Here is a 144179-nt window from a genome sequence, read left to right as displayed (position 1 = left end):
ATTATGCAACAGACATTAACTTTGCAGTTAATTAATAAACCATTGGTTTGTTATTTCAGGCTTTTTCACGCTATAACCGATATGCAGATGTAAAAATTGATAAAAAATCAGCCGATAAATATTGACGGGGATACACTGTTACATCTCTAAAATTTACTAGTAATTTCTGAATGAAAAGTGTTTTTTTTTTCAGTGCACAGCTCTATTCTGTCAGAGATATCAAAATTAAATGTCTCTTATCAAATTCACAACATCTAAAATACAAAAAAAAAAAAAAAATAGCATTATCTTTAATGGTATACTAAAAAACAATCAAAATATGTTTTTCAGCAAAGTTTGTTCTTTTTTTTTTTTTTTTTAAGTAATATTTACAGTTTTATCTATATTGCTAGGACACTGTACATGCATACTACATTAATATTATTCTTACTTGTATTGTTTTCTAACATACTAGTTGTAATGTTTGGAAGCAACCATTTATAATCACTTTTTTTTCCATTTGTTTTTTGTTGTTGAATCAGAGAGTAAGAAATACCTCTGCTTAATTTCATCCATTTCTTAGTCTATATGTCGAAACAAACACTGTATTGTCTTTCTTTTATTATCTGTCTCTGATTGGAAAAACATCAATAAAAAGAGTTTTTTAACTAAAATATGTTTTTCATCAATTTACAAGAGTGAAAATTCTACACCTTTTTTTATGCTTACAGCATTTGTGCTCCGGATAACCTGGTTAAAAAGTGTTATATTTTTTAATCTCTTTTTTTTTTTTTTTGCAGTGTGTGAGATTGTGGTTGAAATGGGCACTCAAAATATCCAAGATTGTTGTTTCCCCGGCCCCGCCTCCTCAGACTCGCCGCTCACGACGGTTGCCAGATTGAGGACACACAACAGGAACGAGCGCAATTGACAATGGATTGCGAGGAGAGTTACTCAGTAAGTTGATTTATTGATTTATTAAGAGTTGATATTACGTTTTAATATGCTCCCGTTCATAGAGATGTTTAGATGGGTGCATCTTTTTAGGTTGAGTAGAATCTGCGATCTCTGACCCAGTTTGTTCGTCGGCTGCAATACGCTGTGTTTTCCAACAACTGGCAACCCGAGGTGGCGAAATGTTATTTGGGTAAATTGGAAACGTGCGATATCACACAGACCAAAACAAAAACAGATATTACACATTTCAAAGTAAAATAACTCGCTGTAGAAGATTTTCTCAGAGAAACGAGTATATTTCCTAAACATCTGCAAACATATTATGGTATTCTTATGCGTTCGTACAGTCAAAAACTTACACATAGCGCCTTTAAAAGTCACTGTTATACCGTATAATATGCGCTGCGTGTTTCAGAGTGAAGCACAACACTGTGTTCATTTACACACGACCGGTGTTTGCAGCGTCTCAATAAATACTTACAGTACAGTAAATGCTTTGAGTTCGAGTCCCTTTAATGTGCACTTGTGAACGTAACATGCGCCATCTTTCTTCCCATACTTGTGATGAGAAGTGCTTATCAACAAAAGAGACGCTTTGAGGATTCCTGCGGGTTTCCGTCAATATAAAAGTTTGATGGTTTTAACGAAAATTAAGAAATTAAGTGCAGGGCAACGATAAAAGTTTGTGTTTACATAATATATGTGTGTGTACTGTGTATATATATAAATACACACACATGCATGTATATATTTAAGAAATATTTGCATGTATATATATTTATACATAATTATATTATGTATAAATATAATTTTTTTATTTATAAATAACACATTTTTCTTAAAAATATACATGCATGTGTGTGTATTTATATATACAAAATAATTATACACAGCACACACACATATATTATGTAAACACAACTTTTATTTTGGATGCGATTAATCGTTGCCCAGAGCTAATTAAAACCGTATCATGTCATATTCTAATAGCATTTCTTGAGCAAAGATAATTTAAGCTCACCGCATGTGTTCAATGTGCACTATGAATATGAAAACTCGTGAAATAGCCCTGAAAATGAGCCTTGTTCTTAATAATATTATGCTTTTCATCTCGTGCTCAAGTAGGTCAAAGGTGGCCCTCATTGTAAATTTAAATGTAAATGTAAAATACTGCACAGTAAATTGCACTGTTAAAGTCTTGTTGTGGAAAATATCTCGCCAGATCTTGGAAAGGCCCCAAATGAAATATGTGCGAGCAGTTTAATTCAATGCCATTTTGGCATCCATGCATACATTTGGCATTTATGCCCTCGCAGACTCTCCAGGACACGCTTTGTTGTGAAAAATATTTATTGTTTTGTACTGTGTGTCATGTATTGAAATTTATGGGGCCTGAATTTCCCAAAGCTTTCACAAGCCCAGACCCAGTGTGGCTGGATCCCAAGATCCCGGCGGGACCCTTAATTGCATCTTTCTTTTTGACTGATTTCCCAGAGCTTCCCAGCGTTTTACGACTTTGCTCCCTCTTTCTAGGGATGGAGCGCATGTTTTGCCAGCGCTGCGCCACATATGCTCTCGGCTCCTCTGTGCTGACAGTATTTCTGCTTTTCTGACAGTCTTTCACTGCTCTTGTGGATGCATCAGAGGAAGGCATCTTGGTAGTTTGTTTGCATATTTCATATTCAGAAACAAAAAAGTACTTTTTTATGTTTAATAATAATTGCTTTGATTGCTCTTGTGTAATTTGATTTAGCTTTATGAAATGTTGGGTGCTCTTCAAGACTTGACCAACAATACTTCTGGGAAGGAGCTTGTTTTCATTGGAGATGGAGTGTAATTAAACCCGGAGCAAAAGAGCTGCTCGATTCTGGATAAACTGAGAATCACAATTTTTGTTTAAAACAAAGATCACGATTCTCCCACGATTCTGAATAGACAACTGAACAAAATGACATGTAATTAACTAGAGGTTCGGAAAAAATGTTAATTGCTGCTTTCTATTTTTTTTTAAATGATTTATTTAAAAAAAAAAGTTTGAGTGAATGATTCAATGACTCACTCATAAACACTTCAATTGCTTCATTACTGGATGAATCAGTGTTTTTGAACGAATCTCTTGAGTGAATGATTCAATGACTTGCTCATAAAGAGTTCACTTCTTTCATTACTGAATGAATCAGTGTTTTTGAACCAATCTCTTGAATTAATGATTCAATGACTCGCTCATAAAGAGTTCACTTGCTTCATAACTGGATGAATCAGTGTTTTTGAACGAATCTCTTGAGTGAATGATTCAATGACTCGCTCATAAAGAGTTCACTTGTTTCATTACTGGATGAATCAGTGTTTTTGAACAAATCTCTTGAATGAATGATTCAATGACTCGCTCATAAAGAGTTCACTTGCTTCATTACTGAATGAATCAGTGTTTTTGAACAAATCTCTTGAATGAATGATTCTTGACTCACTCATAAACAGTTCACTTGTTTCATTACTGAATGAATCAGTGTTTTTGAATAAATCTCTTGAATGAATGATTCAATGACTCGCTCATAAAGAGTTCACTTGTTTCATTACTGGATGAATCAGTGTTTTTGAACAAATCTCTTGAATGAATGATTCAATGACTCGCTCATAAAGAGTTCACTTGTTTCATTACTGAATGAATCAGTGTTTTTGAACAAATCTCTTGAATGAATGATTCAATGACTCGCTCATAAAGAGTTAACTTGTTTCATTACTGAATGAATCAGTGTTTTTGAACAAATCTCTTGAATGAAGGATTCAATGACTCGCTCATGTGTTCACTTGTTTTATAGTTGAATGAATCAGTGTTTTTCAACAAATCTCTTTAGTGAATGATTCAATGAGTCACTCATAAAGAGTTCACTTGTTTCATTACTGGATGAATCAGTGTTTTTGAAAAAATCTCTTGAATGAATGATTCAATGACTCGCTCATAAAGAGTTCACTTGTTTCATTACTGAATGAATCAGTGTTTTTGAATAAATCTCTTGAGTGAATTATTCAATGACTCACTCATAAAGAGTTCACTTGTTTCATTATTGAATGAATCAGTGTTTTTGAACAAATCTCTTGAATGAATGATTCTTGACTCACTCATAAAGAGTTCACTTGTTTCATTACTGAATGAATCAATGTTTTTGAACCAATCTCTTGAACTAATGATTCAATGACTCGCTCAAAAAGAGTTCACTTGTTTCATTACTGGATGAATCAGTGTTTTTGAAACGAATCTCTTGAGTGAATGATTCAATGACTCGCTGATAAAGAGTTCACTTGTTTCATTACTAATTGAATCAGTGTTTTTGAACGAATCTCTTGAGTGAATGATTCAATGACTCGCTCATAAAGAGTTCACTTGTTTCATTACTGAATGAATCAGTGTTTTTGAACAAATCTCTTGAATGAATGATTCTTGACTCACTCATAAAGAGTTCACTTGTTTCATTACTGAATGAATCAGTGTTTTTGAACCAATCTCTTGAACTAATGATTCAATGACTCGCTCAAAAAGAGTTCACTTGTTTCATTACTGGATGAATCAGTGTTTTTGAACGAATCTCTTGAGTGAATGATTCAATGACTCGCTCATAAAGAGTTCACTTGTTTCATTACTAATTGAATCAGTGTTTTTGAACGAATCTCTTGAGTGAATGATTCAATGACTCGCTCATAAAGAGTTCACTTGTTTCATTACTGGATGATTCAGTGTTTTTGAACGAATCTCTTGAGTGAATGATTCAATGACTCGCTCATAAAGAGTTCACTTTTTTCATAACTGGATGAATCAGTGTTTTTGAACGAATCTCTTGAGTGAATGATTCAATGACTAGCTCATAAAGAGTTCACTTGTTTCATTACTGGATGAATCAGTGTTTTTGAACGAATCTCTTGAGTGAATGATTCAATGAGTCGCTCATAAAGAGTTCACTTGTTTCATTACTGGATGAATCAGTGTTTTTGAACGAATCTCTTGAGTGAATGATTCAATGACTCGCTCATAAAGAGTTCACTTGTTTCATTACTGGATGAATCAGTGTTTTTGAACGATTCTCTTGAATGAATGATTCAATGACTCGCTCATAAAAAGTTCACTTGTTTCATTACTGGATGAATCAGTGTTTTTGAACGAATCTCTTGAGTGAATTATTCAATGACTCGCTCATAAAGAGTTCACTTGTTTCATTACTGGATGAATCAGTGTTTTTGAACAAATCTCTTGAGTGAATGATTCAATGACTCGCTCATAAAGAGTTCACTTGTTTCATTACTGGATGAATCAGTGTTTTTGAACGAATCTCTTGAGTGAATGATTCAATGACTCGCTCATAAAGAGTTCATTGTTTCATTACTGGATGAATCAGTGTTTTTGAACGATTCTCTTGAATGAATGATTCAATGACTCGCTCATAAAGAGTTCACTTGTTTCATTACTGGATGAATCAGTGTTTTTGAACGAATCTCTTGAGTGAATGATTCAATGACTCGCTCATAAAGAGTTCACTTGTTTCATTACTGGATGAATCAGTGTTTTTGAACGAATCTCTTGAGTGAATGATTCAATGACTCGCTCATAAAGAGTTCACTTGTTTCATTACTGGATGAATCAGTGTTTTTGAACGAATCTCTTGAGTGAATGATTCAATGACTCGCTCATAAAGAGTTCACTTGTTTCATTACTGGATGAATCAGTGTTTTTGAACGAATCTCTTGAGTGAATGATTCAATGACTCGCTCATAAAGAGTTCACTTGTTTCATTACTGGATGAATCAGTGTTTTGAACGAATCTCTTGAGTGAATGATTCAATGACTCGCTCATAAAGAGTTCACTTGTTTCATTACTGGATGAATCAGTGTTTTTGAACGAATCTCTTGAGTGAATGATTCAATGACTCGCTCATAAAGAGTTCACTTGTTTCATTACTGGATGAATCAGTGTTTTTGAAAGAATCTCTTGAGTAAATGATTCAATGACTCGCTCATAGAGAGTTCACTTGTTTCATTACTGGATGAATCAGTGTTGCTGAACGATTCTCTTGAATGAATGATTCAATGACTCGCTCATAAAGAGTTCACTTGTTTCATTACTGGATCAATCAGTGTTTTTGAACGAATCTTTTGAGTGAATGATTCAATGACTCGCTCATAAAGAGTTCACTTGTTTCATTACTGGATGAATCAGTGTTTTTGAACGAATCTCTTGAGTGAATGATTCAATGACTCGCTCATAAAGAGTTCACTTGTTTCATTACTGGATGAATCAGTGTTTTTGAACGAATCTCTTGAGTGAAAGATTCAATGACTCGCTCATAAAGAGTTCACTTGTTTCATTACTGGATGAATCAGTGTTTTTGAACAAATCTCTTGAGTGAATGATTCAATGACTCGCTCATAAAGAGTTCACTTGTTTCATTACTGGATGAATCAGTGTTTTTGAACGAATCTCTTGAGTGAATGATTCAATGACTCGCTCATAAAGAGTTCACTTGTTTCATTACTGGATGAATCAGTGTTTTGAACGAATCACTTGAGTGAATGATTCAATGACTCGCTCATAAAGAGTTCACTTGTTTCATTACTGGATGAATCAGTGTTTTTGAACGAATCTCTTGAGTGAATGATTCAATGACTCGCTCATAAAGAGTTCACTTGTTTCATTACTGGATGAATCAGTGTTATTGAACGAATCTCTTGAGTGAATGATTCAATGACTCGCTCATAGAGAGTTCACTTGTTTCATTACTGAATGAATCAGTGTTTTTGAACGAATCTCTTGAGTGAATGATTCAATGACTCGCTCATAAAAAGTTCACTTGTTTCATTACTGGATGAATCAGTGTTTTTGAACGAATCTCTTGAGTGAATGATTCAATGACTCGCTCATAAAGAGTTCACTTGTTTCATTACTGGATGAATCAGTGTTTTTGAACAAATCTCTTGAGTGAATGATTCAATGACTCGCTCATAAAGAGTTCACTTGTTTCATTACTGGATGAATCAGTGTTTTTGAACGAATCTCTTGAGTGAATGATTCAATGACTCGCTCATAAAGAGTTCACTTGTTTCATTACTGGATGAATCAGTGTTTTTGAACGAATCTCTTGAGTGAATGATTCAATGACTCGCTCATAAAGAGTTCACTTGTTTCATTACTGGATGAATCACTGTTTTTGAACGATTCTCTTGAATGAATGATTCAATAACTCGCTCATAAAGAGTTCACTTGTTTCATTACTGGATGAATCAGTGTTTTTGAACGAATCTCTTGAGTGAATGATTCAATGACTCGCTCATAAAGAGTTCACCTGTTTCATTACTGGATGAATCAGTGTTTTTGAACTAATCTCTTGAGTGAATGATTCAATGACTCGCTCATAATTCATTACTGGATGAATCAGTGTTTTTGAACGAATCTCTTGAGTGAATGATTCAATGACTCGCTCATAAAGAGTTCACTTGTTTCATTACTGGATGAATCAGTGTTTTTGAACGAATCTCTTGAGTGAATGATTCAATGACTCGCTCATAAAGAGTTCACTTGTTTCATTACTGGATGAATCAGTGTTTTTGAACGATTCTCTTGAATGAATGATTCAATGACAAACACATGTTTAACAGTCTCTTGTCTCCACCTACTGGTGTAACGATGTAACTGATACAATCTTTATCAGAAGCGTCAAGTTACTTTCAAAAGGTGATTTACTCTATGTTGATCACTACCGTAGACATCAGTGTTTATATCTGAATTATAAACTTTTACCCAGTACTTCTGTAATTAATAAAAATGATCTTAAGACAAAAATATTGAAACTGTGTGTTTGTGAAGCGGTTTCATATCTATACATGACAACGGCTCTCTCTGGATCAGAACACAGATCTGAATGTGATTGGACTTGTCGAAGCTTTAATAGACAGAGTCAAATCACGGTCATTTAGGAATAAGATTATGTGGGTGTTTGAATTTGAGATATTTTAATGATTAATCGTGCAGCTCTAGCGTCCAGCAATTCATTTCTCTGTGCAATTTTTAAATTGTTGGTCTATGTACACATTTGCCACTGCGTTTAAAAGATGCCTAAATATAAAATTAGTTTGGGTTTTGACACACAGAGTGCATCGAATCAATCCTGGTTTTAAATCAGTTGACCAATCAGATTTATGAATGTATTACATTTGGATGCACTTCGTCCAGCTGTTTTTCCTCCAGATGCATCACTTGTGAACGCTCCCATAAGGCCTGAAACATATGCAAACGCAGACTGGAAAGGATTGGTCAATGCACGTGCATTTCTGGCAAAGCATTATGAATGGAGTGCTGATGCATTTTAGAAACAGAATAACATGCAAAAACCAAGCATGAGAGTGTTTGACATTCTTGTGTAGAGTTGCACGTGTGGCTGTGCAAAGCAAAGCTGGAGTAGAAAACGAGCGCTTCGCCCAAACTTTACACGCATTTTATTAGAGAGAACAGAAAGCATTTCAACACGTAAGGATTAATATCTAGACTGACGTACATCAGAGGTCCTAAATATTACCATGTGTGCCGTCTTGCAGCTTTGTTTGTGCTGCCCTACAAACAATTGTGTGCATTCTTGTTTTTTTGACGCTGGTGTCATTAATTTGGACCTCACCAGACGCTTCAGATGAAATCTTGTTAAAAGCCCTATCAACTTTTTTCCCTCTGTTATTTGTGAAAGCGTGTTCCAGAGCCGCTCGCAGTGAAGTGAGGACACGCTGATGATGGATCTCAGCTCTGGGTGGCGCGTTTCAAACGTGCGCATGTCATTATCCATTTTCACAATGTGTTTTTATAATGTTCTCCTTGTGTTTTGAAGACTGGTTGACGATTGCTTCAGGGATAGAAGCTTTTTTAAGGATCAGGCGCATCTTTTGTATTAGGGAGCTCAACTTGTCTATTACTGTGCGACTCTTAAGCCTCTTAAATCTAAATCATTTTTTAACTCTCGATTCTGTAGATGTTTGGCAATAAAACTTTCAAGTGCAAGAACTCGTCTTCTCCAACGTCTGTGAAACCGCAGACTAAGAAAGAAAGCTTAGATGTAAAACGTCAAAGTAGACAGATATCGTTTGGTTCTTGAGTTATTCCTGCAGTAAATATGAGCTGGAATAATGATAGTAATAAATAACCTGCAGACCCATTATTACTCGGTTCAGTGCAAATTCTTGCACTCACTTTAAAGCAGGGTGGCATGTAAGACAAGAAAAACTTTTATGATCAACACTTTGTTTTTGGACTGTAAGTTTTGTAAATCTGTTATTCAAATGCATCTCTGACACATTTGTTAATTGCTCCAAGCTCTGCTTATAGTAGTTATAATAACCGGCGCATGCGCTGAACTTCAATGCAAAACTCAATCTGCATTCAGATTTTTAAGTTCTCTCAACTGTTCCTAAAAATATAGTAACAAAAACTATCTTGTTTTGAGAATTTGAAGTTAGTTGTATAGGACACTTCATATGTGAAGTGAATTATGCTATCTTGTTTCTGCAGGCACATAAACCTTACAAACAGGGCCTTAAACTAACTTTTTGCCACACCTGCCAATGGCCGGTGACTTGAGAACATTTACTGGCCAAAAATGTTTTTCACCTGTCATAACACAAATACAGGCAGTTATGACACCAACATTTTAGATGAAAATTCACAATTCTCTATTCCAATTTAATACCACAGCTAAAACTTAACTAATATGGATTGTAGAGCCTAGATTTTTAAAGACAAGTAAACAGTGAGTAATAAAATAAGAAGAAAAAAATCACATTAAAAGTAAAACCACAAATAAATACAATAAACACCAATAAAATAAACAGTGCTCTTCAGGCAATCTTTGTTTTTGTTTTTTTTCAGTGTTTGGGTAGTTTTTGTGTTATGCAGATCCTGAGTCAGACGTAACAACCCAGTGTTTGGGTAGTTTTTGTGTTACCCAGATCTTGAGTCAGACGTAACAACCCAGTGTTTGGGTAGTTTTTGTGTTACCCAGATACTGAGTCAGACGTAACAACCCAGTGTTTGGGTAGTTTTTGTGTTACGCAGATCCTGGGTCAGACGTAACAACCCAGTGTTTGGGTAGTTTTTGTGTAAACCAGATCCTGAGTCAGACGTAACAAACCAGTGTTTGGGTAGTTTTTGTGTTACCCAGATCCTGAGTCAGACGTAACAACCCAGTGTTTGGGTAGTTTTTGTGTTACCCAGATCCTGAGTCAGACGTAACAACCCAGTGTTTGGGTAGTTTTTGTGTTACCCAGATCCTGAGTCAGACGTAACAACCCAATGTTTGAATAGTTTTTGTGTAAACCAGATCCTGAGTCAGACGTAACAACCCAGTGTTTGAGTAGTTTTTGTGTTACCCAGATCTTGAGTCAGACGTAACAACCCAGTGTTTGGGTAGTTTTTGTGTTACCCAGCTCCTGAGTCAGACGTAACAACCCAGTGTTTGGGTAGTTTTTGTGTAAACCAGATCCTGAGTCAGACGTAACAACCCAGTGTTTGGGTAGTTTTTGTGTAAACCAGATCCTGAGTCAGACGTAACAACCCAGTGTTTGGGTAGTTTTTGTGTAAACCAGATCCTGAGTCAGACGTAACAACCCAGTGTTTGAGTAGTTTTTGTGTTACCCAGATCTTGAGTCAGACGTAACAACCCAGTGTTTGGGTAGTTTTTGTGTTACCCAGCTCCTGAGTCAGACGTAACAACCCAGTGTTTGAATAGTTTCTGTGTAAACCAGTTCCTGAGTCAGACGTAACAACCCAGTGTTTGAGTAGTTTTTGTGTTACCCAGATCTTGAGTCAGACGTAACAACCCAGTGTTTGGGTAGTTTTTGTGTTACCCAGCTCCTGAGTCAGACGTAACAACCCAGTGTTTGGGTAGTTTTTGTGTAAACCAGATCCTGAGTCAGACGTAACAACCCAGTGTTTGGGTAGTTTTTGTGCTACCCAGATCCTGAGTCAGACGTAACAACCCAGTGTTTGGGTAGTTTTTGTGTAAACCAGATCCTGAGTCAGACGTAACAACCCAGTGTTTGGGTAGTTTTTGTGTTACCCAGATCCTGAGTCAGACGTAACAACCCAATGTTTAAATAGTTTTTGTGTGAACCAGTTCCTGAGTCAGACGTAACAACCCAGTGTTTGGGTAGTTTTTGTGTAAACCAGATCCTGAGTCAGACGTAACAACCCAGTGTTTGGGTAGTTTTTGTGTTACCCAGTTCCTGAGTCAGACGTAACAACCCAGTGTTTGGGTAGTTTTTGTGTAAACCAGATCCTGAGTCAGACGTAACAACCCAGTGTTTGGGTAGTTTTTGTCTAAACCAGATCCTGAGTCAGACGTAACAACCCAGTGTTTGGGTAGTTTTTGTGTTACCCAGCTCCTGAGTCAGACGTAACAACCCAGTGTTTGGGTAGTTTTTGTGTTACCCAGATCCTGAGTCAGATGTAACAACCAGGTGTTTGGGTAGTTTTTGTGTAAACCAGACCCTGAGTCAGATGTAACAACCCAGTGTTTGAGTAGTTTTTGTGTAAACCAGATCCTGAGTCAGACGTAACAACCCAGTGTTTGGGTAGTTTTTGTGTAAACCAGTTCCTGAGTCAGACGTAACAACCCAGTGTTTGAGTAGTTTTTGTGTAAACCAGTTCCTGAGTCAGACGTAACAAACCAATGTTTGAATAGTTTTTGTGTTACCCAGATCTTGAGTCAGACGTAACAACCCAGTGTTTGAGTAGTTTTTGTGTTACCCAGATCTTGAGTCAGACGTAACAACCCAGTGCTTGGGTAGTTTTTGTGTTACCCAGATCTTGAGTCAGACGTAACAACCCAGTGCTTGGGTAGTTTTTGTGTAAACCAGTTCCTGAGTCAGACGTAACAACCCAGTGTTTGAGTAGTTTTTGTGTAAACCAGTTCCTGAGTCAGACGTAACAACCCAATGTTTGAATAGTTTTTGTGTAAACTAGTTCCTGAGTCAGACGTAAAAACCCAGCGTTTGAGTAGTTTTTGTGTTACCCAGATCTTGAGTCAGACGTAACAACCCAGTGCTTGGGTAGTTTTTGTGTTACCCAGATCTTGAGTCAGACGTAACAACCCAGTGTTTGAGTAGTTTTTGTGTTACCCAGATCTTGAGTCAGACGTAACAACCCAGTGTTTGGGTAGTTTTTGTGTTACCCAGATCCTGAGTCAGACGTAACAACCCAGTGTTTGGGTAGTTTTTGTGTTACCCAGCTCCTGAGTCAGACGTAACAACCCAGTGTTTGGGTAGTTTTTGTGTAAACCAGATCCTGAGTCAGACGTAACAACCCAGTGTTTGGGTAGTTTTTGTGTTACCCAGATCCTGAGTCAGACGTAACAACCCAGTGTTTGAGTAGTTTTTCTGTAAACCAGTTCCTGAGTCAGACGTAACAACCCAGTGTTTGGGTAGTTTTTGTGTTACCCAGATCTTGAGTCAGACGTAACAACCCAGTGCTTGGGTAGTTTTTGTGTTACCCAGATCTTGAGTCAGACGTAACAACCCAGTGTTTAAGTAGTTTTTGTGTTACCCAGATCTTGAGTCAGACGTAACAACCCAGTGCTTGGGTAGTTTTTGTGTAAACCAGTTTCTGAGTCAGACTTAACAACCCAGTGTTTGGGTAGTTTTTGTGTTACGCAGATCCTGAGTAAGACGTAACAACCCAGTGTTTGGGTAGTTTTTGTGTTACCCAGATCCTGAGTCAGACGTAACAACCCAGTGTTTGGGTAGTTTTTGTGTTACCCAGCTCCTGAGTCAGACGTAACAACCCAGTGTTTGGGTAGTTTTTGTGTTACCCAGCTCCTGAGTCAGACGTAACAACCCAGTGTTTGGGTAGTTTTTGTGTTACCCAGATCCTGAGTCAGATGTAACAACCAGGTGTTTGGGTAGTTTTTGTGTAAACCAGACCCTGAGTCAGATGTAACAACCCAGTGTTTGAGTAGTTTTTGTGTAAACCAGATCCTGAGTCAGACGTAACAACCCAGTGTTTGGGTAGTTTTTGTGTAAACCAGTTCCTGAGTCAGACGTAACAACCCAGTGTTTGAGTAGTTTTTGTGTAAACCAGTTCCTGAGTCAGACGTAACAAACCAATGTTTGAATAGTTTTTGTGTTACCCAGATCTTGAGTCAGACGTAACAACCCAGTGTTTGAGTAGTTTTTGTGTTACCCAGATCTTGAGTCAGACGTAACAACCCAGTGCTTGGGTAGTTTTTGTGTTACCCAGATCTTGAGTCAGACGTAACAACCCAGTGCTTGGGTAGTTTTTGTGTAAACCAGTTCCTGAGTCAGACGTAACAACCCAGTGTTTGAGTAGTTTTTGTGTAAACCAGTTCCTGAGTCAGACGTAACAACCCAATGTTTGAATAGTTTTTGTGTAAACTAGTTCCTGAGTCAGACGTAAAAACCCAGCGTTTGAGTAGTTTTTGTGTTACCCAGATCTTGAGTCAGACGTAACAACCCAGTGCTTGGGTAGTTTTTGTGTTACCCAGATCTTGAGTCAGACGTAACAACCCAGTGTTTGAGTAGTTTTTGTGTTACCCAGATCTTGAGTCAGACGTAACAACCCAGTGTTTGGGTAGTTTTTGTGTTACCCAGATCCTGAGTCAGACGTAACAACCCAGTGTTTGGGTAGTTTTTGTGTTACCCAGCTCCTGAGTCAGACGTAACAACCCAGTGTTTGGGTAGTTTTTGTGTAAACCAGATCCTGAGTCAGACGTAACAACCCAGTGTTTGGGTAGTTTTTGTGTTACCCAGATCCTGAGTCAGACGTAACAACCCAGTGTTTGGGTAGTTTTTGTGTTACCCAGATCCTGAGTCAGATGTAACAACCCAGTGTTTGGGTAGTTTTTGTGTAAACCAGATCCTGAGTCAGATGTAACAACCCAGTGTTTGAGTAGTTTTTGTGTAAACCAGATCCTGAGTCAGACGTAACAACCCAGTGTTTGAGTAGTTTTTGTGTAAACCAGTTCCTGAGTCAGACGTAACAAACCAATGTTTGAATAGTTTTTGTGTTACCCAGATCTTGAGTCAGACGTAACAACCCAGTGTTTGAGTAGTTTTTGTGTTACCCAGATCTTGAGTCAGACGTAACAACCCAGTGCTTGGGTAGTTTTTGTGTAAACCAGTTCCTGAGTCAGACGTAACAACCCAGTGTTTGAGTAGTTTTTGTGTAAACCAGTTCCTGAGTCAGACGTAACAACCCAATGTTTGAATAGTTTTTGTGTAAACCAGTTCCTGAGTCAGACGTAAAAACCCAGCGTTTGAGTAGTTTTTGTGTTACCCAGATCTTGAGTCAGACGTAACAACCCAGTGTTTGAGTAGTTTTTGTGTTACCCAGATCTTGAGTCAGACGTAACAACCCAGTGTTTGGGTAGTTTTTGTGTTACCCAGATCCTGAGTCAGACGTAACAACCCAGTGTTTGGGTAGTTTTTGTGTTACCCAGCTCCTGAGTCAGACGTAACAACCCAGTGTTTGGGTAGTTTTTGTGTAAACCAGATCCTGAGTCAGACGTAACAACCCAGTGTTTGGGTAGTTTTTGTGTTACCCAGATCCTGAGTCAGACGTAACAACCCAGTGTTTGAGTAGTTTTTCTGTAAACCAGTTCCTGAGTCAGACGTAACAACCCAGTGTTTGGGTAGTTTTTGTGTTACCCAGATCTTGAGTCAGACGTAACAACCCAGTGCTTGGGTAGTTTTTGTGTTACCCAGATCTTGAGTCAGACGTAACAACCCAGTGTTTAAGTAGTTTTTGTGTTACCCAGATCTTGAGTCAGACGTAACAACCCAGTGCTTGGGTAGTTTTTGTGTAAACCAGTTTCTGAGTCAGACTTAACAACCCAGTGTTTGGGTAGTTTTTGTGTTACGCAGATCCTGAGTCAGACGTAACAACCCAGTGTTTGGGTAGTTTTTGTGTTACCCAGATCCTGAGTCAGACGTAACAACCCAGTGTTTGGGTAGTTTTTGTGTTACCCAGCTCCTGAGTCAGATGTAACAACCCAGTGTTTGGGTAGTTTTTGTGTAAACCAGATCCTGAGTCAGACGTAACAACCCAGTGTTTGAGTAGTTTTTGTGTAAACCAGTTCCTGAGTCAGACGTAACAACCCAGTGCTTGGGTAGTTTTTGTGTTACGCAGAGCCTGGGTCAGACGTAACAACCCAGTGTTTGGGTAGTTTTTGTGTTACCCAGATCTTGAGTCAGACGTAACAACCCAGTGCTTGGGTAGTTTTTGTGTTACCCAGATCTTGAGTCAGACGTAACAACCCAGTGCTTGGGTAGTTTTTGTGTTACCCAGATCTTGAGTCAGACGTAACAACCCAGTGTTTAAGTAGTTTTTGTGTTACCCAGATCTTGAGTCAGACGTAACAACCCAGTGCTTGGGTAGTTTTTGTGTAAACCAGTTTCTGAGTCAGACTTAACAACCCAGTGTTTGGGTAGTTTTTGTGTTACGCAGATCCTGAGTCAGACGTAACAACCCAGTGTTTGGGTAGTTTTTGTGTTACCCAGATCCTGAGTCAGACGTAACAACCCAGTGTTTGGGTAGTTTTTGTGTTACCCAGCTCCTGAGTCAGACGTAACAACCCAGTGTTTGGGTAGTTTTTGTGTTACCCAGCTCCTGAGTCAGACGTAACAAGCCAGTGTTTGGGTAGTTTTTGTGTTACCCAGATCCTGAGTCAGATGTAACAACCCAGTGTTTGGGTAGTTTTTGTGTAAACCAGATCCTGAGTCAGATGTAACAACCCAGTGTTTGAGTAGTTTTTGTGTAAACCAGATCCTGAGTCAGACGTAACAACCCAGTGTTTGGGTAGTTTTTGTGTAAACCAGTTCCTGAGTCAGACGTAACAACCCAGTGTTTGAGTAGTTTTTGTGTAAACCAGTTCCTGAGTCAGACGTAACAAACCAATGTTTGAATAGTTTTTGTGTTACCCAGATCTTGAGTCAGACGTAACAACCCAGTGTTTGAGTAGTTTTTGTGTTACCCAGATCTTGAGTCAGACGTAACAACCCAGTGCTTGGGTAGTTTTTGTGTTACCCAGATCTTGAGTCAGACGTAACAACCCAGTGCTTGGGTAGTTTTTGTGTAAACCAGTTCCTGAGTCAGACGTAACAACCCAGTGTTTGAGTAGTTTTTGTGTAAACCAGTTCCTGAGTCAGACGTAACAACCCAATGTTTGAATAGTTTTTGTGTAAACTAGTTCCTGAGTCAGACGTAAAAACCCAGCGTTTGAGTAGTTTTTGTGTTACCCAGATCTTGAGTCAGACGTAACAACCCAGTGCTTGGGTAGTTTTTGTGTTACCCAGATCTTGAGTCAGACGTAACAACCCAGTGTTTGAGTAGTTTTTGTGTTACCCAGATCTTGAGTCAGACGTAACAACCCAGTGTTTGGGTAGTTTTTGTGTTACCCAGATCCTGAGTCAGACGTAACAACCCAGTGTTTGGGTAGTTTTTGTGTTACCCAGCTCCTGAGTCAGACGTAACAACCCAGTGTTTGGGTAGTTTTTGTGTAAACCAGATCCTGAGTCAGACGTAACAACCCAGTGTTTGGGTAGTTTTTGTGTTACCCAGCTCCTGAGTCAGACGTAACAACCCAGTGTTTGGGTAGTTTTTGTGTTACCCAGATCCTGAGTCAGATGTAACAACCCAGTGTTTGGGTAGTTTTTGTGTAAACCAGATCCTGAGTCAGATGTAACAACCCAGTGTTTGAGTAGTTTTTGTGTAAACCAGATCCTGAGTCAGACGTAACAACCCAGTGTTTGAGTAGTTTTTGTGTAAACCAGTTCCTGAGTCAGACGTAACAAACCAATGTTTGAATAGTTTTTGTGTTACCCAGATCTTGAGTCAGACGTAACAACCCAGTGTTTGAGTAGTTTTTGTGTTACCCAGATCTTGAGTCAGACGTAACAACCCAGTGCTTGGGTAGTTTTTGTGTAAACCAGTTCCTGAGTCAGACGTAACAACCCAGTGTTTGAGTAGTTTTTGTGTAAACCAGTTCCTGAGTCAGACGTAACAACCCAATGTTTGAATAGTTTTTGTGTAAACCAGTTCCTGAGTCAGACGTAAAAACCCAGCGTTTGAGTAGTTTTTGTGTTACCCAGATCTTGAGTCAGACGTAACAACCCAGTGTTTGAGTAGTTTTTGTGTTACCCAGATCTTGAGTCAGACGTAACAACCCAGTGTTTGGGTAGTTTTTGTGTTACCCAGATCCTGAGTCAGACGTAACAACCCAGTGTTTGGGTAGTTTTTGTGTTACCCAGATCTTGAGTCAGACGTAACAACCCAGTGTTTGAGTAGTTTTTGTGTTACCCAGATCTTGAGTCAGACGTAACAACCCAGTGCTTGGGTAGTTTTTGTGTTACCCAGATCTTGAGTCAGACGTAACAACCCAGTGCTTGGGTAGTTTTTGTGTAAACCAGTTCCTGAGTCAGACGTAACAACCCAGTGTTTGAGTAGTTTTTGTGTAAACCAGTTCCTGAGTCAGACGTAACAACCCAATGTTTGAATAGTTTTTGTGTAAACTAGTTCCTGAGTCAGACGTAAAAACCCAGCGTTTGAGTAGTTTTTGTGTTACCCAGATCTTGAGTCAGACGTAACAACCCAGTGCTTGGGTAGTTTTTGTGTTACCCAGATCTTGAGTCAGACGTAACAACCCAGTGTTTGAGTAGTTTTTGTGTTACCCAGATCTTGAGTCAGACGTAACAACCCAGTGTTTGGGTAGTTTTTGTGTTACCCAGATCCTGAGTCAGACGTAACAACCCAGTGTTTGGGTAGTTTTTGTGTTACCCAGCTCCTGAGTCAGACGTAACAACCCAGTGTTTGGGTAGTTTTTGTGTAAACCAGATCCTGAGTCAGACGTAACAACCCAGTGTTTGGGTAGTTTTTGTGTTACCCAGCTCCTGAGTCAGACGTAACAACCCAGTGTTTGGGTAGTTTTTGTGTTACCCAGATCCTGAGTCAGATGTAACAACCCAGTGTTTGGGTAGTTTTTGTGTAAACCAGATCCTGAGTCAGATGTAACAACCCAGTGTTTGAGTAGTTTTTGTGTAAACCAGATCCTGAGTCAGACGTAACAACCCAGTGTTTGAGTAGTTTTTGTGTAAACCAGTTCCTGAGTCAGACGTAACAAACCAATGTTTGAATAGTTTTTGTGTTACCCAGATCTTGAGTCAGACGTAACAACCCAGTGTTTGAGTAGTTTTTGTGTTACCCAGATCTTGAGTCAGACGTAACAACCCAGTGCTTGGGTAGTTTTTGTGTAAACCAGTTCCTGAGTCAGACGTAACAACCCAGTGTTTGAGTAGTTTTTGTGTAAACCAGTTCCTGAGTCAGACGTAACAACCCAGTGTTTGAGTAGTTTTTGTGTAAACCAGTTCCTGAGTCAGACGTAACAACCCAATGTTTGAATAGTTTTTGTGTAAACCAGTTCCTGAGTCAGACGTAAAAACCCAGCGTTTGAGTAGTTTTTGTGTTACCCAGATCTTGAGTCAGACGTAACAACCCAGTGTTTGAGTAGTTTTTGTGTTACCCAGATCTTGAGTCAGACGTAACAACCCAGTGTTTGGGTAGTTTTTGTGTTACCCAGATCCTGAGTCAGACGTAACAACCCAGTGTTTGGGTAGTTTTTGTGTTACCCAGCTCCTGAGTCAGACGTAACAACCCAGTGTTTGGGTAGTTTTTGTGTAAACCAGATCCTGAGTCAGACGTAACAACCCAGTGTTTGGGTAGTTTTTGTGTTACCCAGATCCTGAGTCAGACGTAACAACCCAGTGTTTGAGTAGTTTTTCTGTAAACCAGTTCCTGAGTCAGACGTAACAACCCAGTGTTTGGGTAGTTTTTGTGTTACCCAGATCTTGAGTCAGACGTAACAACCCAGTGCTTGGGTAGTTTTTGTGTTACCCAGATCTTGAGTCAGACGTAACAACCCAGTGTTTAAGTAGTTTTTGTGTTATCCAGATCTTGAGTCAGACGTAACAACCCAGTGCTTGGGTAGTTTTTGTGTAAACCAGTTTCTGAGTCAGACTTAACAACCCAGTGTTTGGGTAGTTTTTGTGTTACGCAGATCCTGAGTCAGACGTAACAACCCAGTGTTTGGGTAGTTTTTGTGTTACCCAGATCCTGAGTCAGACGTAACAACCCAGTGTTTGGGTAGTTTTTGTGTTACCCAGCTCCTGAGTCAGATGTAACAACCCAGTGTTTGGGTAGTTTTTGTGTAAACCAGATCCTGAGTCAGACGTAACAACCCAGTGTTTGAGTAGTTTTTGTGTAAACCAGTTCCTGAGTCAGACGTAACAACCCAGTGCTTGGGTAGTTTTTGTGTTACGCAGAGCCTGGGTCAGACGTAACAACCCAGTGTTTGGGTAGTTTTTGTGTTACCCAGATCTTGAGTCAGACGTAACAACCCAGTGCTTGGGTAGTTTTTGTGTTACCCAGATCTTGAGTCAGACGTAACAACCCAGTGCTTGGGTAGTTTTTGTGTTACCCAGATCTTGAGTCAGACGTAACAACCCAGTGTTTAAGTAGTTTTTGTGTTACCCAGATCTTGAGTCAGACGTAACAACCCAGTGCTTGGGTAGTTTTTGTGTAAACCAGTTTCTGAGTCAGACTTAACAACCCAGTGTTTGGGTAGTTTTTGTGTTACGCAGATCCTGAGTCAGACGTAACAACCCAGTGTTTGGGTAGTTTTTGTGTTACCCAGATCCTGAGTCAGACGTAACAACCCAGTGTTTGGGTAGTTTTTGTGTTACCCAGCTCCTGAGTCAGACGTAACAACCCAGTGTTTGGGTAGTTTTTGTGTTACCCAGCTCCTGAGTCAGACGTAACAACCCAGTGTTTGGGTAGTTTTTGTGTTACCCAGATCCTGAGTCAGATGTAACAACCCAGTGTTTGGGTAGTTTTTGTGTAAACCAGATCCTGAGTCAGATGTAACAACCCAGTGTTTGAGTAGTTTTTGTGTAAACCAGATCCTGAGTCAGACGTAACAACCCAGTGTTTGAGTAGTTTTTGTGTAAACCAGTTCCTGAGTCAGACGTAACAAACCAATGTTTGAATAGTTTTTGTGTTACCCAGATCTTGAGTCAGACGTAACAACCCAGTGTTTGAGTAGTTTTTGTGTTACCCAGATCTTGAGTCAGACGTAACAACCCAGTGCTTGGGTAGTTTTTGTGTAAACCAGTTCCTGAGTCAGACGTAACAACCCAGTGTTTGAGTAGTTTTTGTGTAAACCAGTTCCTGAGTCAGACGTAACAACCCAATGTTTGAATAGTTTTTGTGTAAACCAGTTCCTGAGTCAGACGTAAAAACCCAGCGTTTGAGTAGTTTTTGTGTTACCCAGATCTTGAGTCAGACGTAACAACCCAGTGTTTGAGTAGTTTTTGTGTTACCCAGATCTTGAGTCAGACGTAACAACCCAGTGTTTGGGTAGTTTTTGTGTTACCCAGATCCTGAGTCAGACGTAACAACCCAGTGTTTGGGTAGTTTTTGTGTTACCCAGCTCCTGAGTCAGACGTAACAACCCAGTGTTTGGGTAGTTTTTGTGTAAACCAGATCCTGAGTCAGACGTAACAACCCAGTGTTTGGGTAGTTTTTGTGTTACCCAGATCCTGAGTCAGACGTAACAACCCAGTGTTTGAGTAGTTTTTCTGTAAACCAGTTCCTGAGTCAGACGTAACAACCCAGTGTTTGGGTAGTTTTTGTGTTACCCAGATCTTGAGTCAGACGTAACAACCCAGTGCTTGGGTAGTTTTTGTGTTACCCAGATCTTGAGTCAGACGTAACAACCCAGTGTTTAAGTAGTTTTTGTGTTACCCAGATCTTGAGTCAGACGTAACAACCCAGTGCTTGGGTAGTTTTTGTGTAAACCAGTTTCTGAGTCAGACTTAACAACCCAGTGTTTGGGTAGTTTTTGTGTTACGCAGATCCTGAGTCAGACGTAACAACCCAGTGTTTGGGTAGTTTTTGTGTTACCCAGATCCTGAGTCAGACGTAACAACCCAGTGTTTGGGTAGTTTTTGTGTTACCCAGCTCCTGAGTCAGATGTAACAACCCAGTGTTTGGGTAGTTTTTGTGTAAACCAGATCCTGAGTCAGACGTAACAACCCAGTGTTTGAGTAGTTTTTGTGTAAACCAGTTCCTGAGTCAGACGTAACAACCCAGTGCTTGGGTAGTTTTTGTGTTACGCAGAGCCTGGGTCAGACGTAACAACCCAGTGTTTGGGTAGTTTTTGTGTTACCCAGATCTTGAGTCAGACGTAACAACCCAGTGCTTGGGTAGTTTTTGTGTTACCCAGATCTTGAGTCAGACGTAACAACCCAGTGCTTGGGTAGTTTTTGTGTTACCCAGATCTTGAGTCAGACGTAACAACCCAGTGTTTAAGTAGTTTTTGTGTTACCCAGATCTTGAGTCAGACGTAACAACCCAGTGCTTGGGTAGTTTTTGTGTAAACCAGTTTCTGAGTCAGACTTAACAACCCAGTGTTTGGGTAGTTTTTGTGTTACGCAGATCCTGAGTCAGACGTAACAACCCAGTGTTTGGGTAGTTTTTGTGTTACCCAGATCCTGAGTCAGACGTAACAACCCAGTGTTTGGGTAGTTTTTGTGTTACCCAGCTCCTGAGTCAGACGTAACAACCCAGTGTTTGGGTAGTTTTTGTGTTACCCAGCTCCTGAGTCAGACGTAACAACCCAGTGTTTGGGTAGTTTTTGTGTTACCCAGATCCTGAGTCAGATGTAACAACCCAGTGTTTGGGTAGTTTTTGTGTAAACCAGATCCTGAGTCAGATGTAACAACCCAGTGTTTGAGTAGTTTTTGTGTAAACCAGATCCTGAGTCAGACGTAACAACCCAGTGTTTGAGTAGTTTTTGTGTAAACCAGTTCCTGAGTCAGACGTAACAAACCAATGTTTGAATAGTTTTTGTGTTACCCAGATCTTGAGTCAGACGTAACAACCCAGTGTTTGAGTAGTTTTTGTGTTACCCAGATCTTGAGTCAGACGTAACAACCCAGTGCTTGGGTAGTTTTTGTGTAAACCAGTTCCTGAGTCAGACGTAACAACCCAGTGTTTGAGTAGTTTTTGTGTAAACCAGTTCCTGAGTCAGACGTAACAACCCAATGTTTGAATAGTTTTTGTGTAAACCAGTTCCTGAGTCAGACGTAAAAACCCAGCGTTTGAGTAGTTTTTGTGTTACCCAGATCTTGAGTCAGACGTAACAACCCAGTGTTTGGGTAGTTTTTGTGTTACCCAGATCCTGAGTCAGACGTAACAACCCAGTGTTTGGGTAGTTTTTGTGTTACCCAGCTCCTGAGTCAGACGTAACAACCCAGTGTTTGGGTAGTTTTTGTGTAAACCAGATCCTGAGTCAGACGTAACAACCCAGTGTTTGGGTAGTTTTTGTGTTACCCAGATCCTGAGTCAGACGTAACAACCCAGTGTTTGAGTAGTTTTTCTGTAAACCAGTTCCTGAGTCAGACGTAACAACCCAGTGTTTGGGTAGTTTTTGTGTTACCCAGATCTTGAGTCAGACGTAACAACCCAGTGCTTGGGTAGTTTTTGTGTTACCCAGATCTTGAGTCAGACGTAACAACCCAGTGTTTAAGTAGTTTTTGTGTTACCCAGATCTTGAGTCAGACGTAACAACCCAGTGCTTGGGTAGTTTTTGTGTAAACCAGTTTCTGAGTCAGACTTAACAACCCAGTGTTTGGGTAGTTTTTGTGTTACGCAGATCCTGAGTCAGACGTAACAACCCAGTGTTTGGGTAGTTTTTGTGTTACCCAGATCCTGAGTCAGACGTAACAACCCAGTGTTTGGGTAGTTTTTGTGTTACCCAGCTCCTGAGTCAGATGTAACAACCCAGTGTTTGGGTAGTTTTTGTGTAAACCAGATCCTGAGTCAGACGTAACAACCCAGTGTTTGAGTAGTTTTTGTGTAAACCAGTTCCTGAGTCAGACGTAACAACCCAGTGCTTGGGTAGTTTTTGTGTTACGCAGAGCCTGGGTCAGACGTAACAACCCAGTGTTTGGGTAGTTTTTGTGTTACCCAGATCTTGAGTCAGACGTAACAACCCAGTGCTTGGGTAGTTTTTGTGTTACCCAGATCTTGAGTCAGACGTAACAACCCAGTGCTTGGGTAGTTTTTGTGTAAACCAGTTCCTGAGTCAGACGTAACAACCCAGTGTTTGGGTAGTTTTTGTGTTACCCAGATCCTGAGTCAGACGTAACAACCCAGTGTTTGGGTAGTTTTTAAATAAGAGTAATAAAATAAGAAAAAATAATCCAATTAAAAGCAAAAACACAAATAAATACAATACACACAAATAAAATAAACAGCTCTTCAGGCAGGTCTAATAGTTTTCAGGTACCGGAATTTAATAAAGTAATAATCTAAAATAAATAAGTTAATTGCCTCACAAATTGTTCCATTCACTGAAAGCCTACTGTATTTTATATCAATTTGAATATTTGACATCTGCACATGAGGCCTACTCATCTAGACAAATCTATAATTGTCATCTAATCAAAGCTGATGAATAAATAACACTGTAATATTATTATAACTTACATTTTTGATAATAATAATTTTGCTAACACTGTAATATATTGTATTTGTAACATGTTGCAACCATCGCCAAACAATGTGGCAACTGTCCCCGGGCCCGGCATCTGACTCCTTACATTCATTCAAATGCAAATTGTGAAAACTGTAGATTTTATCTTTAAATGGTTTAGACTATTAACATACAGATGTAAGTTTATTGTATAAACAATTGGTTTGTCTAATCCAAACCGTCTCTGAGTAACAGAGCCAAATGCAAAAAGTGTTGCAACTGTCCCCGGTCTCCTAAAAAATTTTTTATTTTTTTTTGAATGCATGAACAATGATCAAATGTAAACTCTGTCTGAATGCAATGCAATTCCCTTTTGGATTAAAGCAGCGATGGGTTTGATTTCTAGGAAATGCACGCTCTAATAAAACACAAGTTATAAATGCACTCTGGATGAAACATTCAGGCAAACACATAAATGTTGTTTGCACACAGAGCAATTGCAGCAGGGTTTTCTCTTCATGAATGGCATGAACTGCTCTCCATCACTTTGGGAATATTTAGTTTTAAAGCAACGCTGGAATTTCGAAGTCGAAGTCCCTCATGTATGATAAAAGTGCAGTGCATTACAGGATATCATTGGCTGACTTTATCAACACCATCGAGTGGATGTAATTAGGGCTGTAAAAGCCTCCAGGTCTCAGACTAAAGCATGGGATCTGGAAATACAGGTTTTTATGATGTGGTGCTGTTTGAGGACATCTGGAACACATCCAGCTCGACATATTAATGCTCCGCTGGAGATATACATCAGCTTACATATGTTGTGTAAATAGCCGGTACACGATCTAATAAATCAGAAGGATTGATCATGAGTTCAGTCTTTCTTTAGCTCTGACATGCGAGGAAAAAACTTCATGCGGAGTGAACTTTGCCCAGAGAGTGTATTAGTTCCACATGTGTGGAAAATTATTTGTTAAAAGGACAGGATTGTTTAACGTGACGAAATATGAACATTTGTAGCTCTCAAACACGTCTGGAGTGCATTGATGTCTGATACATCATCAAAACATATTTCTTCATTTCAGTATGTTCAAACGGGTTTATTATTATTATATACCAGTTTTTATTATAGTTTATTCGTATTTAGACTTATTTTTTTGGTTTTAATGTTAATTTTAGTTTAATTTTTAATATTTAGTTTTATAGTAATTTATTTTTATTTTTATTTATTATTTATTTCATTTTTGTATTTATGTTTTTAGTTTTTATCAATCATTTTAGTGCTTCAACTTAATTCAGTTTATTGTCAAGGCAAAATTTCAAATTTTCGTTTAGTTTGTTTTTCAACTAATATAAAAAAATAGTTGAATTAATATTTTGATTTAAAAATATGTATATTCAGTTTACATGTTAATTTTGGTTTAACTTATAGTCATTTTGCTATGTGCTTTTGTCATTTTATTCTCTTTTTTTCACAAATATTGCTATTTAGGTTTAGTTTAGTTTTACCCGTCGGTGTATGAATGAGTGAGTGAATGGGTGAATGTGAGGCAAATTGTAAAGCGCTTTGGTGGCCATTGGGTCTGTGAAAGCGCTATATAAATGCAGTCCATTTACCATTTACCATTTACTGTATTTATTTATTTGTTATTATTTATAAGCTTTTTATTAATAATTTGTATTACTTCAACTTGCGATGGCAAATTTTAAGTAATTTTGTTATGTGCTTTTGTCATTTTATTAGGTTTTATCTTAATTATTATTATTATTTTTTATTTTTATATTGCTATTTAGGTTAAACTTTCATTTCACTTTTATTTTATTTTGGTTTATTTTTTTGTATTTATTTTGTATTTTTCAATAATTTTAGTGTCTTAGCTTATTTCAGTTTTATTTAATTTCTAATTTTCTTTTCACTTTTTTCAACTAATATTCATGTTTTATTTTATTTCAGCTTTATTTCAATTAACAGACTTTTTTTTAAATAGTTTTAGTTGTAGTTAACGATAATAACCCTGTCGTTTCCAAGCACATCAATATTCTAAATATCCTGAGCCGTTCTTCATTTGAAACTCTGATATCTCCATCCGCTGTTGCTTTATAATCAGAGATCTCGCAGTTTTAGGAAACCATTGATCTGTTGTTTTGCCAAGTCAAGCTTAAGCTGCTCAATCATGACGTGGATGTGTGTGTAAAATGGCTTTGGATGGGCTAATGCACCAGCGTTCGGGAATGTCCTATGGGTTCTTACGCTAGCGGTTTGTGTTTATGAGTAAAATACAGTCTGTGGTCAACATTACTGGAACACACTTTCATGTCCACAGTATAAATTACACACAGTGGATTTCACTGCTGTTGTGTTCTTTTAACTCAAGTTGCTATAAGGATTACACACACTTTTGCCAAGCATATAAACTCAGAGTAAAAAAAATATGTGTGATTTATGTTGTAAAATGTCTATAAATGTAATATTAAACTTTATTTTACTCATCGAAAACCACCATTCTGAAAATGTCTGATATCTGCAGTCGACTAGCAGTCATTACAGTATTAATATTTAATAACTTTATGTTCATGCTCCATCAACAGACGTCTATTCTACTGAACTCAACTCAATTCTACAGTAACTTTTGTAAGATGTCAACTTATTCTACTGACCCGAACCCTAAACTCACAGATAATGAGAGTTAGTTTTATAGGGCTGGGTTTTTACTGTATAACATGGAATTTATTAAAAGATAAATTATTTTATAGTTTTCCTCACTCAAGAAACAATATATATATACAGGTGAAACTCGAAAAATCCGAATATCCTGCAAAAGTTCATTTATTTCAGTAATTCAACTTAAAAGGTGAAACTAATATATTATATAGACTCATTACATGCAAAGTGAGATATTTCAAGCCTTTATTTGTTATAATTGTGATGATTATGGCTTACAGATATGAAAACCTTTTCACAATATTCTAATTTTGAATTTGAGGTTAATGCACTGTGAACTAACATGAACAGCTGTATTTTTATTAACTAACATTAACAAAGATTAATAAATGTATTGCTCATTGTTAGTTCACGTTACTAAATACATAATGTTAACTAATGAAGCTTATTGTAAAGTGTTAACAGAAAACACTTTTTAAGACATTTAAAGATGCATGGAAACGTTAACAAACGCTCTCAGAACTTCTTTGTTATCTGGGTTTCTGCTCTCTCTATTAAAACGCCAGCATTTATCCACTGGCAAAAATGCTCTGTTGACAAAACAAAGCGAGCCGTGTGGATAGAGTCGAGGTCACGCTCGCTCGACCATTGCCCACGCTCACCCTGAAAACTGTACAGTACAAACACTCGATCAATGAGGAGAACGCCTTCCAGAGCCGGCTAGATCAAACCCCATCCTAATTCAGCGTTACGTCACGTCGAGCGCACTCTCACAAGGAGAAGAAAGAAGGCTCTGAGCATCTACAGCTCTCGAAACGTATAAACTGGAGCACAGCGAGTGTCATTTTTAACCAGCTAAAAGAGCAGAACATTCCAGGAGGTCAATGAAACAAAGAGCGCACAGATTTGCTTTGTGTTTACCCCTTTTGACCTCGTTCTTTTGGTCAGAGCTCACGTGCTTCTCATCATGCACAAATGTTCTTGAGCTGTTTTCAGACTTGTGATTGGTTCCGCTTGTTTTCACAGGTTCGGTTGCGCTCATTGTACGGTTCGTTCTGAGCCGCAGGACATCAGCGCGAGTGTCAGCAGCTGTTTATCGCTGTTTCTACACATCGACATCGCTGGAGAAAAGATGATCTGTGGATTTTACACAAAACTTCCTGTAGTCAATCATTGTATCCCTTAAAACTCATCTTTGATCACCAAAATTACATATTTAAACGTTTTTTCCATAAAAAAAAATGCCTTAAAAATATCTTGAATGTAATTCTACACCTCATTTAGTATGCGCGGTTCTATGAATATGCAAATGAGCCCCGCCTCCACTCACTCACTCAGCTCAGAGATCCACTGGTTGACGATCACACGTTGATCTGATTGGTTACAAGGTCGTTTGTGACGTCAGAAACACCAGCGATTTCAAACCGTGTTTTTGAGACTGTCTTTGCAGTTTTAAGAAGGAAATACTCATGAAAAATGTTTCTGTGGAAGCTTGTTTCTGCCAAAGAATTAAAAATAAAAGAGCCTTTTTATCTCAAAATTCTGACTTTTCCCCTTGCAGTTCCAAGTTTAGACGCAAGCTTCCAAATGTGTTATTATATTTTATAAATCATAATACTCATTTTAGAGGTTTTTAAACTAACGACCCTTATTGTAAAGTGTTACCGTGTGGTTATGCAAACTTTAAGGAAACAGTCTTTTTTCATCATTCTTCAAACATTGAATGTAACATTTGAACCTTCCGAAAATAAGTTGCAACATTTAAAAACGTAACATTCCAAAAACACTCCTAACGAACATTCTATTGGAACTCTGAGAGAACGTTCCTGAGGTGTTTCAGCACAACACAACCACTGACTGAAGCGACGACAGTGCATGTCTTCCACTTCCTCCAATGACTCCCTGTTGTTAAACACGGTCGCAATAGAGATGAGATATTACAGATATTAAAATACTTCTACCGAGGCAGATTGAGAGCCTTGCCGTCAAGGTCCGACCGTCGCACGATTTGTCTTGCATTATGTTACTTGTTCTGTGAAACCACTCCATCGTTTAGAGTAACAGCAGGCAAATATTTTCTTTTTTTCTTTCTAACAACTATTAACTTTTATTGCAGTCTGGTTTTCACGGGACTGAAGATTTATGATGCATCACGTCTTCAGCTATGTTGAAGTGTTTTCTTTCTTTGAGAAGAAACAGAAGTTCCTTCTTTTGCACATATTAGATATTAGACGAGTGTAAAGAGTGGCTGGTCCAAGTAAAGAGAATCTAGTCTAGTCAAAAATAATTACAAGTGTATTAACATCTTTTTTTGCTGTAAAGCTGCTTTGAAACCATATGCATTGTATGAATTATGAATTATGCAATTGTGATGATCTGATTTCTAGATGGGGTTCGACTTCCTCTAATGTGCGCCTGTGGGATTTTTTCACCTGTTTTATGGTGAAAACTTCACTTTAAGTAACATTTCATTCATCATTTTGGGATTTAATCCCACATTTAATTATGGCTATCAAAAACGTTTAACTAATAGCATGAGAAACGAGTTATAAACCTGAAAGTGAACAAAGAGTTCTTCCTTTATAACACAATGACTGAAGCTGTCAGCCAGAAGGAGCGAAAACACCCGTTATAATCTACTATAATACACTTACTAATTTTCATAAATTGCGAATAGAATTTTCACCGTTTCCATTTCATGAGTTTAAGAGAACAAAATCATCACTTCGCAAAATATCTGTAATCAAAATGGAAGTTGCTGCAATCTGGCTTTTTCCTTCATCATAAATGACTTGGACGAAATGCAATATCTTGCGTTCGGATGCTGGTTTGCAAACTTTATTTCAATAAACATTCTATATTCCCGTTAGAAATTCTAGTAACTCAAATGCCCTGTTTCCAGCTGGTATAAAGATGGACAAAAGAGACGGATTAAAACACGTCTACTTGTGAACCGATCCACCAAAACACACGTTAACACCGCTGTAAACAGGGCCAAAGTAACTTACAAGATCAACTACTATAAATAACGTTGCAAATAATTGCAACTATCAACTAAGTTTCCCAAACCCAGTCGTATGACCAAAACCGCTACTTTTCAGGAAAATGAAAAAAGTCACTTCATTTATACAGCGATTTTAACAATATAGATGTTTCACAGCAGCTTTACAGTGATAACAGGAGATTACAGTAACAGAGATTGTTATACAGAGAACTAGAATAAAGTTATTGTCCAGATAAAGTTAGTTGTGATTGATTCACTTCTGTTGTAAAGATCATTAGTTATTAACTTAGCGGCCGCTGACGCGACACGTTCTGGTCGTTCATTCGCACAACAACAGTGTTTGATGCTCGAGAACACACACTTTGAAACAGGTAACCAAGATGCAAGTTAAAAAAAACAAAAAAACGTTATCATCTCTGTATAAACTTCAAAAACGTGAATCTGTGGAAACGCTGACGGCTGCACATGCGTATCACGTGTTTAGTCTATAGATATGCGCGTTTGATTATATATACATGCGCAGACGTGTCTTTCTTTACAAAGTGACATTGGCAAATTACTGACCTGCATAATACAGACATCTGTGTCAAAAAAGCACTGTGTTTAAAACAAAATAAATTAACACTGTGTTGAAAGAGTTGATATTGTGGTTTTAAATATGATCACACACTTGCATGTGTCATTAAATTATTAAAATTTTACCAAAATCAAGCTCAAGAGGAGTGACGAGGTATTTGACCTGATAATGTTGAACATGTGTTTAATTCGTCATTGTAACAGAGGCATATTATAAAGTTATAAAGTTTACTGAAACTATTCTTCTGTCATTTGGACAAAATCTCATGTTATTAAAGATGAAAGGGATTTAAGACAGGATTGACTGTGACTTTAACACATAAAACATCAGCCTTTATACAGGTGAAACTCGATACATTAGAATATGGTGCAAAAGTTCATTTATTTCAGTAATTCAACTTAAAAGCTGAAACTAATATATTATATAGACTCATTACATGCAAAGTGAGATATTTCAAGCCTTTATTTGTTATAATTGTGACGATTATGGCTTACAGCTTATGAAAACTAATGTTAACAAATACAACCTTTGATTTTAATAATGTATTAGTAAACGTTAAAATTAATATTAACTAAGATTAATAAATGCTGATTGTTCAGTCTTAGTTCATGTTTACTAAGGTAGTTAACTAGAAATGCACCGATATGAAAAGTTTGGCCGATACCGATAACCGATAATTCTTTATATTTGAAAGCCGATAACCGATAATTATTTATATTTGAAAGCCGATAACCGATAATTCCTTATATTTGAAAGCCGATTACCGATAATTCCTTATATTTGAAAGCCGATTACGATAATTCCTTATATTTGAAAGCCGATTACGATAATTCCTTATATTTAAAAGCCGATAACCGATAATTCCTTATATTTGAAAGCTGATAACCGATAATTCTTTATATTTGAAAGCCGATTACGATAATTCCTTATATTTGAAAGCCGATTACGATAATTCCTTATATTTGAAAGCCGATAACCGATAATTCCTTATATTTGAAAGCCGATAACCGATAATTCTTTATATTTGAAAGCCGATAACCGATAATTCCTTATATTTGAAAGCCGATTACGATAATTCCTTATATTTGAAAGCCGATAACCGATAATTCCTTATATTTGAAAGCCGATAACCGATATATTGGCCGATAAATCTTAATCGACATTTTTATATAATTTTCTGAGAGCCTGATTACAAAAACAAAAGTCACACCATTAAAATCCACGTCCCAAACACACAATTATTATGTTCTTATTATACTTCTATGAAGCCGATATCACAGATTTGCTCCTTTTTAAAGTGATTCCAATCATATTTCAAGCAATTCAAAACCATCATGTTGAACAGTGTTCAGCTGAAGGAAATAATCTATTATTTATCGGCGTTAATATAAAATGGCTAAATTTTCTTATGGGGCCGATAACGATAACATTAAAAATGTGCACGTATCGGCCGATACCGATATGTTCGCCGATATCCCGCATCTATTTTAAATGCAGCCTGTAATGGATTTACAGTCTGTTTTTCTCTGCTTTCAGCTCCGGAGTAAAGATGCAGATGAATGCTAACGAATGTCTGATTAATCTCGTTAGTGCACACCTGTATAAGCGCACTACAGCTGCATCACTGCTGGATACTGAGAGTCCATCAGTGTAATTAGCAATGCTTAATAACAAGACTCATTTGAGACTCCATATTTAACTTCCAAAACTTCAAAGTTGTCCTCGTTTAGCTCCTCGTGTCATATTTATGCTTTCCAGAGTGTAAATGGGGTTTGGGATTATTAGATAGACATCAGATGGGGGTTTATTTATTGATCTGGGAAGCGACGCACATCCGACTGGCCTTGATTTTCGTCACTTGCACTGAAATGTTTTAAAGTAGTTTACGCTTGTGGGCATAAAAAGTTTTCCTATAATGGTAATTTGATAAATATCTGACATTTAAAGCAAGCACGTCCAGATGGTCATGAAATATCAGTGTCTCCGAAGGGATTTCCATGTTGGGATGACGCGCATCTGTGAACGCTTGTCTTTGCTTACAGTGTGTGTTTAATCACGCTAGCGAGCTAGCCTGCGGGGTTATGAATGCAGTTTTACATGAGCGTTGTTAATCGTGATGCAGAAGTACAACCTTTATGTCTGTTTATTGCTCGTTCTGTTTGACGTAGTGAACCTCCAGCTCTGTTTACCTTCATCATGTTCACATGTGAACTCGTGAATCATGACCGTGAGCGAAAGTTCAGGCCGTTTCACCGGCGCTTCGTTGTTGCATCATTGACTCGTGTATGTTGTGATATATTAGATCTAATAAGCCTGACAAATGAAATCATAGCCTTGGGAACAGTTTATTGAACCTTTAGACAAAATATTGTTTATTTTGAGTATCATATTTGATATTTCAGCCTTTTAAGGCTGATATAGTGAGAATATGAAGGAAAAAACAGCTCAATTTTATCCAAAAATATGCAATTTGCTGCTGATGCTGATATTTATATGGACAAAAAATGATGAAATTCTGATGCTTATGTAAATCAATGAGATCTTTAGAACAGAATAGCAGATACTTACATAAAATGCATATGAATGTCAATAATATGTCTTAGTAAGATGATATTTAAATGATCAAAATATATAATGCGATGCAATACAACGATGATTGAGAGATGAACACATAAACCTTCCTCAAAAGCCTGATCATATGTTATTCTTCATCAAGATGATCAAGTTATTCTTACATTGACTTGATAAAATAACTAAAAAACAGCAGAAACTGCTAAAGATTTCAAGCATATTAGTTTATGAAGCATAATCATGTACTTTGGTTTGAGATGTTCTGGCTTTAGTTGTAGTGTCACTGAACCGCATGTCCTTTAAGAAGCGAGTAAATCACTGTGTGTAAATTAAAATGCACAATGTTTGTCTGCACAATTATGTACAATCATTTTGGCTCAGTGACTGTTAAATAGTGGATATTTAAAAACGCTGAGACTTGAGGAGGATGAAGAAATAATAATACACTGTACAATAATACAAATAGGTGTGAAATGTTATTTATTTAGATTTATTTAGGAAAAATGTATGTGCTCTACTGCTTAAAAATTTGAGGTCGGTATAATTTTTATGAAAGAAGTCTCTTCTGCTCACCAAAGCTGCTTTTATATGATCAAAAATACTGCAAAATTGTGAAATATTATTCTAATGTAAATCATCTGTTTTCTATGTGAATATAGAGTAAAGTGTAATTTATTCCTGTGATCAAAGCTGAATTTTCAGCATCATTACTCCAGTCTTCAGTGTCACATGATCCTTCAGAAATCACTCTAATATGAGGATCTGATGCTCAAGAAACATTTATGATTATTATCAGTGTTGAAAACTGTGATTCATTTTATTTCTCAGGATGAATAGAATAGTGTATTTGAATTAGAATCTTTTTTAGAATAATATTATAAATTCCTTTACTGACACTTTTGATCATTTTAATGCGTCCTTGATGAAATAAAGCATTAATTTCTCTTTTACTCCAAAGTTTTCAACGGTGCTATTTATATGTTAACAAAAGTATGATTTCATAGTATGTGTTAAAACAATTAATATTAATGTCTAAATTGTGATTCGACACAGATCAATGACATACTCTCTATAAAATAATATTTCTGGCAGTAGCAATCATATTCATCTATGAATTTTAGAGGTAAAATACAATCCCAGAATTAATAGTCACAAATACTTTATTAATGAGTTTGCAAAAATGCGAAACAGTCCAATTTAAAAAAAAATGTTTGATTTATACCTACAGGTGAAACTCGAAAAATTTGAATATGGTGCAAAAGTTCATTTATTTCAGTAATTCAACTTAAAAGCTGAAACTAATATATGATATAGACTCATTACATGCAAAGTGAGATATTTCAAGCCTTTATTTGTTATAATTGTGATGATTATGGATTACAGCTATGAATACCCCAAAGTCAAAATGAGAATATTGTGAAAAGGTTTTCATATCTGTAAGTCATAATCATCACAATTATAACAAATAAAGGCTTGAAATATCTCACTTTGCATGTAATGAGTCTATATAATATATTAGTTTAACCTTTTAAGTTGAATTACTGAAATAAATTAACTTTTGCACGACATTCTAATGTTTCGAGTTTCACCTGTGTCTTTTTCCAACTTAATATCCATCAGAGTGAAATGTAATGTACGTTTGTTTATGATAATATTGCTCATTAGGACTGGGTGAAATATTGTATATTATTCAGTATTAATATTATTTTTCAATATATATATAAATTTAACCAACATCATAAAAGCATTCATTTCTTTTTAGACTCCAAAGTATTGAACGGTATTTATATGTTTACAAAAGTATGATTTCATGGTATGTGTAAAAATAATGAATATGAATGCCTAAATTATGATAAATAACTGACTGTACGCATTTGTCAAAGGTCAGCGGGTTTAAACAGGAACGAGTCCTCTTGAGTTTGGTCTGGATCTGCTCTCTGAGCTTCTCCTGGAACGAGTGTAAACGCGAGTCCTCGAACTCTGAAGAGCGCCGCTATTATTAGCATGAGGAGGCAAACGAGGACAGTCAGCGAGTCCATGTTTCTGTTCACATGATGAACGGAGAGTCTCTCCTCAGACTAATGATTTGAGTCACGACTCGTGCGTTTGTAAGGAGGTCAGGCTCACTCGCAGCGCTTTTATACCAAACTAGTGATTTAATATATTGTCAGTCCACATTACTTCGTTACAAAGGCTGCCGATGACGTGTTTCCCGGGCCAGCAGAACACAAGTGCTTCTGTGAGAGTGCCGTGTTTGTTAGTTTGTCATTTAACCTCAGGAATCCCAGTGTTAGATTATGTTTTTAAAGGTTTTTATACAAGCAACGGTTAGATTCAGGGTCATAACCGGCATAGACATCGTGTTTCTCACAATATTTCCTATAACAGTCTGTCAATATGGGGTTTCCAATTACTGATTCATGAGCTTTTAGGGTATTTGGTTATGTCTTTGTTTCAGGTTAATTGAAAGTCACTTTTATTTTTATATGCATTTTATGCAAAACTGATTGTTTCAAAGCAGCGTCACTGTAATAAATGACAGAATCAGTGATGCAAACTTCATCAACTATGAGACGAGTTCAATTTCAACAAAAATGTTCAATGTTTCAGAGATCATCAATTATTAAACTGATTCAATTCAGTTCAATGTTGATTTAATTCAGTTCGATAACAATTTAAATGTTGCAACATTGATAAAATATTAAACGGATTCAATTCAGTTCAATAACAGTGTCAATATTGTAGAGATAATCAATTATTGAACCGATTCAATTCAGTTTAATAACAATTTCAATGTTGCAACATTCATCAAATATTAAACAGATTCAATTCAGTTCAATGCAGTGTCAATATTGTAGAGTTAATCAATTATTGAACCGATTCAATTCAGTTCAATGTTGATTCAATTCAGTTCGATAACAATTTCAATGTTGCAACATTCATAAAATATTAAACGGATTCAATTCAGTTCAATAACAGTGTCAATATTGTAGAGATAATCAATTATTGAACCGATTCAATTCAGTTCAATAACAATTTCAATGTTGCAACATTCATCAAATATTAAACAGATTCAATTCAGTTCAATGCAGTGTCAATATTGTAGAGATAATCAATTATTGAACCGATTCAATTCAGCTCAATGTTGGATTTAATTCAGTTTAATCAATTCAATGTTGCAACATTCATGAAATATTAAACAATTCAATTCAGTTCAATGTTGATTCAATTCAGATCAATAACAGTGTCAATGTTGCAACATTCATCAATTATTAAACAGAATATTGTAGAGTTCATCCTTTAATAAACAGATTAAATTCAGTTCAATATAGATTCAATTCAGTTTAATCCAGCATCAATGTTTCAAAATTCAATTATGAAACTAATTAAATTCAGTTCAATGTTGATTTAATTCAGTTCAATAACAGTGTCAATGTTGCAAAATTCATCAGTTTTAAAACAAATTCAATTTCATCTGTGAAGCAGCTCTACAGAAGACGATAGTGTCATTACTGTACACTAATTTAGGTTTTTTTGTTGAAAAAGAAACCAAATATGAGTGCATATTGAGTTTAAAATGTCTGTTTCTAGCTATTAACTTTTGGTACTTTTTATGACATACTGTCTATAAAATAATATTTCTGGCAGTAGTCTTTAATAAGTATTAACTTCGAAGGAATAAAGACATACTGTGTTATAATTTAATCGCATACTGTTGCAGTAAATATTCTGTTTCCATAGTCAGCCAAAAACTATATTGCTCATTGGGACTGGGTGAAATGTTGAATATGGATATATTCAGAATTATTGAATATTACGTTCACCAAAGCAATGGACCAGTTGAGTTTGTTCCTTGTGTCAAGACCTCAATATTTGTTATGATATTTAATATGCATTGTTATTAAGTGTTTCCACTAATATACTGTAAATCTCAAAAATGCAACAAAAAGTAATATTCTTCCCTGTGTTTTTACATTACACATGTTGAACTGCGTTACAATGGCAATTTGGTTTGACCCTTGTGAGACCTTATGGACATTTTTGTTATTTTTTTTGTGATAATTTTGCCTGTGTTAATGCCAACTGCATACATTTTGGCACATGTGTGTATTTTTATTGGAATTGGACTATTTCACCCCCATTTTTTTAAAAAAATATATTTTGCACCAGTAACACAAAATAGTTCCTCTCAGGACCTCAAGGACAAAAATGTCCCCATTGAAACCCATTAAAGCTGTAATTTATAATCCCAGGGCCATTTAACTACACAACTATGCAATCTTTGTTAATAGGCTTTCATTCTGTTGGCAAGGCTTTAAAATTTACCTTTTTACAATCTTTTACCAGATGTTGACATTTTCTCAGGTTTGGTCTATAAAGCAAATACTCGCTTTATTCCTGTTTTCTGCTTCGGTGTTATAGCCATTTGGATAAATTATGCAGCTATAATTGTGTGTGTGTGTGTGTGTGTGTGTGTGTGTGTGTCCCAGTGAGTTTTGATGCATCTAATGAGGATAATGTGTTCCTGCGCCTGAACACACTCTCACTAAAAGCTCATTTTTTGAGATATCATCCTCAAATTTGGAACACGACTTGTTTAGATTTATGATTTGGATTTTCTAGCAGTTTTAGAGTTCAACATGATTCATAAAATATAAATGTTATATAAAATCATGTTCATAAACTTAAAGGGAGAGCTCACCCAAACATGTAAACTCTGTCAGTAATGACTCTCCCTCGTGTTGTTCAACCCCGTCAGACTTTCCTTCATCTTCGGGACACAAATGAAGATATTTGTGATTAAATCTGAGAGCTGTCTCACTCCTCCATAGGCTTCTATTGTAGTTGAAACTTGCCGGAACAGAAAGTTATTAAAGACATTGTTAAAATAGTCCGAGTGACGACAGTGGCTCAACCTTAAGTTTATCAAGCCACAGAAAGTATTCTCGTCACTTGATAAACTTAAGTGACCGAGTGACTGTGGTCACTCGGACTATTTTAACGATGTCTTTAATAACTTTCTGTTCCGGCAAGTTTCAACTACAATAGAAGCCTATGGAGGAGTGAGACAGCTCTCAGATTTAATCACAAATATCTTCATTTGTGTCCCGAAGATGAAGGAAAGTCTGACGGGGTTGAACAACACGAGGGAGAGTCATTACTGACAGAGTTTACATGTTTGGGTGAACTATCCCTTTAAACCTATATAACTTGTTGTTGTTTTTTTACTTTTTTTTTTACTTTTTGTACTTCAACAGTAACCTGCCGCCATGGGTCTTATTTAAAACGAGACCACACTTAAATAAGTCTGTGCTCCCAAGATTAACATTTTTTATGACAGTTTTAGTACATTTTTGTCCACTATGGACATGTAACTTTTTTTTTAATTGACGCACAGGGTTTAAATGATGGATCCATAGATTTGAAGACCCATATCACTCATTATAATCCAATCGGGAGAGAGCGTTTACTCTCTGTGTGCTCGATCGTGCTTTGATCGGATGTTTCATCAGGACACAAGCGACTCTTTGTCAACATGAAGAGAGGCCTCTCCGAATCTTATCTGAGCGCCCAGAGAATCATGTTGGAGAAGCAAACAACCTCACACAAACCCACGAGCCCCTCGGCCACGGCGTAGGCCATGCGTATTCCTATCATACATGTCAAAACATTGAGCAACGCGGCCTCGGATGGCCTTTGCCTTCTCAAACCTCTATCTGTCAGTAAATCGAGCCTACGCATCATTAGACATTATACTTAAAGCCGTGAAGTGCATTCACAGTTGTGCTTTAAATCATTTATCATGATGTAACACATGACATTTATATATAAAATACTACAGTATACATACAAGATACAGTATCTATGATAATGTGGTTTATCCTCACGTCAAATTTCATGTATGTATGAGAAAATAGTATACTACTTCAGTTTTTAACATTTCACGTTAAATTCAATTTGTTGCTTGCCATTTCTTTTTAGTAATTATTTGTGAAATTGACCAGTATTTTCGGAGTGAAACTTATTTCAGAATAAATCCTACACCAAATTTTTTTTTTTTACAGGGTTAAATATATTAACGTTCGATATAAATAAAATGAGTTCGATAAAAATATTCATACATTTTCTTTTATTCACAATATCAATAATATTTTCTTGAGTTGAATTGTGCAAAGGGCTTGTTCTTTGAAAATAAAAATATTTAAAAATAGTAGTTTAATATATTTTTAGTTTTAATAGAGCTCATGCAACTAATCTAATAATTAATTTCTGAATTTGGTTAATTTCTTGTAACAGAACTTTGTTTTTATACTATAATTTTAACCTTTTAAATTTGACACCAGTGTTATTTTAGTATCTTTGAAATAATATGATTTTTTTTTTTAATATGCACTTTCAATATGACGTTTAAAAAAAAAATTAGTTAGTCATTTAGTTCTGTGTTTTTGTCTTTTTTTATACGTTTTTGTTTTAAATATGTCTAGGTTTTATTAATTTTATTTCTGTTAATTTTCATACATCAAGTTAAACTTAGAAATTTTGCTTCTGCAATTTGCTGAAATAAAATACTTTTTATTTATTTTTTATTTTTTATTAACGAAAATGTTTTTTAAGGAGTTAATATGACCTATTATAACCCTTTTGGACAGTTATTTCGTTGAAAAGTTGATTCTGGTTATGGCGTCGCGATCACTGATCCGTCCTGCAAGATATGAACCAATAAAAGCATCTTTCTGTTCTTCTGTACAGACTCGAAGGGTTAAATCCTATACATTAGCCAGCTAGTTCATGTAAAGAACACATGGTTCACAGATTGTCAGGTCATGCGCTTCATGACACGTTTAACCTTAGCGAAGAGGTAACGCTGTGTTTGTAGAGGCTTTCTTGTGCTGATGGGACACATTTCTCCAGATATGACCTCGACCCGGGACACAAGACCTGTTTTCTCTGCGGGTCAGAGACTATCAGAGGTCAGAGGTCATGAACTAAACTGAGCAAATGTGCTGTCAGTGCAGATTCGCAGGTTCATGGGTTAAAAACAAACGGATGGATTAAATTGATCAATTTCTTTTCTGGGCATTTCGACACGAGTTAATGGAAATGCTCGTTTGGTTTTACCAGTTAATGCACTGAAACTGTTCTGGGGGGCAAATATATAGTATAAATGTCTTACATAGTATAAATGTTTCACGTAAAGCTAATTAAAAGTGTTTTAAAATAATTCCAGTGGTCTAAAAATTACTTCAACACCAGTATTAAGTTTTACACCACTGAAATAATTTTTTTTACCTTTATGTGAAACATTTATACTATATAAAACATTATATATAGCCTGTCTAAAACACTTATAACATCACATATCACACTGTATAAAACAGTTTAAACAACTGTTTATTATACTTTTTTTTGTGTGTTGATATATATATATATATATATCTGTGTATATATAGCATTAAATGTTTAACATAAAAAGAGATAAAATCGTAATATTTAGATAGTAATATCAGCACATCTCGGCAGATAACATCAGCTTTAATATTGTCCTATGCCATGTTTCATAAGTATTTTTAACATTTGAAACTCTTTTCTTTGGTTTACAGAAACACTGAATGACAGCAGAAGCGAACACTAATGTAGGGTTTCTTTTTTCCCTTCCTTCGGCTGTTAAAGGATAACTAAGAGCGAGTTCTCCATACAGTCATGACCTGTGGCGTCAGTCACGTATGTCGGTGATCGTGTCCTCATGTGAACTTAACCCCTTAAGTGCCACGCAGCCATTACATATTTAAAACTGTAATATCCTATACTGAACCTAAACTAATATTGACCAAATATACATCATTTGAAAGCTTACAATCTGTAGTTTTCACATTTGGTGATTGATTTTCAAAATAAATTACAGAAGAGCATTAATCTATCTATTTGCAACAAGAATATTTTCATACTCCTAAGGCGTGTTAAGACCTTTATTTTGAAATAACATGAAAATCATGAAAGAATGGTAGAAACCTCTGTTTGTTTTCATGCCGATAGTTCAAAAGATAACATCCATTACATTTTTAATTTCCTAAAAAAGGTCTGAAAATGTTTTAAATATAAAGAAAAAAATGAAAGATTCACCATTTGATGTGGCAGCGAGCTATAACGCACATGCGTGTTCTTTTTATGTGATTATTAGAGGTTGAATTCATATAAAAATATGCCAAACTTCCCATACTACTTCTGAATAGGATCTCTAATTCTTAAATTGTATGAAAATTGTGGAAATAATGGTTCAGATCACTCAAAACACATATGGAAATGGCGGCGCCCTTATATGGGCAGTAATGGAGTCTTTCTTAATTTATTTCACTTCTACACAAATCTGCCAAATGTCTTCTTCAAAACAAGACCAATCTTACATCTATATTCCATAGCATTCTTGAATTACAACCATTTAAGTTCGGATTGTGCATTTCCATGTTTAACAACAGCGCTGAAACACTGAAAACACAACGCTAACCTTTGACCCCAGTAAAGAGGCTTTCTCTTTTCACAGGCGTTCTGGGTCAACGACCCGGCGTTATTGACTACAGTGATTTATAATATGATGTTAAAGATTTATGACATAGCGATATATGAATCAGTAACTACTTAACATTATGTTTTCCATACATTGTATTTAAATAAAGGAATAATGTAGTTTTGAGTGTTAGTTATCAAATGAAAGACTAGATTTACATACCGGTCAAAAGTTTGCAATAACTAAAGATTTTTCTTAATGCAACCCTTGCAACTTGTTTAATTTAACGGGGGCTTGTGGCAAAAATGGCATTGAAATGAACAAAAATGTCCCCAAAATTCAAGTTATAAAGAGCAAAAATTGATTGACACACACTAGGATCTGAAAATAACGGGCCTTTGTGGCAAAAATGGCATCAAAATTAATAAAAATGTCCAAAATTCAAGTTATAAGGGCACAAATTGATTGAAACACACTAGGGTCTGAAATTAACGCGACTTGTGGCAAAATGAACAAAAATGACCCTAAAAGTATCAACTAAAATATAAACTTGTGGCAAAAATGGCATTAAAATGAACAAAATGTCCCCAAAATGATCAAATAAAATATAAACTTGTGGCAAAAATGGCATCACAATGAACAAAAATGTCCAAAATTCAAGTTATAAAGAGCAAAAATTGATTGACACACACTAGGGTCTGAAATTGACGCAACTTGTGGCAAAAATGGCATTAAAATGAACAAAAATGTCCCCAAAATGATCAAATAAAATATAAACTTGTGGCAAAAATAGCATTAAAATGAACAAAAATGTCCCCAAAATTATCAACTAAGATATAAACTTGTGGCAAAAATAGCATTAAAATGAACAAATATGTCCCCAAAATTATCAACTAAAATATAAACTTGTGGCAAAAATGGCATCAAAATGAACAAAAATGTCCCCAAAATTCAAGTTATAAAGAGCAAAAATTGATTGACACACACTAGGATCTGAAAAATAACAGGCATTTGTGGCAAAAATGGCATCAAAATGAACAAAAATGTCTCCAAAATGATCAAATAAAATATAAACTTGTGGCAAAAATAGCATTAAAATGAACAAAAATGCCCCAATAATTATCAAATAAAACATAAACTTGTGGCAAAAATGGCATCAAAATGAACAAAAATGTCCCCAAAATGATCAAATAAAATGTAAACTTGAGGCAAAAATAGCATTAAAATGAACAAAAATGTCCCCAAAATTATCAACTAAAATATAAACTTGTGGCAAAAATAGCATTAAAATGAACAAAAATGTCCCCAAAATTATCAACTAAAATATAAACTTGTGGCAAAAATGGCATCAAAATGAACAAAAATGTCCCCAAAATTCAAGTTATAAAGAGCAAAAATTGATTGACACACACTAGGATCTTAAAAATAACAGGCATTTGTGGCAAAAATGGCATCAAAATGAACAAAAATGTCTCCAAAATTATCAAATAAAACAAACTTGTGGCAAAAATGTCATCAAAATGAACAAAAATGTCCAAAATTCAAGTTATAAAGAGCAAAAATTGATTGACACACACTAGGATCTGAAAAATAACAGGCATTTGTGGCAAAAATAGCATTAAAATGAACAAAAATGTCCCCAAAATTATCAACTAAAATATAAACTTGTGGCAAAAATGGCATCAAAATGAACAAAAATGTCCCCAAAATTCAAGTTATAAAGAGCAAAAATTTACTGACACACACCAGGATCTTAAAAATAACAGGCATTTGTGGCAAAAATGGCATCAAAATGAACAAAAATGTCTCCAAAATTATCAAATAAAACAAACTTGTGGCAAAAATGTCATCAAAATGAACAAAAATGTCCAAAATTCAAGTTATAAAGAGCAAAAATTGATTGACACACACTAGGATCTGAAAAATAACAGGCATTTGTGGCAAAAATAGCATTAAAATGAACAAAAATGTCCCCAAAATTATCAACTAAAATATAAACTTGTGGCAAAAATGGCATCAAAATGAACAAAAATGTCCCCAAAATTCAAGTTATAAAGAGCAAAAATTTACTGACACACACCAGGATCTTAAAAATAACAGGCATTTGTGGCAAAAATGGCATCAAAATGAACAAAAATGTCTCCAAAATTATCAAATAAAACATAAACTTGTGGCAAAAATGTCATCAAAATGAACAAAAATGTCCAAAATTCAAGTTATAAAGAGCAAAAATTGATTGACACACACCAGGATCTTAAAAATAACAGGCATTTGTGGCAAAAATGGCATCAAAATGAACAAAAATGTCCAAAATTCAAGTTATAAAGAGCAAAAATTGATTGACACACACTAGGATCTGAAAAATAACAGGCATTTGTGGCAAAAATAGCATTAAAATGAACAAAAATGTCCCCAAAATTATCAACTAAAATATAAACTTGTGGCAAAAATGGCATCAAAATGAACAAAAATGTCCCCAAAATTCAAGTTATAAAGAGCAAAAATTTACTGACACACACCAGGATCTTAAAAATAACAGGCATTTGTGGCAAAAATGGCATCAAAATGAACAAAAATGTCTCCAAAATTATCAAATAAAACATAAACTTGTGGCAAAAATGTCATCAAAATGAACAAAAATGTCCAAAATTCAAGTTATAAAGAGCAAAAATTGATTGACACACACGAAGGTCTGAAATGAACGCGACTTGTGGCAAAAATGGCATTAAAATGAACAAAAATGTCTCCAAAATGATCAAAGAAAACATAAACTTGCACTGATAAAGTTAATGTTATTAGTAATTGTTTAAAAATGAATAGTTTTAACTATCATCAACCAAACCCGAACCACGTTTGATGCCAGGACAGTTGACAGGGACTGTCTAACACAGGGGTCTCAAACTCAACTTAACTGGGGGCCGCTGGAGGTAGAGTCTGGGTCAGGCTGGGCCGCATCAAGTATTCCACAAAAAATAGTATTCAAGTATTCCAAAAAAGGAGCACAACTGATCCAATCTTCTCAATATTTATTATTAACGTTTCTTCTGAACAGTTCCTTTGAATTTAAACATACCTTTCTGTACATGATTGGTTCTTCATGAGCTGTCCTTCTGACAGTTGAAGTTCATTTTACAAACTTTCTTTGTCTATTACACATATTTGTGATATTTATATTTCCTTATGTCCTTTTTATTTTCTTTATACAACACATTAATGATATTGAATGTTTTTTTATTGGAAGGCACATTTCCTTTTATTATACTAAGAAAAACAATTATTGCTTTTGAAATACAAATATTTGCAGTCATGTCTGCCCGTCTTAATGAATTATTTCTACACATGTATAGTGTCTCAAATTACTGACTGCACAAATCAAAGCAAACCTTCTTATCAACCTGTTGGACACATATTACAAGCTCAAAATGATTATTCTCACATTGTTTTAGAGCAGGGTCTCTCTCCAACACGTCGCTCGTGAGCTACCAGTAGCTCGTGGCCTGATTGGTGGTAGCTCGCCAAGGGGGCGTTCACATATCGCGCTCACATATTTTGCGCGCTCAAGTTCGTTATTTCAAATGTAGGCGCGCGGCAAGCGCGCTCATAATTGAAGCGACGCGCTCATTTTTTCCAGGCGCAGTATGTTTGTACTTCGCGGTTGTCTATGACAACTATTGACAACAAACCCACCGTAAGCTGTCACGAGACTATCTATGGTAGCCCATAAGGGATAAAAAACATTTATTTTTTTTAAAACGCGGCACACGCAACGATGGGCCGCACTAACATTAACATTTAATGTCAAGTAGGGGGCCACAAAATATCACCCTGCGGGCCGCGAGTTTGAGACCACTGGTCTAACACAATATAACTGTAAAAACTCAAATATTTGGTTGTTTTTATGACTGAATTCAGCTCATGTTATCTCTGAAGCAGAAGAGCGCTGTAATCTGTGTAATAGGTGTTCAGGTAATCTCGTATTCTGATGTGTGTGTGAGTGCTTGAACAGTGTAATCTACAGCAACCGTCGCCATGGGAACGGCTGAATGATTCTCCTCAGAGCGAGCTTCGCATGCTCAGTTTACTGTTATAGAGATGCGAGACGTGCCATTATACAACAACTGCAGTTTATATAAGGAAATATCAGTTATTTATCATTGTGACATTTAGTACATTAACATGAAGCCGCATGGATTCAGCTCAGGTGAAGGGAAAAGCGAATATTACGCCACAATATTACGCTCTCGAGTCAAACATCAATATTAATGTATGGAAGGAGAGAACATGGACGGCTTTGGGAATAAGAGTTGGGAAGCGAATGTTTCACCCGAGCTGAAGATATATGGATGATATATGTGTGTGTTGTTTTCCCCAGATCGGCTCTGTTCTCTTCATCCTCGTCCTCGGATGAACTCGCAGACGGAGGAGGGGAACGAGGGATGGAGGGAGGAATTACACTTCATCTGTGGACGAGTGAACGTCAGCGCCTCCCTGCTGAGAAACCCTGAGGAGAGAGAGAGAGAGAGAGAGAGAGAGAGAGAGGAGAGACTGAGGGAGAGAGAGAGAGAGGAGAGACTGAGGGAGAGAGAGGGAGAGAGAGACTGAGGGAGAGAGAGGGAGAGGTAGAGAGAGGAGAGAGAGAGGGAGAGAGAGAGACTGAGGGAGAGAGAGGGAGAGGTAGAGAGAGGGAGAGGTAGAGAGAGAGAGAGACTGAGGGAGAGAGAGGGAGAGGTAGAGAGAGGGAGAGAGAGGGAGAGAGAGGGAGAGGTAGAGAGAGGAGAGAGAGAGGGAGAGAGAGAGACTGAGGGAGAGAGAGGGAGAGGTAGAGAGAGGGAGAGAGAGGGAGAGAGAGAGAGAGAGAGAGAGAGACTGAGGGAGAGAGAGGGAGAGGTAGAGAGAGGGAGAGAGAGGGAGAGAGAGACTGAGGGAGAGAGAGGGAGAGGTAGAGAGAGGAGAGAGAGAGGGAGAGAGAGGGAGAGGTAGAGAGAGGGTGAGAGAGAAAGAGGGAGAGGGAGAGGTAGAGAGAGGGAGAGAGAGAGAGAGGGAGAGGGAGAGAGAGACTAAGAGAGAGAGAGGCATACATAGAGAGAGAGAGAGAGAGAGAGAGAGAGAGAGAGAGAGAGAGAGAGAGAGAGAGAGAGAGAGAGAGAGAGAGAGAGAGGGAAAACCTGGAGACCGAGGCCTTTCTGTGTCTGAACTGATACTGAGGAAATTGTGTCTGTGTGTGTATGTATGTATGTGTGTGTGTGTGTGTGTGTATGTATGTATGTGTGTGTGTGTGTGTGTGTGTGTGTGTGTATGTGTGTGTACAGTAAATTGACCAAAAGTGTCAGTAAAGATTCTGTTTCAAATAAATGCTGTTCTTTTGAACTTTCTATTCATCAAAGAATCCTGAGAAATAAAATGCATCACGGATTCCACAAAAATATGACAGTTTTCAACACTGATAATAATCATAAATGTTTCTTGAGCATCAGATCCTCATATTAGAGTGATTTCTGAAGGATCATGTGACACTGAAGACTGGAGTAATGATATAATGAATAATGTTTTTGAAAGAGTCTCTTCTGCTCACCAAGGCTGTATTTATATGATCAAAAATACAGTAAAAACAGTGAAATATTATTGTAATGTAAATCATCTGTTTTCTATGTGAATATACAGTAAAGTGTAATTTATTCCTGTGATCAAAGCTGAATTTTCAGCATCATTACTCCAGTCTTCAGTGTCACATGACCCTTCAGAAATCACTCTAATATTAGGATCTGATGCTCAAGACACATTTATGATTATTATCAGTGTTGAAAACTGTCATATTTTTGTGGAATCCGTGATGCATTTTATTTCTCAGGATTCTTTGATGAATAGAAAGTTCAAAAGAACAGCATTTATCTGAAACATAATCTTTTGTAACATTATAAACTGTCACTTTTGATCATTTTAATGCGTCCTTGATGAATAAAAAGTGATTTCTTCCTGTTCCCAAATAGTAACTGAATCAAAACAACGAAAAAAAGTCTTATATCATCCACAAAATAAAGTGTGTGAAGCGATTAAACCTGAATTGAAAAATACAATTCATAAATATAGTATCTGTACTAATTGTGCTTGATCTTCTTATCTATATTCTCCAGACCGAACGAGTCGATCCTCAAACAAGAGCAGGGATTCGCAGTGTGTGTGTGTGTGTGTGTGTGTGTGTGTGTGTGTGTGTGTGTGTGTGTGTGTGTGTGTGTGTGTGTGTGTGTGTGTGTGTGTGTGTGTGTGTGTGTGTGTGTGTGTGTGTGTGTGTGTGTGTGTGTGTGTGTGTGTGTGTGTGTGCTTTGAGTCGAAGCTCTGCCAAGTTCAAATCTCACCGCTGCATTTTAATTACACCATTCCCAATCATTTTAATCCGCTCTTAAACAGCCTTTATTTAAAGACCTGTTAAATCTATTACTAGTGTTAATGCAGAACTGCAGAGGAATGTCCAACACTGACCGGGAGCATTTCTGCAGATTTAAACATGAAAATATAAATCAGGCGTCTTTGTTTTCCAGACCAGGATCTGCAGATGTTTCGTAATTGCAGTCTGTGTTTGTTGCGTAAGGAGGAAAGACACGCCGGGTTTAATTATGCGAAGAAACGGAGAACAAAGGCAACATTGAGCTGTTATTGTTGATACTCAGATCATGTTAGTAACTCCTGAGGTGTTATTGTTGATACTCAGAGCATGTTAGTAACTCCTGAGGTGTTATTGTTGATACTCAGAGCATGTTAGTAACTCCTGAGGTGTTATTGTTGATACTCAGAGCATGTTAGTAACTCCTGAGGTGTTATTGTTGATACTCAGAGCATGTTAGTAACTCCTGAGGTGTTATTGTTGATACTCAGAGCATGTTAGTAACTCCTGAGCTGTTATTGTTGATACTCAGACATGTTAGTAACTCCTGAGGTGTTATTGTTGATACTCAGATCATGTTAGTAACTCCTGAGCTGTTATTGTTGATACTCAGAGCATGTTAGTAACTCCTGAGGTGTTATTGTTGATACTCAGAGCATGTTAGTAACTCCTGAGGTGTTATTGTTTATACTCAGATCATGTTAGTAACTCCTGAGGTGTTATTGTTGATACTCAGACATGTTAGTAACTCCTGAGCTGTTATTGTTGATACTCAGAGCATGTTAGTAACTCCTGAGCTGTTATTGTTGATACTCAGAGCATGTTAGTAACTCCTGAGCTGTTATTGTTGATACTCAGACATGTTAGTAACTCCTGAGCTGTTATTGTTGATACTCAGACATGTTAGTAACTCCTGAGCTGTTATTGTTGATACTCAGAGCATGTTAGTAACTCCTGAGGTGTTATTGTTGATACTCAGACATGTTAGTAACTCCTGAGCTGTTATTGTTGATACTCAGAGCATGTTAGTAACTCCTGAGGTGTTATTGTTGATACTCAGAGCATGTTAGTAACTCCTGAGCTGTTATTGTTGATACTCAGAGCATGTTAGTAACTCCTGAGCTGTTATTGTTGATACTCAGACATGTTAGTAACTCCTGAGGTGTTATTGTTGATACTCAGACATGTTAGTAACTCCTGAGGTGTTATTGTTGATACTCAGACATGTTAGTAACTCCTGAGCTGTTATTGTTGATACTCAGACATGTTAGTAACTCCTGAGGTGTTATTGTTGATACTCAGACATGTTAGTAACTCCTGAGCTGTTATTGTTGATACTCAGACATGTTAGTAACTCCTGAGCTGTTATTGTTGATACTCAGAGCATGTTAGTAACTCCTGAGCTGTTATTGTTGATACTCAGAGCATGTTAGTAACTCCTGAGGTGTTATTGTTGATACTCAGACATGTTAGTAACTCCTGAGCTGTTATTGTTGATACTTAGATCATGTTAGTAACTCCTGAGGTGTTATTGTTGATACTCAGAGCATGTTAGTAACTCCTGAGGTGTTATTGTTTATACTCAGATCATGTTAGTAACTCCTGAGCTGTTATTGTTGATACTCAGAGCATGTTAGTAACTCCTGAGCTGTTATTGTTGATACTCAGAGCATGTTAGTAACTCCTGAGGTGTTATTGTTGATACTCAGACATGTTAGTAACTCCTGAGCTGTTATTGTTGATACTTAGATCATGTTAGTAACTCCTGAGGTGTTATTGTTGATACTCAGAGCATGTTAGTAACTCCTGAGCTGTTATTGTTGATACTTAGATCATGTTAGTAACTCCTGAGGTGTTATTGTTGATACTCAGAGCATGTTAGTAACTCCTGAGCTGTTATTGTTGATACTCAGATCATGTTAGTAACTCCTGAGGTGTTATTGTTGATACTCAGACATGTTAGTAACTCCTGAGCTGTTATTGTTGATACTCAGACATGTTAGTAACTCCTGAGCTGTTATTGTTGATACTCAGAGCATGTTAGTAACTCCTGAGCTGTTATTGTTGATACTCAGAGCATGTTAGTAACTCCTGAGCTGTTATTGTTGATACTCAGAGCATGTTAGTAACTCCTGAGGTGTTATTGTTGATACTCAGACATGTTAGTAACTCCTGAGGTGTTATTGTTGATACTCAGACATGTTAGTAACTCCTGAGCTGTTATTGTTGATACTCAGACATGTTAGTAACTCCTGAGGTGTTATTGTTGATACTCAGACATGTTAGTAACTCCTGAGGTGTTATTGTTGATACTCAGACATGTTAGTAACTCCTGAGCTGTTATTGTTGATACTCAGATCATGTTAGTAACTCCTGAGGTGTTATTGTTGATACTCAGACATGTTAGTAACTCCTGAGGTGTTATTGTTGATACTCAGACATGTTAGTAACTCCTGAGGTGTTATTGTTGATACTCAGAGCATGTTAGTAACTCCTGAGCTGTTATTGTTGATACTCAGATCATGTTAGTAACTCCTGAGGTGTTATTGTTGATACTCAGACATGTTAGTAACTCCTGAGCTGTTATTGTTGATACTCAGAGCATGTTAGTAACTCCTGAGGTGTTATTGTTGATACTCAGACATGTTAGTAACTCCTGAGGTGTTATTGTTGATACTCAGAGCATGTTAGTAACTCCTGAGGTGTTATTGTTGATACTCAGAGCATGTTAGTAACTCCTGAGGTGTTATTGTTGATACTCAGAGCATGTTAGTAACTCCTGAGGTGTTATTGTTGATACTCAGAGCATGTTAGTAACTCCTGAGGTGTTATTGTTGATACTCAGACATGTTAGTAACTCCTGAGGTGTTATTGTTGATACTCAGAGCATGTTAGTAACTCCTGAGGTGTTATTGTTGATACTCAGACATGTTAGTAACTCCTGAGGTGTTATTGTTGATACTCAGAGCATGTTAGTAACTCCTGAGGTGTTATTGTTGATACTCAGAGCATGTTAGTAACTAACGTGTTATTGTTGATACTCAGATCATGTTAGTAACTCCTGAGGTGTTATTGTTGATACTCAGATCATGTTAGTAACTCCTGAGGTGTTATTGTTGATACTCAGAGCATGTTAGTAACTCCTGAGGTGTTATTGTTGATACTCAGAGCATGTTAGTAACTCCTGAGCTGTTATTGTTGATACTCAGATCATGTTAGTAACTCCTGAGCTGTTATTGTTGATACTCAGACATGTTAGTAACTCCTGAGCTGTTATTGTTGATACTCAGACATGTTAGTAACTCCTGAGGTGTTATTGTTGATACTCAGACATGTTAGTAACTCCTTAGGTGTTATTGTTGATACTCAGACATGTTAGTAACTCCTGAGGTGTTATTGTTGATACTCAGACATGTTAGTAACTCCTGAGGTGTTATTGTTGATACTCAGACATGTTAGTAACTCCTGAGCTGTTATTGTTGATACTCAGACATGTTAGTAACTCCTGAGGTGTTATTGTTGATACTCAGACATGTTAGTAACTCCTGAGGTGTTATTGTTGATACTCAGACATGTTAGTAACTCCTGAGGTGTTATTGTTGATACTCAGACATGTTAGTAACTCCTGAGGTGTTATTGTTGATACTCAGACATGTTAGTAACTCCTGAGGTGTTATTGTTGATACTCAGATCATGTTAGTAACTCCTGAGGTGTTATTGTTGATACTCAGACATGTTAGTAACTCCTGAGGTGTTATTGTTGATACTCAGATCATGTTAGTAACTCCTGAGGTGTTATTGTTGATACTCAGATCATGTTAGTAACTCCTGAGGTGTTATTGTTGATACTCAGATCATGTTAGTAACTCCTGAGGTGTTATTGTTGATACTCAGATCATGTTAGTAACTCCTGAGGTGTTATTGTTGATACTCAGATCATGTTAGTAACTCCTGAGGTGTTATTGTTGATACTCAGAGCATGTTAGTAACTCCTGAGCTGTTATTGTTGATACTCAGAGCATGTTAGTAACTCCTGAGGTGTTATTGTTGATACTCAGAGCATGTTAGTAACTCCTGAGGTGTTATTGTTGATACTCAGAGCATGTTAGTAACTCCTGAGCTGTTATTGTTGATACTCAGAGCATGTTAGTAACTCCTGAGGTGTTATTGTTGATACTCAGAGCATGTTAGTAACTCCTGAGCTGTTATTGTTGATACTCAGAGCATGTTAGTAACTCCTGAGGTGTTATTGTTGATACTCAGAGCATGTTAGTAACTCCTGAGCTGTTATTGTTGATACTCAGAGCATGTTAGTAACTCCTGAGGTGTTATTGTTGATACTCAGATCATGTTAGTAACTCCTGAGGTGTTATTGTTGATACTCAGAGCATGTTAGTAACTCCTGAGCTGTTATTGTTGATACTCAGAGCATGTTAGTAACTCCTGAGGTGTTATTGTTGATACTCAGAGCATGTTAGTAACTCCTGAGGTGTTATTGTTGATACTCAGAGCATGTTAGTAACTCCTGAGCTGTTATTGTTGATACTCAGAGCATGTTAGTAACTCCTGAGGTGTTATTGTTGATACTCAGAGCATGTTAGTAACTCCTGAGCTGTTATTGTTGATACTCAGAGCATGTTAGTAACTCCTGAGGTGTTATTGTTGATACTCAGAGCATGTTAGTAACTCCTGAGGTGTTATTGTTGATACTCAGAGCATGTTAGTAACTCCTGAGGTGTTATTGTTGATACTCAGAGCATGTTAGTAACTCCTGAGGTGTTATTGTTGATACTCAGAGCATGTTAGTAACTCCTGAGGTGTTATTGTTGATACTCAGAGCATGTTAGTAACTCCTGAGGTGTTATTGTTGATACTCAGAGCATGTTAGTAACTCCTGAGGTGTTATTGTTGATACTCAGACATGTTAGTAACTCCTGAGGTGTTATTGTTGATACTCAGACATGTTAGTAACTCCTGAGGTGTTATTGTTGATACTCAGAGCATGTTAGTAACTCCTGAGGTGTTATTGTTGATACTCAGAGCATGTTAGTAACTCCTGAGCTGTTATTGTTGATACTCAGAGCATGTTAGTAACTCCTGAGGTGTTATTGTTGATACTCAGAGCATGTTAGTAACTCCTGAGGTGTTATTGTTGATACTCAGAGCATGTTAGTAACTCCTGAGGTGTTATTGTTGATACTCAGAGCATGTTAGTAACTCCTGAGGTGTTATTGTTGATACTCAGAGCATGTTAGTAACTCCTGAGGTGTTATTGTTGATACTCAGAGCATGTTAGTAACTCCTGAGGTGTTATTGTTGATACTCAGAGCATGTTAGTAACTCCTGAGGTGTTATTGTTGATACTCAGACATGTTAGTAACTCCTGAGGTGTTATTGTTGATACTCAGACATGTTAGTAACTCCTGAGGTGTTATTGTTGATACTCAGACATGTTAGTAACTCCTGAGGTGTTATTGTTGATACTCAGAGCATGTTAGTAACTCCTGAGCTGTTATTGTTGATACTCAGAGCATGTTAGTAACTCCTGAGGTGTTATTGTTGATACTCAGATCATGTTAGTAACTCCTGAGCTGTTATTGTTGATACTCAGAGCATGTTAGTAACTCCTGAGGTGTTATTGTTGATACTCAGAGCATGTTAGTAACTCCTGGAGGAGAGATACATGTTCACGCGTCTCGTGTTTGTCGAAGGGAAAGCGCTGTGATTTCGAGCTGCTGATCGTGACGACGCTCTTTGATTTGATCCTCTTTCCATTCGTCGCTCGTTGCTGTTTTCGTGCCATAACTTTTCTCGCTTACTTTGTGCTCCGGTTGCACTTTACAATCATTTTTTGTTTAAATGTTATAATTCTGTTGGCTTGAGAAATGCTAGCAACGTTATAACATGCTAACAGCAATGCTACTTCATGCTAGCAATGTTAAAACCTGGGAATTCATGCTAGCAACATGTTAGATAGATAGATAGACAGACAGACAGACAGACAGACAGACAGACAGACACAAAGATCGATAGACAGACAGAGATAGATTGATAGATAGATGGATAGACAGACAGACAGACAGACAGACAGATAAATAGATAGATAGATAGACAGACAGACAGACTGATAGATAGATAGACAGACAGACAGACAGACAGACAGACAGACAGACAGAGATAGATGGATAGATAGAAGATGGATGGATAGATAGATAGACAGATAGACAGACAAATGGAAAGACAGACAGGCATACCGATAGATAGACAGACAGACAGACAGACCGATAGATAGATAGATAGATAGATAGATAGATAGATAGATAGATAGATAGATTGTTTGATAGATAGTCTATGTATTTATCAATCTATCTATCTGTCTCTCTTTCCATTTGACTGTCTGTCTATCTGTCTGTCTATCCATCCATCTGAAAACCTTCAAACTTCAAGCTTTTAAAACTTATTCAAACTTTCTGATCAGGCTTTTTCAAGCCAATGTCAAAGTTGGTCTTGTGAACTTTTTTTATTATCTAGTGACTCTGTACACGCATACAGCTTTGTAACAGCATGTAATATTTCTCCAAATGAATGCAAAATGCTCTAATTGTCTTCTTTTTTATGTGCTTGGGATTAACTGGGTGGGATTTTGAACGGTTTAGCTCAAGAGATTTAGATTTTATTCCTGGCGGTTTCCTTCCCCTAAACTCAACAAAAGCTACTTTCACACGCAGCCTTTAGTCCAGTGGAAACATCACGCCGGCTCGACACAAACACAATAAAGTCCATCAAAACTTTTCATGTGACGGCTTAAACAGTGTAATCAAGACAGACAGACAGGAGTGTGTGTGTGTGTGTGTGTGTGTGTGTGTGTGTGTGTGTGTGTGTGTGACCTCTAGAAGCCACTAGATGGCGCCATTAACCAGCAGATGATAAATATTTAATAAGTAGCCCTATAGTAAGATGGAAAGAACAGCATTTATTGTCTCTAAATTACCAGTGTGTCATGTGATGTCAAATTGTTTGTTTATGTTTTATATATTAGTAGCTCTGTTTCTGTGAAAGTAAGCATGAACTGACAGTCCGAGCCCACCATATGAAAACAAGAGACAAAAACATTTCATGCAATGCAACTGATATTACTTTATTATTTAAGAATGTTATCTCATATTTCACTCGAAATAGTCTCTTTATAAATGTGTTTTATCTCTTTAAATATGTGATGCTGTAGACGTTTGGACTGGGTCACCTCGACTCCAAAAAATACACAAAAATGATGATCAACCCGTAATAACTCATCAGAGTATGATGGTGTTTATTTACAAGTGCACCGAAAATCCAACAATCCAGCAGTGAAGAAATATATACAAGTAAACCGTCCCAAAAACAGTATCAAACCACAAAAACAACAACAGTACCAAAACAAAATAAATCAAAGATATATAAGTATCCACAATGTACAGATCCCAGCAACCCGGGTAACGGCAACATATAACACAAACCATTTAACAATAAAACACAAAACAAGCAAACTGACTACGTTTGACATGTTCATTCATAAATGTTGCGTTAGATTTATTCTCATTGGGGAAATACAGCAAAAACACAATAACTTGTTTATTGAACTGTTGTATAAAATCGATATCAGATTGACACTCTTGCTCGTAGCTTCTTATTAATTAAATATTAATAGTTTTTAGAGTGTAAAGTCAATAATGCATCATGCATCTTATTTAAAGATACAATATTTGTTGTTTTGATTTTGGGGTGCATTGAGAGATTATTTTGGTGACAATTTTACCTCAATTATTGCTTCATGAGTTCTGACATTTTAATTACTCTCCATTAATGGTAATACAGTTATTCTTATTCTAATAAATTAGTCACTACATAATACTATATCATGCAAAATATCTTAATAAAAATATATTTTTTCCTTTTGATTTGGGGATAAAATATAACTAATTCTTGCTTTGTTTTTTAAATACATTGTGCAAAATATTTAAAACAATTGGTAACACGTTATTTTAAGGTGGCGTAGTTACTACATGCATATATATGTAGTAATTAGTGCATAATTAGAAGCAATTTACCCTAAACCAAACCCTAACCGGAACTGTATAGTAAGCTCATGCTTAATTAATATTACTCAGTATTATTTGAATAAGTGCAATGTAACTAACTACGGCATATATAATTACACTGTAACAATGACACCTTAAAATAAAGTGTAACCCTTTATTTTTAAGGTGACATAGTTACAGTGTAATTATATATTTAAGTACTGAGTAATATTAAGCAACTACATGTATACTATAGGGTTAAGGTTTGGTTGAGGGTTAGTTGCATGTAATTATGCATAATTTACTGTTATTACTATGGTAAGTACATGTAACATATGTAACAAGGACACTGTAAAATAAATGTTACCCAAAAAATCATAATTTCATGCAAAAAAATGCAGTCCTCTGCATGATGTTGATGCACATGAGAATACAGTAAGAACATAATGTGATCATGAGAGCTGATCCAGAGCCGGGGACCTGAGCACACGGACACTGACCTCGTACACGGCGAAGACCACCATGTTCACGGGAAACGCACGCAAGCAGTTTATCCCCAGACTCCTGAAGAAAACCCCGGGGCCCTCGTTCCTCAGGGTCTCTGTGATGCAGTGGACGAGTCCTCGATATCTCCTGTCCATCTGAAGACGAGCTTTAATCACGTCCATCGGCGTCCCGACAGTCCAGCCGGCCATTCCTGCGACTCCACCGGACAGCAGCACCACACTCCACTCTGACAACACAAACACAGAGACCGGATCAGACCAGACTAGACCAGATCAGACCAGACTAGACCAGATCAGACCAGACTAAACCAGATCAGACCAGATCAGACCAGACTAAACCAGATCAGACCAGACTAGACCAGATCAGACCAGACTAAACCAGATCAGACCAGACTAAACCAGACCAGCCGGCCATTCCTGCGACTCCACCGGACAGCAGCACCACACTCCACTCTGACAACACAAACACAGAGACCGGATCAGACCAGACTAAACCAGATCAGACCAGACTAAACCGGATCAGACCAGATCAGACCAGACTAAACCAGATCAGACCAGACTAAACCAGACCAGCCGGCCATTCCTGCGACTCCACCGGACAGCAGCACCACACTCCACTCTGACAACACAAACACAGAGACCGGATCAGACCAGACTAAACCAGATCAGACCAGACTAAACCAGATCAGATCAGACCAGACTAAACCAGATCAGACCAGACTAAACCAGACCAGTCGGCCATTCCTGCGACTCCACCGGACAGCAGCACCACACTCCACTCTGACAACACAAACACAGAGACCGGATCAGACCAGACTAGACCAGATCAGACCAGACTAAACCGGATCAGACCAGATCAGACCAGACTAAACCAGATCAGACCAGACTAAACCAGACCAGCCGGCCATTCCTGCGACTCCACCGGACAGCAGCACCACACTCCACTCTGACAACACAAACACAGAGACCGGATCAGACCAGACTAAACCGGATCAGACCAGACTAAACCGGATCAGACCAGACTAAACCAGATCAGACCAGATCAGACCAGACTAAACCAGATCAGACCAGACTAGACCAGATCAGACCAGACTAAACCAGACCAGTCCAGACTAAACCCGAGCAGCCGGCCATTCCTGCAACTCCACTCTGACAACATCAAGCAGAACAGTTTCTGTGACGTTATCACATGCATAACAGAGACTATTACTTCATAAAGTTCTAGATCAGCATGTTTATCTCTATAAACCCTGTATCATATTAGACATGCACATTTATCTGCCTCTGAATGATCAAAAATAACTTTTTTATGCAATTTCAGTGAACTGTTTTCATCATTGATAATCGTAAATATTTGTTGATCATCAGATCCTCATATTAGAGTGATTTCTGAAGGATCATGTGACACTGAAGACTGGAGTAATGATGCTGAAAATTCAGCTTTGATCACAGGAATAAATTACACTTTACTGTATATTCACATAGAAAACAGATGATTTACATTGGAATAATATTTCACAATTTCAACTGTATTTTAGATCAAATAAATGCGGCCTTGGTGAGCAGAAGAGACTTCTTTCAAAAACATTAAAAATCGTACCGATCCAAAACTCTTGAACGGCAGTGTATAATGACAATGATTTAGTATTTAGGGTGTTTTTCTAGATTGTAAGATCACTCACTATATTTCATATTTCTGTAAAAGAGTTTTCCACGGAATAAATAAATGTCTTAACCCTCGTTCGTCCTTCCCTCTGGTCATTTTGACCTGAAACTAATTTATTTATTTTTTATTTAAAAAAAAGAGTGTTCATCAGAGGGGTCCAAGACCCCAGGACCTTTGTCGTATTTGAACCACGAATACACAAATTATTTAATGGATTCGAGGAGTTTTGTGGTTGAAATTAAAAAAAGTATCAAATCCTCAGTTTGACCCCCTTAGGAATGAATGGTATGCGAGGAATGCTTCAGTTCACATAGAAAACCCTAAAAATGCTCAAAATGCAAACTAAAAATGCTAAAACTTTACCAAAAAATTATTTTATAATATCTACATGTGTATGTGAATGCACACTGAAGTGAACTGACTTTAGGACCCAGAGGAACATGCTCCATATAGAGCTATAAGCCCATCTAGAGTTATGAAATATCATCTTATATTATTAATTTTTCAACAAGAGGTCGGCAGAAACACTCAATGTAAGATATTTAGAGCTGAATTAAAAGGGTTATCCATGAAATTGTGAGTTATTTTAAATTTAAGTTGAAAGAATGTGAGGAATGTGCTTAAATGACTATTTATTTATTGCTCAAATCTAATAATTTAAAGGTAAAAAAAAAAAAAAAACATTAAAAAATAGATTTTTTTTTAATCAAATTGAAATAAAATAAGCTTTCTGGACAAAAAAACGTAAGTATAATTTTAGGGTTTCGCAAGGGTAGGATGTGTAAAGGCCCTTGCACACCGAGTCCGAAATTCGCGTTCGAAATGTTTGCACGTTAAAAAATAAATACGACCTCACGTAATGTCGATCACGCCTCCGAAACTTTCGTCCGTCATAAAAAAATTTGGATCGGGTTCGATTTTCTGCGTTTTTCGCATCCGTAGCTCAAGCAGTTTCAATGGTGTTTTGACAATTCAGTGCCAGCGAATCACGAATACGGAAAAACGCATACGAACATTTAGGGCTGGGCGATTTGGCCAAAAAAAATTATCACGATAATTTTTTTATATCAGTCGATATCGATAATTATCACGATAAATGTCAAATCTTTATTTCTTTCAAGTTTAAAGGCAGATTTTCGTTGTTTTTCCTAAGTGAAAGTTGTAGAAACCAGAGCGTTAATTGTGGTTTTAAACTACTCTTTATTGTCAGAACATATTGCCAAACAGGTGAACATTTCACAAATCTGAGGTAGAACATTGAAACATTTGTCATTTTTCCTAAACAAAATAAATATCTGAATAGAAAAAATATTTCTTCAGCAAGTTTGCAGTGCAGCCTGCAATATTCAAATTACATGTTTTGTCTCGAAATGCATATTTGACAGTGAGTTGACAGTAAATCTGCATTTTTTTTTATGTTTGCGTTTTATTAAAATGAACCATTGGTCATCCAGCATCATGCGTTTAGATCATGATATCCACAGATAAAACCAGGCATAGCCTATAACTTAGCACTTCACTATCATGGCAAAATATAACTTTATGGTTTCTATGGTTTTTGTATGAAAAACAGTAGCCTAACAGTTAAATACATTATTAAATACTGTAATTATATTCCATTAGACATTTAATACATTGTCTACATTATTAATATAATACAAGTCAATATGTATATCCCACATTTCATGGTGCAGTTAATATTACTAGGCTAACCTTACAGTAAATCCATGGTAGGCATTCTGACTGTATCGTTGCGCAGTGTTTCTCCTGTTTGTCAGCGGTGTTTCATCTGCCTTTAAACTGGACATTTGTGTTCTTTGCTGAATTCAAGCGCTTCTCACTGGATCTCGAGTCGTGAGCGAGACGATCAGAGTAAACGCGTCTGCTCTAGTGAGCTCGCGCTGCCGTTTGGACTTTGAGCCGAGCGGATAAACGGTCCGTGAGGCGCGCGCGGTTCAAATGAGTTTCGTTCCGCTTTTGGCGCATACGAACATTTATCGACCTCTTGATATCGTTTTATCGAGAAAAATTATATCGCGATAATTATCGTTATCGTTTTATCGCCCAGCCCTACGAACATTTCAGTCTCAGTGTGCAAGGGCCTTTCCAGAGTGTGAAGGTTTAACCGGCTGGAGTGTGTAGTGTGTGCACTCACCGGGCTCCGTCTGTCCCGCTGGCGTGAGTCGGGAACACAGTGTGTTGTAGGTCAGGAAGTATGTGGCGAACGAAGGCCCGTCTCTGAAGGCCAGAGGAAGCGCTCCTCGGTAAAGCCCCGAAACGCCCTCGTGTTTAGCGATGCTCAGCAAACAGTGGACCGGCCCGCGGTATCGGGGCTTCCCGTGACTCAATCCACCGCGCCGGCTCTCGGTCTGACACTGCAGACGGACTTTCACCAGGTCGCCCGGTGACATTACAGAGATCTGAGGGAAAACACAATAAAAATATGGTTTTAAAAATCGTAACAACGCAACTGTAGTATAGCGGCGCAGCCAAACCAAAGTTTCCTCACACACCCTCAACATTCCTCACATCATCACAGTTTATCCGCTATAGTGGTGATAAACATGAGCAGAACTCAGTGGATATTTGACTGGTTTTGTCCGTCCTTCTGTTAGACTCTCACACATGAATTATGTTGAATATCTGTCAGCTGTTAAATTTAACTACACAATTAGAGAATACCAGTTTAGCTCAACAGTGACCAAGCAATGCTTCATGTTGTTCAGTGTGTGTGTAAAAAGAGCATTAGCAATTACAGAAAACACACTTCAGCAAAACATCATCAGCTCAAAGTGGAGGAGTAATATTTGCTCCCATATTAGTCACTGTATGAGGAATATTTGTGTGTAATATGTCACAGTTTACTTTATTTTGCTCTCCTCACTTACATAAATGAGCTATAGTGTCCTGCACACACTAGTGAAACAATATAAAAAATGATATCTGGTGTCTGGATCATTTTTGGTTTGACTGTATATCGTTAAATATAATACACAAAATTTACCAACTCATTGTTCACAGAATATAGAAGGAAAAAAAACATTGGAATCACTTTCAGAACGATTTGTTTTCCAGCTGATGAACGATAAAAACATTGACAGCCAATCAGAGCCCATCCTGCTTTAAAGAGCGCGAGCATTTAAAGCGACAGGCGACTTATTATAAACAGAACGATGTGGTGTGAGTGCTAATATACTTGTTATGGTTATCTTTATTATAATTCTTGTGAGTCAGTTTTATTGCAAATCACGTTGTCACAGACATCTTAAGTCCATTAGAATGAGTTAAGCCTGTTCACACCAAGGTAGATACCTATAAAGATAACTAAAACGTTTTAGTGTCCACACCAGCTCACATCTGCACAATATCATTCTGTTTATTATATTTTCAAGCTGCAGTTTTATGAAACACTCAGCAGATTATTGCCGAGAAAGTTTTAAAAAGTGAACTTTTTTTTAACAAATTTTACATTTGAAAAATAAAAATGGTATATGACATATATAATTTCCAAAACACATTTTACTCTAAAACTGCGAGAAAATCAAAGCCATAAATCTAAAGTTGTGTTCAAAATTTGAGGTTTCAAAATTTCAGGATATGAATCAACAATTGAATTTCAACTAAAAACTATATTTCTTGATATCTGTAGTTGTATTTTAACTAGTAAAATGTCACCATTCAAATTCAATTGCTGATATCAAGAATTGATTTCTTACTAATTGAAATTCCAACATCACAAATCAGAAATACAATTCTCACTACTAAAAAACTTTATTTTTGATATCAACAATTACATAGTTACTAGTGCAAAAGTTTATTCTTAATATCAACAGTTGAATTGCTACTAGTAACAATGTTCATTATTGATATCAATAATTCTATTTTCACTAGTGACGATGTTAATTTCTGATATCGTGAATGTGATTGTTACTAGTAAGAAAGACATTTTAGATATCTGAAATTATATTGATATCAGAAATACATGTTCAGATATCAAAAGAGAACATTTTTACTAGTAGCAATTCAATTTGCGCACAGAAAGTATTCTCGTCGCTTGATAATCTTAAGGCTGAGCCACTGTCGTCACTCGGACTATTTTAACGATGTCTTTAATAACTTTCTGTTCCGGCAAGTTTCAATTACAATAGAAGCCTATGGAGGAGTGAGACAGCTCTCAGATTTAATCACAAATATCTTCATTTGTGTCCCGAAGATGAAGGAAAGTCTGACGGGGTTGAACAACACGAGGGAGAGTCATTACTGACAGAGTTGTCATGTTTGGGTGAACTCTCCCTTTAAGCTTTTCGAAGCATGTCCATGATTTTCTTGTGTTTTCACACAGCAAGTGCCAAAACCTTCGTACCATTCCGATAAAGTAAATAAAAAAACTAGGGCTGTCAGTTAAACGCGTTATTAACGGCGTTAACGCAAACCCATTTTAATGGCGTTAATTTTTTTATTGCGCGATTAACGGTCTTTTTGGCCTAGCAAACTTTGTAGTTTTCTTCACATGCTTCTGCAACAGGACGCGGTGCGGCGCTTTGAAACCCATTCATTTCAATGGCTTGCGCCGCGCGAGGACGTTTTGTTGCTTCGTCGACCAAAGCGCAAGCGGATCTAGCTAGACCGGAAACAAAACATACACACTCGTTTGGGCTTGCGAGCCGGCCAAATAGTAATTTAACGTTACGCTTTGAGTGGATGACGAGCGCGAGACGCCGAAATGGACGCCAATAAGATTCTGAATGGAAAGTTTACTTTTAAAAAGTTGCCGAATGGTTCCATTGACGAGACCAAAGTGATCTGTGTGTTTTGTCGTTGTGAACTGAGCTATCATCATCGCAGCACGTCCAGTCTGAAACACCACTGATGATGGCCAAGCACACACACACACACACACACACACACACACACACACACACACACACACACACACACACACACACACACACACACACAGCTGATGCGAATTCTCCGCCCCCTCGTCAATATCAGGACCTCGTCAGTATTTCTTTCACCCTTTTATTGATGGACAGTGTTACATTGAGAGATTGTTTGCTCCAAGTGAGAATGTTAGTGTGAAATTGAACAGTATATGCCAATGTTGTTTTCAATAAAAAACATTTGCACAAAGCAAGCCGATTCACTTTTCCATGGTGATAAGAGCATTAAAATGAGAAAAAATAATGGGACAAAAAGAAATCAAGAGACATTAAGAATAGATAAAAATGTGCGATTAATTGCGATTAATCGCGAGTTGACTATAACATTAATGCGATTAATCGCGATTAAATATTTTAATCGTTTGACAGCACTAAAAAAAATTTAAAATACTGTGTGTGTGTAAAGAGAGCGAAGAGCAGCACTCGCTCGCCTGACCTGAGCCACACCGCCCGCCAGGCCGGACAGGAAGATGTCCAGTTTGGAGTTGTGCGCGCCGGTCCCGCGGAGCCGAGCGAGACACTGGAGACAGTTCCGGTACGTGCCGAACACCACGGACGAGGTCATGGATATAGTGGTGACGGGCAAAGCCATTCCCTTAAAGAAGCCCTGGACCTGGAGCAAACACACCAGAGCAACATCCGGACACAAATACACATCTCTGTTATTATATGCAGACACTTGAGCATTCACAGGGTTATCATCATCAGTACTAGCGAACTGTAGTCGCTGTTGTAAAGCAGCGTCTGTTGTTCATAAATGTGCTAATGCTATACAAGTAAAGTTGCTGATTACATGACAAAAATTGTAGTTAGTAACTTAATCTAGATTACTTATTTAACCCTCTGGTAGTGCTCGCGTATCGGTCAAAAATGAAAGAATTTTTTTATTTACATTAAAATATATATATATATTTTTTAGATTATGTTTTTTATTTAATATTTTGTATTTTTAGGGGATTTTATGGTACTAAATTATACTTATGCAGTAGTTATAATCCATTTATTCACTTTTTGACAGTGTACCTGAAAATGAATCACAGACTGAAGTTTGGTCTCTTTTTAAAGGAAACACTCTAAATTTTACATTTATTGTGATGAAAAAAAAAAAAATTTGAAATATGTATTTCACATGTTGTATTTGTGAAAAATGTATATGTTCACCTTTACCAAGTAAAAAAAAAAAAAAAAAAAAACGTTTAAAAAAAAAAAAAAAAAAAAACAACGGTTATGTAACTACACATGCTAATGTTTCTGAATACTTTTTGATTACTTTTGACTTTACTCATTTATGACTTAGATTAGAATGGGATTATTGTGTACCACATTTATACATTAAAACAAAGAAAATTTGGGTAAAAAGAATAATTATGGGTAATACTTTAGTTGAGGGTCCAATTCTCATTATTTAACCAGTTGCTTACTAGCATGCTATTTATAATTTGCTGTTTATTAGTACTTTTAATGCACATATTAATGCCTTATTCTGCATGATCATATGCATCCCTTAACCCGCCCCACACCTAAACTACTTTACTAACGATTAATAGGCAGCATTAAGAGTTTATTGAGGCACAAGTCATAGTTAAAAGTGAGAATTGGACCCTGTGACTGAATTTGGGAGAATCAAATGAATGAGGAATAATTTACTGCCATTGTGTGAATAATATGCAATCATGAAATCCACAAGTAGTACATTTTTGATTACATGATCCAGATTACATGTAATCAATTACTACCCAGCACTGGATATTATAGTTAACTACTGTAAAACCATTACAAAAAATGCTAACACTTTATTTTACAGTGTCCTTGTTACATATGTTACACGTACTTACCATAGTAATAACAGTAAATTATGCATAATGCAACTAACCCTCAACCAAACCCTAACCCTATAGTATACATGTAGTTGCTTAATATTACTCAGTAATTAAATATATAATTACACTGTAACTATGACACCTTAAAATAAAGTGTAACCCACAAAATTGTTACTTTAAATTTATAAAACAATAGACATATTTTTAAAAAAAGAATAAAAATACAAAAAGAAAATTACTAAAATTCAATTGAAATTAATTCAAACTAATATTATCTGAAAGATACTTTAATAACACTGCATCACAGGAATGACGTTAGGAAGATGCACTAAACATTAAACACAAATGTAAATTTCTCACCCCTTCTTTCTTGACGGTCATTACGATGCACTGCCAGATTCCCGTGAACTGTTTCTGAGTCTGGATCCGGACCTGTGCAGAAGTCCAACACACACGCACACACACACACACACACTCAAGTCTGGAGGACATGCTAAAACAGCAACAAGTGTGTGAAATCACCATGATTCATGTCTGAGGTTAAAGGCACAGTGTGTAAGTTTCGCCACTAGAGGTCGCTTATTCAAAACAAAAGCATAACTTGATGCCGTGAATGAGCTTGACCAGAGAGTGTGTAATAAGTGGAGAACTCCCACTCTCAGTAAACGTCCGGCTCCTGAACTGGCTGCAGTTCCACTCCGGCTCCACATGGGGGCGCTCACAGGACGAGTGCAGAATGAATGGAGGTCTATGGAGATATGCCCCTCAAAATACACTTTTCTCAGGATATCATTTTTTTGTCTAGTAATTTGAATGTTGTATTCGAAACGAAATGCAAAGAAATTACACATTACTGGGTGTTAGATTTTTTAGAGTCACTTATTTGCTTTAAAAAGTCTTTTAAAATGCCAATGACGTCACACACATCGTACGACCAGAGATACTGCTTTACGGCAATCCTTCAGTCAATTCGGTGCGTTCGCGCTCTGCACTTTCTGTTCTCTCGACACAGCGGACACAGGTAAACACACGAGCTAGAAGAGTTTCTGTAAAACTAAATCCGGATGCCACGATGCCATCAAGCGGTGTCTCTGGCCGTAATCAGTCCTTCACTGACCAACCAGCGTCCATTAGCAGAATGCTAGCGTGTTATGGGCAACAACAACTCAACCTGGAAGAAATCAAAAGGACATAAGTACTCATTCATTCAACTTTCGCCCAATAACCCATGTTGAACTTGCAAAACCTACAATAAAATCTGAGATTTCTCAACGGCAATCGGGTGAGAGAGACACATTTAGCCGCCTAGCTCCATAGACTCGCATTCACTCACGCACTCGGCGATCGCCCCCAGTGGAACTCTGGAGGAACTACAAACACAATTCGGTACAATAGGACTTAACAGGGAGTGGCCACTGTAGACGGGCTCTGGCTTGACTATGACTCGTGAATAAGTGAATGTATTAAAGTTTTATAACGTTATTGTGGTATGAAGCAAAACGCAACATTTTTATAACTCTTATATAGTGCAGTTGCCGCTCCTTTCGCTTTGTTGTTTATGTTTATTTTACGATTAAAGTTGGGATTAAACGTTCACCTCCTTCTTCCCCGAACTTGAACTTTGTTATGGTTGATCACTTAAATTTACATTATTTTATACTAATGAAACAGGCTGAATTATTCATTCATGTCACTTTGTTTGATAAATTTAAATAGTTGGGTAACGCAGCGCTGTTTCACTCGATCAAAACAATCATAATAAAATTATGGAAGCTTGGTTCTGCCACAGAATGAAAAATTAAAAAGGTAATTGCGACTTTTTATCTCGCAATTCTGACTTTATTTCTCAGAATTGCGAGATATAAAGTCAGAATTGCGAGATAAAGTCAGAATTTATTGATATAAAGTCGCAATTGCAGGTTATAAAGTCAGAATTGCGTGAAATAAACTCGCAATTGCGTGATATAAAGTCAGAATTGCGTGATATAAAGTCGAAATTGCGTGATATAAAGTCAGAATTGCGTGATATAAAGTCGAAATTGCGTGATATAAAGTCAGAATTGCGTGATATAAAGTCGAAATTGCGTGATATAAAGTCAGAATTGTGTGATATAAAGTCAGAATTGCGTGATATAAAGTCAGAATTGTGTGATATAAAGTCAGAATTGCGAGATTTAAAGTCAGAATTGTGTGATATAAAGTCAGAATTGCGAGATATAAAGTCAGAATTGATTGATATAAAGTCAGAATTGCGAGATATAAAGTCAGAATTGATTGATATAAAGTCGCAATTGCGAAATATAAAGTCAGAATTTATTGATATAAAGTCAGAATTGCGAGATATAAAGTCAGAATTTACTGCAAAGTGCAACAAGTTACGATATAACAAAACTTTCAACGCACTCACATGTATTTTTTATGGAAGCTTGTTTCCGCCACTGAATAAAAATTTTTTTTTTTTAAATTGCGACTTTTTATCTCACAATTCCGAGGTATAAAGTCGCAATTGCAGGTTATAAAGTCAGAATTGCGAGATATAAAGTCAGAATTGCGAGATATAAAGTCAGAATTGATTGATATAAAGTCAGAATTGCGAGATATAAAGTCAGAATTTATTGATATAAAGTCAGAATTGCGAGATATAAAGTCAGAATTTACTGCAAAGTGCACCAAGTTACGATATAACAAAACTTTCAACGCACTCACATGTATTTTTTATGGAAGCTTGTTTCCGCCACTGAATAAAAAATTTTTTTTTTTAAATTGCGACTTTTTATCTCACAATTCCGAGGTATAAAGTCGCAATTGCAGGTTATAAAGTCAGAATTGCGAGATATAAAGTCAGAATTGTGTGATATAAAGTCAGAATTGCGAGATATAAAGTCAGAATTTATTGATATAAAGTCAGAATTGCGAGATATAAAGTCAGAATTTACTGCAAAGTGCACCAAGTTACGATATAACAAAACTTTCAACGCACTCACATGTATTTTTTATGGAAGCTTGTTTCCGCCACTGAATAAAAAATTTTTTTTTTTAAATTGCGACTTTTTATCTCACAATTCCGAGGTATAAAGTCGCAATTGCAGGTTATAAAGTCAGAATTGCGAGATATAAAGTCAGAATTGCGTGATATAAAGTCAGAATTGTGTGATATAAAGTCAGAATTGCGAGATTTAAAGTCAGAATTGTGTGATATAAAGTCAGAATTGCGAGATATAAAGTCAGAATTGATTGATATAAAGTCAGAATTGCGAGATATAAAGTCAGAATTGATTGATATAAAGTCGCAATTGCGAAATATAAAGTCAGAATTTATTGATATAAAGTCAGAATTGCGAGATATAAAGTCAGAATTTACTGCAAAGTGCAACAAGTTACGATATAACAAAACTTTCAACGCACTCACATGTATTTTTTATGGAAGCTTGTTTCCGCCACTGAATAAAAAATTTTTTTTTAAAAATTGCGACTTTTTATCTCACAATTCCGAGGTATAAAGTCGCAATTGCAGGTTATAAAGTCAGAATTGCGAGATATAAAGTCAGAATTGCGAGATATAAAGTCAGAATTGATTGATATAAAGTCAGAATTGCGAGATATAAAGTCAGAATTTATTGATATAAAGTCAGAATTGCGAGATATAAAGTCAGAATTGTGTGATATAAAGTTAGAATTGCGAGATATAAAGTCAGAATTGATTGATATAAAGTCAGAATTGCGAGATATAAAGTCAGAATTGCGAGATATAAAGTCAGAATTGCGTGAAATAAAGTCGAAATTGCGTGATATAAAGTCAGAATTGATTGATATAAAGTCGCATTTGCGTGTTGTAAAGTCAGAATTGATTGATATAAAGTCGCAATTGCGTGTTGTAAAGTCAGAATTGTGAGATGTAAAGTTGCAATTCTGCCTTTTTTTCTTGCAATTGCGACTTTATATCTCAGAATTGCGAGATAAAAAGTCGCAATTATTATTATTTTTTTTTTATTCAGTGGCGGAAACAAGCTTCCATAAAAAATACATGTGAGTGCGTTGAAAGTTTTGTTATATCGTAACTTGTTGCACTTTGCAGTAAACTAGATCGATATTAGAATATCATATTAATAAAAGCTGAATGACTCTTGTTAAATGGCATGCAATTCATTTTTAAAACAATGTATGGTGGAGAAAATGCAGTATTATTGTCAGTACAAATACAACTTTCTGATTTACTTTTTGGGTACAAACGTGTGATTTGCGGTAAAACAATAAACAACAAGAGATTCAAAAAATAAGATTAACTGTGTTGAGCTATAATGATTAGTTTTGCTCATCTGTCTAATAAAACATTAAAGCGTCTTTGATGGTTTCTACAAAAGTAAAAGCGTAAATCGAGGTTAACGCGGATATGACATCACTGACAGGGCCGTTACACTCGTTAAAACGGCCGATTTCTCTGGATTGTTGGAAACATTTGAGATAATGTACAGTTAGTACACAACTCAACTAAATATATAACATTGTTTTAGTGGTTTTTGGATATTTTAATCCAGAAATCTTACATATTGTGCCTTTAAGAGCTGAAAAGTTCAATAATGCAGGTGAAATGAGTTTACTTTGACCGTGTCCAGTGGATATCCGACCGCAACGCCACACGCTCCTGCAAAACAACAGCAGATCAACATGAAAACCCCAAAGTCAAAATTAGAATATTGTGAAAAGGTTTTCATAAGCCATAATCATCACAATTATAACAAATAAAGGCTTGAAATATCTCACTTTGCATGTAATGAGTCTATATAATATATTAGTTCCACCTTTTAAGTTGAATTGCTGAAATAAATTAACTTTTGCACGATATTATAATTTTTCGAGTTTCACCTGTAGGTAATAATCATGCACTTGAGTACGACACATACCAATATCATTTATTTGTATGTTTAAGTTTCCAATAATTGATATGCAGAACAAAAGAAATACTAAATATTTGGGAAGAGCTGCTGAAAAGAACAAGTTTTAACCCAATTCTGTTCAACATGTTCAATCTGTTGATAAACACACACACCTGACTCAGATCATTAGTGGAGGTGTAAGACCTGAAGTGAATGGGTTAAAGAAGGAAGACACCCAAAATATTAAAGTCCCCCTGTGGTGAAAATCCAGCTTTTAATGTTGTTTATGTGTCTATGTGGTGTTTTTTATATGCTTTAAGACACACCATGTGTAAGTTCATAAGTCGACAGCATTGCTGAGTATTTTCTGCTTAAAACTGCAGTGAACCAAAGACAGTCTCAAAAACACGGTTTGAAATCGCTGGTGTTTCTGACGTCACAAACGACCTTGTAACCAATCAGATCAACGTGTGATCGTCAACCAGTGGATCTCTGAGCTGAGCGAGTGAGTGGAGGCAGGGCTCATTTCCATATTCATAGAACCGCGCATACTAAATGAGGCAAGGGTGTCGAGTTACATTCAAGATATGGGGAAAAAAAACATTTAAATAAGTAATTTTGGTGATCAAAGATGAGTTTTACGGGGTTAAAATGATTGACTACAGGGGGACTTTAATACAGTTGGACTCCAGGAACAGAGATGAGAACCTCTGTCTACACTAGTGCGAATTGAGGATTTTGACAAAGCATTTAATATATCATATTTATGCCTTCATCTGTTTTATATAATTTTTTATACATACATGATTGAAAAATAATGGTGTAAATTAAAGTATTAATTCACTTTTAAAAAAACTTTTGCTGATAATTTACTCACCCCCATGTCATCCAAGATGTCCATGTCTTTCTTTCTTCAGTCGAAAAGAAATTAATGTTTTTGATGAAAACATTCCAGAATTTTTCTCCATATAATGGACTTCAATGGGAGCCAAACGGTTCAAGGTCTAAATGACCGTTTCAGTGCAGCTTCAAAGGGCTTTAAACGATACCAGACGATGAATAAGGGTCTTATCTAGAGAAACGATCGGTCATTTCAAAAATAAATTAAAAAGTTAAAGTTTTATAGGCACAAATGCTCGCCTTGCGAACTCTCCTGTTCGAACTCGTTCATCAAAATGAACTCATCTTTTTTCGAGTCAATGACTTGTTCATTTGAAATGGTCATTTAGTCCTTGAACCGTTTGGACCCCATTGAAGTCCATTATATGGAGAAAAATCCTGGAATGTTTTCATCAAAAACCTTCATTTCTTTCCGACTGAAGAAAGAAAGACATGGACATCTTGGATGACATGGGGGTGAGTAAATTACCAGCAAAAGTTTTTTAAAAAGTGAACTACTCCTTTAAGTTTACATACCTCTACACTCCCTCCATGGGCTTCATATATAACTCTATGTGTTCTTGACTCAAGTTTAACCCTTTAACTGTCATGTGTGAGCATCGATGTGAAAATGCACTATCCAAATCATCTTTATTTATACAGCGCTTTTAACAAAGGATTGTTCCAAAGTGGCTTTACAGTGATAATAGGAACTTAAAGTAGGCTAACAGACAGAGATTGTTTTGGTTTTATAGCAGCTCTAGAATAAAGTTATTTTCCTATCCAAAAATAAATAGACAATGTGGATAATCTATTTAAACCACTTCAAAAAATGAAAGTGTAACAAAGTTATACAAGTACTTTAAGTGTTGTTCACGTGATCTCCTGTACCAATAAAAGTTGTGCTTTATTATATACATATATATATATAATCAGTGTGTTAAACATTGTCTTAAACCATTTTTTTGTGTCTCAAATGAAGAAAACACAATAGTATTTGGCAGTTTTTAGACATGCGTGTAGTGATGGTGTAATAATAGATTCCCATTTCCCAGGCAAACTATTGAGATGAGAATAGTTTCACTAGTTTTATCTCATTCATTGCTGTATGTAAATATTGCATCCATGAAATGGTTAAATTGAGGCACTTTATGTGTAATGAAACTCTCCAATATAGCCTACATTTCCAATGGTGCATTTTCATTCATTCATCAATAATACTTTGGGATATTAAATTCTCTCCTGCGTCACGCATTGCTTTTTTCTTGTCTTCTTATTTAGTCTTTTTTTTTTTTATTAACTTTTACATGTTTTTATTTGTTTCTCTCTCTTTCCCATGGACCATATACTGATAACATGTAGGCTATTATTCCTTGCTTCAATGCAACACCGAGTTGGTTTTAATGTTATATAGCCTACATTTTCTCATTGTCTCAAAAACAAAACACTGACACCAAGAGCATTTAACATATATATTCTCTCAAATCATCATTTCTAATACAAAACTGAGAATTGAACCAGACAAACAACAGTCTTTAAACTTTATATAGCCTACCTCCCACTGATCCTGCAAGGAAGTCGGCGAAATGCATCGTTGAAACTGCTTTACCTATGACATTATTGTTGCTTCTGTTCTGATAAATAATTGTGTAACGCAGAGATCCGTAGAGGTCGCAGGATCTGCGTTAGTCCTTTTGTAACAGTCCCTCATCCTCACGTGGTTCCGCTGACAGATGCAGCTCTTCGTGCATGTTCCGATTTAACAGCAATAATGAGAAACTTGCTTTTTATTGGCAGTCGTGCATGTTTAATACGCTATCTCTATTTTATCCTTCAACTTTATTTGACTGTACAACTCGTGGTTTTGTTATTTCTATCATGTGAGCTCATTTCCATAACAGGTGATTAGTTGCATTCCATTGTTGCGCATTTGATGAATAAACCTTTATTTAATTAGTTCGAAGTGATTACATACAGACAGAGTGAATTGATTCGTACACGCATTGCACCATTCGCTTTTAGAAGACACACATGCTGATGCAACGCGGAAGAGAAATTACGAGTCCAATGAATCTTTGTGACGTGATTCCTTTCGAAAGATTCTATTGAATCGATTCGTAAAGCGTTCGCACGAAGTGCGCAAGCTAATAGACGAACTACGATCTAGAACATATAGCGACAACAACAGGACTATACCACATATTTATTTATCTAAAAACAAGGAAACATTTTGTTGAGTAAAAACCGAATCAGTCGAGCAATTCACTGAAATGAACCATCCGAACGAACCGACTCCCAAAACGCTAGCGCTACTACGGCGAAGGCGAGATCGTAAATATTAATTAGGTAACTTCCTATGGCGAAGGATTGGCCTCTGAATATTAAAAACCTAGTGATGACGTATTTGTTAACCATCCAATAGAAATTAATTGACTTTGTGAATATTAACAACACACCTTCGCCCACGCAAAGAGTCACCGGAGAGAGGAACAGGAATCCTTTTTTAAATCCGCGAGTCGCGATTGGGCGCGCACACACACACCTCCTGCACACACACCAGAAGCCCGGACACAAATAGACAGAGAAGCCAGCAGGCTGTGGTAAAGCGAGCAGGCGAAATTTTCCACTACGACCTGATTAGAGACCTCGAGTTAGCGCAGAGCTCGTGCACGACAGCGAGTTTCTGCTTCGCTTCTGCTGCAACTCTCACAGGACAGGCCTGAGAACAGCTAACTCTGACACACATCTCTGAGCTCGTCTAGGGAAGCTTTCTGTCAGCTCGAAGCAGTGATGGACTTCCTTGCTGGCTGTTTAGGAGGTAAGATACATCACTACTAGTGCAGGATACAGTAGACTACATTCATGTCATGTCTGTTGTGTGAATCAGTAGATTAAGACTCGGTTAAGCTCGTTAAGAGGGGCTGTTAACCCTCGTCCTGTGCGTGAGGGTTTGTGGCCAGCACAGCAGATGGATCAAAGTAGATAGACTTGTAATCAGATCCGGTCATTCATATAGTTTAAGTGCAGTAATTAATCATGCATGTGTATAAAGTTTATTTTGAACTTCAGTTATGTCATGTAATTTGTAGTACCCCAGAGTGCAGTCTGGACGATGGGGCGGGGCGACACTTTTAGGCCGGGCGACACGTGTCGCTCCGCCCACCCCCAATTTAATTGGTTTATAATACCGCAATCTTATTGGTGTAAACGATTCAGGTCTGAGCATGCGCATTCCTTAATGTACGATTTTGTGAATGATTTGGCCGTATCAAAGAAAAATTAAATGCTAACTTTAATCGTATCTTATTATCAGTTTACCATGGTAATTTTTGTTAATATCTATTGGCTAATACTTTATTATACTTAAGACACAGTATAGATTAAGTTATTGTTTAAAAACGAACGCTTGGTGACCCACTTGTACTTCAGGGAGATGTTTTACATTAGATTAGTGCGTCATTCACTTGGCTTCTTCATATTTCTATCAGGATCGATGGATCAGCACAAACTCGCAAATGATGATAATTGACTGTAAGAATGTAAGCAGCTGATTTTAAATTCTAAAGCATGACCGTTTTTTGTTGTCATTTTTTTAACGAGATTGTCCAATGCTTGCATTATTTATTTGGTACAAAGTGCAAATAAAATGTTTAATGGCAAACACGTTTCCTGGTTGATTACCTGTTCATACAAAATGAGGGCCTATTGGTTCTGTAAAGCCTTATGTTATATTTTTTAAAGATTCATGTTTTCTAATAAGTGTGTCAACCGGTTATGTACGACTGTCTATCTGTGACTGTGACATCAGTAGGCTATATTAAAAATCCAATTGTTTATTCATCCACCATCGCATGGTGGCTACTGTTCATGTTCATGTAGGCTACTGGATAAAAATGGTTACAAATATTAACACTCACATATAGGCTAGCTGCATAACCATAAAAAAACACGCTGCTATAAATCTGTGCAATTATAACAGGCTGTAATAAAATAAATATAAAAATAAAATAAAACACACTTTCGGATTATCCTTTGTTTTACTGAAATACAGGGAATTATCATAATTTGTGCAAAATCCCGAGTTTGTGTTTATTCACTGATCCTAATGGAAAAACGAAGAAGCACGATTAATTGAGCTCTGCATGACATGCGGACAAATATTGTCTAAATCAGCCCACATAGAAATGATCTCTCCTTTGATCTGCCAGTAATTTCATGCAGTCATTCTCATTGCCCATCAAAAGTGGCACTGACTTATCTGTAGGGTAAATTAATATAGTATAGCTAGGCTAAATCTCAAACAGTGTATTATTTATCAGCAACATATGATATAGCCAAGCCATAAAACTGCTCAATATTAAAGCTTACAATATGACTTTTTGTAAAGCTGCTTTGAAACGATGTGAATTGTGAATACATTTTGACAGTAACTTCCTCTAACTTGATTCGTAAGTTCATCAAAACATTATCCAATTGATCGTTACTGAAATCGCAATGGTTATCACTTAAAGTCCCTGTAAAGTCAAAATTAAGTATGTGTTTTGAGTTTGTCACACCACAGAAAAATGTGTTATTAGTCACCCAGCCAAAATTTGAATGATAAAAAAAGCCAGCAAGTACATAAATCAAAATCTTGAAAAAATGAGCAGTAATCTCTGCTCTCAAACGCTGGGGGCGTGTCCACTGGCTGCGCTGAAACCACGCCCACTACGGCCAAACAGCGTCATAGATAATTCATAAACTCGTACATAAAAGAATGCGCATGCTCGTGGCTCAAGCGTCTATGCCAATAAGATTGCTGTATTATAAACCAATAAAATCGGGTGTGGGCGGAGCGACACGTGTCGCCCCACCTAAAAGTGTCGCCCCGCCCCATCGTCCAGACTGCACTCTGGGGCTACTCTGTAATTTACACGGATCGATTTATTCACTCATGCTGAATTATTTGTAGTGGAACAGGAAGCCACGTCAAGCAGGACACGTGATATAGTTGAGTTTTTGTTTATTGTGTTTCTGAAATGCCTAGTATTAAGCTCTATGTAATGTGCCAAAGAGCTAATATAATCGAAGAATTAATATTCTGTCATCTATCTGTCTATAACTTTTATTTTTCTTAATATTTGTTTAGCTACCTAAAAAAAAAAAAAAAATATATATATATATATATATATATATATATATATATATATATTGTTAAGTATTGAACGATACTTTGTTGAAGTGGTTGATGTCACGTGATGGAATTCTGTTCCGCTGCGTTCGAAGGAATGGAATGTTACATTGTGACTGATTGATTGTGACGTTCTAAATTGGTTACAATGTCAACGTTCTTCTGAAAGATTCTAAAGGCTGTTTACATTTAAACCTTTGATAAGTTGATGTCACGTGTAATGTAATGTACAGAATATAGCTGAACGAATATACACACATTCAAGGAATCAATGTGTTTCATTTGCTCAAGATTTGGTCTTTTTATTATTTATAGCACATTGTAATGTAGATGCATCATAAAGCGTTTAACTGTAAAAAGATTGCTTTGATCATGAATATCGGGTCAGGGGCGTCTGTGGTGGTCTGGGCCTTCAGGGTCGTGGAAAACACATTCACACACTGATTGTCTGAATATGGCACAGTCTAAGTGAAAGCTTATGATTGATTTTTGAATGAATATGTAACCTACAAGCCTCCTTGAAGTCCTTCTATTCTCTTGTGCAAATAACAGACATGCTTGAAGTGCTGTGAAATGTGTTTCCCGGAAGATCCCAGAATAACCTGTCCATGTCCCGTAAAACTCCCGGCACACACACACACACACACACCCCTGCGCGAGCCAATCCAGCGGCGGGACGAGGGCTGCGCCTTCATATCGGCTTGTGTTTCATTTTACAGACGCCAAGATGAAGTGCTTCAGAAATGTTGGAACACATTATGGTGGATCAGCACAACATATCGATGTTGTGCAGATCGATATGTCACTCTAAACTACGCTAACACAGCTATGCTGAAGCTCAAACAGTCGAGCGATGGCGCTTGCAACGCCAAGGTCATGGGTTCGATTCCCAGAGAAAGACAGAACTGATGAGGATGTAAATGTGTGCCTTGAAATACAATGCAAGTCGCTTTGGATAAATGCATAAATGTGAAACCTCTGTGAACGCGCAGTACACAAATCAATCATAGAGAGTTCGACCAATCATAGCATTCGGTTCATTCCCCAAATAGCAAGCAGAAATGTTTGATAAATGCATAAGGCCAATCATTAGAAAGAGACTGTAAATCGAGTACAGTAATCACTGGTAAACCGGTCGGGTGGATCATGTTTTACTGTTGTTGTTTTTTTTTGGCCGAATGAAGAAATTAAAGATAGACATACAGTAAATATGAGTTATTGTCCTCGTTTTGGTTTGATTATGACCAGTGTTTATACTAAAATACGGCCTTAACAGGAATTCAGTCATAATTCAGATATCTATATCACTTTCCAGCCGTATTCCTTAACACTTTCAGCACAACATAATGTGCAGGTTAGCAAAGATTTTAATATATATATATATATATATATATATATATATATATATATATATAATTTGTATGTTTTTATGCATATATATATATATATATACACATTATATTATATTTCTCATATATATATATATATATATATATATGTGTGTGTAATAGAATATAATTTAAAAAAAATAGAATATAATTGTATGTATATAAATGCATTAATACGTTAATGTGTATATATATATATGAGAAATAATTGTATAATTTAATTTATATATATTTATATGTAAATGCATGCCATAAACACACACATATAATACAAATAAAATCTATTTAAACAAGCAAAGCACGTTTTCCACAGTTTTTTACTCAATTTAATGCTATATTTAATATTTTTTTTATATAACGATATTCAATACTAAACCGCTATTTACTTGCACATTATTAAATATATTTTTAACATAAAATATTCCATGCACACAGAGACTTTCGTGAACATTAGTGATTGATTTGGGTAAATTGACTGTGTGAAATGAATCACATTTCCGAATATGTTTTAATTTGCATAGCGGCAGCAAATATATAGTGAATATCAGCATCATCATGCAGTAACCCTGATGACATGAGTGTGTAGTGAATGCTGCGTGCTGATTGGTCAGGCCTGGCCGACGCCTTTGGTTTTGATTACGTGTGTGTGAACGTGTTCGGTCATGTGGATTAGCACTGGTCCTCATGGCAGGTTCAGTATGTAGCCACTCATATCTAATGGTGTGTGTGTCTCTGTGTGTGTGTGTGTGTCTGTGTGTATGTGAGTCTGTGTGTGTGTGTGTGTTCATGTTTATATTACATTGTGGGGACCAAATGACCCCACAAGTATAGTGAAACCTGAAATCACCTACATTGTGGGGCCCAGCCAGCGGTCCCCATGAGGAAAACAGCGTATAAATCATAATAAGTAATGTTTTTTGAAAATGTAAAAATACAGAAAGTTGTGTGTGATGGGCAGGTTTAGGGATAGCTGCAGTGTGTGTGTGTGTGTGTGTGTGTGTGTGTGTGATGGGTAGGTTTAGGGATAAGGGCAGTGTAAGGGGACAGAATATACAGTTTGTAGAGTATAAAAACCATTATGCCTATGGAGAGTCCCTACAAAGATGTGTGTGTGTGTGTGTGTGTGTGTGTGTGTGTGTGTTTACATGATATATATATGTGTGTGTGTGTGTAATTATTTTGTATATATAAATACACACATACATGTATATATTTAAGAAATATGTGCATGTATATATTTTATACATCATAAAAATATAAATATTTTATATATAAATAACATTTTTCTTAAATATATACATGTATATGTGTGTATTTATATATACAGAATAAATTATACACAGTACACACACTTATATTATGTAAACACAAACTTTTATTTTGGATGCGATTACTCGTTGCCCAGCACTAATTGTTTCATAATATTGTTTGACATAAATATCCAGTGTTTTGTCATGAATCCTCTAAAGTCCTGTGTGTGTGTGTGTGTGTGTTCAGGAGCTGCCGGTGTTCTCGTCGGACATCCCTTCGACACAGTGAAGGTACGTCTCCTCCGTGTCCCGCTGCTGACTCCTCTATAAACCACAGCAAACGCTCATCATTGCTATTTCTGGCTGGCGTTTGGCGACGCGAGGCTGTTGTCTGTCGTGACACTTTACTCCGATCATCTCCGTTTCATGCTGAACCCTGTGACTTAAACATGACTTATAAATAAATCATTCTGTGAAAGCACATCATACCCGCGGTGTGCTCAGTTACTACCGGTGCTACTGACTAAACATAGTGATGCTGCTAACTTAGGGATGATGTGTTGTGAAATGTGAATTGCCTTGTTTATATGTGTAATAATAAAATAAAAATATATGTATATATATATATATATCGAATAATTATGTATATGTATTTGTATAAATATATATTAGGGATGCACCGATATCGATAATTCTTTGTTTAAAAGTCGATTGCCCGATAAATCTTAATCCAAATTTGTATGTAATTTTTGAGAGCCTGATTACAAAAACAAAAGTCAAACCTAAAGCCACGTCCCAAACATACGATTGAACTGTTTTCATTATACTGTAATGCAGCCGATAGGACAGACTTGCGCTGCACATGTCTGTCCTCTTTTGATGCGAGTAATCCATTATTTATCGGCTTTAATATATCGTCCAAAGTTTCTTACCAGGCCGATAACTATAACATTAAAAATGCTCATATATTGGCCGATACCGATATGGTGGCCGATATATTGTGCGTCCTTAATATATATATATAAATACACTGTATTAGCAAATTTGTATATATATATATAACATCATGTTTTTTGCATTAGATATAACATATTACATGAACAGTTGAACCAAAAATATTTAAAAAAGGTAACACTTTATTTTAAGGTGCTTGTAATAAGCAGTAATTAACAGTTAATAAGACACTTATAAGACCTTATAAGATGCATATAAGCATTAACTACTTCATATAAGGGTTAATTAAAGGTCCAGGCCCTGAAGAGATCAGGGAAACTACTCCCTCTTGGGAAGGTCCATTTTTAAGTGACTGGGAGTTAGTGTTACCACTTATGTGTGTTCGGCTGTTCTAAAAGTGCAATGTATTGATACTTGAGAAATGTATTATTAAATGTAATTTATTTATTATCATTAGTTAATGCTTATATGCATCTTATAATGTCTTATAAGTGTCTTATTAACTGTTAATTACTGCTTATTACAAGCACCTTCAAATAAAGTGTTACCAAAAAAAAAATATAATTTATAATATTGAATAAAAAATTTATTAAAAGAAAAATTAATACACACACACACACAGATGTATATATATTTATATAAATATATTTATTCATTCATATATATATATATATATATATATATATATATATATATATATATATATGAATGAATATATTTGATATAAATAAATATAAATTTGTGTGTGTGTGTATTATTATTGTTATTATTATTATTTCTTTAATTTATTTTTTATTCAATATTATAAATTATTTTATTTTTAAAAATATTTTTGGTTCAACTGTTCATGTAATATGTTATATCTAATGCAAAAAACATGATGTTTTGCAATATAATTACTAATACTGCTGTTATACCTAAAAAAAAGGTATAACACTCAATTTGTATGTTTGTTGCAATTGTTTCTGTATTATTTGTTTTGAAGCTTATTTTTATTTTGCTTGCTTGTCTTGAATATTCAGGCCCTACTTGGAAAAAACCTACTTGGCACAAGATTTAAATGATAAATGACAATATTTGAATGATTACATTGTTTTTTAATAGGTGGTAATGTATACCGCAGTATATTACCTTTTTTACAGGTTTATACATTGTTATATTATTTTTTTTATCCAGTGACCGTAAGTTTGTTGTAGGATTTCTTCTTACAAAGTTTGAAACTACAGCTTTTCCTTCAACCAGCCGTGGTTTTGAATGCTATGCGCTTCATCTGTTGTGATAGGCAAGTAAACACTAAAGGTTTGTTGTAACCAGACTGTGTCTCCTGTAGGTTCGACTGCAGGTCCAGAGTGTGGATAAACCTCTTTACCGAGGAACCTTTCACTGTTTCCAATCCATCATCCGGCAAGAGTCCGTGAGTGGACACTTATATTCACTTTATATACACTTATACTTGCATTCTTCTGTTTACATGCATGTTTATGTGTTCAACACTAAGCTGAATAATCACACTAGTATCTTTCCACAGCTCAGTTTGAATCAGACTCATATTTAATGCAGTTACTTTCCTGTTTTTTTTTTACTGTGAAGCTGCTTTATAATATTATATATTTATATATTTTTACTGTATAAAGTACTAAATGTGACCATAAGGCATATATATTAAGATATTATACACATTTACTTTATGATTTTCTGTAAAGCTCCTTGCGTTTTTTCACAATATATATATATATATATATATATATATATATAAAGAAAGTAATATTTTTATTAAAAAAAGGATGCGATAAATTGATCATAACCATAAATGTTTCTTGATCATCAGATCCTCATATTAGAGTGATTTCTGAAGGATCATGTGACACTGAAGACTGGAGTAATGATGCTGAAAATACAGCTTTGATCACAGGAATAAATTACACTTTCTGCTTTTTACATCTGAATAATATTTCATATTTTGACAATTTTATTGTATTTTGGATCAAATTAAAGCAGCCTTTGCTGAGTTAGAGGTCCAAACTTTTAAACAGTAGTGTATATATAAATTAAATGTATTATTATATTACTTTCAGGAATTATTCAGTATATTTGAGTGAAATAAGAAGCTCCATATTAGTAACTTTTTTCCCCCTGTTCACTCTGACACCAAAACCCAAATCTGTGTCACGTATGTGAGAAAATCTTCAAATCTAGGTCACATTCGACTGTGGTGGAAGAAGCACAGCCTCCACATTCACCTTCATTTCTACATTCACCTTTATTTCTACATTCACCTTTATTTCTACAGTAAAAATGCTCTCAAAGCAGCTTCACAGTAATTAACAGGGAAATAACAGCATCAATGCTTCACCAAACTTCACAAGACTATATAGGAGTAATTAAAATTCTTCTGTAAAGCGGCTCTAAAAAGACAATAGTGTCATTATTGAGTTTCCCAGACAGCGTAGTGTCGGCCCACATCTGGGACGTGTGGACTCAATGTGCACCACACCGCAAAAAATGCTTTTCTTACTCAGCATTTCTCGCCGCTTGATAAACTTAAGGTTGAGCCGCTGTAGTCACTCGGACTATTTTAACAATGTCTTTAATAACTTTCTGTTCCGGCAAGTTTCAATTACAATAGAAGCCTATGGAGGAGTGAGACAGCTCTCAGATTTAATCACAAATATCTTCATTTGTGTCCCGAAGATGAAGGAACGTCTGACGGGGTTGAACAACACGAGGGAGAGTCATTACTGACAGAGTTTACATGTTTGGGTGAACTATCCCTTTAAAGCTACACTGTGTGATTTTTACCCCCATCTAGCGGTGAAAAGGTAAATGACCATCCAGGGAATATTAGTTTCTGTTCCTCTCAATTCCGATTTCGTTTTAACTCCTACGGTGGCCAATGTAGTCCAAGATTAACACGGCTTCCAGTTCGACCTCGTCCATGAGTGTTCCTTCAAGTGATGAGGTTATTTTAGAAAACTATTATAATTTGCAGTTATTTAATTTGTCAGGTAACATTTAGGTTATGACATCTATGTAAAATGAATAATAGTTGTATGTTTTCGTTATTTTTTTTTACCATTTCATTGCTAACATCAGTTATCAGGTTCCCAGACGAATGCGAGCTAATCTTAGTAAATCTTTTATCAGTGCTGTCGTTATTCTGTATGTTGTACGACATCACTAGCATAAGGCAAAGTTTACATTGTAGGCTATATCATTTTCCGTCTTAATTCTCTTTTTCGCTTCCTTGGCGACTCTGATACGTATCCTCGAGAATAAGAGTGATCCTCCATCAGCAACAGATTTCAAAAAGACTTTCAGGTTTTTATATATCAGTCTCAAGCAATCCCTCTCTTGACATTCGACACGGTGCCATCGAGTGTTAAAACGCGAAAGGCAAAGCTTGAATTAACGGGTATGTCCCTCTTTGGCTAATGTACTTTCAAGATGGAGGGGCAACATGGCGACCGACATTAGAACCCCTTACCCGTATGTGTTTTCAATGGCATATTATACACTCACGAGAATACTTTATTACTTGAACGAAGTAAATGTACATTAATGAGCACATATATTTTTGAAAGAACTAAGTGTTTTTAGCTAAGAATAAACAAAAAAAGTTACACAGTGTTGCTTTAAGGGTTTTCTGCTAGAGCGGTGTCGCGTCAGCGGCCGCTAAGTTAATAACTAATGATCTTTACAACAGAAGTGACTCAATCACAACTAACTTTATCTGGACAATAACTTTATTCTAGTTCTCTGTATAACAGTCTGTGTTACTGTAATCTCCTGTTATCACTGTGAAACTCTATATTGTTAAAGCTGCAGTCCGGCATTTTTCCTCTTTGTCGCCATCTCTGTTCGAAATCTGCAATTGCAGTCATTCGCGGAATTATCAACTTTACGTGGGTTGTAGTTCAACACCCTCGACACGGCACAGCGCGGATGAACAGTGTTTGAGGAGAGTGTGCAGCTGTCAGTCACCGCGCCGATGTGGATATTGTCATTCAGAATCACAGATTATTCTTTTTGGAAGTATGACCAACATAAGAATTTTCACCGGGAAATGTCATCTGAACTAGTAAGAAACATTCACTTTTGTTCTGGTTCTGACATTGCAGTAAATCGCGCTGATTAAATCTAACAATTGCTTATAAGTTATCATTTCACGCAAAACCGTGCAAAGTAGCTATACTATGTTCTCAAATTGTTAATGTTAACAACGTCAGCAAGCATTGCGTGACTACATCATGTAATGTCCTTCCGATATTATCCTTGTTTTCGCATGGGTCCGGTTGCAGTCTCTTTTTTTCTGTAGCCACTCCGAAGTCCGAACGAAGTCTTTTGCATGTTACAGCGGGTGAGTCTCTAGTCGTCACTGATGATGATCGTCGTTTGAACCTTTCTGGATCCGCCATCAAATTGATAAGTTTAATTATATCAAGTGCTGTGAGAAAAGGCTATAAATCTCTACCTCCAACATCCTCACACGCAATATAGCTTATACTAGCCGAGACTCCTTCTTTATGTGTACAGATGTGACGTAATGACGCAAAGACATGCTCGAATCTCCCGCGGAAATCCACCAGTACCACTAAAATTAAAAACATTATTACAAGCTTACCGTTTTGCATCGAGCTAAGGCAAGCAGATAGTTTTGAACACTGGCTGGTTATGTATTTTATCAAATATGTATTTTGGATAATTTTTAACCCAAAAAAAGCTACGGACTGCAGCTTTAAAGACTTGACATTACGCTCCCCCTTTCCCGCAGATGTCTGGCCTTTATAAAGGCATTGGTTCGCCCATGATGGGTCTGACCTTCATCAACGCCATCGTGTTCGGCGTGCAGGGCAACACCATGCGCAGGCTGGGCGAAGACACGCCGTTGAACCAGTTCCTCGCCGGAGCGGCGGCCGGCACCATCCAGTGCGTGATCTGCTGCCCGATGGAGCTGGCCAAAACCCGAATGCAGATGCAAGGGACGGGCGAGAAGAAGTCCTCCTCACGGAAAGTGTATAAGAACTCGTTGGATTGCCTTGCTCGCATCTACCAGCGCGAGGGAATACGCGGCGTCAACAGGGGAATGGTCACGACTCTAATCCGGGAGACGCCAGGATTCGGCGTTTACTTCCTAGCATACGATCTCCTGACGCGCTCGCTCGGTTGCGAACCGGAGGATCCGTACATGATTCCCAAACTCCTGTTCGCTGGCGGGATGTCGGGAATCGCGTCTTGGCTTTCCACGTATCCCGTGGATGTGATCAAATCCCGGCTCCAGGCCGACGGCGTCGGGGGAAAGTACCAGTACAGCAGCATCATGGACTGCACGAGGAAGAGCATCCAGCGCGAAGGCTGGCGAGTTTTTACTCGTGGACTTACTTCCACTCTCCTCCGGGCCTTCCCGGTCAACGCTGCAACGTTCGCCACGGTCACCCTCTTCCTTCTGTACGTACGCTCGGACGAAGCTCCTAAAGATTGCGAGACGGCTCCTCGTCACGCGCCGATACAAACGCAGCCGTCCAGTCTGTGAGTAACTTTCTCCAGTCACTCGTCTTTGACTTAGTTTTGAAGTAGAGCACTTCTTGAATCATGGCTGTTACTAATCAAACAGTTCGAGCACGTCTGTCCACTGTTAATGCAATCGCACAACCCTGTAAAATGACTTGAGATCTGCATTTGTAAATATATTTTTTTATATATTTAATAATCGTTCCCTGTTTCTGCCTTACGAGAACAGCTGAAAGTAAGAGTCCGACGTCTGAAAGTCTTGATATTATCGACAGCTGTCACTGTTGTTGGCACCTTTGGTTTTTACTTGGCAGAACTAGAAAAACTTGCTTTGAATTTGGTATTTTTTTGCTGCGTTGAAGAGAAACGAGTGTCTAAACCAATTCCTCTTTGGTAACTTTAGTCTGGTCGGACCGCATTTTTAAGTCCATGTGAATGAAAGCAAGACTGTAATGTCTTAGGTCATTTTATGTATTTTTTTGGTTGACTTTCATCTCATTGTTCTCTCAACCCCACCTAGACATTGACAAATGTGATTCTGTCACTGGGGAATTTAGTCTTTTAGTTATTCTTTTACTTTTTTTAGTTGAAGCTGCTGGTGAAATTGCCTGAAAGGTTGCGATATCTCGGCCCAGTGTTAAACTGACATCATCTTGTGCAATGAATATGGTGGACAGAAACCCAATTATGTTTTCCAAAAGTTTCTGTTGTCTACTTGAATTGTATTGGCTTAAATAATAAAACCTAATTTGGTTTAAAAAAAGAATTGTCCACAAGTATAATCCTGTCCACCTCAATGCAAGTACTTTCCTCGTCCGTGCGTCTCCTGCCCATAGTTTATGATCTATGATCTACAAAATGACTGCAATATTTGCATGTTTTCTGTAACTTATTAAATTGTTGGGATATCTGGCCCAGTGTAACCATCTATACTGCTATTACTATGAAAAACGAACTGCTGTGTTTAAGTCACGTCTTTTGATTGACGGAAGCATGTCGGTTGTCTCTGATTTATACTGTAAATCAATATATATTTTATGTTTGTGTATATATATATACAGTTGATCATGTCAGACTAAAACATGCAATTGGAAAAGAAGCGTATAGAACGAGCTTGCAAAGGCTTTTAAAGAAATGCTGCTCTTTTTGTAACGGTTATGGATTGTATTAAATGTAAATATGCAGTGTTTGATAAAAAAGGGAAGTTTAGAGAGAGAGATGCTTTGAAGATTAAATATGTGTGATATCTTCTGTGAGAAATGTAAATAACTTGTATTTTACTGAGTTGCAGAAGTGTTGAAATGATTCTAATTTGAATAGTTTTAGATGTTTCTTTTTCCAGTTTGTCGTCACTGCTGAAGAGATGGTCACATGTTTGTCCTATTTTTGTATGAAATGCTGCTCCCATTTGAAATGTGGTTGGCCTGAAACAATTTTTCAATTGCTTTTGGTCAGCTAAAATAAAATGTGAAAATAACTGGAATAACTGAAGTCTTGTCTTTTTTTTTTGTCTTCATATATTGTGTTGCCATATCTTGTAGTGTGATGAACAAGAATAGGATTTGTGATTTAAAAGTATTTTCTTTTATTTTGGTTTTAACTAGGGCTGTCAAATGATTAATCACGATTAATCACATCCAAAATAAAAGTTTTTTTTACATAATATATGTGGGTGCACTGTGTATAATTATTTTGTATATATATAAATACACACACATGCATGTATATTTAAGAAAAAAATATTATTTATATATAAAATATTTATATTTATATATAATATAAATTATATATAAATCTATATACAGTATATACATGAAAATATTTCTTAAATATATACAAGCATGTGTGTGTATTTATATATATAAAATAATTATACACAGTGCACCCACATATATTGTGTAAAAAAACTTTTATTTTGGATGTGATTAATCACGATTAATCATTTGACAGCCCTAGTTTTAACATGTACATTTATTTTTTAAATTCTAAGCAAAAATTTCAATCTTGAGTGTTGGTTTTATGTTATTGTTCAATCACATTTGGGTGGGTGACACAAAAAGGTTCATGCCTTAAAATATCTTGAATGTAACTCGACACCCTCGCCTCATTTAGTATGCGCGGTTGTATGAATATGCAAATGAGCCCCGCCCCCACTCCCTCAGCTCAGAGATCCACTGGTTGACGATCACACGTTGATCTGATTGGTTACAAGGTCGTTTGTGACGTCAGAAACACCAGCGATTTCAAACCGTGTTTTTGAGACTGTCTTTGGTTCACTGCAGTTTTAAGCAGAAAATACTCAGCAATGCTGTCGACTTATGAACTTACACATGGTTTGTCTTAAAGCGTATTAAAAACACCACATAGACACATAAACAACATTAAAAGCTGGATTCAGGACAAAAGTCCCCGGGTTATTTCAATATTGAAAAAAAAACCCAGCAAGACAGTCCTTGTAATATAACACAGCCAACACTTATTTGAAAATGCCAAGAAAACAAATATTGGTATTTTATGTTTATTTAAAGATGTAATGGTAAAATCAAAGTCCAGAGACCATTACACTGAATGACAATTTTACACTTTGAAAATGTTAAGTTATTTGAAACATGAAAGTAGACACTTGCATTTAATACGTTTTTTTATTTATGAATTAGCAAGTTTTTTTGATGCAGACACCAAAATGGGTGACCATTTATGGTTTGACTAATGTTTAAAGCTTTAGCCACAATTGTAAAATAAAGTGTATTTGTAGATGTGCTAATCTTAAAACTAGTGAACAAACAAATCTAGGTGTGATTGCACAACTACTCAAGACTGAACATTACTCATCCAGGGATTTCTTCCCAGGTACTCCATCTCTTGTTTTAGCACGCAGTTTGTTTACTTGAGATTCTGCGATGTCTGCGCGCTCTTCTGCCTCTTCTAGCTCGTGCTGCAGTTTGCGTAATTTAGCCAAGTTGGCATTTGCCTGTTCCTCGGCTTCCTCAGCAGACCGTTTGTAGGATTTTACTTTCAGTTGTAGCTTGTCCACCAAGTCCTGCAGCCTTGCCAAGTTTTTGCGATCCTCGTCTGTCTGATAAGTCAGCTCCTTAATGCGTCGATCATACTTTCTCACACCTTTAATGGCCTCAGAGCCTCGCTTTTGCTCCGCGTCCAACTCATTCTCAAGGTCACGGATACGTGCCTCCATTTTCTGTAGCTGCTTCTTCCCTCCTTTCATAGCGACTTGCTCGGCTTCATCAAGACGGTGCTGTAAGTCCTTAATGGTCTGTTCCATGTTCTTTTTCATCCTTTCAAGGTGTGCACTAGTGTCTTGCTCTTTCTTCAACTCCTCAGCCATCATAGCGGCATCAGTGATGGCTTTTTTCGCCTTTTCATCTGCATTGCGGTTCTCTTGCACCAGCTCCTCCATTTCATTTTGCAGCTGAAGAAGATCTGATTCTTGCTTCTTCTTTTGGTTGATGAGGCTAGTGTTTTGGGAGTGCAAGAGTTGCATCCTCTCAGTTGCTTCAGTAAGTTCTTGCTCTGCTAGTTTGCGAACCCTCTCTGTCTGTTCCAGCACGGCTCTCAGCTCTTCTAGTTCTGCTTGAATCAGGTTGTTCCTCCGCTCAAACAAGGCAATGTTTTCTTTGAGATCATCATTACTGTGAAGTGTGTCGTCCATCTGGAGTTGAGTGTCTTTTAGGCAAGATTGGATCATCTTCAGCTGCTTCTGGGCATCAGATGCCTGTCTGTTGGCCTGGCTTAATTGAATTTCCATTTCATTAAGGTCTCCCTCCATCTTCTTTTTTACTCTCAAGGCTTCATTACGGCTTCTCGTCTCTGCCTCAAGAGAAGCCTGCAAGGACTCAACCATGCGTTGGTAGTTTCTTTTAGCTTGTTCCATTTCCTCATCCTTCTCAGCCATCTTACGCTCAACATCTGCCTTCATCTGGTTGAACTCCAGCTGAGCTCGTAGGATCTTACCCTCCTCGTGCTCAACTGAAGCATCAGCTTCTTCTAGTGCGGACTGCAACTCGGCTTTCTCCTGTTCTAACTGTTTCCTCAGTTTTTCCAACTCATGAACACTCTTTCGTCCTTCCCCCACTTGATCCGTCAAGTCAGAGATTTCCTCCTGTAGATTCTTGTTTTCCCTCTTGATGGTCTCAAGGTGATCTAGAGTTTCTTCATAGGAATTCTTCAGCTTAAAGAGCTCGGTACTTAAGCTGCGAGCTTCCTTTTGCGCTCCCTCGAGCTCACATTGTGACTCTTCATACTTTTGTTTACACTCTGCAATGACTTTGTCGAATGATCTCTGTTTTTTGTCCAGGGCGGCAGACGCTGCATTTGACCGTTCGAGGTCTAGCATCAGATCTTCAATCTCGTTTTGTAGCCTATGTTTTGTTTTCTCAAGAGAAGAACACTTCGCATTCACTGCTTCCACTGCGTCCTCTGCTTCTTGCAATTTTTGAACAAGTTTCTTTTTGGCTTCCTCCAGTTCCTCGGTCTTCTGAATCCCGTCAGTCTCATACCTCGCCCTCCATGTTGCTACCTCTGTATTGGCCTTTGATAAGGCTCGTTGGAGCTCAGCTTTTGCTTCTTGCTCCTCTTCGAATTGCTCCCTGAGTAAGTCACAATCATGACGGGCTGACTGTACAGCGTGAGCAAGAGCATTTTTTGCTTTCACCTCTTCCTCAAGTTGCCTCCTCAGATCTTCAAGTTGCTGTGTGTAGGAAGTCTTTCCTCTAGTGAGTTGGGAAATCAGACATTCCTTCTCCTCCATTTGTCGTCCAAGTTCCCCATTTTCAGTCAGCAGCTTGGCTTTCTGGGTAGACAAATCATTAAGAGCTCTCTGGGCTTCTTCAGATTTCGACCTATGCTCATTCATCTGATCTTCCAGTGAACGGCACATCTTTTCAAGATTTACCTTGGCCTTTACAACGCTCTCCATGTTTGAGGAAAGGTCATCCAATTCCAGCTTCAATTCAACTTTGTCTTTCTCTAACTTTTGTTTTACCCTTTGCAAATTGTCAATCTGTTCCCCTAGTTCAGCAACACTGTCTGCATGCTTCTTCCGAAGAGAGGCGGTAGTGGTCTCATGCTGAAGGGTGGATTCCTCGAGGTCCCGCCGTAACCTCTGAAACTCAGCCTCCCTTTTTTTACTGAGTTCTACCTGAACAGATGTTGCCCCACCTGCCTCCTCCAGGCGCTCGCTGATGTCTTCCAGTTCTCGGGAAATATCAGATCGCTGTTTCTCCACCTTTGCACGAGCCGCACGTTCCGCATCCAGCTCCTCCTCCAGTTCTTCGATTCGAGCTTGATTTTCTTTTAATTTTTTCTGCAACTGCACTGAAGCCGTTTGCTCATCTTCAATCTTTCCATTCAGCTGATTCATTTCAAAGTCTTTCTTTTTAAGTTTTTCCTCTAGCTGCTGTTTGTCATTCTCCAAATCCATAACATTCTCCTGAGTCAGTTTTACATCTCCTTCCAGTTTTCTCTTGCTGCGCTCCAAGTCCATCCTAACTTTTTTTTCCTGTTCCAATGAGCCCTCAAGGTCATCCACCTGTTGTTCAAGCTTAACTTTAGCTTTTGTCAATGCATTGACTTTGTCCTCCTCACTTTGAAGGTCATCCAGTGTTTGCTGGTGAGCCTCTTGTAGAGCTTTTTTCTCTTTGGTGAGTTTCATTATGTTTTCATCAAGGGATGCCATTTCCTCAGTCAGATTCTTTACTTTGTTCTCAGTGGCATGTTTTTCCTTTTCCACCTTGGCCAGTGTCAGCTCCAGGTCATCTATATCTCTCTTGAGCTCTGAACATTCATCCTCCAACTTGCGTTTCTTAGCTGTGAGGTCTGCATTTATCTCTTCCTCGTCATCTATACGTTCTGACAGCTCTTTGACTTTGGCTTCTAGTTGGATCTTGCTTTTTATGAGCTGTTCACATCGTTCCTCAGCGTCAGTTAGGGTGTCTTGCTCAGATTGCAGCTGAAGGAACACATCATTCTTCTCTTGAAGCAGACTGACCATTTTCTCTTCTAACTCTTTCCTCCTGGCCTCAGATTTCTCCAAAGCTTCCTTTAACTTATTGAATTCGTCTTTCATGTTTGCCATCTCCTTTTCAGACTCAGCACTCTTCAGCAAGGGTTTTATCTTAAAGAATAATTTCATCCACGGCCAGTTTTTCACACCGAGGAAGGACCGAAGGTTCCACTGAATGACCATGAGGGCATCTCTGCGCTCCACCAGTTTCTGGTACTCGATTCTCATCAGTAATCCACGAGTGTAAGCTTGGATCCCAGTGAGGATACGAGCGAGTTGGTCATCTCGCATCTCCTCTAACGTACCGAGCAGGCCAGCTTTAAAAAAGACTTTTGTGTTGCCAAATTTGTATTGGGTGTGGTCAATGTCTAGTGACCCCAATAGCTTCTCGGCACTCTTCTTGTTCTCAAGGAACTGTCCTTCTGGGATGGCAGATGCATTTAGGATTCTGTACCTCTGTTTGAAATCCCCATAGAGGATTCTGTTTGGGAATCCTTTTCTGCAAATCCTAATACCCTCTAGTACACCATTGCAGCGAAGCTGGTGCATGACCAGGCAGTTGTCCATGATTCCAGGAATCTTGCTCTCATTTGGAATCAAACAGCGAACAAAGTGTGGGTGTGTGGTTTTCAGATTGGTCATTAATTTGTTGAGGTTTTCTCTGTGCAGGGCAGACACTGTCTGAAAAGATGACCCCTTCTTCTTGGCCCCTTTCCCACCTGACTTTTCAGATGCATCTCCTGCATAACTTGAGAATAGAAGACTCAACAACTTCAAAGAAGACTTCTGATAGAGCCCGACTACTGTTTCATTTAATGGGTCTCTGTTTTTCACCAGCCAGCCGCTAATATTATAGTCAACAGTACCTGCATAATGGGCTAAGGCAAAGTGTGCCTCTGCCTTTCCCTTCACAACTCGTGGCTTCTGGAAAATGTTTGTCTTGCCCAGGTGGTTGTCATACAGCTTTGCTTTGAAAGTCTGATCGCTGGCCTTTGGAAACATACACTCTTCCTCCAGAATGGACATGATCCCTAGGGGTTTCTCAATCAATTCGATGCAAGCTTGCAGATCCATCCCAAAGTCAATAAACTCCCAATCAATTCCCTCTTTTTTATATTCCTCTTGTTCCAGGACAAACATGTGATGATTGAAAAACTGTTGCAGCTTTTCATTTGTAAAATTGATGCAGAGTTGTTCAAATGTGTTGAAATCAAAGATCTCAAAGCCTGCTATGTCTAGCACACCAATGAAATGCTGGCGATGTTGCTTGGTGTCAAGGGAATGGTTAATTCTTACCACCATCCAGTTGAACATTTTCTCATACACTGACTTTGCCAGTGCACCAACAGAGTAATACACTTGGTCCACGCTCTGTCCTTTAGTAACATACTCATTGCCCACCTTGACCCTCGGATGGCAGAGTCCTTTGAGAAGGTCAGCAGAGTTCAGCCCCATTAGATAAGCTGCCTTATCTGCATCTTCAGTACCGTCAGGCTCTGCCTGCTCTTCACGCTGTTTCTGCTTGAATTTCAGATTGCCATAGTGCATGATAGCACCTGTCAGCTTGTAGACTCCCATCTTTTCTTCAGATGTGAAGCCAAGAACATCAAATGCCTGGTCAGTAGCAATCAGCTCCTCGTTGTCATTGATGGATGCGACGGTTACTTCTCCTTGGGAGATGTAAGAGTAGTCATATGGATTATTAGTTATCAACAGCATGTCCAGCAATTCAGGCTTTTCATTGGACAGTATTTGGAAGAAGATATGGTAGTTCCTCTCAGACTTCAGCTGAAAGGTCACCCGAGACTTCTCCAGCAGGTATGTTTCGACGTCAGCCGAAGCGAGTTTGCCGCTTGTCCCAAAATGAATGCGGATGAATTTCCCAAAGCGAGAAGAGTTGTCATTTCTGAGTGTTTTAGCATTGCCAAAAGCCTCCAGTGCAGGATTAGCCTGAATAATCTGATCTTCCAGGGTTCCCTTGCTAGAGTCTTTCTTTCCAGTCGCTCCACCAGCGGCAGCAATGCTTGCAAAATACTGGATGACCCTCTTGGTGTTGACGGTCTTCCCAGCACCGGATTCTCCAGTGATGAGGACCGACTGGTTCTCCCGATCGGTTAACATGTATTGATAAGCATTATCTGAGATAGAAAAGATGTGAGGTGGGGCCTCTGTTCTTTTCTTACCTCTGTAGGCAGAGACTACTTCTGAGTCGTACACAGGTAACCACTTGTAAGGGTTGACCGTGACACAGAACAGCCCCGAGTAGGTGTAGATCATCCAGGCTGCATAACGCTCTTTGAGGTTGAACAGCACTGCAGGCTCGTGAAGGAAAGTGAGCATCGCCATGTCTTCGATTTTATCGAATTTAGGCGGGTTCTGGGGATGGACGTCTCCATCCTTGACGGTCACTGTTCTCCCATCCTCAGTGTTAACGGTAGCCTTCCCTCCTTCCTTGCTGACAATTTTCCCCTTCATAAACTCCACCTTTTCATCCACAACAAAGCATTCGGTCTTGATGTCAAAGGCTCTTGTCTGAGCTTCGAGACGCTCTTTATCCGACTTCCTCAGGAAGGGAGCAGCCTTTCCGAACTGTGCCATCATAGCATCACCCATAGTGTCTGCTTGATAATTTCCAGGTACAGCGAGAGTTGATGAACACTCCTCGGCTGAGGAAACTTTAGAGTCACAAACCACTAGTGCTTGGTTTTTATAGAGGGTAACAGAGATCTAAATAAGGATGTGAAAGGAAAGAACACAGGCACAGGGATTATCAAGAGTTAAAAGAAGTGTGGGGTCAGCAACACAACCTTTAGTTGTTAATATCCTTATATAGAAAACTAACACCACCTTGGTTGTTTCCATCCTTTAAATATATCAGACATACCTCTAACATTAGGCATGATCCTCAAATTTAGCTTGTAATTAATGTGGTTACTTTTTTATGTTTCTATATAACAAATTAGCATTGCAAATTATTGCAAATTATAGCAAATTAGCATTTTTTGGTCAAATTGTCATATCATTTGTAATAAAAATATGCAAAATAGAAATATTTCATTTGTTATTTTCTGGTCTCCGATTTTTGGACCCCATTGTGTTTTCATTCATGCAAGATTTGTTTTTCTTTGAAAGAATGTAAAACTAGTATTCAGCAAGGATGCATTACATTTATCAAAAGTAACAGTTAAGACATTTAAAATTCCATTCTTCAAAGAATCCTGGAAAATAAAAAATACGAAGAAGCACAGCTGTTTTTCAAAATTTATAAAATATTACTTGAGCAGCAAATCATCGTATTAGAGTGATTTCTGAAGGATCATGTGACACTGAAGACTGGAGTAATGATGCTGAAAATACAGCTTTGATCACTGGAAATAAATTACATTTCACTATATAATCACAGAGAAAACAGCTATTTTAAATTGTAATAATATTTCACAATTTTACTGTATTTTTTATTAAATAAATGCAGCCTTAGTGAGGAGTGACTTCTTTCAGCAAACATAAAATATTACTTTATTTTATATTATTACTATATGATTTGTTATAATTGTGATGATTATGGCTTACAGATATGAAACCCTTTTCACAATATTCTAATTTTATAACAAAGGCTTGAAATATCTCACTTTGCATGTAATGAGTCTATATAATATATTAGTTTCACCTTTTAAGTTGAATTACTGAAATAAATGAACTTTTGCACCATATTCTAATTTTTCGAGTTTCACCTTTATATGACATAATAATATAAGAAAATATTGTGCATGCAATGCTAAACAAAAACAGATCATGTAATGTTAAAGTAAGACAAAGCTGTTGTGCTTTAATGGGAGTTGAAAGTGGGGAATCTGTTTGGCTTTTATCAGTGTTTGACTGCATAGCAGGGACTTTATCAAAGGTCCTCTGATAAACGCGGCAGACACCTCGGCATGAAGGACGTCTCGACTCATCTCCACTCAAAAACACCCTCGAAATAGAACGCAAGAATGAAGAGAAGTCCGTTCCTCTTCTATTATCTGCCTTCACTGAGCCTCACTTATGAAACAAGAAACAGAACAGTGCAACTCATCTGTAACTTCAATTCCTCATTCATTCAATTCAAAAACTGTTTTATGAATGATGTACACACTTATTTCATGAATGAAGGCCGGTGCTCCTAATAAAATGATGTAAGCAAAAACATTTTACAGATTTTACTATACAGCATTCACTGAAAATAATAACTTTTCTTAATACAATCCTTGTAACAATTTGCAGTAACACATTTTAAGTAAAATTTACTGCTACTGTTCTGTACACCTTACCTGTTATTATCAATTAAAATATGCTTACTATTGAACTTAACATTCATTTGACATTTAATTGAAGTAATTAAGTACATTTTACTATAATATTCACATTTTGAATTAAGTAACATCTACTTAACTAAGTTAAGTAAATTTACTTTTTACTCGCACAATATAACACCGGATTAAACCACACTTTTAAAGTGTATGCTTTACTTAGAAACATATAAGTAAATAACACAATAGATATTGAAGTAATATGATCCCCGGACACTGAGACTTCAATACTTGACGGTGCACAATGACGGTAACATTCGATAGATCGTTTATGAGTATGAATGTGTCATTTTGAGTAGAAAATGAATCCAGATGTCACAAAATGGCAAGTTACCAAACCTAACAACAACCGAAATGATAAAACAGTGTAAAAACAGCTGGAAAACAGTGAACAATCAACCTTATTAATTATTCATACCCCAGTGGATGATGGGAACACCAGTATTAGAAAAGTTGAGTAGGTTTTACTTAATTTTATATCGTTGAGATTTACGCTTTAATTTCTACAAGCTTGAATTGAGTTCTAATATATGATTTATATTCTTGCCTGAACTACTGTTTTCATGCAGAAATTACATGTTTTTCAGTGGCATTTGATTTACGTCACCACAGAATCATTTTTTGCATGACAAACAGGTTTTTGTAAAGCATATTCATTTACAGATATGTCCTTTCGAAGCCCCAGTAGCGAGCTTCAAGCATTTAAGTGCTACATAAGTAACTAACAAGCTTATCAGGTGGAAGATTAGCTGACATACCGCCACATAAGTGTGTATGCTCACACACTTCATCCCTTACATGTTCATGCAACACAACCGCTGATTCAATCCATGTGTGGTCAGAACGACTGCCACGGATTACAGAATAATAATAGCTGGAAGGCGATACACCTGTGAGAGTTATTGGACCGTTTGAAACGAACTGCATGAACAGCTCTTAATCTGAGCTTGATCTAAAGTATTATAATTATGAAACAAGGCTCTTATTAAACAGACATCAATCATCAGACATGCTTTAAAGGGATAGTTCACTTTGAAATACGTTTTTGGTATTTTTTAGCTTACCTCAAGGGCATCCAAGATGTAGGTGTCTTTGTTTCCGCACTAGTTTCAATTTTGATATTTTTAGGTCAAACCGTTCTTGTCTGTCAGTCATATAATGCAGGTCTATGGTCTCCACCTCAAAGAGCAGCACAGAGAAGTCCAAATTAAACATGATTTAATGACTCGTAAATGTAAGTACACATTGATGGCCTAAGACACGAAACGAGCGGTTTGTGTGAGAAAACGAACAGTATTTATATCGTTGTTACCTCTTGTAACCACAGCCACGTCCAAGTGATCTGAGGGCGCCGGCGCTTCGGTCTGGAAGTGATCTCTCGCGTGTGTACGTCACTCATTGTTTACACAGAGATCTCGGAAGTGTTACCTTTCACTGTGAAGATCTAAACATATTTAGATATACAGGAAATGGCAATGGAAGGCGATTTCGATATATTGAACGTTGAATTCTTTTCGCTTGCTCAGACCGAAGCGCCGGCGCCCTCAGATCACTTGGACGTGGCTGTGTTTACAAGAGGTAAAAACGATATAAATACTGTTCGTATTCTCACACAAACCGCTCGTTTCGTGTCTTAGGCCATCAATGTGTACTTACATTTACGAGTCATTAAATCATGTTTAATTTGGACTTCTCTGTGCTGCTCTTTGAGGTGGTGACCATAGACCTGCATTATATGACTGACAGACAAGAACGGTTTGACCTAAAAATATCAAAATTGAAACTACTGCGGAAACAAAGACACCAACATCTTGGATGCCCTTGAGGTAAGCTAAAACATACCAAAAATTAATTTCAAAGTGAACTATCCCTTTAACATCTTCCTGTAGCTGTACTGTGGTTAAGTAGTTCACATGACACGCCATGTTTAAACCATGCAATTCAATACAATAAAATGCATTTCGTAAATGTAATGCTTGCTTTTAGAAAGTTACATTTGTATGTGCTGAATTATAAAAATCATTTATTGTCCTTTTACATCTTGGAAGACCAAAACATCATTCAGTGTCTGAAAGTAGGGGTTTAGTTTCACAAATACAATGGCACATTTATCTTACTGTACAGCAATAAAAAGTTACATTTTAAAATCAAAATCAACATGAATGACCTCATAATTGCATGTTTCTGATCTCATTGTGAACAATTCATCAGATGCATTTAATAACCAGCATATGCATAATGTTTTAAGACTAGAAAAGATTCAAAATTGCGCTTCATTCTGATGCAATAGACCTTAATCAGGGAAGCGCCGTATTTCAGTGTTGAGAGGAAGAAATCGAGGCTGCGAGGGGTAAATACAGTGCGTTCAAAGATTATACTGTTGTTTAAAAACATACAAGCTGTGTTGAGTTGTGAAAACTACACGATCTTAGACGTTTATACGGTGCTTGACATTGTTAAGACTGCAAAGGCCCAATAGGAGAAGCTCTTTTTCGTTCATCGCTTTGAGGTAAAAAGTTAAAAATACGCGTTAAAAGCGATGTTTAGGTGAATATGTAAATATGTGCTGCATGCTTTCCTCGCAATAACACAATAATTTAACAACAAAAATGACAGCGGTGAGAAAACAGCAGTTCAGAAAGCATCTGATCATCTTGAAACTCGAAACATTATAATATCGTGCAAAAGTTAATTTATTTCAGTAATTCAACTTAAAAGGTGAAACTAATATATTATATAGACTCATTACATGCAAAGTGAGATATTTCAAGCCTTTATTTGTTATAATTGTGATGATTATGGCTTACAGATATGAAAACCTTTTCACAATATTCTAATTTTGACTTTGGGGTTTTCATAAGCTGCAAGCCATAATCATCACAATTATAACAAATAAAGGCTTGAAATATCTCACTTTGCATGTAATGAGTCTATATAATATATTAGTTTCACCTTTTAAGTTGAATTACTGAAATAAATGAACTTTCGAGTTTCACCTGTATAACACTTTATACAATAGATCGTTTAAAAGCAAGCAGCTTTACCATTTTAAACATGAAAAAACAGTGTTCAATGTTGCTTTCAATTAGAATTACACTTCAGTTTCTACTATGAAGTGGCTCTCCAGTGTTTGGTTTCTCTTGCGCTCAACAGAAGAAATGAACCGGAGATTTCCACAACAAAGAAGGCGGAGCTTCAGAGCCACACCCACTTATTACATCATCACCACGGACCAATGGCAGTTCAAAGGTGTTTACCAGCCGGAGCGAATTTTTCTTCACTTTGGCAAGCGGTTTCAAACTCAGGAAATTAACTTTGTTTAGGCCCGATTTTGCTCTAAATAGCCGTATTTCCACCGTCGGGCCATTAGCTTCACTAAAACACGCCAGTAACACGCCTCTCTGGAACAACGTCACACACACCCATCATTTCACCAACAAATGGAAGATGTATCCAAAAAAAACTAATCAGAAAGAAATCACTGGAAACTAGCGAGATCGCGAAACGAACATGATAAAAGCGGCCGTTTGCTGGCGTTTTTGTTGTTTGCTTAAAGATTTAAAACCCAAGCATCTGTTTTACCACAGGTTAACATTAAAAAGTGATACATTGATCATAATGAATTAACTTGTGTCAAGACTGCACATTAGGCACACACAAATAAAGAAAGAGGACGTACTGTACTTATTTAGTCGCGTCTTTTCTGTTTATTTGAGTTGCTTGATTTTATGACATATGCAGAGCTAAATATGATATCAAACAGTCTGGTATAAAGAGACGAGACTGACTGACAGATAAAATAAAAACATGATTGTGATAGCCGTCAGATTTCTTCAAGCGGTCGTATTTACTATGATAGCTAATGGTTAGCTCGCATAGTCTTTTGCATCACGTATCTCATTATACGGTGATCAGAATCCACATCGGACCACAAACAGAAGGAATTCAAACATGAAAGTGAGTTTTGAGCTAAAATGATGTTAAAAGTCTTTAATGCGGATGTTAGCTGGCCTATATGTCATCATCCGGCGCTGTCGCTGACGTCTACTCTGTTAAAGTTTAAAACTATTGGATCTGCCCAGAGCCACACTGCAAAAAATTCTGTTCTTACTTAGTACTTTTGTCTTGTTTCCAGTCCAAATATCAAACATTTCTTAAATCAAGATGCAGTAAATAAAGTAGAAAAATGACATAAGATATTAAGTCTTGTTTTTTGGGGAAATAATTAAAGGGCCCCAAACCCAGACGAGGCCCGAAAGTGACGGTGGAAACGCGACTGGCCCGACACGCACTAGCAAACCCGCGTTTGGCCCGACAGTGGAAACACGGCTAATGACGTCACAGCAGTTCGCTTGAAGTGGCCTACACCAGGGCTTTAAGTCCATCCACAATAAACTAAATTCAACATGGCGTCTAACCTGACTAAGGTCCAATGCAATAAAATGAAGATAAATAAATGCTGGCTGCATGTTCAGTTTCAGGTGAACTGATGGTTTCCACTGGGAATGTAAACAGTTCAGGTCATTGTTTCAGTGGATTGGAAACACAACGCCACAGAACTCCGGCTGGCTGGCTACGGTTCAGGAGTGTGTGTCCCGTACAGCGCTGTAACTCGTGCTTCACTACTATAGAGCGATGCATCGTTGGAGAAATCATCTCGCTCGTCTCGACTGTTTCCCGAAACCATAGTGTCGCAAACTGGTCGTTCAAACCACGTTGGTTAATGATGTCACACACATGGTGGAGTAATAACTACTGTTAATGAATCTGTCTGAGATCAAATTAACGCTAGATGCTTTGCTATAAATTACAGACATGCATCTGAGTAATATTTCTCATGTTTCTCAGTTATTTTGCTTTATTTCCAGATTCAATCATAGACTCGTTCACACACACTAGAGCTCGTTCACACACACTAGAGCTCGTTCACACACACTAGACCTCGTTCACACACACTAGAGCTCGTTCACACACGCGCACTCTTCAAACACGACGCTTTAAATCTCTCGACAAACTCAAAGACGTAAAAGACAGTTTGCACTGAATGTCCGCTTGCTCATTTTGCTCAAGATCAGGATTTATTGAGTCCACATGTCATGCAAACAAGAAACTGCTTCTAACTGCAGGTCGAGATCTGTCACTCACACACACACCTCTGCGATGCTGTCGCTCACACACACACCTCTGCGATGCTGTTTGCGAATGTTCGTTGGAACGATGGTTTCGGGAAACACTGACTCGTTGAACTGCTGATAACGACCATATTTGGCTAACGATGCTTTCGAGACACCGCGCAGGTCGGTACGGGCCGTGGGTAACAGCGTGGATGGGCCGGAGCTCAGCATCGGGACGTAGCGGTTCAGGTGGGCGGTGCTCAGCATCGGGACGTAGCGGTTCAGGTGGGCGGTGCTCAGCATCGGGATGTAGCGGTTCAGGTGGGCGGTGCTCAGCATCGGGACGTAGCGGTTCAGGTGGGCGGTGCTCAGCATCGGGACGTAGCGGTTCAGGTGGGCGGTGCTCAGCATCGGGACGTAGCGGTTCAGGTGGGCGGTGCTCAGCATCGGGATGTAGCGGTTCAGGTGGGCGGTGCTCAGCATCGGGACGTAGCGGTTCAGGTGGGCGGAGCTCAGCATCGGGACGTAGCGGTTCAGGTGGGCGGTGCTCAGCATCGGGATGTAGCGGTTCAGGTGGGCGGAGCTCAGCATCGGGACGTAGCGGTTCAGGTGGGCGGTGCTCAGCATCGGGACGTAGCGGTTCAGGTGGGCGGAGCTCAGCATCGGGACGTAGCGGTTCAGGTGGGCGGAGCTCAGCATCGGGACGTAGCGGTTCAGGTGGGCGGTGCTCAGCATCGGGATGTAGCGGTTCAGGTGGGCGGTGCTCAGCATCGGGACGTAGCGGTTCAGGTGGGCGGTGCTCAGCATCGGGACGTAGCGGTTCAGGTGGGCGGTGCTCAGCATCGGGATGTAGCGGTTCAGGTGGGCGGTGCTCAGCATCGGGACGTAGCGGTTCAGGTGGGCGGAGCTCAGCATCGGGACGTAGCGGTTCAGGTGGGCGGTGCTCAGCATCGGGATGTAGCGGTTCAGGTGGGCGGAGCTCAGCATCGGGACGTAGCGGTTCAGGTGGGCGGTGCTCAGCATCGGGACGTAGCGGTTCAGGTGGGCGGAGCTCAGCATCGGGATGTAGCGGTTCAGGTGGGCGGTGCTCAGCATCGGGACGTAGCGGTTCAGGTGGGCGGAGCTCAGCATCGGGACGTAGCGGTTCAGGTGGGCGGTGCTCAGCATCGGGACGTAGCGGTTCAGGTGGGCGGTGCTCAGCATCGGGATGTAGCGGTTCAGGTGGGCGGAGCTCAGCATCGGGACGTAGCGGTTCAGGTGGGCGGTGCTCAGCATCGGGATGTAGCGGTTCAGGTGGGCGGTGCTCAGCATCGGGACGTAGCGGTTCAGGTGGGCGGAGCTCAGCATCGGGACGTAGCGGTTCAGGTGGGCGGTGCTCAGCATCGGGATGTAGCGGTTCAGGTGGGCGGAGCTCAGCATCGGGACGTAGCGGTTCAGGTGGGCGGAGCTCAGCATCGGGACGTAGCGGTTCAGGTGGGCGGTGCTCAGCATCGGGACGTAGCGGTTCAGGTGGGCGGTGCTCAGCATCGGGACATGCGCTTGCGGTACTGCTCCACCAGCGGCACCAGACAGCGCGGAGACGAGCACTGGAGCATGAAGAGGTGTTGCAGGAGATCGCCAGCGCTGGCTCTCTGCACGGGGTCACGCGTCAACATCGAGTCCAGGAAGTCCCTCAGGACTGGAGAGATCTGCATTACAGCACATGAGAATAGGAAAATAATGTCGGTTACATTATGTATACAACATATATAAATAATACTAAAACACTGATTTCATGCAGGAATGAATTGACATAAAAATCACTAAATTGAATCATAACCATAAAGTCCCCAAAAATCTGCTTAATGAGATTTAGGGCCCTATTTTCACTATCTGAGCGCACGGTGGGCGTCCGAATCCACTTCTGCTAGTTTAACGACGGGAAAAATGGCCGGCGCTCCTGGCGCATGATCTAAAAGAGTCGTCTCTATTCTCTTAATGAGTAACGGGTTTTAACATTATTGCTTAATGTTAGATGATGCATTATGAGAGCTTATTGTAATGGTATACCACAATCTTCAACACTTCCAGCCACTCTGTACATGAAATGCTGTCATGTTGTGTGTACCTTGCTGGTGTTCCTGGCGGACGGCGCCGGCTCGTCCCGGAGTCTCTTCATCGCTGCTATCGGCGTCTCGCTGAAGTATGGAGGTTCTCCATCAACCATCTCCACCACCATGATCCCCAGAGACCACACGTCCACCTACAGACAACACGCCTCGTCACCTCAGCAGAACCACTCCTCTGTTCAGCAAACACTTTACTATCAGCTTTCATTGAATAGGATTACATATTAATTATTATGAACTGCATAATATAATTAACACTTACAGCATTTTTTAATCTCAGTCATGCACATCAATTTAATATCAGAGATGCACAGACTCTAGTATTTTTAAATCTCATTTAAAAACGCATTTTTTTAGGTTAGCTTTTACTCGACTTTTTGTGTGTGTGTGTTGTATTTAAACTTCATAGTATGGAAGCTTGTTTTCACCACAGAATGAAAAATAAAAAAGGTAATTGCGACTTTTTATCTCACAATTCTGACTTTTTTCTCACAATTGCGAGACAAAGTCAGAATTGCGTGATATAAAGTCAGAATTGCGAGATATAAAGTCAGAATTGCGTGATATAAAGTCAGAATTGCGAGATATAAAGTCAGAATTGCGTGATATAAAGTCAGAATTGCGTGATATAAAGTCAGAATTGCGAGATATAAAGTCAGAATTGCGTGATATAAAGTCAGAATTGCGTGATATAAAGTCAGAATTGCGAGATATAAAATCAGAATTGCGAGATATAAAGTCAGAATTGCGTGAAATAAAGTCAGAATTGCGAGATATAAAGTCAGAATTGCGTGATATAAAGTCAGAATTGCGAGATATAAAGTCAGAATTGCGTGATATAAAGTCAGAATTGCGTGATATAAAGTCAGAATTGCGAGATATAAAGTCAGAATTGCGTGATATAAAGTCAGAATTGCGTGATATAAAGTCAGAATTGCGAGATATAAAGTCAGAATTGCGTGAAATAAAGTCAGAATTGCGTGAAATAAAGTCAGAATTGCGAGATATAAAGTCAGAATTGCATGATATAAAATCAGAATTGCGTGAAATAAAGTCAGAATTGCGAGATATAAAGTCAGAATTGCGAGATATAAAGTCAGAATTGCGAGATATAAAGTCAGAATGGCAAGATATAAAGTCAGAATTGCGTGAAATAAAGTCAGAATTGCGAGATATAAAGTAAGAATTGCAGGTTATAAATTCAGAATTGCGTGTTGTAAAGTCAGAATTGTGAGATATAAAGTCAGAATTGCGAGATATAAAGTCAGAATTGCGTGATATAAAGTCAGAATTGCGAGATATAAAGTCAGAATTGCGTGAAATAAAGTCAGAATTGCGTGAAATAAAGTCAGAATTGCGAGATATAAAGTCAGAATTGCGTGATATAAAGTCAGAATTGCGTGATATAAAGTCAGAATTGCGAGATATAAAGTCAGAATTGCGTGAAATAAAGTCAGAATTGCGTGAAATAAAGTCAGAATTGCGAGATATAAAGTCAGAATTGCATGATATAAAATCAGAATTGCGTGAAATAAAGTCAGAATTGCGAGATATAAAGTCAGAATTGCGAGATATAAAGTCAGAATTGCGAGATATAAAGTCAGAATGGCAAGATATAAAGTCAGAATTGCGTGAAATAAAGTCAGAATTGCGAGATATAAAGTAAGAATTGCAGGTTATAAATTCAGAATTGTGAGATATAAAGTCAGAATTGTGTGATATAAAGTCAGAATTGCGAGATATAAAGTCAGAATTGCGAGATATAAAGTCAGAATTGCGAGATATAAAGTCAGAATTGCGAGATATAAAGTCAGAATTGCAGGTTATAAAGTCAGAATTGTGTGATATAAAGTCAGAATTGCAAGATATAAAGTCAGAATTGCGAGATATAAAGTCAGAATTGCGAGATATAAAGTCAGAATTGGGAGATATAAAGTCAGAATTGCGAGATATAAAGTCAGAATTGCGAGATATAAAGTCAGAATTGCGTGAAATAAAGTCAGAATTGCGAGATATAAAGTCAGAATTGCGTGATATAAAATCAGAATTACGTGAAATAAAGTCAGAATTGCGAGATATAAAGTCAGAATTACGAGATATAAAGTCAGAATTGCGAGATATAAAGTCAGAATTGCGAGTTATAAAGTCAGAATTGCAAGATATAAAGTCAGAATTGCGTGAAATAAAGTCAGAATTGCGAGATATAAAGTCAGAATTGCGAGATATAGTCAGAATTGCAAGATATAAAGTCAGAATTGCGTGAAATAAAGTCAGAATTGCGAGATATAAAGTCAGAATTGCGAGATATAAAGTCAGAATTGCGAGATATAAAGTCAGAATTGCAAGATATAAAGTCAGAATTGCGTGAAATAAAGTCAGAATTGCAGGTTATAAATTCAGAATTGCGTGTTGTAAAGTGAGAATTGCAAGATATAAAGTCAGAATTGCGTGAAATAAAGTCAGAATTGCTGGTTATAAAATCAGAATTGCGTGAAATAAAGTCAGAATTGCGAGATATAAAGTCAGAATTACCAGATATAAAGTCAGAATTGCGAGATATAAAGTCAGAATTGCGTGTTGTAAAGTCAGAATTGCAAGATATAAAGTCAGAATTGCGTGAAATAAAGTCAGAATTGCGAGATATAAAGTCAGAATTGCGAGATATAGTCAGAATTGCAAGATATAAAGTCAGAATTGCGTGAAATAAAGTCAGAATTGCGAGATATAAAGTCAGAATTGCGAGATATAGTCAGAATTGCAAGATATAAAGTCAGAATTGCGTGATATAAAGTCAGAATTGCGTGAAATAAAGTCAGAATTGCGTGATATAAAGTCAGAATTGCGAGATATAAAGTCAGAATTGCAGGTTATAAATTCAGAATTGCGTGTTGTAAAGTCAGAATTGCAAGATATAAAGTCAGAATTGCGTGAAATAAAGTCAGAATTGCGTGATATAAAGTCAGAATTGCGTGATATAAAGTCAGAATTGCGTGAAATAAAGTCAGAATTGCGTGAAATAAAGTCAGAATTGCGAGATATAAAGTCAGAATTGCGAGATATAAAGTCAGAATTGCGTGATATAAAGTCAGAATTGCGAGATATAGTCAGAATTGCAAGATATAAAGTCAGAATTGCGTGAAATAAAGTCAGAATTGCGTGAAATAAAGTCAGAATTGCGAGATATAAAGTCAGAATTGCGAGATATAGTCAGAATTGCATGATATAAAATCAGAATTGCGTGAAATAAAGTCAGAATTGCGAGATATAAAGTCAGAATTGCGAGATATAAAGTCAGAATTGCGAGATATAAAGTCAGAATGGCAAGATATAAAGTCAGAATTGCGTGAAATAAAGTCAGAATTGCGAGATATAAAGTCAGAATGGCAAGATATAAAGTCAGAATTGCGTGAAATAAAGTCAGAATTGCGAGATATAAAGTCAGAATTGCGAGATATAAAGTCAGAATGGCAAGATATAAAGTAAGAATTGCAGGTTATAAATTCAGAATTGCGTGTTGTAAAGTCAGAATTGTGAGATATAAAGTCAGAATTGCGAGATATAAAGTCAGAATTGCGTGATATAAAGTCAGAATTGCGAGCTATAAAGTCAGAATTGCGTGAAATAAAGTCAGAATTGCGTGAAATAAAGTCAGAATTGCGAGATATAAAGTCAGAATTGCGTGAAATAAAGTCAGAATTGCGTGATATAAAGTCAGAATAGCGTGAAATAAAGTCAGAATTGTGAGATATAAAGTCAGAATTGCGTGTTGTAAAGTCAGAATTGTGAGATATAAACTATTCTGAGGGGAAAAAAGTTACTCTTTTTTTCCCTTAGAATTGGCCTGATAACTCGCAATTGCGAGTTAATATCTCACAATTCTGAGAAAAGATCAGAAAAAAAGTCAGAATTGTGAGATAAAAAGTCGCAATTATTTTTTTATTCAGTGGCGGAAACAAGCTTCCATTTGTTTGTTCTATTATGTAAAGCACATTGAAAAGCTGCTTTAAAGCTGCTTTATTTTAACTTTATGTAAAAATAGTTATTATTATTATTCAGTTAATGTTTATTTCAACATTTTAAAAATCCAAAATTGTATTTATGTTAACATAGATGATTGAATGGTTTATATTGTTCTTTGTTATTGAATGCATTATCTAATTGAGACCTTATTCGTTAAGATCGCCGGATACGTACTGAGTATTTTTACTCACAGTCAAACTGAATACTGTGTTCTTTCCTTTTCTTCGGCATTTATGCGCTGGATTATTATCGGATAATGCGTAAGAAAGCACATAGAAAACGCTGCTTTTGTTATTGTTTCGATCGAAGCCATTCGCTGTAATCCTGAATAAAAGCTCCAGTGAGCGACATTTCAACATGTTAAAAATCCAAAGTTAACACGATGATTAAATGGTTTATATTGCTCTTTATTATTGAAAGCATTACCTAACTGAGACCTTATTGTAAAGTGTTCCAAACCCTCTCTTGGCTTCATTGCGTGTGATCTGATTCAATGAAAAGCTACATTTATGGCATGTTCATGCACGAGTGAGTTTGTTGACCTCAGTGCCGTACGGCGTCTTCGAAACCACTTCCGGAGCCATCCAATATGGAGTTCCCACTAACGACTTCCTTTTGGGAATGTCTTTGCTGATCTGAGCGCAGAATCCAAAGTCGGACAGTTTGACCTTTAAAACAAAGAGAAAGAGACTAAATGACTTTTCCACACATTACTGGAGTACGTTTTACAAGAAAATGCTATTTCAGTCTTTCTAAATTTCACATTTAATTCAATGCGTCACTTGCCGTGTCTCTGTTATTATTTGGGCGATTTCTGAGACCTGGTATTAAGATGCGTTTTGGTCGATCAACATCGACAAAGTTTAAAGGGGGTCATGAAATGAGAAATCGAAAGTGTTTCTTGATCTGTCATTATACCATAAAAATATCCTGTAAGTTTCAGAACTCAAAACTTCCTCATTAGTCCAAAAACAGCTTTAATTGAAACCAAGCTCAGAAAATAATTTTTTCACGTTATGATGTCATAGTGCGACGAAAGAAGATCGACGCCCACTTCTACATCATCGCCTCTTTAGCCCCGCCCACTGATTAGCAATGCACATGTTTTTCTCTTTATCGAACAGGATGAACTATGAATAGCCAATGAGAACGACAGTGTGACAAACGATGGTACATTCATTCAAAATTCTGTTTACGCGAAACATCGTAAGTCATTCTTTGTCAATTATAACTGGAAAATCAAAGTACTTCAACTTTATTTGCCTTATAAAGCATATGAAATACGCATAGATGTTTTGTTTCAACTATGTAGTCTCAGTCTCAAAAACACGGTTTGAAATCGCTGGTGTTTCTGACGTCACAAACGACCTTGTAACCAATCAGATCAACGTGTGATCGTCAACCAGTGGATCTCTTTGAGCTGAGTGAGGGAGTGGAGGCGGGGCTCATTTGCATATTCATAGAACCACGCATACTAAATGAGGCAAGGGTGTCGAGTTACATTCAAGATATTTTAAGACATGACGACATTTATTTTCAAGGAAAAAACTTTTAAATATGTAATTTTGGTGAGTTTTAAGGGATGAAATTATTGACTACAGGGGGACTTTAAAAATCTTGATAACATTATAAGTGGATCTCAGAGAACATTATAAAATTTTGTAAAAAATGCCATTCATGACCCCTTTAAATCCTGTCTGGCCAGAGTGCTTCCCATAATGTTTACAATTGCCACGATTAACATTCAGAAGGATTGTGTTTGAGATTAGACTCATCTTACCCTGCCGTCCAGTGTCAGTAAAATGGAGTCACTCTTGATGTCTCTGTGAATGACGCCCTGAGCGTGAAGATAACAGAGCGCCTGCAAGACGGACTCACACACCGTCGCGATCTGCTCCTCTGTTAGTCTAAACACACACACACACACACACACACACTATATAAACAAGGGCTGTGCCTCCTTCTACTCCTGAAATTCAGCAGTTATATATATATCTGTATGTGTGGTAAAAGTTTGCGAGAGAACGCAAAAACACTGAAATATATTTTTATATAATATAAAATATTTTTTCCATCACCATGTCCCTTTTAGGGCTCTGTATAATACAGGTGAAACTCAAAAAATGAGAATATGGTGCAAAAGTTCATTTATTTCAGTAATTCAACTTAAAAGGTGAAACTAATATATTATATAGACTCATTACATGCAAAGTGAGATATTTCAAGCCTTTATTTGTTATAATTGTGATGATTATGGCTTACAGCTTATGAAAACCCCAAAGTCAAAATTAGAATATTGTGAAAAGGTTTTCATATCTGTAAACCATAATCATCACAATTATAACAAATAAAGGCTTGAAATATCTCACTTTGCATGTAATGAGTCTATATAATATATTAGTTTCAGCTTTTAAGTTGAATTACTGAAATAAATGAACTTTTGCACGATACTCTGATTTTTCGAGTTTCACCTGTACACATTTCATACACTACTGATCTAAGGTTTGAGCTCAGTAAGATTTAAAATAAATAAATAAAAACAGAACTTTCTTTCAACAAGGATGGATAAAATTGATCAAAAGTGACAGTAAAGACATTTATAATGTTACAAAATATTCTATTTCAAATAAATCCTGCTCTTTTAAAATGTTCTGTTCATCAAAGTATCATGAGAAATAAAATGTATCATGGTTTCCATAAAAATATGACTGTTTTCAACACTGATAATAATCATAAATGTTTCTTGAGCATCAGATCCTCATATTAGAGTGATTTCTGAAGGATCATGTGACACTGAAGACTGGAGTAATGATGCTGAAAATTCAGCTTTGATCACAGGAATAAATTACACTTTACTGTATATTCACATAGAAAACTGCTGATTTACACTGGAATAATATTTCACTATTTCGCAGTATTTTTGATCAAATAAATGCAGTCTTGCTGAGTAAGAGACTTCGTTCAAAAACATAAAAAAATCAAACCGACCTAAAATATTAATGCTTTTTAACGCTTTAGGATTGAATGGTTGTCTAATGCGTTGCATCTTCACATTGCATAATGATAACAAACCGTATTAAACAAAAACTGCAATCTGGGCTTTCTTCTCCGCAGGCGTTTAATACTTGATGTTTTAAAATTAGAGCAAAGATGAAGCAGTGAGTGTGAGGAACATCAATAAAAGCTCAACGGTAAAGTTTGTGAAAGTTTACAGTTTCCATATTGTCCTGCAGCTTTACAGCAGACGCGAGCGTGCTTGAAGATGCTGTGCCTAGAGAAGAGCTTCAGGGAACGTTTTGCAAGGACTGATCTTAAAGATTTTTTTTTTTATTTTTTTTACAAAATCTACTTACTTTAAATGATAACCTACCAAGTTAGGGTTAGGGTTAGAGAAGCTTATAGAATAAAAGCAACATCAATAAACAACAACAATACGATAAAAACCAAAAGCCAGACAAAAACATTTAGGCTTTAGGCTATTATAGGGTAAACACAGAGTCATTTTTACATTTGTGTGTGACCATCATAGGCAACCCTGAATCCAAGAGTTTGTGTTGTAATAAAAAAAAATACAGCATTTTGTCTCGATAGTTTTGAATATAGCCTATATTAGAAAGTGTGCTATTACAGGGGTAACATTCATGTAAAGTTTTAAATGTAACAACTTTTTTTTTTTTTTATAATGAACGGGAACATACAAAAGAGAAAGCATACATCCCATAATATGACTGATCGTAAGATGAGCATTTCTAGACTGTCTGAATCATAGATCTCCATAATAAAGGCTAGATGTCTTACGGCGGAGTCTCTATCGTCATCACCGGCGGCCATCTTGTCACAGGCAAGGCTCTGTGGTGCCTGATGTAAGATGAGTGATCAGCACGAACACAAATACTCTTATCTCGTTGAAATCTTGACGGATTTACAAACGGTTTGGTTTCTTACAAACGTTATTAACGTGGCTATAATTCTGGATGATTATTTATTGATACACTTATTATTCATAAGTGTGCAGTGTCATAACTACATCTCTGACGTTTATAACAAACCGAACCGTTTGAAAATCGGTAGAAAATTGAGCAAGTTATGGTTATTTAAAAAGTACATGCGCCATTAAAACACAATGTTACGAGTGAGCGAGCTGCCTGTGGCAAGATGGCCGCCAGGCGAGACATCTAGCCTTTATTATGGATATCTATGCTCTGAATGACATCAGTGTATTATTGTATTATTCTCTGCGTGTGGTCACTCAGTGAAGCGTCAGCACACATGATCTGAGGAGTCCATCGCTCAGGTGTGTTGGACTAGCGGATTACCTGGTTTCTGAGACGATGTTGGTTAGAGCGCCGCCCTGCAGGTACTCCATGATCACCCAGAGCTCTTCCCCCACCAGGGCACTCTTGTACATCTCTACCACGTTCTTATGACTGTAGTCTCGCATTATAACCACCTGTGAGTAATGACATATACAGCTACATATAAAACAATTACACACACACACACACACACATATATATACACACACACAAACACACACTAATATATATATATACATAAACAATGATATATTAAAACTAGTTTAGTATTGTTATATATATATATATATATATATATATATATATAAAGTGTAAAAATAATTTCAATATATAAATGTATTAATATATATATGTATCATTGTTTACATATTTATATATTGTGTGTATGTGTATATATATATATATAAATGTTAATATTTATTAATATATTAAAATTATTTTAACAAAGATTATATATATATATATACATACACATAATACATATGTATGTGTGTGTGTGTGTGTGTGTGTGTGTGTGTGTGTGTGTGTGTGTGTAAACAATGATATATTTGAAATTATGTATATATGTTATATTTAAAAATATCATATATATACATATATTTAAAAAAATTGTTAATATCAATTTTATTTAATATTATTTTTATATTTATACAAAAATTCTAATGTGGTTCTTTTAAGGCAAGACATTGTGATTTTTAATACATCATTGTTTTTTTATAAATAAATAAATTATATATATATATATATATATGTATATATAATATATATAAAGTACATACATACATTTTGAATATATCGTTATATTATAAATGTTTATTTCTATTTTATTATATTTATTTTTTAGAATAACTAATCCTTATATAATATATATTGTATTTATTTATAAAACAAAACTGATGTGGATCTTCAAGCAAGTCATCGTTTCCGAATAGCTTGATCGCTCTAAGTTAGCTTAGCTTAACTCCTCATCAAACGTCACATTAGTCATGCTAGTGTCGTCATACTTCATTGAAGAGCAGTTCCCTCCTCTGCTGCTTCCTCAGGTCCATCATCTTCACCGCGACCTGGCGTCCGCTGAGCTTCTCCCGCGCGATGCAGACCACACCCGTGGAGCCTTCTCCGATCTTCACGAAGCTCTCCAGAGACGAGCGAGGGTCCCCTCGGTCCACCACCATCTGCAGCGCGGCCTTGAACTGCTCGTGGGAGAGCGTGGGCTCCGGGGCGCTGGCGGGCGTCGGACCGGGACTCTCCGACGAGCCCGTGGGTGGAGGTCTGGGCTGGGACGGGCTGTCCTGGGTCGGGGGTCCCGAGGTTTCGTTGCCGTCCACGATGTCATTGGAGGAACGGCGTGTGGTTTGGATGGGGATTAATCCATGGCCTGGTTTTGGACTACTGGTGCCGTTGGGTTTGGAAATGGCCGCGTAGGTCGGGGAATTCACCTGTGTTCGGGGATAAATACGACGTCTGTTGAGTTTGTCAGACAAAAGTAGGAAAACAGCTTATTACACTGGAAGAATAAGGAATATTTTGGGGTTTAAAATGTTCTTGATTGTGGGATTTCTTTAGAATATTTTATGAATTTAATTAATAGAATTAATAGAGAACTCCGTCTCGTATAGGGAGCCTAAGCCCCTCCCCTCCGCTTCCGGCTCATTTCGGAAAAAATATGTATGGTAGTCAATGGCGAGAGACAACTTATCTTTTTATTCCGTCTGAACTGTGCCCTGAATTACACATATGATGTTTTTGTCAATTTAAAAGATAATTCTGGAAGTCAAGAAAGTCGCAGTTTGTCATAAAACAGAAGAGTAACATTTAGTTTTATGTGAAAATCGCGCAATGAACTACATCTCCCGGGAAGCGAAACAACGAGCGAGATCCGCTGCTCGAGTGTCTGCAGTCTGGTACAAAACACTCGATGACGGCGCAACGCTACGATTATAACGCAAGACTATAGAAACAATGACAGACGTTAGCTTCAGTAAGGTTAGCTTCAGTAAAGTTAAAGTTAGCTTCAGTAAAGTTAGCTTCAGTAAAGTTAGCTTCAGGTAGCTTCAGTAAAGTTAGCTTCAGTAAAGTTAGCATCAGTAAAGTTAGCTTCAGTAAAGTTAGCTTCAGTAAAGTTAGCTTTAGCTTCAGTAAAGTTAGCTTTAGCTTCAGTAAAGTTAGCTTCAGTAAAGTTAGCTTCAGTAAAGTTAGCTTCAGTAAAGTTAGCTTCAGTTAGCTTCAGTAAAGTTAGCTTCAGTAAAGTTAGCTTCAGTTAGCTTCAGTAAAGTTAGCTTCAGTTAGCTTCAGTAAAGTTAGCTTCAGTTAGCTTCAGTAAAGTTAACTTCAGTAAAGGTAGCTTCAGTAAAGTTAGCTTCAATAAAGTTAGCTTCAGTAAAGTTAACTTCAGTAAAGTTAACTTCAGTAAAGTTAGCTTCAGTAAAGCTAGTTTCAGTAAAGCTAGCTTCAGTAAAGTTAGCTTCAGTAAAACTAGCTTCAGTAAAGATAGCTTCAGTAAAGTTAGCTTCAGTAAAGTTAGCTTCAGTAAAGTTAGCTTCAGTAAAGTTAGCTTCAGGTAGCTTCAGTAAAGTTAGCTTCAGTAAAGTTAGCTTCATTAAAGTTAGCTTCAGTAAAACTAGCTTCAATAAAGTTAGCTTCAGTAAGGTTAGCTTCAGTAAAGGTAGCTTCAGTAAAGTTAGCTTCAGTAAGGTTAGCTTCAGTAAAGTTAGCTTCAGTAAGGTTAGCTTCAGTAAAGTTAGCTTCAGTAAAGTTAGCTTCAGTAAGGTTAGCTTCAGTAAAGGTAGCTTCAGTAAAGTTAGCTTCAGTAAGGTTAGCTTCAGTAAAGTTAACTTCAGTAAGGTTAGCTTCAGTAAAGTTAGCTTCAGTAAGGTTAGCTTCAGTAAAGTTAGCTTCAGTAAGGTTAGCTTCAGTAAAGTTAGCTTCAGTAAAGTTAGCTTCAGTAAAGTTGGCTTCATTCATTGAGAGAAAATGTGCGCCTCTGGGGTTTGTAGTCTTTGTAATTACGTATTTTCACAGTCTTATACCTCAACAGTTTCATATCAAACTGCGACTTTCTTGACTTTAAAATGTATCTTTTAAATTGACAAACATCATATGTGTAATTCAGGGCACAATTCAAACGAGATCAAAATATTTGTTGTCTCTCGTCATTGACTACCATACAATATTTTTCCGAAATAAGGGCCCATGGTGGTCGACCGGAAGGGGAGGGGTTTAGGCTCTCTATTCTGTCCAAACACACCGCGCCATCTACGTCAGGTGACTGTAAATGCGCAAAAACTGTTTCCATTGCAGTTTAGCGAAATATTTCTTTTTGAATAGCCTGAAAAAAAACCTAATGCGAGCGTAAAAACTTTTTTGCGATAAACAGGAGTTTTTTTTGCGAAATTGACGTGTTTCCATTGGGCGTATTTTCAATTTTCAATTTCAATTTGCGCAATTTGAAGGGTAATGGAAACGCGGCTAGTGAAGCGGGGGTTTCGGCGGCGAGTCTATTTTCACGCTCAATTAAAGTGAAAGCACGCTTTTGATGGACGAAGTAAATATGATTTCATGCAAAAAGTGCCCAAAATGCACAGAATAAACATATCTAGTGAGTCTTAACAAGCACTGGAGTAGGCAAACGAAAGAAAATGAAGACTCACAAATATTTATAGAATATTTACCTGTAGGTTTTTCAAATGTTATTTAATAAAAATATTTTTTTTTTCCTCAAAACTCTTTTTTTTTTCTCCTCCAACAGGATTTTCTCTCCTGATGGGATTTTTCTTCATGTAAACAGTGCATTTCTGGTATACTGTGCTTATCAGAGTTTAGCTCATTTAAATGGTCAAAACAGCAAAAAATAAGAATTTATACAACTTTGCATAGGGAATTTTAGTGAACAATTCTATCACACTAGCTTCATGTAAACACTACTAATTTGTAAATCTTGTGGCTGTACTTATTTTACATTTATGCATTAGACAGACATTTTTATCCCTAGAAAATTAACAGTATTTTGCATTCAAGGTACATTTGATCGGTTTATACATTCTGGGAATCAAACCTATGACCTTGGTGTAGTTAACGCCATGCGACTTAAAATAATTTTTGCAGCATGCAAGGCTCAACTTGTATTTGACCCAGAGCAATCTGTTGGACCTGTTCTGTATGAAATGAAATAGAGTCTAAGCTACGAACACATTTGAAAAAAGTGACATCATCCCTATTGTAAATATTGCAATATGAAATAACACCCAAACAAGTTTCTCAGGCTGAGTACTCGCCTTTGGTTTGCTAAGTTTGGGTTTAAAAGACACTAAATATTCAGTAATATTATCTATTTGACTGCACTGACACTCTCAGATGAGAGCAAAACTTGAAAACTTGAACTAAATTGAGCTAAATAATGATTCCATTGTCTTTTCTAGAGCTTTACAGCGGAATCAAATTCACTTCATAATTGAACTTTGCACTGCTATTGAACTAAACTAAATCAGCATTGAATCAGAATTGAGCTGCATAATGAATTCTGAAGAGCTGCTTTTAGTTGAATCAAGTTCATTTCATAAACATTGAACTTTGCACTGTTATTGAACTAAACTGAATCAACATTGAACTGAATTGAGCTGAATAATTACTCTATTGTCTTTTTAGAGCTGCTTTAGTTGAACTGAGTTCACTTCATAACTAACAAACTATTACAACATTCACTGTTATTGAACTGAACTAAATCAACTTTGAACTGAATTGAACTGACTAATAACTCTATTGTCTTTTTAGAGCTGCTTTAGTTAAATTGAGTTTGCTTCATAACTAATGATATTTTACAACATTCACACTGTTATTGAACTGAACTAAATCAACTTTGAACTGAATTGAACTGAATTATAACTCTATTGTCTTTTTAGAGCTGCTTTAGTTGAACTGAGTTCAATTCATAACTAACAAACTATTACAACATTCACACTGTTATTGAACTGAACTAAATCAACATTGAACTGAATTGAACTGAATTATAACTCTATTGTCTTTTTAGAGCTGCTTTAGTTGAACTGAGTTCACTTCATAACTAACAAACTATTACAACATTCACTGTTATTGAACTGAACTAAATCAACTTTGAACTGAATTGAACTGACTAATAACTCTATTGTCTTTTTAGAGCTGCTTTAGTTAAATTGAGTTTGCTTCATAACTAATGATATTTTACAACATTCACACTGTTATTGAACTGAACTAAATCAACTTTGAACTGAATTGAACTGAATTATAACTCTATTGTCTTTTTAGAGCTGCTTTAGTTGAACTGAGTTCAATTCATAACTAACAAACTATTACAACATTCACACTGTTATTGAACTGAACTAAATCAACTTTGAACTGAATTGAACTGAATTATAACTCTATTGTTTTTTAGAGCTGCTTTAGTTAAATTGAGTTTGCTTCAGAATCATAACTAATGATATTTTACAACATTCACACTGTTACTGAACTGAACTAAATCAACTTTGAACTGAATTGAACTGAATTATAACTATTGTCTTTTTAGAGCTGCTTTAGTTAAATTGAGTTTGCTTCAGAATCATAACTAATGATATTTTACAACATTCACACTATTACTGAACTGAACTAAATCAACTTTGAACTGAATTGAACTAAATTATAACTCTATTGCCTTTTTAGAGCTGCTTTAGTTAAATTGAGTTTGCTTCAGAATCACAACTAATGACATTTTACAACATTCACACTGTTATTGAACTGAACTAAATCAACTTTGAACTGAATTGAACTGAATTATAACTCTATTGTCTTTTTAGAGCTGCTTTAGTTGAACTGAGTTCACTTCATAACTAACAAACTATTACAACATTCACACTGTTATTGAACTGAACTAAATCAACTTTGAACTGAATTGAACTGACTAATAACTCTATTGTCTTTTTAGAGCTGCTTTAGTTGAACTGAGTTCACTTCATAACTAACAAACTATTACAACATTCACACTGTTATTGAACTGAACTAAATCAACTTTGAACTGAATAGGCTTTATGCCGAGCGTCACGTGACCAAACCGGAAAACGGGTCTCATTGCATCCGCTTGTCAGAGAAAGTGTTAACGGCCGTAAGAACTAACTACGATATCTATGGATTTTTAAGGTAATCAGCTAACCTACTAAGTTCACTTTGTTATCGGTGTTTTATGCTGTTTAAATATCTAAACGTTAGTGTGAAGAAGAAAAATAAAAAAACTTTTAAATATCAATCTGCACATGCGAGGGACATTGGTTGTGCTCATTTTTGCTTGCTCCTTTTAAGTTATCTTGAGTAAAACCGCAAAAAATTTCATGAAGCACATACAAAAGACCTGAATCGGAAGCGATGTGACCTGTTTTCCGGCTTGGTCACGTGACGCTCGGCATAAAGCCTATTGAACTGACTAATAACTCTATTGTCTTTTTAGAGCTGCTTTAGTTAAATTGAGTTTGCTTCATAACTAATGATATTTTACAACATTCACACTGTTATTGAACTGAACTAAATCAACTTTGAACTGAATTGAACTGAATTATAACTCTATTGTCTTTTTAGAGCTGCTTTAGTTAAATTGAGTTTGCTTCAGAATCATAACTAATGATATTTTACAACATTCACACTGTTACTGAACTGAACTAAATCAACTTTGAACTGAATTATAACTATTGTCTTTTTAGAGCTGCTTTAGTTAAATTGAGTTTGCTTCAGAATCATAACTAATGATATTTTACAACATTCACACTATTACTGAACTGAACTAAATCAACTTTGAAATGAATTATAACTATTGTCTTTTTAGAGCTGCTTTAGTTAAATTGAGTTTGCTTCAGAATCATAACTAATGATATTTTACAACATTCACACTGTTACTGAACTGAACTAAATCAACTTTGAACTGAATTGAACTAAATTATAACTCTATTGCCTTTTTAGAGCTGCTTTAGTTAAATTGAGTTTGCTTCAGAATCATAACTAATGACATTTTACAACATTCACACTGTTATTGAACTCAACTAAATCAACTTTGAACTGAATTATAACTCTATTGTCTTTTTAGAGCTGCTTTAGTTGAATTGAGTTCATTTCATAACTAACAAACTATTACAACATTCACATTGTTATTGAACTGAACTAAATCAACTTTGAACTGAATTGAACTGAATTATAACTCTATTGTCTTTTTAGAGCTGCTTTAGTTGAATTGAGTTCATTTCATAACTAACAAACTATTACAACATTCACATTGTTATTGAACTGAACTAAATCAACTTTGAACTGAATTGAACTGAATTATAACTCTATTGTCTTTTTAGAGCTGCTTTAGTTAAATTGAGTTTGCTTCATAACTAATGAACTTTTACAACATTCACTGTTATTGAACTAAACTGAATCAACATAGAACTGTATTGAGCTGAACAATGAGTCTATAATATTTTTAGAGCTGCTTTACAAAGGAAATTTTATTTGTTTCATAATTGATGCATTTTGCAACATTAACACTATTTCCCAGTTTATCACCGTCAAGATGCTTTGAAACCATCTGTATTTTATAAGCGCTATATATATAAATAAATGTGACTTTACACACCTTAAAGTTGTAGGTGGACTGTGGCCTCTTCTGCGCTTCCATCTTCGGCAGTTCTGAGATCAGTTTTGCTCCGTTGTTTTCTCTGTATGTGCTGTAGAGACACGACACGGGTCTCTGGATGAATTTACCGTCCATTTTAGCGATGCCGAGCCGGTCATGAACAGTTCTAGGCGCGAGTAAAATGTCCCGAGGCATGAGCATCGGTTGCTCCGTGAACATCTTCACCTCGTGAATTGATTTGGATCTTGTCCGTGAGTCATTTGGGTTTAAAGTGAAGCCCTTCTTGTGGTCAGGCTGAGGACTTCCACTCTCACTCTGGACCTGTCGGGATCTTGAGTGCCAGTCCAAGACCGACTGACCGTTTCTCAGATTCGCCTCGTTCAGTTCCTGATACTCGTACGTCTCTCCCTCGACTACCTCTCCCAGGCGACCCAGAGATTGAGCTCGTTTCCGCAAAGACGGGCTGGTTCTCCTTAAGGAGTTTGAGCTGGTGACAGAGAGTCGACTCATCTCAGCGATCGCCGCAGAAATGTAGTCCTCGTGTCCGATGAAACTGCCACGCACGATGCTCTGGAAGAGAGAGTTAAACACAACATCAAAACTGACTCGATTTACTCTATTTTAAAAAGAGTTGACTGCAGATCAGATGAGAAAAAACTTGATCTGAATAATGACGACACTATTGTCTTTTAAGAGCTGCTTTACAGCTGAATCGAATCAACACTGAACTGAATTGAGCTGAATCAAATTTGTTTCGTAATTCATGAACTTGCAATGTTGACAGTTATTGAACTGAACTGAATCAACATTGAACTGAATTGAGCTGAATCAAATTTGTTTCGTAATTCATGAACTTTGCAATGTTGACGGTTATTGAACTGAACTGAATCAACAGTGAACTGAATTGAGCTGAATCAAATTTGTTTCGTAATTCATGAACTTTACAATGTTGACGGTTATTGAACTGAACTGAATCAACAGTGAACTGAATTGAGCTGAATCAAATTTGCTTCGTATTTCATGAACTTTGCAATGTTGACGGTTATTGAACTGAACTGAATCAACATTGAACTGAATTGAGCTGAATCAAATTTGTTTCGTAATTCATGAACTTTGCAATGTTGCAGGTTATTGAACTGAACTGAATCAACATTGAACTGAATTGAGCTGAATCAAATTTGTTTCGTAATTCATGAACTTTGCAATGTTGACGGTTATTGAACTGAACTGAATCAACAGTGAACTGAATTGAGCTGAATCAAATTTGTTTCGTAATTCATGAACTTTACAATGTTGACGGTTATTGAACTGAACTGAATCAACATTGAACTGAATTGAGCTGAATCAAATTTGTTTCGTAATTCATGAACTTTGCAATGTTGACGGTTATTGAACTGAACTGAATCAACATTGAACTGAATTGAGCTGAATCAAATTTGTTTCGTAATTCATGAACTTTACAATGTTGATGGTTATTGAACTGAACTGAATCAACAGTGAACTGAATTGAGCTGAATCAAATTTGTTTCGTCATTCATGAACTTTGCAATGTTGACGTTATTGAACTGAACTGAATCAACAGTGAACTGAATTGAGCTGAATCAAATTTGCTTCGTATTTCATGAACTTTGCAATGTTGACGGTTATTGAACTGAACTGAATCAACATTGAACTGAATTGAGCTGAATCAAATTTGTTTCGTAATTCATGAACTTTGCAATGTTGCAGGTTATTGAACTGAACTGAATCAACATTGAACTGAATTGAGCTGAATCAAATTTGTTTCGTAATTCATGAACTTTGCAATGTTGACGGTTATTGAACTGAACTGAATCAACAGTGAACTGAATTGAGCTGAATCAAATTTGTTTCGTAATTCATGAACTTTACAATGTTGACGGTTATTGAACTGAACTGAATCAACATTGAACTGAATTGAGCTGAATCAAATTTGTTTCGTAATTCATGAACTTTGCAATGTTGACGGTTATTGAACTGAACTGAATCAACATTGAACTGAATTGAGCTGAATCAAATTTGTTTCGTAATTCATGAACTTTGCAATGTTGACGGTTATTGAACTGAATCAACATTGAACTGAATCAAATTTGTTTCGTAATTCATGAACTTTACAATGTTGACGTTATTGAACTGAACTGAATCAACAGTGAACTGAATTGAGCTGAATCAAATTTGTTTCGTAATTCATGAACTTTGCAATGTTGACGTTATTGAACTGAACTGAATCAACAGTGAACTAAATTGAGCTGAATCAAATTTGCTTCGTATTTCATGAACTTTGCAATGTTGACGTTATTGAACTGAACTGAATCAACATTGAACTGAATTGAGCTGAATCAAATTTGTTTCGTAATTCATGAAGTTTACAATGTTGATGGTTATTGAACTGAATCAACAGTGAACTGAATTGAGCTGAATCAAATTTGCTTCGTATTTCATGAACTTTGCAATGTTGAAGTTATTGAACTGAACTGAATCAACATTGAACTGAATTGAGCTGAATCAAATTTGTTTCGTAATTCATGAACTTGCAATGTTGACAGTTATTGAACTGAACTGAATCAACATTGAACTGAATTGAGCTGAATCAAATTTGTTTCGTAATTCATGAAGTTTACAATGTTGATGGTTATTGAACTGAACTGAATCAACAGTGAACTGAATTGAGCTGAATCAAATTTGCTTCGTATTTCATGAACTTTGCCATGTTGACGGTTATTGAGCTGAACTGAATCAACATTGAACTGAATTGAGCTGAATCAAATTTGTTTTGTAATTCATGAACTTTGCAATGTTGACGGTTATTGAAATGAACTGAATCAACATTGAACTGAATTGAGCTGAATCAAATTTGTTTCGTAATTCATGAACTTGCAATGTTGACGGTTATTGAACTGAATCAACAGTGAACTGAATTGAGCTGAATCAAATTTGATTTGTAATTCATGAACTTTGCAATGTTGACGGTTATTGAACTGAACTGAATCAACATTGAACTGAATTGAGCTGAATCAAATTTTTTCGTAATTCATGAACTTTGCAATGTTGACGGTTATTGAACTGAATCAACATTGAACTGAATTGAGCTGAATCAAATTTGATTTGTAATTCATGAACTTTGCAATGTTGACGGTTATTGAACTGAACTGAATCAACAGTGAACTGAATTGAGCTGAATCAAATTTGTTTTGTAATTCATGAACTTTGCAATGTTGACGGTTATTGAAATGAACTGAATCAACATTGAACTGAATTGAGCTGAATCAAATTTGTTTCGTAATTCATGAACTTGCAATGTTGACGGTTATTGAACTGAATCAACAGTGAACTGAATTGAGCTGAATCAAATTTTTTCGTAATTCATGAACTTTGCCATGTTGACGGTTATTGAACTGAACTGAATCAACATTGAACTGAATTGAGCTGAATCAAATTTTTTCGTAATTCATGAACTTTGCAATGTTGACGGTTATTGAACTGAATCAACATTGAACTGAATTGAGCTGAATCAAATTTGATTTGTAATTCATGAACTTTGCAATGTTGACGGTTATTGAACTGAACTGAATCAACAGTGAACTGAATTGAGCTGAATCAAATTTGTTTTGTAATTCATGAACTTTGCAATGTTGACGGTTATTGAACTGAACTGAATCAACATTGAAATGAATTGAGCTGAATCAAATTTGTTTCGTAATTCATGAACTTGCAATGTTGACGGTTATTGAACTGAACTGAATCAACATTGAACTGAATTGAGCTGAATCAAATTTGTTTTGTAATTCATGAACTTGCAATGTTGACGGTTATTGAACTGAACTGAATCAACATTGAACTGAATTGAGCTGAATCAAATTTGTTTTGTAATTCATGAACTTCCAATGTTGACGGTTATTGAACTGAACTGAATCAACATTGAACTGAATTGAGCTGAATCAAATTTGTTTTGTAATTCATGAACTTTGCAATGTTGACGGTTATTGAACTGAACTGAATCAACATTGAAATGAATTGAGCTGAATCAAATTTGTTTCGTAATTCATGAACTTGCAATGTTGACGGTTATTGAACTGAACTGAATCAACATTGAACTGAATTGAGCTGAATCAAATTTGTTTTGTAATTCATGAACTTGCAATGTTGACGGTTATTGAACTGAACTGAACTGAATCAACATTGAACTGAATTGAGCTGAATCAAATTTGTTTTGTAATTCATGAACTTGCAATGTTGACGGTTATTGAACTGAACTGAATCAACATTGAACTGAATTGAGCTGAATCAAATTTGTTTTGTAATTCATGAACTTTGCAATGTTGACGGTTATTGAACTGAACTGAATCAACATTGAAATGAATTGAGCTGAATCAAATTTGTTTCGTAATTCATGAACTTGCAATGTTGACGGTTATTGAACTGAACTGAATCAACATTGAACTGAATTGAGCTGAATCAAATTTGTTTTGTAATTCATGAACTTTGCAATGTTGACGGTTATTGAACTGAACTGAATCAACATTGAAATGAATTGAGCTGAATCAAATTTGTTTCGTAATTCATGAACTTTACAATGTTGATGGTTATTGAACTGAACTGAATTGAGCTGAATCAAATTTGTTAAGTGAACATTCCATTTTGCAAACATTATGGGAATGTTACTTTTAAATGTTCTCTGAACTTTCTGAAACAAGTTGTGACATTTAACTCTCTGGTGCGCTTCGGTCATTTTTGAAAAAAAAAAAAATCTTTTTTTAAAGAATCTTTTACTTCATCGTAATGGTACGAAACTTGGTAAAGGTTTTGGCACTTGCTATGTGAATAAAAAAATAAATAATCATGGACATGATTCAAAAAGAATAATTGGTCCTGAAAAAAAGTTTTAGAAAATATATATTTCATATAAAAACTGAAAATAGATTTTTTTTCACAGCAATAAATGTAAAATTCTATAACTTTAAAAAAAAAACTTTTTTCACTTCAGCAATAATTTGCCAAGTGTCGTTTTTAAAAAGAGATCAAACTTTCAAGATTTACGACAGTTTAAGTTGGAAATTTCATTTTTAGGTCTATGCTCAAAAAGTCAATAAATGGATAATAAATACTGCAGAAATATAAGTCATGCATTTGAAGATTGCAGTTGTTAGATCTTTATATGCATGCAATTCTTCATTTTTAGGGATCATTTTAAAGAGTAATATTCTATAAACTCCAGAATTGTCTTCATTAAGGCTATATTTTAAAAGTATTTTAGAATTCTAAGTTTTTCCCCCTAAAAAATGATGCTGTGAAATTATTTGATTTTCACCCCCTTCTAACTGACGTTTCCATACATGCAAATACACCAAAATCTCATATTAACCAGGAGATAGCAGATATTTTCACTACAAGAACAATATTCAGGACCATTTGCATCTCATTTGCATCTCTAAGCAGAATTTTACTGGATCTCAGACATTCACCCTCAGTCATTTGGTGGGATGATGCAGCTCCTCCGAGAGCTATTATATAACAGCAGCGTCGAGCAGGTTTATCAGGTCAAATAAAAAGGCTTAATGTCACATTCTTAAAGTGTTTGAATGGTGCAGCGGATACGTGAGAACTCTGGGGAAACGCAACCGAGACGATGGTTTAGATATAAACATGGAGACAGAACCTGTTTAACAGACATGTGATTATTAACTGGAGCCGCAAACATTAACGTGAAACAAACTTCCTCAGGGAAAAGATGTTCTGTTGAAAAACATTTAGTGGGAAGATTTAAAAAAGAAATTACAGTAGATGCTGTAAAGAAATGCGTCTCAGTCTAATTTCACAGGAAAATCAAGAGACATTATATATTTTTGCTTAATTGTCTTAAAATATTGTCGGTAAGTTTGGCAAATAATTCTACAATTTTCTTTATGCAATAATTTATTTCTTTTTTCTTTTGATTTTGGAGTGAAATGTGATCTGGGCATGAGAATCAACTACCTAGTAACTGTATATAATAACTGCATAATAATGTAACAAATATAACAGTATTAATTAATTATATATGCAGTGAAATGTTTTGCAAAATAATATCAACTATATAATTTCTTGGCTGATATTTTTGCCTAAATGTCATACAAATAATGTCACTAAGTTTTGCAAATAATTCATGCAAAAAAAAGTTCAAGCATCAATTTTGGATTACACACACACACACGTGATATATAATATATAATATATATAACACACACACACACACACACGTGATATATAATATATAATATATATAACACACACACACAGACACGCGCACACACACACACACACACACGTGATATATACATATATAATACATATAACACACATACACACACGCGCACACAAACACACACGTGTGATATATACATATATAATACATATAACACACACACACACACGCGCACACACACACACACACACGTGATATATAATATATATAACACACACAAACACACGTGATATATAATATATAATATATATAACACACACACACAGACACGCGCACACACACACACACACACACACACGTGATATATACATATATAATACATATAACACACATACACACACGCGCACACAAACACACACGTGTGATATATACATATATAATACATATAACACACACACACACACGCGCACACACACACACACACACGTGATATATAATATATATAACACACACAAACACACGTGATATATAATATATAATATATATAACACACACACACACACACACGCGCAGACACACACACACACACACGTGATATATACATATATAATACATATAACAACACACATACACACACGCGCACACACACACACACACACACACACAAGTGATATATACATATATAATACACACTACCGTTCAAAAGTTTGGGGTCGGTACGATTTTAAATACTTTTAAAAGAATTCTCTTCTGCTAACCATGGCTGCGCTTATTTGATTAAAAATACAACAAAAATCAGTTATAGTATTAAATATTATTCCAGTGTAAATCAGCTGTTTTCTGTGTGAATATATAGTAAAGTGTAATTTATTCCTGTGATCAAAGCTGAATTTTCAGCATCACCAGTGTCAGTGTCTTCAGTGTCAAATGATCCTTCACAAATCAGTATAATATGAGGATTTGATGCTCAAGAAACATTTATTATTATTATCAATGTTGAAACAGTTGTTGGTCTGTCAGTTGTACAGTTTTTTTTTTTGGATTCTTTGATGAATAGGAAGTTCAAAAGACTTTTGTAACATTATAAATGTCTTTACTGTCACTTTCGATCAAATGAATTATTCCTTGATAAATAAAAGTATTGATTTCTTTCCTCCAAAAAATAAAAATAAAATTCTCACTGACCCCAAACTTTTGAACGGTAGTGTATATAACACTCACACACGCGCACACACACGGGATATATACATATATAATATATATAATGCACACACACACACACACGTGATGTATACATATATAATATACTGTATATAACGCACACACACACTCACACACACACACACACACACGTGATATTCTGTAATATTTTGTGATATTCACCTACCTAGTAAGTTACTATTTATAATAATTGGATAATAATGTTAAAAATGGAAATATCTATGCAGCGCTGTAATATCAAATGTATATTTTTTTGACTGATATTTTTGCCTAATTGTCATCATAAGTCACTAAGTTTTGCAAATAGGCTAATGCAAAAATATATATAATGTAATTTAACCATTGATTAATTACCGGTACATATATATATATATATATATATATGAATTATATATACTATAATTGCTGTATGTATGATTCAAACTACTGTATAGTTTATCTATATATATATAAACACGTTAATTATGAATATCAAAGCTCTGATACAGAAGCACATATCGTGAAACATCAAACGTGTCCTTGTCTTGAACATGCTCCACTTTACCTTCTTCGGTTTGAGGTAGACCTGTGTGATTCTGGACGGGTCCACCACAGGTTTGGGTCTCTTGAGTGTTTCGATGATGCTCTGCCATTGGGGCGGCAGACCGAGGAAACATCCCTGGACCGGGTCGAAGGACGTGTGCACCCTGTGCTCGAAGTTCTTGGGCGTGGAGATCTCCAGCCTCCTCTTCTTCTTCTTCTTCCTCAGGAACATCCCGACAGCCTGCGGGAAACAAGAGTTGGTCCCATCGTGACACGACACACTCAGTTTCTCCAGCAATGTCATGGAGTCGCATTCACAACATGTACTAGACCCAACTGAAGAGATGTCCGTCAAAAAAACTAAACAAGGCTCAAAAGGGGGCGGGGACAGGTGTGACACGTGCTGTCAATCGGACACCTGAGGACACGCCCCTTTACTAACACTGTTACACGGACACTAAAGTGAGACGGTTGTAGATCGAGTCTTTACTAATGCATATTCAGTGAACCATGGGAACCAAACCACTAGTGACAGGCTCAATATTCCTGCAGGTTACACTGAGGTCATGAAAGCCACCACAGAAAACAATGTCCCGAGTACATTGGGTACATTGGATTTCCAAAGCCTTTATGAATATATTTAGCCCTAGTTAACCCTGTATTATTTTTCTTACACACATTTCTAAGGCTTCTAAATGACTTGTTTCACACAAGCTCCGACAGTCCTTCTGATTGATAGTTTAGACTGTTTTATCAAGTAAAATCTATTAGCGTAATTGTACAAACGTCCTCCTTCAGCTCGTGTCTTTCTGCGGTCACATCTGAGCTGATTTGTATCACGTAAACGTAGGAATAACTTAAAGATTGTTAGAAATATTTCATCTGGACTGAAGCAGCTTCGGTTTACTTGATTATCCATCATCATTTATTAGAAAAATCATGAGTATCAAATATGATCATCAGGCTTTTGAGGAAGGTTTATGTGTTCATCTCTCAATCATCATTGTATTACATTGCATCATATGTTTTGATCATAAATCTAAGCATTTAAATATCATCTTACTAAGACATTACTGGCAGATATTTTGATGCATTTCATGCAAGAAGTATCTGCTACACTGTTATCATTGATTTACATCACAAGCATCAGGATTTCCTGCTCTCACTCGATTAAATTCTCACTATATTATACCATATGAGCTATAAAATGATCAAATATGATACAAAACATTTTTGTTTTTGTTTGACTATTATATCATAAGTGAGGCTTTACAGGGTTAATATCTCTGTCTTTTTTCCTAGACATTAAAAGCCAGACATTTTAAAATATTTTCTATCAAACTCTCTCAAGATCAAATGATCTGAGCAGCTCCACATTCATTTTATAGCTCAATACTTTTACTGTATTGACTCATTTGAGTCGTTTTGTTTTACTTGAAGGTTAAACCTAATGATATGCTAATGAAAGCTTTGAAACTGACATTATATGGCGGTGTTGCTGGAAGGGTTAGGCGCCTCTGTTCTGCATTAACTCGATCAATCACATCACCAGCGTGGATGAACATATTGACTAGTATCTGATCACCGCTCGACTATTATTCCTCAGTAGTTTAGGTCCTCCTGTGACCCTCAACATCTGTCCTGATGCATGAAGTGAATGGGAACAAATTTATAAACCCAATGCAGAATGTATACAAACATGAGATATAAACAATGTCATTTTTGTGTAGTAGTGCACTGTAAAAAATCTTTGCCATTTTTACAGAAAAATACTATAAAAAAGGTACAGTAAAAACTAGAGCTGCACCGATACTACATTTTTCGCCAATAGCAATAACCGATAATTCAGAGTGATGTCTGTCGATACTGATAGACGATTATTCAGAATATCTGCCAAAACAATAGCAATAGCCGATTATTCAGAATGATATCTGCCGATACCGATATTGATTATTCAGAATAAGATCTGCCTATACCGATAGTGATTATTCAGAATATCTGCCAAAACAATAGCAATAGCCGATTATTCAGAATGATATCTGCCGATACCGATATTGATTATTCAGAATAAGATCTGCCGATACCGATATTGATTATTCAGAATAAGATCTGCCGATACCGATAGTGATTATTCAGAATAAGATCTGCCGATACCGATAGTGATTATTCAGAATGATATCTGCCGATACCGATATTGATTATTCAGAATAAGATCTGCCGATACCGATAGTGATTATTCAGAATAATATCTGCCGATACCAATAGTGATTATTCAGAATGATATCTGCCGATAGCGATTATTCAGAATAAGATCTGCCGATACCGATAGTGATTATTCAGAATAATATCTGCCGATACCGATAGTGATTATTCAGAATGATATCTGCCGATACTGATAGTGATTATTCAGAATGATATCTGCCGATACCGATAGTGATTATTCAGAATGATATCTGCCGATACCGATAGCGATTATTCAGAATAAGATCTGCCGATACGGATAGTGATTATTCAGAATGATATCTGCCGATACTGATAGTGATTATTCAGAATGATATCTGCCGATACCGATAGTGATTATTCAGAATGATATCTGCCGATACCGATAGTGATTATTCAGAATAAGATCTGCCGATACTGATAGTGATTATTCAGAATAATATCTGCCGATACCGATAGTGATTATTCAGAATAATATCTGCCGATACCGATAGTGATTATTCAGAATGATATCTGCCGATACCGATAGTGATTATTCAGAATGATATCTGCCGATACCGATAGCGATTATTCAGAATGATATCTGCCGATACCGATAGCGATTATTCAGAATGATATCTGCCGATACCGATAGCGATTATTCAGAATGATATCTGCCGATACCGATAGTGATTATTCAGAATAAGATCTGCCGATACCGATAGCGATTATTCAGAATGATATCTGCCGATACCGATAGTGATTATTCAGAATAAGATCTGCCGATACTGATAGTGATTATTCAGAATGATATCTGCCGATACCGATAGTGATTATTCAGAATGATATCTGCCGATACCGATAGTGATTATTCAGAATGATATCTGCCGATACCGATAGCGATTATTCAGAATGATATCTGCCGATACCGATAGCGATTATTCAGAATGATATCTGCCGATACCGATAGTGATTATTCAGAATGATATCTGCCGATACCGATAGTGATTATTCAGAATGATATCTGCCGATACCGATAGTGATTATTCAGAATGATATCTGCCGATACCGATAGTGATTATTCAGAATGATATCTGCCGATACCGATAGCGATTATTCAGAATGATATCTGCCGATACCGATAGCGATTATTCAGAATGATATCTGCCGATACCGATAGTGATTATTCAGAATGATATCTGCCGATACCGATAGTGATTATTCAGAATAAGATCTGCCGATACCGATAGTGATTATTCAGAATAAGATCTGCCGATACCGATAGTGATTATTCAGAATAATATCTGCCGATACCGATAGTGATTATTCAGAATGATATCTGCCGATACCGATAGTGATTATTCAGAATAATATCTGCCGATACCGATAGTGATTATTCAGAATAATATCTGCCGATACCGATAGTGATTATTCAGAATGATATCTGCCGATACCGATAGTGATTATTCAGAATGATATCTGCCGATACCGATAGTGATTATTCAGAATAATATCTGCCGATACTGATAGTGATTATTCAGAATGATATCTGCCGATACCGATAGTGATTATTCAGAATAATATCTGCCGATGCCGATACCGATAGTGATTATTCAGAATGATATCTGCCGATACCGATAGTGATTATTCAGAATAATATCTGCCGATACCGATAGTGATTATTCAGAATGATATCTGCCGATACCGATAGTGATTATTCAGAATGATATCTGCCGATACCGATAGTGATTATTCAGAATAATATCTGCCGATACTGATAGTGATTATTCAGAATGATATCTGCCGATACCGATAGTGATTATTCAGAATGATATCTGCCGATACCGATAGTGATTATTCAGAATAATATCTGCCGATACCGATAGCGATTATTCAGAATGATATCTGAATATATGAATGATATATGATATATGAATATTAAAAAATATTACATTCAACTGCTAATTAGGAATAAATGCAAAAATGAAATGTTTGTATACAACTCAGTTGCATAAGGTAGTTTTCATAAACACCATTTTAGTTTGAATTTCATGATAAAATGGACAGAAATTGAAAACTAAGACTTTGTTTCTTATCAGGAGTAACAAAGCGCAAAGCTCTTCGCGATTATAGGATGGGAGGCGCTACAAATAATGTTAGTTGTAGGGAAAAACTGCAGACATGGCAACCCTGGCTTGAACTTCAGGTGATTCTGAGGGTCAAATAGAGCCTGCTTTTGCTTCCACATCGCTATTTTTTTATTGTTAAAGTGTTATTGTCATATAGACAGCCCTAAATTCAACACAAGAGACATTTTCTTCACACACAGTATGAGATCCGACACGTTTTCCCGGCCGTCAACAATCGGCCGTCAGTGAAAATAATTACTGCTTTTGCGACACCGATTATTGGCCGATACATCGGTGCATCTCTAGTTAAAACCTATTCAGTAAGTTATCTTAACATACTGCATACAGTTAAACACTGTAAATGGTTTAACATCACAATATATGTAACTTTATCATAAAATACTGTCAAATTTGCAAAATGCAAGAAAAAACTATGAATTATTGTATAATTTATGGTGAAAAAATGACATTTCCAGAAGTCCCAGCATGACTCATTACATATGATTATATTTTATTTAAATAGTTTAATCTTATTTTTGATATCAGTAATGTACATTAGGGTGTTTTGTGTCATTCTGTAAATGTTTATTGCTTTATTTAAGGGTCATTTGTGTTACTCTGATAACACGTTTTCATCATGTGTTTTACAACCTGCATTATTATGAAAAGCTTCCTCTTGGTTCAGGATCATGTGTGTTAGTTATCTTTCATATGAAATACCCTAAATAAAAACTAACCGCATTATTATGATCCCTCTCATTTCTTAAAAATGATCGACTTTTTGCAGGTTCTTCAAGGGTTTGGCAAACATATGCAGTTAATAAACTACAATTGCACATTTAAGACAGTGTGTGTCTGTAAACTCCTCTTGTATGAGCTGTCAATCAATATTTGCCCACTAGAGAACATTAAACAGAGAGCAATAAATACGCAAAATAACCAGATAAGACGTCACGAACACATGACAATCAATTTCATTTTTTTTTATCCATTATGTTATCCATAAAGTATGTTTTAGAAAAGTAAATATTGCTATAAAATCTCTCTAGCCGCTCTTATCAAATAAAATGTGAAGCATGTCATTTCTGTATAAAGCTTTATATCTGAGGGGTCTTTATTAGACACTGTTTTCAACTAAAACTGAAAAATTTACGCAATTTGGATTGGAAGTTTTTGGAAACAATACCGCTATCATCTGTGTGTAAAGTACAATAACATGGATATGCGAAAATTACATTATGCTTGTTACGTGTTCAGTCTATAGGCACGTGGTGTTTCTTTACAAAGTGACATCGCCATCTACTGGCCTGGCATGAATAATACAGTGCTTTTTAATCGTTCTCACGGATCAGTGTGAAGAGATTGTTTTCACAACATTGTCGCCTGTACGTGAATATCGTTTTTAGCAGCGTTCACTGATGCTCCAGAAGGAAACACGATGCTTTAAGAGCCGGGGGTGAAAACTTTTTGAATTTGGAGATCAAGGTAAATTGTACTTAATTTGTCTTCTGGGAAACATGTAAGTATCTTCTGTTGCTTCCGAAGGGCCGTACTAAATGAAAAATGAAATTATATTTAAACAAAATAAGAAAAAATTCAAAACTTTCATCCTGTTCAAAAGTTTTCACCCCTCGCTCCTTCTGGAGCATCAGTGAATGTTTGAACCTTTTTTAATAGTTGTGTTTGAGTCCCTCAGTTGTCCTCAGTGTGAAAAGATGGATCTCAAAATCAGACAGTCACTGCTGGAAAGGGTTCAAATGTGCAACACTAACCTGGAGGATTTTTCTGAAGAACGTTGGGCTGTTTAACTTCTCAGGACAAACAAGAGGACTCAAAAACAACCATCACAAAAGATTAAAAAAAAAACAGTCGTGGATCATCCAGATAACGACACACAGTATTAAAGGGGTGGTTGATTATGATTTCACTTGTCTAGCTGTAGTTAGTGTGTAATGTTGCTGTTTGAGCGTAAACAACATCTGCAAAGTTACAACGCTCAAAGCTCAGAGCAAAGAGAGAGATTTGCTTTTACAGAAATCACTTTTTAAGGACTACAACAAACGGCTGGAAGAACTACACGAGCTTCCTCCCGGGTTAGTGACATCACCAACCCTAAGATTTGCATAAACCCCGCCCCCGGAACACGATTTACAGATTATCATGACAGAATATGCTAATCAATGACACATAAGCTACATACGTTCATCAACTAACCATTCAGAAATGTTGCTTCTACATGTCGTCACTTCTTCTTCTCGAGTCTCTCCATTTTTCTGACTCCGGATTGAACATAAAAGGCTAAAAGTTGTTGAAATGTTCAGTGCATGTGTGTCTGAGGTAAAAGGACACGAGCTCTTGAAGCTCCGCCCCCTGCGCCGGGAGCAGCGGCTCATTTGCATTTAAAGGGACAGACACAAAAACAGTGCATTTTTGCTCACCCTCAAAAAGTGACCATTTTAAAATGCTATATATAAATATCTGTGGGGTATTTTGAGCTAAAACTTCACACACACACTCTGGGGACTCTGGGGACATCAGAGACTTACAAAGAATGGTGTGAAAAGGGAAAAACATCCAGTATGCGGCAGTCCTGTGGGCGAAAATGCCTTGTTGATGCTAGAGGTCAGAGGAGAATGGGCTGACTGATTCAAGCTGATAGAAGAGCAACTTTGACTGAAATAACCACTCGTTACAACCGAGGTATGCAGCAAAGCATTTGTAAAGCCACAACACGCACAACCTTGAGGCGGATGGGCTACAACAGCAGAAGACCCCACCGGGTACCACTCATCTCCACTACAAATAGGAAAAAGAGGCTACAATTTGCAAGAGCTCACCAAAATTGGACAGTTGAAGACTGGAAAAATGTTGCCTGGTCTGATGAGTCTCGATTTTTGTTGAGGTATTCAGATGGTAGAGTTAGAATTTGGCGTAAACAGAATGAGAACATGGATCCATCATGCCTTGTTACCACTGTGCAGGCTGGTGGTGGAGGTGTAATGGTGTGGGGGATGTTTTCTTGGCACACTTTAGGCCCCTTAGTGCCAATTGGGCATCGTTTAAATGCCATGGCCTACCTGAGCATTGTTTCTGACCATGTCCATCCCTTTATGGCCACCATGTACCCATCCTCTGATGGCTACTTCCAGCAGGATAATGCACCATGTCACAAAGCTCAAATCATTTCAAATTGGTTTCTTGAACATGACAATGAGTTCACTGTACTAAAATGGCCCCCACAGTCACCAGATCTCAACCCAATAGAGCATCTTTGGGATGTGGTGGAACGGGAGCTTCGTGCCCTGGATGTGCATCCCACAAATCTCCATCAACTGCAAGATGCTATCCTATCAATATGGGCCAACATTTCTAAAGAATGCTTTCAGCACCTTGTTGAATCAATGCCACGTAGAATTAAGGCAGTTCTGAAGGCGAAAGGGGGTCAAACACAGTATTAGTATGGTGTTCCTAATAATCCTTTAGGTGAGTGTATACACACACACACCCGTTCAACCGCTTGTTAACACAAATATCTCATCAGCCAATCACAAGGCAGCAACTCAATGCATGTAGAAATGGTGAAGACGATCGGCTGAAGTTCAAACTGAGCATCAGAATGAGGAAGAAATATGATTTAAGTGACTGAGTATTTCAGAAACGGTTGATCTACTGGGATTTTCACACACAACCGTCTTTAGGGTTTACAGAGAGAGATCTGAACAAGACAAAATATCCAGTGGATGAAAAAGCCGTGTTGATGTCAGAAATCAGAGGAGAAGGATCAGACTGGTTCGGCTGATGGAAAGGCAACAGTAACTCAAATAAGCACTAGTTATAATCTGCAGAAGAGCATCCCTGAACACACAACACGTCAAAACTTGACCTATACATGCTTGCTAAACCAATATAGGTACAGCCAAACCAAAATCTATTCAGACACCTTCAACATTCCTCACATCATCACAGTTTATTCGCTATAGTGGTGATAAAACATGAGCAGAACTCAGTGGATGTTTGTCCGTCCTTCTGTTAGATTCTCACACATGAATTATGTTGAATATCTGTCAGCTGTTAAATTTAACTACACAATTAGAGAATACCAGTTTAGCTCAACCAGTGACCAAGCAATGCTTCATGTTGTTCAGTCTGTGTGTAAAAAGAGCATTAGCAATTACAGAAAACACACTTCAGCAAAACATCATCAGCTCAAAGTGGAGGAATCATTTTTGCGCCCAAATTTGTATACGTTTTGTATAAATAAATTTTTGGGTGTAATATGTCACAGTTTACTTTATTTTGCTCTCCTCACTTACATAAATGAACTATAGTGTCCTGCACACACTAGTAAAAAAAATATAAAAAATTATATCTGGTGTCTGAATCATTTTTGGTTTGACTGTATATATATATAAACAGTATTTCAATAACTCAAATAGAATACAACCAAATGAACCAACAAGTAAACCTGCAGCGTGTTTAATAGGTCTTACCTGTGCAGTTGTGTGTGATTTCCCTCAGTTCAGCTCATTCGTCTCCTCTATCCACAGACCCTGAGCAGGACAGAAACACAATACATGAGTGAGAAGAAGAAGCCCTCCATCCAGAGTCAGTGTCCTGCGTCTCTGTGCTGTTTATTCAGCGGGTGTGGAGAGAAACACATGACAGATGAGGAGCGTTTGCACACGCTGGAGAAATCCTTCTACTCCGACACGGCCTTTCCTGCAACACGTCGGGACACGATCGAGCCCTCAATCCCAGCATGCCATGCTGGATCAGATACCAGGCCTTTCAGAAAACCTCTAGGGCCTTTTGATTTATTAAATCATAACTTAAGGGGTTTCCAGATATTTGGACTTACTTTATACACTCGGCCAAAATGCATGTCAATATACAACATTAGACAGGCTGGGATTGGGAACACCCATTTTTGCCATGTTTACTCAAATTGTGCAAGAAATCAGGAAGTCAATATTATTTAACAAGTCATATCCTTTATAACAGGGTTGAGAAACAGTATGTGCAAAGCTTGTGTCGTTTATAATTATTGGGCATTGAGATTTCTGGGTTGAAATTCTCATTTAGATTAAATTATGGAAGCTTGTTTTTGGCGTGGATTAAAAAAAAATTGCAACTTTTTTTCTCATAATTACTTTTTTTTCTAGAAATTGCGAGTGTATATCTGGCAATTCTGGGAATAAAGTCTAAACTGCGTCTTATTCCTCAGAACTGTGATAAAAACTTGCAACTGAGAAAAAAAGTCTGAATTATGAGATATCAACTCAAATCTCAAGAAATAAAATTGCAAGTTATAAACTCATAATTGCGAGGAAAAGTTGGAATTGTAAGATATGAAGTCATAATTGCGAGTTATAAAGGCATTATTGTGATATATAATGTCATAATTGTGAGATATAAAGTCATAATTACGAGTTATAAGGTCAGAATTCGAAGGAATAGTCAGAATTGTGAAATATAAAGTCGTAATTGCGAGAAAAAGAATTGTGAGAAATGAACTCAGAATTGCGAGAAATTAAGTAGGAAATGCAAGAAATAAACTTAATTGCGAGATATAAAGTCATAATTGTGAGTTAAAGGTATTATTGTGATATATAATGTCATAATTGTGAAATATAAAGTCATAATTTCGAGTTATACGGTCAGAATTGCGAGGAAAAGTCAGTTTTGTGAAATATAAAGTTGTAATTGCGAGAAAAACACAGAATTGCGAGAAATGAACTCAGAATTGCGAGAAATAAAGTTGGAAATGCAAGAAATAAACTCAATTGCGACATATAAAGTCAGAATTGCGAGAAAAAAAAAATGCAACAAAAAAAATCATATATCTAAAATATATCTATTTTTATGTCATATTATTCACCATATTCTTAAAAAAGCAAATTAGCCGAAATGTACAGTAAAAACTCGTTTACATTTGTGCATTTAGCAGATAGTTTTATCCAGAGCAACTTTCAAAAAGAGAAACAAAAGCAGTGTGTGAAAGAGCCAACAATATTCATAATATAACATGCCTGGTTTATTAGACAAACTCAACCCTGCTTTCCTCTACAAACGTGTGTTTCTGATTCTCTCTCGCTGAAGAATGACACACTGAGATCTAATGTTCCCGATCAAGTAAATTTAGAGTTGCAGAAACTAAATCATACAAACAAGTGAAGATACTGATGCGTCACATCATAGAGATACGCCCTGCCATAACTCGTCTCAGAGATATATTTACACTAACCAAACTGGTTGAGAATTTCATTATGTGATTTTGAACTGTTATCATTCCAACAACACATGAGATGGGTGGATATTTTCTATCAAACCCTAGAATATTGATGCAACATTGGAAAAATAAGATTTTTTAAATGGATATATTAAAATTGCAGAATTTGAGTTTTGAAAATCACTTGACTAGTTGAATTTGCAATGTTGCATTATTGCAATATAAGTTGCAATAACAAGAAGCATTTTTTCAGGCATAATTCTGACTCGCAATTCTGACTTTATTTCTCGCAATTCTGACTTTATATCTCACAATTCTGACTTTATATCTCGCAATTTTGACTTTATATCTCGCAATTTTGACTTTATATCTCGCAATTCTGACTTTATATCTCGCAATTTTGACTTTATATCTCACAATTCTGACTTGATATCTCACAATTTTGACTTTATATCTCGCAATTCTGACTTGATATCTCACAATTCTGACTTTATATCTCGCAATTCAGACTTTATATCTCGCAATTCTGACTTTATATCTCGCAATTCTGACTTTATATCTCGCAATTCTGACTTTAAATCTCACAATTCTGACTTTATATCACGCAATTCTGACTTTATATCTCGCAATTCTGACTTTATATCTCGCAATTCTGACTTTATATCTCACAATTCTGACTTTATATCACGCAATTCTGACTTTATATCTCGCAATTCTGACTTTATATCTCGCAATTCTGACTTTATATCTCGCAATTCTGACTTTATATCTCGCAATTCTGACTTTATATCTCGCAATTCTGACTTTATATCTCACAATTCTGACTTTATATCTCGCAATCCTGACTTTATATTTCACAATTCTGACTTGATATCTCACAATTTTGACTTTATATCTCGCAATTCTGACTTTATATCTCACAATTCTGACTTGATATCTCAAAATTTTGACTTTATATCTCGCAATTCTGACTTTATATCTCGCAATTCTGACTTTATATCTCGCAATTCTGACTTTAAATCTCGCAATTCTGACTTTATATCTCACAATTCTGACTTTATATCTCGCAATTCTGACTTTATATCTCGCAATTCTGACTTTATATCTCGCAATTCTGACTTTATATCTCGCAATTCTGACTTTATATCTCGCAATTCTGACTTTATATCTCGCAATTTTGACTTTATATCTCGCAATTTTGACTTTATATCTCTCAATTCTGACTTTATATCTCGCAATTCTGACTTTATATCTCGCAATTCTGACTTTATATCTCGCAATTCTGACTTTATATCTCGCAATTCTGACTTTATATCTCGCAATTCTGACTTTATATCTCACAATTCTGACTTTATATTTCACAATTCTGACTTTATATCTCGCAATCCTGACTTTATATCACGCAATCCTGACTTTATATCTCGCAATTCTGACTTTATATCTCACAATTCTGACTTTATATCTCGCAATTCTGACTTTATATCACGCAATTCTGACTTTATATCTCGGAATCCTGACTTTATATCTCGCAATTCTGACTTTATATCTCGCAATTCTGACTTTATATCACGCAATTCTGACTTTATATCTCGGAATCCTGACTTTATATCACGCAATTCTGACTTTATATCTCGGAATCCTGACTTTATATCTCGCAATTCTGACTTTATTTCACGCAATTCTGACTTTATATCTCGCAATTCTGACTTTATATCTCGGAATTCTGACTTTATATCAGGCAATTCTGACTTTATATCTCGCAATTCTGACTTTATATCTCGCAATTCTGACTATATATCACACAATTCTGACTTTATATCACGCAATTCTGACTTTATATCTCGCAATTCTGACTTTATATCACGCAATTCTGACTTTATATCACGCAATTCTGACTTTATATCTCGCAATTCTGACTTTATATCTCGCAATTCTGACTTTATATCTCGCAATTCTGACTTTATATCTCGCAATTCTGACTTTATATCACGCAATTCTGACTTTATATCTCGCAATTCTGACTTTATATCTCGCAATTCTGACTTTATATCTCGCAATTCTGACTATATATCACACAATTCTGACTTTATATCACGCAACTCTGACTTTATATCTCGCAATTCTGACTTTATATCTCGCAATTCTGACTTTATATCTCGCATTCTGACTTTATAACACGCAATTCTGACTTTATATCTCGCATTCTGACTTTATTTCACGCAATTCTGACTTTATAACACAATTCTGACTTTATATCTCGCAATTCTGACTTTATATCCCAATTCTGACTTTATATCTCGCAATTCTGACTTTATTTCACGCAATTCTGACTTTATATCACGCAATTCTGACTTTATTTCTCGCAATTCTGACTTTATTTCTCGCAATTCTGACTTTATATCTCACAATTCTGACTTTATATCGCAATTCTGACTTTATATCTCGCAATTCTGACTTTATATCTCGCAAATCTGACTTTATATCTCGCAATTCTGACTTTATAACTCACAATTCTGACTATTTCTCGCAATTCTGAGTTTATATGTCGCAATTCTGACTATATTTTTCGCAATTCGGACTTTATTTTTCGCAATTCTACGTTTATATCTCGCAATTCTGACTATATTTTTCGCAATTCTGACTTTTTCAGAATTTGACTTTTGAAAATCACTTGACTTTATGACAATATGTAAATTTTCAATAACAAGCATTTTTTTTCAGACATAATATTAACATATTTCTCATAATTGTGAATTAATTGTCAACAATCAGAGATTTTAAGATGCATTGCAGATGCACTTCAATTACTCCATATGTGTAAAATAATCTGGGTTTTTATGCAAGTTACATCCAATATAGGTTAAGTTATAAAGTTATGAACAGAAGGTTTAAAATTCACCTTACGTTTTCCTCTCTTCATCAAGCCATCAAGTTCATGCCAAATCCATGTCCAGGAATGTCATGCTCTGTTTAGACAAGTAAAAGATCAGCCTTAACAAAACCACTACATCATTATGCATTATTCGCATTGGGTTTGTGCAACCGGATCGAGACACACACCACAGAAATGATTACAGCTCAACTTTATTCATTCTAATCTCATTAAAACATCCAGGTTACCTCAGGATCGAAAGAAAAGAAAAATAAATTATATATTGCAAGAAAATTCAGTCTTTTAGGACCATTTCCATTTATGCATTGCATTTATGCATATACAATTATTTCAGTATTTTTATTTTACTTGAGTTTTTGTCCTTCTATAAAAATAATATAACAATTCTCATTACTGAAAATCAATTAATGTCTTGTATATCATAAATGCATACAGCACTAAATAATGCTTACAATTGTGTGGACGCTTGTTTCCGCCACTGAATAACAATTCTGAATTTTTTTAAATTGCATTTCTGACTTTTTAAATTGCAATTCTGAATTTTATTCGCAATTCTGACTTTTTATCTCGCAATTGCAAGTTTATATCCTCACAACAATTCCTCCACATGATAATAATCTGTGTTTGTATGCAAGTTATCAAGTTATGAAAAGAAGGTTTAAAATTCACCTTAGGTTTTTAAATTGCAATTCTGACCTTTTTTTTTAATCGAAATTCTGACTTTTTATAGCAATTCTGACTTTCAAAAAAAAATAAAAAATAAAAATATATATATATATATATATATATATATATATATATATATATATATATATGGCTAACTTGTAAGAGGAGTCTAAACAGTTGATGCAACAGGCCACTTATTGTAAAATGTGACCAGTTATGTATTTATTTTGTTTTTGAGGTGAAATATGACCCAGACTGATTAAGTAAGATAAATTAAAGCACTTTTGAAACAAATATCTGCCCCTGAGGGAAGACAAATAATATTGTTCTCCATATTAATTTCTACATGAAAAGGTTAGTTCAGGCAACAATAAAAAAAAAAGTAAATTCTATATTAGCACTCATTTAAGCTTGCATAAATTAAAGCATAACTATCAACATTATTAAATTAAGTAAAACCTACTGACCTTTTCTGATACTGCTGTTCCCATCATGCACTGGGGCATTCTTAATAAGGTTGATTACTTATTTTCTTTGTTAATTTTACTCAACTTAGTTAAGCAGAGTTTACTTACTTCCATTTGTAATTTACTTAAAAAAATCTCAGTGCAAAAACTTGCGAAATTAAAACTAAGTAAATACTAGGCTACTTTTTCTCCAGTGTGTTTTAAGCATAACCTCGCTTAATAAATCAAACTTGTCTTCAATACTATGTTCAGGCAGTCCTTTTGCTTCTCCAGTAGCCTAAATGCATCTTGATGTACGAATATCTAGATATTTGCATATGGAAAACAAGAGTAAAATGCTGAGGAAGAACACGCGTTTTTGCAGTGTGATCCTTCAGGATTGGAAGTGAATGTAAGAACCGGAAAGACGAAGACGAAGCCGCTCACCGTTCTCCTCAAACACATGATCTCAGAGCTCGTTCTCCACAACTCTTCTCCTCTATAACCTCACGATTACTGTCTTCTGGCATGCAACAAAGTCCAACACCATCCAGAGATCTTAACTTAGACCAGACAGAGACAGAGAGAGAGAGAATCAAGAAAGCGCGTTGAATCGGTCTTACCTGGAGCTGAGGATCGCCGTAACGCTCGTGAAGATCTTCTCTCTCTCACACACACACACACACACACACACAGTTTCTCCTATCAGCATGTAGGTCTGCGTGCCGCTGCATGTTCGCAGGTTTTGGGAGCGTCTCTCCGATCTGAGTCACCGACACACTCTGCTCTTCTCTTCATGTTGGTCAGATCTACACCAGTTTACTCACTTCCGAGTAAAAGTCACTCTAAATGGCCCGTTCACACCAAAGACAATAAAGATACGACTCTAAAAGCACACCACTATAAAGATAACGAGACAGTGATAAGTGATAACGAAGTCGTTTCGGAAATCAATTTTGAGTTTTGACAACGTGTTTGTTTTTACATTGCTTCAACTCAGCAAAACAAGTTAAGCAATTTACAACTGTTTTTATAAGTTATACAAGTCAACTAATTTTTTAATGTAATTTAAGACTTAAAGTTGATTGTACTAAATTTAAGGAAGTAACTAATATATTTACAATACAGGGTGTTTCAAAGCAGCTTTACAGAGATAACAGGAAAATAATGCAACAAAGTTTGTTTCTAGAAGAAAGTAGCATCATAATCCAGTTTATTTAAGTTCAGTGATGTTTCATTTTTATATATATATATATATATATATATATATATATATATATATATATATATCCTCTCTGGAGAAAAGTGTGATGTCATCGTCCAGCTCAGTTCAGTTCTCATATAATGCAATGCAGGCAGATCAATAATATCGTTGAATCTAAATAATATTGAATATTATTCAACGGAACTTGCATCCATTGTTGGCTAACGATGCTTTAGGGGAAACGATTTTTCCTCAGCTGATGACCATTATAAACATCAGAAATGGTTCCAATCAGAAACCATCCTCAGACCCATTGAAGTGGTTATTCAGGGTGTTGATGTAATTTACACTGAAACAAGATGACAGGGCGGGGCCTATAAAACAGCTCCTCCCCCTTTTTAAAACGGCCAATAGCGTTTGGTTTGTATCACAGCTCGGCCTGGGCTGTTGAGCTCAGTAAAGTTCACTGCTAATCTCTGACCGCTTTTCCTCATAATCGCCTCCATATTGCTTTAAAATACAGTAATTTGTGTAGAATTCAAATGGATCCAATTTTTCTGGTCTGCGTCGACTCGATCATGTGATCCGCTCTAAGAAACCAGACTTCATTCGCTCAATGGAAACAGTCTGAATCGTTCCCCATCCCCTATATAGTGCACTATGTGCCATTCATTCACCATGTAGACAACAGTAAATGTGTGAACAAGCGACTGATTTCAGCCGCAGCTTCAGGCTCGGTTTTTAATGAAGGGGGCGGAGCTTCAGATTCTAGAGAGCATTTGATTGGACAGAAGCTGAAGTGCAGAGTGATGTCATCAACATCATTGATCCACATTGGCAGAAGTGTGAGACGAAGGGGTTGTTTACACGACACCGTTTTCAACTAAAAATGTAAAACTTATGAGTTTTGGCCGTTCGTTTACACGACAACGGCGTTTTGGGCGTCTGAAAACGGGTTTACGTACCAAAGGATACGTACCAAAAACCTTTAAGCTGGCTATGATAAAACCGCTTGTTAAAAAAACGCAACTTGATCATACAAAATTAGTCAATTACAGGCCGATCTCAAATCTGCCTTTTCTGTCAAAGATATTAGAAAAAGCAGTATCCTCACAACAAAAATATCTGCCGATGGGGTCAGAAATATAAACTTAAATCGTATGATATAGTGAGAATATGGAGGAAAAAAACAGCCAAACAGAACAAAATAAAAAAATGTTAGTCATGTTGTCTCAGGTTATCTATCCTCCAGCTATACTGCGTGTGTTCTCATTTATTATTTTTAATTTACCCTCATTTTTGTACTTTATGTTCAGCATCTTAATTGAACCTGAACATTTTTATGTGTGATTATATATTTGAATGTTGTCCACAACGTGTAATTTTATTTTGCCTTGCACTTTTAGCCTTGTCTTGGCCAGGTCGCGGTTGCAAATGAGTTCAATAAAGGTAAAATAGGCTAAAGGTAAAAAATAAATAAATAATAAAATATGCAATTTGGTGAAGATGCTGATATTTATATGATAGCCTACTGATATAACAGTATAGCGACTACTAACATAAAATGCATATAAATATCAATAACTGTCATTAATGTCTTAGTAAGATGATATTTAAATGCTTAGTTTTATGATCAAATGACAGAGTTGAACAAATAAACCTTCCCCAAAAGCCTAAACTATGAATCAGACGACAGAAGCATGTAGAAGATTGTGTGCGACAGGTTTATCAGCAAAGTTGATCGTTAATGGCCACAGAAATGTGTGTCATCATGCATAAAACAGTAGCTTTAGGGTTAAAAACGTAAGCAGACAGGATCGTGTTTGGATTATTTCATCAGTCTGAATCCCTCTTCCAGACAACTAAAGGAAGTCTAGTCGACTCATGGAGAATTTCAGGACCACTGTAGATTTGCGACACGCCCTTGATGTGCAAACCTGTCAGCTGGAGATCTGCACCGACACGCAGGTGATGAAGATGATGATGAAGAGGCGGGTCCAAGAGTGAACCAGACGGCTTGTTGACGACTAAATGAATGGCTCATTCCAGACGTGAAACTTAACCTACTAAATCTGTATAGTTGGTTTGTAGCAACACACATGTGATGTTCAAAACACACTGGAAAATGAAAGTAATGCCGCGCACTGCATTCTGGGAGGTTAAGGTTTGGCTGGTGAGCAGGGTCCAGTGACAACTGTCAAAAAAAGCTTTTTTTCTCGCAATTAACAATGATTTAAAAGTAGCTGTGCATATTATATTTTATACAAACATCTAAAACGTCTATTTAAAGTTTTACGATTTAGCTGTTTGCCATTTATCAATGAGGAATAAACTTCTTAAACTCAAAATTGGAAGAAAAAAAGTCAAAATCGCGAGATATAAACTTCACAATTTTGACAATTTTTACTGAATTATTTTTGTATTCCGTGGCAGAAACAAGCTTTCATGACCAATCAAGTGGCCTTTACAACTTAAAAAAAAAAAAAAATCTTAAAGTCCTTCTGTAGTCAATAATTGTATCCCTTAAAACTCATCTTTGATCACCAAAATGACAAATGTTTTTTCCTTTTATTATGCCTTAAAATAGCTTGAATGTAACTCTACACCCTCGTGCAAACCATGTGTAAGTTCATAAGTCGACAGCATTGCTGAGTATTTCCTCCTTAAAACTGCAGTGAACCAAAGACAGTCTCAAAAACACGGTTTGAAATCGCTGGTGT

At 36.7% G+C, this 144179-nt stretch overlaps 4 protein-coding genes and 1 long non-coding RNA gene across 10 annotated transcripts; 1 reads left to right on the top strand and 4 right to left on the bottom strand.

Annotated features, from left to right (window-relative positions):
• Positions 1 to 55659: 55659 nt before the first annotated feature.
• Positions 55660 to 71596, bottom strand: slc25a47a (solute carrier family 25 member 47a). Its single transcript, XM_056247187.1, has 6 exons — positions 71502 to 71596; positions 68792 to 68835; positions 64554 to 64625; positions 62810 to 62986; positions 59586 to 59850; positions 55660 to 55991 (listed from the first exon to the last, which is right to left on the bottom strand). The coding sequence occupies exons 1-6, from the start codon at positions 71536 to 71538 to the stop codon at positions 55711 to 55713; spliced, it is 876 nt and encodes a 291-aa protein (XP_056103162.1). The 5' UTR covers positions 71539 to 71596; the 3' UTR covers positions 55660 to 55710.
• Positions 71597 to 72656: 1060 nt separating this feature from the next.
• slc25a29 (solute carrier family 25 member 29) lies at positions 72657 to 84317 on the top strand. Its single transcript, XM_056247186.1, has 4 exons — positions 72657 to 72764; positions 78002 to 78045; positions 80039 to 80122; positions 83480 to 84317. Exons 1-4 carry the CDS (start codon positions 72737 to 72739, stop codon positions 84236 to 84238), a joined length of 915 nt encoding a protein of 304 aa, XP_056103161.1. The 5' UTR covers positions 72657 to 72736; the 3' UTR covers positions 84239 to 84317.
• LOC130082341 (uncharacterized) lies at positions 81501 to 82184 on the bottom strand. Its single transcript, XR_008806758.1, has 2 exons — positions 82095 to 82184; positions 81501 to 81653 (listed from the first exon to the last, which is right to left on the bottom strand). It is a non-coding gene; the product is annotated as an uncharacterized LOC130082341 (long non-coding RNA).
• A 2713-nt stretch (positions 84318 to 87030) lies between the features above and the next one.
• Positions 87031 to 92952, bottom strand: myh6 (myosin, heavy chain 6, cardiac muscle, alpha). The gene has a single exon (XM_056247172.1). It carries the CDS (start codon positions 92846 to 92848, stop codon positions 87041 to 87043), a length of 5808 nt encoding a protein of 1935 aa, XP_056103147.1. The 5' UTR covers positions 92849 to 92952; the 3' UTR covers positions 87031 to 87040.
• An 8246-nt stretch (positions 92953 to 101198) lies between these two features.
• On the bottom strand, positions 101199 to 141083 carry pak6b (p21 protein (Cdc42/Rac)-activated kinase 6b). Of its 6 annotated transcripts, none has more exons than XM_056247177.1 (11): positions 140879 to 141083; positions 139150 to 139216; positions 134512 to 134571; positions 125716 to 125934; positions 117752 to 118321; positions 111144 to 111578; positions 110140 to 110273; positions 107604 to 107730; positions 106366 to 106491; positions 101803 to 101937; positions 101199 to 101383 (listed from the first exon to the last, which is right to left on the bottom strand). In XM_056247177.1, exons 4-11 carry the CDS (start codon positions 125923 to 125925, stop codon positions 101216 to 101218), a joined length of 1905 nt encoding a protein of 634 aa, XP_056103152.1. In that variant the 5' UTR covers positions 125926 to 125934; positions 134512 to 134571; positions 139150 to 139216; positions 140879 to 141083; the 3' UTR covers positions 101199 to 101215. The 6 variants fall into 6 exon arrangements, with proteins under 6 accessions (XP_056103152.1, XP_056103156.1, XP_056103153.1 ...); XM_056247181.1 differs by having other exon boundaries at positions 134512 to 134558; XM_056247178.1 differs by having other exon boundaries at positions 139155 to 139216.
• Between the last annotated feature and the right edge of the window lie 3096 nt (positions 141084 to 144179).

Source organism: Rhinichthys klamathensis, unplaced genomic scaffold (assembly GCF_029890125.1).
Source record: "Rhinichthys klamathensis goyatoka isolate OS25496 unplaced genomic scaffold, OSU_Roscu_1.1 h1tg000043l_1, whole genome shotgun sequence".
NCBI lineage: Eukaryota > Metazoa > Chordata > Actinopteri > Cypriniformes > Leuciscidae > Rhinichthys > Rhinichthys klamathensis.
Note: the sequence above shows the minus strand (reverse complement) of the source record. Positions and strands in the feature narration are given on the sequence as shown.

Coding starts and splice junctions, on each gene's coding strand:
- slc25a47a (XM_056247187.1), bottom strand. CDS start 71,538: ATGCATTTCGCCGACTTCCTTGCAGGATCAGTGGGAG. Junction 68,836..71,501: donor CCTTGCAGGATCAGTGGGAG/GTAGGCTATATA, acceptor GTTGTTTTGCAG/GAGCGTGTGGCGTTGCGGTC. Junction 62,987..64,553: donor TGACCGTCAAGAAAGAAGGG/GTGAGAAATTTA, acceptor TGTTTGCTCCAG/GTCCAGGGCTTCTTTAAGGG.
- slc25a29 (XM_056247186.1), top strand. CDS start 72,737: ATGGACTTCCTTGCTGGCTGTTTAGGAG. Junction 72,765..78,001: donor CCTTGCTGGCTGTTTAGGAG/GTAAGATACATC, acceptor GTGTGTGTTCAG/GAGCTGCCGGTGTTCTCGTC. Junction 80,123..83,479: donor CCATCATCCGGCAAGAGTCC/GTGAGTGGACAC, acceptor CCTTTCCCGCAG/ATGTCTGGCCTTTATAAAGG.
- myh6 (XM_056247172.1), bottom strand. CDS start 92,848: ATGGGTGATGCTATGATGGCACAGTTCGGAAAGGCTGCTCCCTTCCTG.
- pak6b (XM_056247177.1), bottom strand. CDS start 125,925: ATGTTCCTGAGGAAGAAGAAGAAGAAGAGGAGGCTGGAGATCTCCACG. Junction 111,579..117,751: donor AGTCCACCTACAACTTTAAG/GTGTGTAAAGTC, acceptor CCCCGAACACAG/GTGAATTCCCCGACCTACGC. Junction 101,384..101,802: donor CCGCCAGGAACACCAGCAAG/GTACACACAACA, acceptor GCTGTAATGCAG/ATCTCTCCAGTCCTGAGGGA.